Source organism: Pinus tabuliformis, chromosome 4_2, assembly GCF_031772625.1.
Source record: "Pinus tabuliformis cultivar Carrire ecotype Pingquan chromosome 4_2, CPIR1, whole genome shotgun sequence".
NCBI classification, from domain to species: Eukaryota; Viridiplantae; Streptophyta; class Pinopsida; order Pinales; family Pinaceae; genus Pinus; species Pinus tabuliformis.
The window spans coordinates 565639866-565784044 of NC_142304.1; positions in this window are offsets into that span (position 1 = coordinate 565639866).

A 144179-nucleotide genomic window follows, 5' to 3' on the forward strand; every position below is an offset into this window, starting at 1 on the left:
CGGTGCAGGAAGCTATTCTCCTCAAATGCATTCTATCTACTTTCTCCGATGCTTCTGGAGCCCTCATCAATCGAGTCAAATCCCAAATTTTTTTCTTCAATACTCATGTTCCCACCCAGAGAGCTATAGTTCGAATTCTGGGGTTCACCAGTGCTTCCCTGCCCTCCAAGTATCTTGGTGCCCCTCTAATGGCCTCAGCCCTTAAACATTCTTCCTGGAAGCAATTGCTGGAAAAGCTAGAGTCTAGATTACTCCTATGGACTAATTGGGCTCTGAATATGGCAATCAGAATAGTTCTTATCGAGGCAGTCCTTCACTCCATGCCCCTCTATCTTTTCTCCATCCCGGCTGCCCCCAAATGGGTTCTCAAGGAAATCAAGAATCTCCAGCGCAACTTTCTGTGGGGAGGCTCTGGCAAAAATCGTAAATGGGCTTTAATCAGATGGGATAAAGCTTGTCTTCCTAAGAAAGCAGGAGGTATTGGTCTAAGAGATCCTGAGAACAGCAACAAGGCAATGGGGGCAAAAATCTGGTGGAAATGGCTAGCACATCCTAGTACTCCTTGGGCATCCCTCTGGACAGCTAAGTATGCAAGAAACTGCCCTATGGAAGAAAGAATACGCATGACAGAGATAAGCACCGTCTCGACTATTTGGAATTCAACAATACAACACAGAAATCTCATTCAAGATCATAGCTTTTGGGAAATCAAAAACGGCTCTACAGCTCATTTTTGGGAGGACTCCTGGCAGCAACTTCCAAAAATAAGTGACATTATCCAGGACCTTCCAATAGCTGAGCGGGAGATAAATGAATTAACAAAAGTCAAACATTTTTGGAACACAGCTACAGCTCAAGGATATAGGCAATGGAGAAATGCAAATCAACTTCTACCAAATAGAGGCAAATCATGGTTTCAGAAGAAATGGACATTTTGAGATGGGGTTATGAAGAAAAAGGAATTTTTACTACAAAGGAAGCATACAGCATCATCATACAAGAGCAGATAAACAAAGACAACTTATGGGAAAAAATTTGGCACACTTCCAACTGGCCGAAAGTTTCTACTTTTCTATCGCTACTTTGTCACAATAGAATTCTAACGTGGGATAATCTCAGGAAGAGAAGCTTCTCGGGCCCTTCTATATGTCACATGTGCAGGCAAGAGGAGGAAACGGCCCTTCACCTCATGAAAACTTGTCAAATGGGGAGGAAACTATGGGAGAAAGTGGCCTTCCGATGTCGAAAAGAGGGAAGAATCCAAGGAGACCTCAAAGCCACCTTACGCAACTAGTGTCAAAATTCATTTCAAAGCAATCTCCTCAGTACTTTGTGGCAACTTATACCTGGCCTTCTGATGTGGAATATATGGAAAGAGCGTAACAAAAGAATATTCAAAGATCAAACTATGCCTCTAGAAAAAATCTGGAATAAATTCCATCAGAACATCATGGAGACTCTTTCAATCAGAGAATGGCACTCAGAAGATCTTCCCACAACACCTCTGGAAAAAAAAATATGGGACAATTGGGGGCTTCAGATAAACCAAAATTCTATCCATAAAAAGAATCCCAGTATGCACAGTCAAGAAGCAAGCACTTGGATTCCACCGCCCTTAGATATGCTCAAGCTTAACTTTGATGGAGCCTCTAAAGGTAATCCAGGGAAAGCAGGATATGGAGGGGCTTTCAAAGATCATAAGGGCGATCCTCAATGCATCTTCATGGGCTCGATAGGATGGGACACCAACAACTCAGCAGAATTGGAGGGATTATGGCGGGGTCTCAAATTAGCACATGAAAGGGATTTTTTTCCTCTCATTATAGAAGGAGATTCACAGATCATAATCAGAATGATCACAAAGCTTCAACACGGTTCACCCATTCACAAGGTAAGCAACAGTTGGAGAATGGCCCAGTGACATGAGATAATAAAACATTGGCTTTCTCAGCACCAAGCAATCACATTCCAACACATCAGAAGGGAAGGAAACAAGCTCGCTGATCTTCTCGCCAATTTTGGAGTGGACGCTAAGGATGGTTACTATGAAGGCACTATAGCCAGCTTAGCCTCCAGGGACCAAAATGACAAAATTCAGGAAATTGTCACTCAGGACAAATCTCAGATAAAGGATGCGCACCCAGATGCGGGTGTTAACATTAGAAATCAATGAACGTGCCCACCTCGCAGACACCTGGCCTGACGGATGGCAGGCAGGAGATGAACCGGGTACGCATCATCAAATCTTGTTCAAGGTTTAAGGCAGGCGAATTAAAACCTGCTCAGTCTCGAGGTAAGCTGAATATCAATACGCGCATGGCTCCTCTGTCCTTGATTCGGCTCCTCATCATGGAACGCCTAAATTCCTCTGCTGCAGTAAACCATGCCGCCTCAGTTCCCTTATCTGGTTTTTCATGTCGTTTTAGTGGGTTGGCTCCGGAACTGTCTGGACACCAACACCATTCTAGCCACTTTAGGTCTCCTCTGTCTTAGTCGATTGTTCAGGTTGTCTGGCTCTGTTGCAATGCCTCGCAGTCGAGGCATTCCGCGTCGGGGGGGTCGGTCTGGTATCAGAGTGAGTCCCGCTCATTATGAGCCCCAGCAAATTGCCCCAATGGCCTTGGTTCCTCCCTTATCTCCGCCACCAGATCAAGAGAGATTCATCCCAAACAATTCTTACCAATCATCTAGATTTGTTTTCCAAAGCCGACTCAATAGGCCAACAGTGACTGTGAATTTTACAGTTTTTGTTTCTGAAGAGGAGAGATACCAGCTCAGCTCGACCCCTCCGGCTTCCTCAAATTCTCAGGAGAACAACATCTTACTGGGGGATATGGCTGGGCTGGTATATCATGTCGACCGCAGGAATGAGGGAGCCCCTGCTCAGGATGTGCCTCAGCATCCAGCCCCAGCCAAGGAGAATGAAAATGTCGGCGAGCCTTCACGACGCCCATCTGGCCGTTTGCATTTAGTAACTGATTCGGGCGGCGAGCCGCTTCTGGATGAAGATGGTTTTGTTACTTGGTTTGCCTCTCCAAGCCCAGTGAAGGAGGACATGCAAGTTGAGCCAAGTCAAGCGGACTGATTTTCCTCTGGGTGCACAAGATATGCTTTTTGATTCTATGTCTTCGGTTTTACAGCTCAAATCTCTTGTCTGTTTTAGTCTTATGCTTCAGATAGTAATTTCAGTCAACTCAGACTGCAATTTTTGTTGTAAAGTCAGACATGATAGGTGCTACTGTGTTTTTAAGATCACTGAAGGGTATGTTAACTGCAGTCCGGGTATTTTTTGTCAGTATGTCAGGGACCGAAATCATATTTTTGAGGTCTGCATTGCAAATCCGGTTGACAGGTTAAACTGTATTGTCCCTGAGTCTATGGTTGAGGAACGGCCTAGGCCTCCTCTGAGGCTCTGACCTCATTGTACATATTTTTTCACTTTTTTAAGAGAATAGCATTTACAGAGAAAAAATATTAAAGTCTACTCGGGTAACCCAAACAAAATGAACTAAATCCAATTGATAATACTAAAATCAAGTCTATTTGTTCAAACAAAATAAAATACATCCAATTCATAATACTAAAATCTAGTCCAATGAAGTAGAACGATATTAAATAAAATGATTACTAATACAAAATGAAATACATCTAAAGTAAATAAATTAAACTTCAATAATTTGTTTAAAATTTAAAATTCTCTCACATTTAACAATATTGAATTACTTGAAACCTTTTAGAATTATGTCACAATGATATTAAAGAAAATAGTTACACATAAGACTTCCATTTCCATTTCCTAATATTAAAATATCTCCCCAACACAAAAATAATTTTGAGAATGCCAATAATAATAATAATAATAATAAAATAAAATAAAATAAAATAAAATAAAAATAAAAATAATAATAATAATAATTTTATTATTTAAAATTTAAAATATTATTATATTTAACAATATTAAAGTACTCAAAATTCAATAAAATTTAATTTTTTCATAATGATATTAAAGAAAATAATTATCTACATAAAATGTAAGACCTCCATTTCCATTTTCTGATAACAAAATGTGATGATAAAATGTCATGCCCAATGTAGGGGTACTTTTGAGAATGTCATGAGTGTGAATGGATGGCACAAAACCACCATCATTGTTGACCCAAAAAACCCATGAGGGCTATAAAACTGGTGCTTCCTCAGCAGGTTGGTAAGGATCACAATAACATTTGGCATTCTAAGGGTTATTATCATTATTTGAGGTAATATTATTTGATTTGAGGATTGCAATAACATTAGCATCTAAAGGTATTAAGGGATTATTATTATTATTTGAGGTGATATTATTTCATTCGAGGTGATATTAAATGGGGAAGTTGAGTTGATCCACATAATGAATCAATACTTCCTAAAAGACTAGAGCCTGTGCATAAAGGTAGACCTAAGCAGAGAAGTTGGAGTTCTTCTAGTGTGTTGCCAAGTGTTGTCCCTGTGACAAACACCCTCCAAAAAAATTCATACACTTCACTTTTGGAGCCTCCTTGTGATCTTATGATCTTCCATTTCAAGTCTCCCACTATTGCTTCATGGTCGGTTGATGAATTTCTATGTGATCAAGTCTTCTTTCGGGAATATAAGTGTTAAACGACTTTCTTACACATTCTTATCCTTTTGGTGCATTGTCAAGCACACCCTCTTCTGGAAATATCAATAGTAAAAGTTTACCCTTCAAGACAAGCATTGCACAGTCCTTGAGAATAGTTCTTGCTCAGTATTTGGAAGTAGTGCCTGCATAGTCCTTAGATATAGTGACTGCAAAACCCTTGATGAAAATGACTATGTTGTTCACAATGAAAGTGACCACGCAATCCATAAGGATAGTTCGTGCACAATTTCAGTTGATAGTCTCTCTCACACTTAGTTTCAAGTGTACTATGATCCCAGTGAGTTTTATCAACTATTGCTTTTGTGATACTTTTCTTTCATATTTTCTGCTTCCACTTTTGCGAATGTCATTTTTTCGTGCTTTCACTTTCTCAAGTGTTTCGTTTGCTTCTTTTATCTTTTACATGCATCAGTTTCACTTTCTTTCGCTTTCTTAAGTGTCATTTTCACTTATTCTTACTATCACAAGTGTCATTTTTTTGTTGTTTCCACTCTTGCATATTTCACACACTGGTGCACCAATAGAGGCACACCTAATACACTCTGCTGCATAAGTTGATCTTATATATCATAAGAATATTTGCTAGACACTCTCACACAACTTAGTGCACTTTCTACTTGCATCCAAAACTTGTGTTCAAAGTGTCATAAATCTATGTTTCAAGTGTCACACCTGGAAGTAAGTATCATTTTGTTATCGTTTTAATGGATCGATGATTATTTTGGGTGTTGAGTGTTTCGTTGTCATGTGGTTGATAGTTTATGAGTGTGTGATCATGTTTAATCCGTGTTCATGCCCTAGTCTCATCCTTCTGCTTTATTGATCTCACACTTAGTCAAATATTGAATTTTCTTGCCTTTTTAACTTGCTCGACCAACTACCCATACTCTTGCATTCTTTAATTACGCAACAGTCATAAGACCTAATTAGCCATCCTTTCCTCCTGGAACTACACATTGCGTAGTCAGTGCCTTTAAGAACTGTGCGTTGAGTAATCTCATTGTCTAGTCCCTACCTCTTGCACTTTCTCACTATGAAATATCTTCCTAGTTAGGCATCCAATGCACACTACGCATTCTCAGTTAGCAGTGAAGCCCTGTCTCAGTCCTTGAATTTCTGAATTATGCAATAAAATACCTCAATCCTTCCAAAACTACACATTATGTAATCACGGTGAGCAATCCTACCTCACTGCATCCCTCACTCCCTCAATTGTGCAATATTCCCTTCCTATCCATCAATAACTACAAACTATGCAGCCATAGTGATTATACCTCTTGTTTCTACACACTATGCAATCCCTGAGCCTTCTCCTCAATCCTGCACTCTGTCCTGAGTTGATAAGTGAGTTGCGTAAGAAGCAAGTTAGATTAAGATATCTTTTTACTGACTTTGCCTTTTCATGAGTGAAATTCATTTGTAGATGTACCATCTAATCATGGCAAGGTGATACTAAAGGAAGATTCCAGGTAAAGGTTATGAGAGATCGCTTGTGAAGAAGGAGCAAAAGGAAGAACCATCATGAAGGGCACAAAGGAGTCTTGCATCCAAACAAAAGAGGTGGAAACTCATGCTGACATGGAAGGTTTCGACGCTCATACATACCCTTTGGAGGGTGAAGGTAAATAACAAGAAAATATCCATCATGAATAATTTTAAGTCATATTAGCAAGGAGAAGAGCTTGACATTGATGAAATAAAGTCTTATGTCATTGTTGCCAAGTCATGGCTTCTCATAGTGTCGTTACAAATTCATATGACTTAATGTGTTTTGTCACATCACATGTGGAATGTAATGTTGTAATTTGCAAAAATGAGAAAAGTTAAAATGTGTGGAAGCCCAATGGTCCCACATGGAAAGTCAAAATTCACTAGAAAGTTCTAAAGTCAAGTGGATACTCAAAGGTAACATAGGAAATTCAAAGAGTCATAGTAGAAGATGAAGAGTCATGAGGGAGATCAAGGGTCACACAGTAGGTGGAGAATCATCTAATTTGTTATAAATATACCCTCATAGCTCAAGAGAGGGAACTTTGGACTTTTCACCTTGGCTTCTATGGCTTGGCATAGGAGAGAATATCTTTATTTAAAGGAGCAAGTGGTGAATAAATGTTCCACAATTGGGGCTAGTGTGGTAGCATTGTAATCGTATATCTCGGGATTTTCACTAATAATATATGAATCTCTCAGAGCCGACACACTTTCATGCATATGTCGTGAATGATTATGAGAATATTGTTTCAATGTTTTCAGTGCATGTTTATTCTTACACAAAGAAATGAAAATGAACCATTTCATTGGCTTTGGTATATATCATGTTGAATGTACATTGTTACTTTCTTTTATGTTCGTTGTTATATTTTGAACTAATTTGCAGGTTAATAAATTATTATTTCATGCTCTTTTGTGTCTCTTTTAGGATATCACTACTACTTTTCTTCTATAGGCTCACTCTCTTTTTCCCCTTCTGTAAAAGTACATTATATACATTGCAATTGTATGTCTCACAATGTCAACTTACCTACTTGTTTCAAGGATTATTTTTGTAATATCTTATGTTGATAATTGCAAGCAAGGAAAATTCCCATGAATAATGGAAACCAACATTATTTTTGGGTCAGGGCTCCTATACCAAACACTGTGAGGTCTATTTGGGGCTTCATATTGGGGATATCCCCTTGGAAGAGAGATTTCCAGCATCATCAATGGTATTGTTCATCTTGGGTTAAATCATTTGTTTGATAACCAAATTTAAATGCGAGATAAAGCAAAGGGTTGAAATTTTCGGATGATTATGAATTTGAAATTAAGCACATAACGGGGAAGGAAAATAGAGTGGTTTATGCACTCAATATGAGGTTACATGAAAAAATTAGTAGTAGAGGCTAGGAATAAAGATAAGAAATAAAAATAAATGAAAATAAGTCTACAAAAAGGTTAAGTGCAACCCAAATATAGGGGTTATGAAGTGGCATGAGATGGAGTTATTTTTTATAAAGGCAAGATTTATGTTCCAAATCCAAATTCTTAGAGCATGAAAAATTTGTTGCTGAGTGAGATGCATAAATTTCCTTATGTTGAGCACCCAGGGTATGAGAAAATACAACCTCAGTGATTCAAAAGCAATTCTTTTGGATAGATATGAAGAAAGCAATGGTTGATTATGTATTTAGTTGTTTCGAATGCCAAAAGGTTAAAATTTAACATAGGAACCTAACATAGTTGCTACGAAAAATACCCATTCCTGAGCGGAAATTGGAAATTGTTTCAAATGACCAAATGAGTATGTAAAGTGTAACTGCAAGGAATTCCAAGAATGTTGAGCTATTAATTTGATGTCGTTAATACTACACCCTTATCAAAATTAATGCATGGATTTTGCTTATTTCCTAGGTTCCAAATACACATGACTGACCTTATAAACCTTTATTTAACATGCCATAGCCAACTTATATAATTTATCATTAATCAATGCCCTTAACTAATCCATACTAATTTTCAATGCCATTGAAAGGTATGATCTTGCCATATATTATAATGTCTACATTTAACAATATACCAAATCATGTGAATTATATCATAGGAGTGGCATACAATGCCTTTAATATCATAACCTTTACATAATGTATCATATAATACCATGATATGAATTTAATAATATAACTCATAACATTGTAATGTTTTTTTTTCAAATGCTAATTAGAGGTTTCGAACATGTTCCATAAAGTTTTTATCATGAAACCTAGTATACATGCCTTCTTATCTTGATGTAAGTGTCATCACAATCAGTCTATATGGTTATACCATAGAGCGATGTCATAACAATATTTCTAAATAAAAAACACATGATTTGGTTACATTACATTAACTAATATAATTCACATTAAATATAAGAGTTATCATGAGCTTCAAACCATATTCCAATCCATGCACTATATCGCTTATGATCAAGTTTTTTCACTAATCCCATTTATCATTTCATGTGACAACATAAAGATAAGTGTGTTGACTAACTTTGTAATATGAGCCATCGACTATAAAATGAATTTTACAATTTCTCAAACTTGAAACAATACGCATGATAAATAAAGTGTCCATAATGCACACATGAAACATAGAATCATGCATCATATAATGTTATACTAAACTAAATCATATGAAATAATTTTAGTAGGGGATCCCATCTACTTTAGTTTGGGCATAGAACATGGATACTAAGCTTTGCAACACTTTCACACTTTTAAAACAAGTGGGGTATATATGCGCCAACATGGTGGTCATAGTTTCAAGTTCAAAGTTGGATTGAGCCTAAGAACCAATAACTTTGTTGAGTTGATGGCTGTAAAACAACTTTTTCCTCTATTTACTAAAATAAAAGTAGCCATAAAGTTGCAAGTACTTGAAGATTCAATCAATATGATAAAATGGATGAAAGAGAAAAATTGTATAAAATATTCCCCCCATTATTGAAGGAAGTTTGAGAGATTTGCAATGGTTTGGCCTACTTTTCTTTTACTTATATTTAGAAACAAAGAATGTTGTGTGAATTATTTTTCAAAATCTGAAACTCATATGATACATATTCAATGGTACATCTTGGAAGACAAGGAGGGCTATACTTCTAGCTATTTTCATTCCCCTTTCCATCAAGAAGTCCAAGTTTTCACACTTTTTCTACGTTCTAGATGAAGAATATTGGTTGGGAAATTTGATCTATTTTATGTTTAGGAATGTTAATATATGTGTATGTGTGTGTGTTTTATTTTTAGCAAAAATATACTATGTAAGTAGGTTTTGTTCCTGTCAAACCAGGAGTAACTCCAGACTTGGCAGAAAAATTGATTCATTTATTTCATTAGGTAGCTATTATTATATACATGAATGTGACTGATCAGTTCATCTTCTTGATGATTGTTCACATTCCAAATTCACCCAATCACAGAGGATTAGGTGTCAACATTCCCCCCCTTAATCTGAAGGGATGTTGGTGAGTCCAAGCATCGTTCTGAATCTTTCAAGCTTTTCTCTTCCACGCGCTTTGGTGAAGATGTCTGCAATTTGCTCATTTGTGGAACAATGACGGAGATGGATTGTTTTGGCCTCAACATGATGTCGAATCAGATGATATTTAGTATTGATGTGCTTTGTACGATCATGGAACTTTGGGTTCTTGGCCAACTTTATTGCAGAGGTGTTGTCAATCATGAGTGGAGTTGATTGTACTTGTTTTACCTGCAAATCTTCAAGAATTTTCTTGAGCCACACAATTTCTTTCATTGCTTCAGCTACTGCCACACATTCTGCTTCTTTTGTGGAATCTGCTGGAACTGATTGTTTGCATGATCTCCAAGAGATAGCTCCTGATCCAAGACTCATAGTATATCCTGAAGTAGATACTCCAGTTTCTTTGTCTCCATCGAAGTTTGAATCAGAGTATCCAATCAAGCTGAAGTCGTCCACCTGTGTATACTTGATTCGAAGGTCTTGAGTTCCCTTCAAGTACCTTAGAACTCTTTTTGCAGCAGACCAATGTCCCTCACAAGGCTTTTGCATGAACCTGGAGAGAATTCCAACAGTAAATGAAATGTCTGGTCTGGTAGTAGTGAGGTAGATGAGACTTTCTACAAGCTGTCTATACCTTGTTGCATCCTCAAATTCCTTTCCTTCAATAGATGTGAGCTTTAAGTTTTGTTCCATTGGAGTAGAAAGAGGATTGCACTCTCCAATCTATTTCTTTTGAGAAAGAAATATGGATTTTGGATGTTGGATGTTGGGTTACTTCAATGCCAAGATAGCAATGAACATAGCCCAAATCAGTCATTTCAAAACTTTTTCCTAATTCTTTCTTTATGGATGAAATATAGCTTTCATTGTTCCCTGTCATTAAAAGATCATCTACATATACCACAAGATATACAACTGTTTTGCCAACTTTCTTGACAAATAAAGTTGCATCATCAAGATCAAAATGATTGAAGTTGAGTTTCAGAAGATGCTCAGTTAGTTTTTCATACCATGCTCGTGGTGCTTGTTTGAGGCCATATAAGGACTTCACAAGTTTGTGTACTTTATGTTCATGTCCTTTCACAACAAATCCTTCAGGCTAGGACATAAAAAAATTCTCTTTTAGATCTCCATTCAAGAATGCAGTTTTTACATCCATTTGATGGACTTTCCAACCGTTCTAAGCAGCTAGTGCAAAGAGTTTCCGAATGGTGGCCCATTTTGCTGTGGGAGCAAAAATTTCCTCATAATCGACCCCTTCCTTCTGTGAAAAGCCTTTTTCCACAAGCCTAGCTTTATGCTTGTCAAGTGAGCCATCAGCTTTGTATTTGTTCTTATAGACCCACTTGCAGCCAATTGGTTTGGTTCCAAATGGAGGATCAACCAGCTTCCAAGTGCCATTCTTTATGAGGGCATCATACTCCTTTTTCATCGCTTCTTTCCATTCATCATGAGAAGAAGCTTCTTTGAAGGAAGTTGGTTCAAAATCTGTAGACAAGTTCAATTCACAATCATAAGTAACATCCATATCAACAGGTGAATTAGAGTCATCTACATCACCTCCATTTTGTCGGTTTGAATTTCTGGTTCTTGTTTTTCCAATTTCATCAGGATGAACACTTTCAAGTGCCTTTGTCAGCCACTTTGGGGGACCTTTCTGAGATGGTCCAGGCTGCTCTGTTGATTGAGTTGGGACTGAATCAAGATTGAGTCTCCCAATTCTATCAATTACATCACTTAAAGCATCATCCGTTGTTGGAGTTTCATGCAGGGGAGATTGTTCTTCAGAAGAAGATTCCACATGTTGATCTAGTATAGGAATCCCCCCTTCAAGATGTGGAATCTGATTATCAAATTCTTGAAATGATTTTGTTTTTGCGAATCTATCCAAGCGATCAAGTTGTCGCTCAACAACATTGTCAGAATTGGATGATTCTAGAAAAATGACATCTCTAGATACAACAAACTTTTTATTTACTTCATCATAGAGGTGGTATGCTTTAGAGGTGTTTGAATACCCCAGGAAGATACACTTACGACTTCTAGCACCAAGTTTGTTTCTATGTACCTTTGGTATCAAAGCATAACAGGTGGAACCAAAGATCCTGAGATGTTTTACCGAAGGAACATGTCCATACCACAATTCATAAGGAGTCTTGTTTCTTATAGCATTAGATGGAAATCTATTCTTTATATATGCAACACATAGAACAGCATCAACCCAAAACATTATCTTTACATTTTTGAAAAAGAGCATGGATCGTACCATATTCAAGATTGTTCTATTCATTCTTTTAGCTACACCATTTTGTTGGGGATTATAAGGCACAGTTGTTTGATGTTTAATCCCATGTTGGCGAAGATAATGTTCAAATTCATTTGATGTATATTCTTTTCCATTATCAGTGCGAATAGACCAAATATGAGATTGTGCATCATTTTCAATCCATTTATGAAAATCCTTGAATGTTTGAAAAACATCAAATTTGTTCTTCAATAAATAAACCTAACACATTCTGGTGTAATCATCAATAAATGTCATGATATATTTATTTCCATTTGCAGAAGGAACAGGCATTGGACCACATAAATCTGAATGAATGAGTTCAAGCTTCTTATGTGCTCTTGAATGTGAATCATGAAAAGACTGTTTGCTATGCTTTCTTAGAATGCAAGCATCACATTGCTTATGTTTCCTAGGAATTGTAGGCAAACCAGCAACACCATTTTTCTTCAATAAGCGGAGACTGTCATAGTTTAAATGTCCAAATCTAGCATGCCATAATAAACTTGATGGAAGTGTACCTTCTTCATGATGAGAAATATATGAGAAATGTTGTGCATGAGCAGAGGTTCCTTGCAGTTTGAGAAGCCTTTCTTCTTCTATTCCCCTCATGACAAGTAAGTGGTCAGATGCTTTTCTTACCTCAAGCTTGCCATCAAACATATGAATGGAGTGACCTTGCTGGCGGATGTGGACCAAGGACAACAAGTTTCTCTTGAGCTGTGGGAGATATAGAACATGATCCAGAAGAAAGTCTGGAAGACCAGGCAGTTTAAGCCTGATTGTGCCAAGCCCTGATGGCTTGATTTTTTACTGATATGCAAAGTATACTGCTCCATCAACATTGTCAGTGAAATCTTCAAAAAAATCTTTTCTATGAGTCATATGACAGGTTGCTCCTGAATCAAGCAACCAATCATTTTTCGAAGAAGCAAGTGAAGCATTAAATAAATCTTCATTTACTCCAATGTGACATTGTGCCTCAATATAGTGAGCGGATTCAGGTGCTTTACCTTTGTCTGTATCATCAGTTTTACCTTTCTGTTGGTTTCTTTTCTGCTCAATTTTGTCCCATGGTAGCTTGCATGTAGAAGCATCATGTGATCCATTTCGTTTGCAGCAAATGCAATGTAAGTCTGCCTTTTCTCCTTGAGAATGTCTGCCCCCCCTGCCTCTGAAGTATCTTCCTCTTCCTCTTCGTCCATCTCTTCCTCTTGTAGAATCTTGAGCATGATGCTTTTCTTTATGAGCAAGGCAAACAGTCTCTTCAGAAGATTCAGGGACTGTCTTCTTTCCAAAGGCTTTCTCTCTTTCAGCAAAATTTTTCACAAGAGAATCAAGATTTCCATTTGCTTGTAGAGATTCAAGATAATTGGAGTAAGTAGGATAGAGTGCCTTGAGAAAAGCAATAAGAGGGATATCCAGCTCAACCTTAGTGGATTTAATATCATGCATTATAGACTTTACTTCAGATGCAAGAGCAAGAGGATCATTATTTTTCAGTTCAAGAGTGAAGAGTTTAATCATGAGCTGAACAACTTCAAGTGCAGAATGTGAGTCATAGAGTTTTTTCAGCTTTTGTAAAGCTTCAAAGGCAGTTGAATATGATGAAATATGGCGACTTACTTCTTCATTTACAGATGTTGCGATTAATGCATAGGCTTTGCTGTTCTTGTTTTCCCAAATGACGATCTCTTTGTCTGATGTAGGCTGCACTAGGTCATTTTCTCCTTCTCCGACACACACTCCCTTCCACAACTCATTGAAGATGAGGGTGTGTTTTATCATCCGGGACCATTCAGGATAGTTCTCCTTGCCAGTGAGAACTATTCCTACCATAGAGATGATTGAATGCATTATGTAAAAAAATACTTCTGCTGATATACAGTGAAATTTTACTCAAAAGGGAAAAAAAAAAATTCAAACACTTTTATGTACTGTTTCTTCAAATCCCTCCAAGGATCCTCATATAATATATCCACCATATTCCATATCTACAAACTATTCAAACAGCGTCCAAAAATTTTCTCAAGAAATATGGTGAATATATATATATATATATATATATATATATATATATATATATATATATATATATATATATATGTATATATATATATATATATGTATATATGTATATATGTATATATATGTATATATATATATATATATGTATATATGTATATATATATATATGTATATATGTATATATGTATATATATATATATATATATATATATATATATATATATGATGGTCAATCATCAGGCGTCCAAAACTCAAACGTTGGTCAACATCATTCAAGCCACAGTTCAATGGGACAACGCATTCAAAACATATATAAACCACGCATTAATTCAGCACCACTATAATATAAGCCACAGCAAATTAATTCAGCACCGCTATCTGAAATAAAAAGAACACCGCATACAGCTATTCAGGTCTTTGTGAGAACCATTATCTCAAAAAAAAGGAGCAGTGCACGATAGCCTCGTTCTGAAACACCGCTATCTCAAAAAAAAAAAAAAAAAACTTATACAACATTCAGGTCTTTGTCAACACCATTATCATTGAGAAAATTCATGTTAAAAATTATCTCCCGCCAGCTTTAAGCGTATTTCTTAACCAATCCAATCCTTCACAATAGGCCTTCACCCTTTATTGCTGAAGTAATATTCATGTTAAAAGTTATCTCCCGCCAGAAACTATATAACAATGATTACATAAAGGACTATGAAGGAAAGTTGTAAGAAGAAATATACACTTTAACCCTCCAATCCTAGGGTTAGCAAGTCCACATATCGAGGCATCCTTCTAACCGTAAGGACCTCAAACCCGAAGGACCTCAAATAGAGAAGCAGGGGTGGCATTGTTCAGAGAATAATCAGGTCGAAAATTCCCATAACATGGATGGTCACCAAGAACCTGAGTTGCTATTCAGGAGAAGCTCAATCCTCATAACCCTGCGAATGAAATTAGGTAGGGAGAGCTTCAGAAAAACTCATTGTTCGTTAATTTGGAATTCTGATGTAATTCCTTACCAGGAGCAGGGACTGTGTGTTCACCTTCTTTGTCATCTCTCGGCTAAGCAAAAACGTACAGATGCATGGAAAACCTATTGGGTTCCATGTTGAAGAGCATTGGTCGCAGAGCTACAACCTCTAGAACGTTATGGTTTCGAATGATTCTAGTCAGCGTGAGGGAAGAGGGAAGGTCGTTACCATCGTAAATTCCACCCTAATTGACCACCCAGATTCACCTTAACACAATGTCTCAACAAATGTCTCAACACAGAATACGACCCCTTCAACACAGCATGCAGTGACACGCTTCAACGGATGTATTCAGGAATGAATGAGATTTGTAGAGTTTCGACAGAGATTTTAGCATAGAAGCGAAATGAGCTCGGACAGGACATCATCAGGACAGAAGGGAATATGGCAATGGCAAATCATTTCAGGACAGAGGCAGAGGAGCACTCAGTGGACAGAATGATAGAGGCATTTGAGGACAGAGCTCAGGCCAGCGTACAGCCCATAGTAGCAAAACTGCAGGGAGTTACAACTATTTTTAAACCTTGCTTTGATACCATGTCAGACTAGGAGTAACTCCAGACTTGGCAGAAAAACTGATTCATTTATTTCATTAGGTAGCTATTGTTATATACATGAATGTGACTGATCAGTTCATCTTCTTGATGACTGTTCACATTCCAAATTCACCCAATCGTAGAGGATTAGGTGTCAACAATTCCTTATAGATGACTAAGGAATATCCTCGAGTATGTAAATTTAGGCCATGATTATTTTATGTGGTACATTGAAAAGTTTTTTTTAATACATTTCACCAATAACCACATAGGGATGACACAATCCACAGACCTTCACTCTGAAACTCATTATTTTGAGTTTATTTAAATTCTATCAAATAATATGACAAGAGAACGTTTGTTTTGTTTGTTAAAATAATCATAAATGTTTGTTTGTTTTTTTTTTTAGAAAGTCATTAGATTTATATTTCTTAGAGTCATGTTTATGGTTTTGTTTAACTTTAAATCTCTTCTTATAATAATTTTTCATATGATTATATTTTCCGTAGTAGTAGTAGTAATAATAGTCTAATTTTATGGTTACAACAAGATAAGCACCAAATTGGTGTATGGCATCACCTTGTTTGTGGGACAAATGATCCTCCTTCATGTAACAATTCGACTGCAAAAGTTTACCCAAGTGTGCATATACTACACACCCTTCTAGATTTGAAACTCCATGTTTTCATCGATGTACTTATATTTTTATTTTATTTTCTTTAAATCCTTGTGGAAAAAGCACTATATAATATTCTACTAATACTTTTTATTTATTTTTTCAATTTATTTTATATTGATTAGCCAAAAAATTCTTAATACAAAAATTCAGTTTAGTTTCCCTAACAAAACGAAATACGTCCAGGTCATAATACTAAAATCCATCGCAGTTGCCCAAACAAAATGAAATACATCGAATTCATAATACTAAAATCGAGTCTAGTTGCTCAACTAAAATGAAATACATCCAATTCATAATATTAAAATCTATTCAAGTAGCCCAAACAAAATGAAATACATCAATCCATCCCAGTTGCCCAAACAAAATGAAATACATCCAATTTATAATTCTAAAATCGAGTCTAGTTGCCGAATTAAAATGAAATACATCCAATTCATAATATTAAATACATCAATCCATCACAATTGCCCAAACAAAATGAAATACATCCAATTTATAATTCTAAAATCGAGTCTAGTTGCCCAATTAAAATGAAATACATCCAATTCATAATATTAAAATCTAGTCAAGTAGCCCAAACAAAATGAAATACATCAATCCATCACAGTTGCCCAAACAAAATGAAATACATTCAATTTATAATTCTAAAATCGAGTCTAGTTGCCCAATTAAAATGAAATACATCCAATTCATAATATTAAAGTCTAGTCGAGTAACTAAAACAAAATGAACTAAATCCAATTCATAATATTAAAAACGAATCTAATCGTTCAAACAAAATGAAATACATCCAATTCATAATACTAAAATCTGGTCCAATGAGATAAAATGATATTAAAGAAAATGATTACTATTACAAAATAAAATACATCTATTTCATAATACTAAATTATATTCCAATTAAATAAAAATAATATTAAAAAAATAATTAACGTACCAAATGAAAAATATCTATTTGATAATAGAATTAAAACAAATTTCAATAATTAATTTTACTGTATAAAATTTAAAATTCTAGCTTATTTAACAATATTGAAATACTTGAAATGATATTAAAGAAAATAATTACATGTAAGACTTCCATTTCCATTTCCTAATACTAAAATATCTTCTCAATATAAAAGATACTTTTGAGAATGCCGTGAGTGTGAATGGATGACACGAAACCACCATCATCGTTGACCCAAACAACCCACGAGGGCTATAAAACTGGTGCGTCCCAGCAGTTTGGTAAGGATCGCAATTATTATTTCATTTGAAGCCGGCATGACGATGAAGGCCTTTGTTTTACCTCTAATGTTATTACTAGCAGCAGTGGGGGCTCAGAATACCTACACAAACTATAACATTAGAGATAAACCAAAGGCACTAATCGTCATTAGAGGTAACCATGAATGTAACTCGCAATGTTACTATTCGCAGTGGTGGGCGCGCAGAATACGTACGATTGTAACTCGCAGACAGTCGCAGCGGGAAGTCAATTGTTTACACCCTGTTCTCACAACTGGAACATGGTGTTCAGTGTAGTTTATAACGTAAGATTGAGTTGTGGTTGAATACTACTTATTGTGCCGAAATGGTTGTGTGTATTTTTCATAAATATTTGTGTATTTTTTTCTTTATATTTGTTGACTTGCAGAATCTGTAAAGGTGGTGGTATTGTATTAGCTTTACTGCTAAGCCAAGAACGGCGTTAGGTTGAGACAAGACTCGAACTTGTAACTTGTAACTTGTAACTGGCCACGAGACCAAAAATTTGCCAGTGAATTTTGTGTATTTCAAATACAAAAAAAGTGACATATATATATTGTATATTTTATTTTTACGGTGCAAGGCCTTTACCTTTTCAAATGAATTGTCCCAGTCGTCGTGGTGTTAGAAGATTGAACCATTTCCCTTTTGAAATGAATTGCCCCAACCATCATGGTGTTAGACAATTGAACCAGATTTGATCGTTGATCCAAAACTATATGAAACTGAAACAGTTCATGAATCAGTCCACGAACACCCTTAAAACCTCTGTATAACATCCCTTCGTCTATTTCCAACATTGGCCTGACTTCATTCAGGTTAGCAATGTCAATTGCGAATCGCTGGCTCTTTTCTGCTTTCTTATACTACAGCTTGTTCCTGAACTTTCTTTAACCCTACTGTAAAGATTTCTTTCAATTTTACCGTTTTTCTCTTAGATCGGACAGAGCCATAACTTTCTTTAACCCTATTGTAAATATTTCTTTCAATATTACCGTTTTTCTCCCAGATCGGACAGAGCCATAACTTTCTTTAACCCTACTGTAAATATTTCTTTCAATTTTACCATTTTTCTCCAAGATCGGACAAAGCCATATCGGCCATGGACATGGATGGAAATGCCAAGGGTTTGAAACTGGGATGCAAATTAGTTAAGCTTTGGAAAAAAATTCTGCATTCAAAACGCTTGGGATCGCATTATACTCCACATGATCAACCTCAGCCGGCCAATCTTTCCAACGACCATTCTTTAAGCCGGGCGACTTCCCTTCCATCAATCACACAGTTTAAAAGGATTCAATGTCTGGGTAGATGTCGAATTAAAGCCTCTGGCAATCGCTTGAATCTTCTGACTCGAACTAAACGGCATATCGGCCGCCATTTATCCTGGCGGAAATCTAGCTTTGTGAAGGGGGCTCAAGAAAAGAAATCTCAATATCTTCCCAAGGACGTTCCCAAGGGCTCGGTGGCTGTTTATGTTGGGGACGAGCAAGAAGAGCAGACGCGGTTTGTGATCCCCATCTTGTATTTCAACCATCCACTCTTTCTCCATTTGTTGGAAGAAGCCGAGCCTGTCTATGGCTTCTGCAACAAGGGCATCCTAGGTGTGACACACAGTGCCTTTAATATGATAACCTTTACATAATGTATCATATAATACCATGATATGAGTTTAACAATATAACTCATAACATTATAATGTTGTTTTTTCAAATGCTAATTAGATGTTTTGAACATGAGTTTTTATCATGAGAACTAGTATACATAACTTTTACCTTCATATAAGTGTGATCACAATCAGTCTATATGGTTATACCATAGAGCGATGTCATAACAATATTTCTAAATAAAAAGCACATGATTTGGTTACATTAACTAACATAATGCACATTAAATATAAGACTTATCACGAGCTTGAAACCATATTCCAATCCATGCACTATACCGCATATGATCAAGGTTTTTCACTAATCCCATATATCATTTCACGTGACAACATAAACATACGTGTGTTGACTAACATTGTAATATCAACCATTGAATATAAAATGAATTTTACAATTTCTCAAATATGCATGATAAATAAAGTGTCCATAATGCACACATGAAACATAGAATCATGCACCATATAATGTTATACTAAAATAAATCATATGCAATAATTTTACTAGGGGATCCCATCTACTTTAGTCTGCGCATAAAACATGGATACTAAGATTTGCAACACTTTTCACACTTTTATAACAAGTGGGGTATATATGCAACAAGATGGTGGTCATTGTTTCAATTTCAAAGTTGGATTGGGCGTAACAACCAATAACTTTGTTGAGTTGATGGCTCTAAAATAACTTTTTTTTTTATTTATTAAAATAAAATAGCCATAAATTTGAAAGTATTAGAAGATTCAATCAATTTGATATAATGGATAAATGAGCTAAATTGTATAGACTATTCCCCCATTATTGAAGGAAGTTTGAGAGATTTGCAATGGTTGCGCCTACTTTTATTTCAATGATATTTATAACTGAAGAATGTTGTGTGAATGATTTTCAAAATATGAAACTCATATTATACATATTCAATGGTACATCTTGAAAGACAAGGAGGGCTATACTTCTAGCTATTTTCATCCCCCTTTGCATGAAAAAGTCCAAGTTTTCATACTTTTTCTACATTCTAGATGAAGAATCCTGGTTGGAAAAATTGATGTATTTTATGTTTAGGAATGTTAATATGTGTGTATGTGATTATGTGATACATTGAAGGGTGTTATTTTAATACATTGGGAAATAACCACATAGGGATGACACAATCCATAGACCTTCACTTTGAAACTCATTATTTTGAGTTTATTTAAATGATATCAATGAATATGACAGTTATTTTGAGTTTATTTAAATGATATCAATGAATATGACAGGAGAACGTTTGTTTTGTTTATCAAAATAATCACAACTTTTTTTTTTAAAGGAAAGTCATTAGCTTTATATTTTTTAGAGTCGTGTTTATGGTTGCGTTTATCCTAAAATCTCTTCTTATAATAATTTTTCATATGATTATATTTTCTATAGTAGTAGTAATAATAATAGTCTAATTTTAAGGTTACAATAAGATAAACACCAAATTGGTGTATGACATCGCCTTGTTTGTGGGACAAATGATCCTCCTTCATGCAACAATTTGACTACAAAATTCTAACCAAGTGTGTATATACTATACACCCTTCTAGATTTGAAACTCCATGTTTTCATTGATGTACTTCCATTTTCCTTTTCTTTTCTTTAAATCCTTGTGGAAAAAGCACTATATAATATTCTACTAATACTTTTTATTTTTATTTTTTCAATTTATTTTATATTGATTAGTGAGAAAATTCATAATACAAAAATCCAATCTAGTTTCCCAAACAAAATGAAATACATCCATTTCATAATACTAAAATCCATCGAAGTTGCCAAATAAAATGAAATACATCCAATTTATAATAGTAAAATCGAGTCTAGTTTCCCAATTAAAATGAAATACATCCAATTCATAATACTAAAGTCTACTCGAGTAACCCAAACAAAATGAACTAAATCCAATTCATAATACTAAAATCGAGTCTATTTGTTCAAACAAAATAAAATACATCCAATTCATAATACTAAAATCTAGTCCAATGAAGTAGAACGATATTAAAGAAAATGATTACTAATACAAAATGAAATACATCTAAAGTAAATAAATTAAACTTCAATAATTTTTTTAAAACTTAAAATTCTCCCACATTTAACAATATTGAAATACTTGAAATCTTTTAGAATTATGTCACAATGGTATTAAAGAAAATAGTTACACATAAGACTTCCATTTCCATTTCCTAATATTAAAATATCTCCCCAATACAAAAATACTTTTGAGAATGCCAAAAAAATAAAACTAATAATAATAATAAAATAAAGTAAAAATAAAAATAAAAATAAAAATAAAAATAAAAATAAAATAATAATAATTTTATTATTTAAAATTTAAAATATTATTATATTTAACAATATTAAAGTACTCAAAATTCAATAAATTTAATTTTTTCATAATGATATTAAAGAAAATAGTTATCTACATAAAATGTAAGACCTCCATTTCCATTTTCTGATAACAAAATGTGATGATAAAATGTCATGCCCAATGTAGGGGTACTTTTGAGAATGTTGTGAGTGTGAATGGATGGCACGAAACCACCATCATCGTTGACCCAAAAAACCCATGAGGGCTATAAAACTGGTGTGTCCTCAGCAGGTTGGTAAGGATCACAATAACATTTGGCATTCTAAGGGTTATTATCATTATTTGAGGTAATATCACCTCGAATGAGGATAGTTCGTGCACAATTTCAGTTGATAGTCTCTCTCACACTTAGTTTCAAGTGTACTATGATCCCAGTGAGTTTTATCAACTATTGCTTTTGTGATACTTTTCTTTCATATTTTCCGCTTCCACTTTTACGAATGTCATTTTTTCGTGATTTCACTTTCTCAAGTGTTTCGTTTGCTTCTTTTATCTTTTAGATGCATCAGTTTCACTTTCTTTCGCTTTCTTAAGTGTCATTTTCACTTATTCTTACTATCACAAGTTTCATTTTTTTTATTGTTTCCACTCTTGCATATTTCATACACTGGTGCACCACTAGAGGCACACCTAATAGACTCTACTGCATAAGTTGATCTTATATATCATTAGAATATTTGCTAGACACTCTCACACAACTTAGTGCACTTTCTGCTTGCATTCAAAACTTGTGTTCAAAGTGTCATACATCTATGTTTCAAGTGTCGCACTTGGAGGTAAGTATCATTTTGTTATCATTTTAATGGATCCATGATTATTTTGGGTGTTGACTGTTTCGTTGTCATGTGGTTGATTGTTTATGAGTGTGTGATCATGTTTAAGCCGTGTTCATGCCCTAGTCTCATCCTTCTGCTTTACTGATCTCACACTTAGTCAATTATTGAATTCTCTTGCCTATTTAACTTTCTCGACCAACTACCCATACTCTTGCATTCTTGAATTACGCACTATGCAGTCATAAGACCCAATTAGCCATCCTTTCCTCCTGGAACTACACATTTCGTAGTCAGTGCCTTTAAGAACTGTGCATTGAGTAATCTCATTGTCTAGTCCCCACCTCTTGCACTTTCTCACTATGAAATATCTTCCTAGTTAGGCATCCATTGCACACTACGCATTCTCAGTCAGCAGTGAAGCCTTGTCTCAGTCCTTGAATTTCTATATTATGCAATAAAATACCTCAATCCTTCCAAAACTACACATTATGTAGTCACAGTGAGCAATCCTACCTCACTTCATCTCTCACTCCCTCAATTGTGCAATATTCCCTTCCTATCCATCAATAACTACAAACTATGCAGCCATAGTGATTATACCTCTTGTTTCTGCACACTATGCAATCCCTGAGCCTTCTCCTCAATCCTGCACTCTGTCCTGAGTCGATAAGTGAGTTGCATAAGAAGCAAGTTAGATTAAGATATCTTTTTACTGACTTTGCCTTTTCATGAGTGAAATTCATTTGTAGATGTACCATCTAATCATGGCAAGGTGGTACTAAAGGAAGATTCCACATAAAGGTTATGAGAGATTGCTTGTGAAGAAGGAGAAAAAGGAAGAACCATCATGAAGGGCCCAAAGGAGTCTTGGATCCAAACAAAAGAGGTGGAAACTCATGCCGACATGGAAGGTTTCGACACTCATACATACCCTTTGGAGGGTGAAGGTAAATAACAAGAAAATATCCATCATGAATAATTTTAAGTCATATTAGCAAGGAGAAGAGCTTGACATTGATGAAATAAAGTCTTATGTCATTGTTGCCAAGTCATGGCTTCTCATAGTGTCGTTACAAATTCATATGACTTAATGTGTTTTGTCACATCACATGTGGAATGTAATGTTGTAATTTGCAAAAATGAGAAAAGTTAAAATGTGTGGAAGCCCAATGGTCCCACATGGAAAGTCAAAATTCACTAGAAAGTTCTAAAATCAAGTGGATACTCAAAGGTAACATAGGAATTTCAAAGAGTCATAGTAGAAGATGAAGAGTCATGAGGGAGATCAAGAGTCACATGGGAGGTGGAGAATCATCTAATTTGTTATAAATATGCCCTTGTAGCTCAAGAGAGGGAACTTTGGACTTTTCACCTTGGCTTCTATGGCTTGGCATAGGAGAGAATATCTTTATTTAAAGGAGCAAGTGGTGAATTAATGTTCCACAATTGGGGCTAGTGTGGTAGCATTGTAATAGTATATCTTGGGATTTTCACTTAATATATGAAGCTCTCAGAGCCGACACACTTTCATGCATATGTCGTGAATGATTATGAGACTATTGTTTCAACGTTTTCAGTGCATGTTTATGTTTACACAAAGAAACTAAAATGACCTATTTCATTGGCTTTGGTATATATCATGTTGAATGTACATTGTTACTTTCTTTTATGTTCGTTGTTATATTTTGAACTAATTTGCAGGTTAATAAATTATTATTTCATGCTCTTTTGTGTCTCTTTTAGGATATTACTACTACTTTTATTCTATAGGCTCACTCTCTTTTTCCCCTTCTGTAAAAGTACATTATATACATTGCAATTGTATGTCTCACAATGTCAACTTACCTACTTGTTTCAAGGATTATTTTTGTAATATCTTATGTTGATAATTGCAAGCAAGGAAAATTCCCAAGAATAATGGGAACCAACCTTATTTTTGGATCAGGGCTCCTACACCAAACACTGTGAGGTCTATTTGGGGCTTCATATTGGGGATATCCCCTTGGAAGAGAGATTTCCAGCATCATCAATGGTATTGTTCACATTGGGTTAAATCATTTGTTTGATAACCAAATTTAAATGCGAGATAAAGCAAAGGGTTGAAATTTTCAGATGATTATGAATTCGAAATTAATCACATAACAGGGAAGGAAAATAGAGTGGTTTATGCACTCAATATGAGGTTACATGAAAACATTAGTATTAGAGGTTAGGAATAAAGATAAGAAATAAAAATAAATGAAAATAAGTCTACAAAAAGGTTAAGTGCAACCCAAATATAGGGGTTATGAAGTGGCATAAGATGGAGTTATTTTTTCTAAAGGCAAGATTTATGTTCCAAATCCAAATTCTTAGAGAATGAAAAATTTGTTGCTGAGTGAGATGCATAAATTGCCTTATGGTGAGCACCTAGGGTATGAGGAAATACAACCTCAGTGATTCAAAAGCAATTCTTTTGGATAGATATGAAGAAAGAAATGGTTGATTATGTATTTAGTTGTTTTGAATGCCAAAAGGTTAAATTTTAACATAGGAACCTAACATAGTTGCTATGAAAAATACCCATTCCTAAGAAGAAATTGGAAATTGTTTCAAATGACCAAATGAGTATGTAAAGTGTAACTGCAAGGAATTCCAAGAATGTTGAGCTATTAATTTGATGCCATTAATATTGCACCCTTATCAAAATTAATGCATGGATTTTGCTTATTTCCTAGGTTCCAAATACACATGACTGACCTTATAAACCTTTATTTATCATGCCATAGCCAACTTATGTAATTTATCATTAATCAATGCCCTTAACTAATCCATACTAATTTTCAATGTCATCGAAAGGTATGATCTTGCCATATATTATAATGTCTATATTTAACAATATACCAAATCATGTGAATTATATCATAGGAGTGGCACACAATGCCTTTAATATCATAACCTCTACATAATGTATCATATAATACCATGATATGAATTTAATAATATAACTCATAACATTATAATGTTTTTTTTGCAAATGCTAATTAGAGGTTTCGAACATGTTCCATAAAGTTTTTATCATGAAACCTAGTATACATGCCTTCTTATCTTCATGTAAGTGTCATCACAATCAGTCTATGTGGTTATACCATAGAGCGATGTCATAACAATATTTATAAATAAAAAACACATGATTTGGTTACATTACATTAACTAATATAATGCACATTAAATATAAGAGTTATCATGAGCTTCAAACCATATTCCAGTCCATGCACTATATCGCTTATGATCAAGTTTTTTCGCTAATCGCATTTATCATTTCATGTGACAACATAAAGATAAGTGTGTTGACTAACTTTGTAATATGAGCCATCACCTATAAAATGAATTTTACAATTTCTCAAACTTGAAACGATACGCATGATAAATAAAGTGTCCATAATGCACACATGAAACATAGAATCATGCATCATATAATGTTATACTAAACTAAATCATATGAATTGATTTTACTAGGGGATCCCATCTACTTTAGTTTGGGCATAGAAGATGGATACTAAGCTTTGCAACACTTTTCACACTTTTAAAACAAGTGGGGTATGTATGCGCTAACATGGTGGTCATAGTTTCAAGTTCAAAGTTGGATTGAGCCTAAGAACCAATAACATTGTTGAGTTGATGGCTGTAAAACAACTTTTTCCTCTATTTATTAAAATAAAAATAGCCATAAATTTGCAAGTACTTGAAGATTCAATCAATATGATAAAATGGATAAAAGAGAAAAATTGTATAAAATATTCCCCCATTATTGAAGGAAGTTTGAGATATTTGCAATGGTTTCGCCTACTTTTCTTTTACTTATATTTAGAAACAAAGAATGTTGTGTGAATTATTTTTCGAAATCTGAAACTCATATGATACATATTCAATGGTACATCTTGGAAGACAAGGAGGGCTATACTTCTAGCTACTTTAATTCCCCTTTCCATCAAGAAGTCCAAGTTTTCACACTTTTTCTACGTTCTAGATGAAGAATCTTGGTTGGGAAATTTTATCTATTTTATGTTTAGGAATGTTAATATGTGTATGTGTGTGTGTGTGTTTTATCTTTAGCAAAAATATACTATGTAAGTAGGTTTTGTTCCTTATAGATGACTAAGAAATATCCTCGAGGATGTAAATTTACGCCATGATTATTTTATGTGGTACATTGAAAGGTTTTTTAATACATTTCACCAATAACCACATAGGGATGACACAATCCATAGACCTTAACTCTGAAACTGATTATTTTGAGTTTATTTAAATTCTATCAAATAATATGACAAGATAACATTTGTTTTGTTTGTTAAAATAATCACAAATGTTTGTTTGTTTTTTTTTTAAGAAAGTCGTTAGATTTATATTTTTTAGATTCATGTTTATGGTTTTGTTTATCTTAAAATCTCTTCTTATAATAATTTTTCATATGATTATATTTTCCATAGTAGTAGTAGTAATAATAGTCTAATTTTATGGTTACAACAAGATAAACACCAAATTGGTGTATGACATCACCTTGTTTGTGGGACAAATGATCCTCCTTCATGCAACAATTCGACTGCAAAAGTTTACCTAAGTGTGCATATACTACACACCCTTCTAGATTTGAAACACCATGTTTTCATTGATGTACTTAAATTTTTATTTTATTTTCTTTAAATCCTTGTGGAAAAAGCACTATATAATATTCTACTAATACCTTTTATTTAGATAATCTTCGGCAAAATCACATAATCAATCTTTTGTCGACGCGTTTCGAACCAACTAGTGTGGTTCATCGTCAGGACAAGTTGAAGAACCAATCCGGTTTAGCTGATTAAATAGAGTGTGCAGAGACTCCAACGGCTATATTGCCAACGGCCGTTGGAGTCTCTGCACACTCTATTTAATCAACTAAACCGGATTGGTTCTTCAACTTGTCCTGACGATGAACCACACTGGTTGGTTCGAAACGCGTCGACAAAAGATTGATTATGTGATTTTGCCGAAGATTATCTAAACAATGTTATGGATCACAAAAGTCTAAATTCCTTAACCTTTTATTTATTTTTTCAATTTGTTTTATATTGGTTAGCCAAAAAATTCTTAATACAAAAATCCAATTTAGTTTCCCTAACAAAATGAAATACGTCCAGGTCATAATACTAAAATCCATCGCAGTTGCCCAAACAAAATGAAATACATCGAATTCATAATACTAAAATTGAGTCTAGTTTCCCAACTAAAATGAAATATATCCAATTCATAATATTAAAATCTAGTTCAGTAGGCCAAACAAAATGAAATACATCAATCCATCGCACTTGCCCAAACAAAATGAAATACATCCAATTCATAATACTAAAATCAGTGAGATAAAATAAAGAAAATGATTACTATTACAAAATGAAATACATCTATTTCATAATGCTAAATTATATTCCAATTAAATAAAAATAATATTAAAAAAATAATTATCATACAAAATGAAAAACATCTATTTGATAATACAATTAAAATAAATTTCAATAATTAATTTTATGGTTTAAAATTTAAAATTCTAGCTTATTTAGCAATATTGAAATACTTGAAATCTATTATATCACAATGATATTAAAGAAAATAGTTACATGTATGACTTCCATTTCCATTTCCTAATACTAAAATATCTTCTCAATATAAAAGATACTTTTGAGAACGCCGTGAGTGTGAATGGATGACACGAAACCACCATCATCGTTGACCCAAACAACCCACGAGGGCTATAAAACTGGTGGTAAGGATAGCAATTATTATTTCATTTGAAGCCGGCATGACGATCAAGGCCTTTGTTTTACCTCTAATGTTATTGCTAGCAGCAGTGGGCGCTCAGAATACCTACACAAACTGTTAACGTTAGAGATAAAGCAAAGGCACTAATCGTCATTCGAGGTAACCATGAATGTAACTCGCAATGCTACTACTCGCAGTGGTGGGCGCGCAGAATACGTACGATTGTATCTCGCAGACAGTCGCAGCGGGAAGTCCATTCTTTACACCCTCTTCTAACAACTGGAACATGGTGTTCAGTGTAGTTTATAATGTAAGATTGAGTTGTGGTTGAATACTACTTATTGTGCCGAAATTGTTGTGGGTAATTTTCATAATTTTTTTTTTTTTTTTTTATATAATGTTTTTTGACTCGTGGAATCAGTAACCGTGGTAGTATTGTATTCGCGTTATCGCCAAGCCCGTTCGGTTGAGACAAGATTCGAATTCTCGCAAGAACAGGGCTCGGTTGAGAAAAGATTCGAACTCATGATCTGCACAACCACATAGACGATTTAGCAGATTATGCTGGCCAGAAGACCAAACCTTTGCGGGTGAATTTTGTGTATTTCAAATACAAAAGAAATAATATATATATATATATATATAAGGAGTTTCCTTTTAAATGAATCACCCCAGCCATCCACGTGTTCTATTAGTCAACGTGGATTTGTGATGTTAGACAATTTAACCAGATTTGATCATTGATCCAAAACTAAAACGGTTCATGAAACTAAAACAGTTCATGAATCAGTCCACAAACAGGCTTAAAAACCTATGTATAACGTCCCTCTGTCTATTTCCAACTTCGGCCTGACTTCGTTCAGGCTAGCAATGTATTTCCAACTTCGACCTGACTTCTTTCAGGCTAGCAATGTCAGTTGCGAATCGCTGGCTCTTTTCTGCTTTCTTCTACTACAGCATGTTCCTGAACTTTCTTTAACCCTACTGTAAAAATTTCTTTCAATTTTACCGTTTTTCTCCCAGATCGGACAGAACCATAACTTTCTTTAACCCTACTGTAAATATTTCTTTCAATTTTACCGTTTTTCTCCCAAATCGGACAAAGCCATATCGGCCATGGACATGGATGGAAATGCCACGGGTTTGAAACTGGGATGCAAATTAGTTAAGCTTTGGAAAAAAATTCTGCATTCAAAGCGCTTGGGATCGCATTACACTCCACATGATCAACCTCAGCTGGCCAATCTTTCCAACGGCCATTCTTTAAGCCAGGCGACTTCCCTTTCATCAATCACGCGCTTTAAAAGGATTCAGTGTCTGGGTAAATGTCGAATTAAAGCCTCTGGCAATCGCTTGAATCTTCTGACTCGAACTAAACGGCATATCGGCCGCCATTTATCTTGGCGGAAATCTAGCTTTGTGAAGGGGGCTCAAGAAAAGAAAACTCAATATCTTCCCAAGGACGTTCCCAAGTGCTCGGTGGCTGTTTATGTTAGGGACGAGCAAGAAGAGCAGACGCGGTTTGTGATCCCCATCTTGTATTTCAACCATCCACTCTTTCTCCATTTGTTGGAAGAAGCCGAGCCCGTCTATGGCTTCTACAACAAGGGCATCCTAGGTGTGACACACAGTGCCTTTAATATGATAACCTTTACATAATGTATCATATAATACCATGATATGAGTTTAATAATATAACTCATAACATTATAATGTTGTTTTTTCAAATGCTAATTAGATGTTTTGAACATTTTCCATAAAGTTTTTATCATGAGAACTAGTATACATACCTTTTTACCTTCATGTAAGTGTGATCACAATCCGTCTATATGGTTATACCATAGAGCGATGTCATAACAATATTTCTAAATAAAAAGCACATGATTTGGTTACATTACATTAACTAACATAATGCACATTAAATATAAGACTTATCACGAGCTTGAAACCATATTCCAATCCATGCACTATACCGCATATGATCAAGGTTTTTCACTAATCCCATTCATCATTGAAACCATATTCCAATCCATGCACTATACCGCATATGATCAAGGTTTTTCACTAATCCCATTTATCATTTCATGTCACAACATAAAGATACGTGTGTTGACTAACATTGTAATATCAACCATTGAATATAAAATGAATTTTACAATTTCTCAAACTTGAAACAATATGCATGATAAATAAAGTGTCCATAATGCACACATGAAACATAGAATCATGCATCATATAATGTTATACTAAAAGAAATCATATGCAATAATTTTACTAGGGGATCCCATCTACTTTAGTCTCGGCATAAAACATGGATACTAATATTTGCAACACTTTTATAACAATCAAGTGGGGTATATATGTGACAACATGGTGGTCATTGTTTCAATTTCAAAGTTTGGATTGGGCCCAAGAACCAATAATTTTGTTGAGTTGATGGCTCTAAAATAACTTTTTCTTTTATTTATTAAAATAAAATAGCCATAAATTTGAAAGTATTTGAAGATTCAATCAATTTGATATAATGGATCAATGAGCCAAATTGTATAGACTATTCCTCCCATTATTGAAGGAAGTTTGAGAGATTTGCAATGGTTTCGCTTACTTTTATTTTAATGATATTTATAACTGAAGAATGTCATGTGAATGATTTTTCAAAATATGAAACTCATATGATACATATTCAATGGTACATCTTGAAAGACAATGAGGGCTATACTTCTAGCTATTTTCATCCCCCTTTGCATGAAGAAGTCCAAGTTTTCACACTTTTTCTACGTTCTAGATGAAGAATCCTGGTTGGAAAAATTGATGTATTTTATGTTTAGGAATGTTAATATGTGTGTATGTGTGTGTGTGTGTGTGTGTGTTTTATTTTTAGCAAAAATATACCATGTAAGTAGGTTTTGTTCCTTATAGATGGATAAGGAATATCCCCGAGTATGTAAATTTAGGCCATGATTATATTATGTGATACATTGAAGGGTGTTATTTTAATACATTGGGAAATAACCACATAGGGATGACACAATCCATAGACCTTCACCCTGAAATTCATTATTTTGAGTTTATTTAAACGATATCAATGAATATGACAGGAGAACGTTTGTTTTCTTTATTAAAATAATCACAGTTTTTTTTTTTTAAAGGAAAGTCATTAGCTTTATATTTTTTAGAGTCTGTTTATAGTTGTGTTTATCGTAAAATCTCTTCTTATAATAATTTTTCATATGATTATATTTTCTATAGTAGTAGTAATAATAATAGTCTAATTTTAAGGTTACAATAAGATAAACACCAAATTGGTGTATGACATCCCCTTGTTTGTGGGACAAATGATCCTCCTTCATGCAACAATTTGACTACAAAAGTCTAACCAAGTGTGTATATACTATACACCCTTCTAGATTTGAAACTCCATGTTTTCATTGATGTACTTCCATTTTTCTTTTCTTTTCTTTAAATCCTTGTGGCAAAAGCACTATATAATATTCTACTAATACTTTTTATTTTTATTTTTTCAATTTATTTTATATTGATTTCTAGATTTGAAACTCATGTTTTCATTGATGTACATCCATTTTTCTTTTCTTTTCTTTAAATCCTTGTGGCAAAAGCACTATATAATATTCTACTCGTACTTTTTATTTTTATTTTTTCAATTTATTTTATATTGATTAGTGAGAAAATTCATAATACAAAAATCCAATCTAGTTTCCCAAACAAAATGAAATACATCCATTTCATAATACTAAAATCCATCGCCCAAATAAAATGAAATACATCCAATTTAAAATACTAAAATCGAGTCTATTTGTTCAAACAAAATAAAATACATCCAATTCATAATACTAAAATCTAGTCCAATGAAGTAGAACGATATTAAAGAAAATGATTACTAATACAAAATGAAATACATCTAAAGTAAATAAAGTAAACTTCAATAATTTGTTTAAAATTTAAAATTCTCTCACATTTAACAATATTGAAATACTTGAAACCTTTTAGAATTATGTCACAATGGTATTAAAGAAAATAGTTACACATAAGACTTCCATTTCCATTTCCTAATATTAAAATATCTCCCCAACACAAAAATACTTTTGAGAATGCCAAAAATAATAATAATAATAATAATAATAGTAATAATAATAATAATAATAAAATAAAATAAATAAAATAATAATAATAATAATTTTATTATTTAAAATTTAAAATATTATTATATTTAACAATATTAAAGTACTCAAAATTCAATAAAATTTAATTTTTTCATAATGATATTAAAGAAAATAATTATCTACATAAAATGTAAGACCTCCATTTCCATTTTCTGATAACAAAATGTGATGATAAAATGTCATGCCCAATGTGGGGGTACTTTTGAGAATGTCGTGAGTGTGAATGGATGGCACAAAACCACCATCATTGTTGACCCAAAAAACCCATGAGGGCTATAAAACTGGTGCGTCCTCAGCAGGTTGGTAAGGATCACAATAACATTTGGCATTTTAAGGGTTATTATCATTATTTGAGGTAATATTATTTGATTTGAGGATTGCAATAACATTAGCATCTAAAGGTATTAAGGGATTATTATTATTATTTGAGGTGATATTATTTCATTCGAGGCGATATTAAATGGGGAAGTTGAGGTGATCAACATAATGAATCAATACTTCCTAAAAGACTAGAGCCTGTGCATAAAGGTAGACCTAAGTAGAGAAGTTGGAGTTCTTCTAGTGTGTTGCCAAGTGTTGTCCCTGTGACAAACACCCTCCAAAAAAATTCATACACTTCATTTTTGGAGCCTCCTTGTGATCTTATGATCTTCCATTTCAAGTCTCCCACTATCGCTTCATGGTCGGTTGATGGATTTCTAAGTGATCAAGTCTTCTTCCGAGAATATAAGTGTTAAACCACTTTCTTACACATTCTTAGCCTTTTGGTGCATTGTCAAGCACACCCTCTTCTGGAAATATCAATAGTAAAAGTTTACCCTTCAAGACAAGCATTGCTCAGTCCTTGAGAATAGTTCTTGCTCAGTCTTTGGAAGTAGTGCCTGCATAGTCCCTAGATATAGTGACTGCACAACCCTTGATGAAAATGACTATGTTGTTCACAAAGAAAGTGACCACGCAATCCATAAGGATATTCCGTGCACAATTTCAGTTGATAGTCTCTCTCACACTTAGTTTCAAGTGTACTATGATCCTAGTGAGTTTTATCAACTATTGCTTTTGTGATACTTTTCTTTCATATTTTCTGCTTCCACTTTTGCGAATGTCATTTTTTCGTGCTTTCACTTTCTCAAGTGTTTCGTTTGCTTCTTTTATCTTTTACATGCATCAGTTTCACTTTCTTTCGCTTTCTTAAGTGTCATTTTCACTTATTCTTACTATCACAAGTGTCATTTTTTTGTTGTTTCCACTCTTGCATATTTCACACACTGGTGCACCAATAGAGGCACGCCTAATACACTCTGCTGCATAAGTTGATCTTATATATCATAAGAATATTTGCTAGACACTCTCACACAACTTAGTGCACTTTCCACTTGCATTCAAAACTTGTGTTCAAAGTGTCATAAATCTATGTTTCAAGTGTCACACTTGGAAGTAAGTATCATTTTGTTATCGTTTTAATGGATCGATGATTATTTTGGGCGTTGAGTGTTTCGTTGTCATGTGGTTGATTGTTTATGAGTGTGTGATCATGTTTAAGCCGTGTTCATGCCCTAGTCTCATCCTTCTGCTTTATTGATCTCACACTTAGTACACTATTGAATTTTCTTGCCTTTTTAACTTGCTCGAGCAACTACCCATACTCTTGCATTCTTGAATTACGCACTATGCAGTCATAAGACCTAATTAGCCATCCTTTCCTCCTGGAACTACACATTGCGTAGTCAGTGCCTTTAAGAATTGTGCATTGAGTAATCTCATTGTCTAATCCCTACCTCTTGCACTTTCTCACTATGAAATATCTTCCTAGTTAGGCATCCAATGCGCACTACGCATTCTCAGTTAGCAGTGAAGCCTTGTCTCAGTCCTTGAATTTCTCAATTATGCAATAAAATACCTCGATCCTTCCAAAACTACACATTATGTAATCACAGTGAGCAATCCTACCTCATTGAATCCCTCACTCCCTCAATTGTGCAATATTCCATTCCTATCCATCAATAACTACAAACTATGCAGCCATAGTGATTATACCTCTTGCTTCTACACACTATGCAATCCTTGAGCCTTCTCCTCAATCCTGCACTCTGTCCTGAGTTGATAAGTGAGTTGCATAAGAAGCAAGTTAGATTAAGATATCTTTTTACTGACTTTGCCTTTTCATGAGTGAAATTCATTTGTAGATGTACCATCTAATCATGGCAAGGTGATACTAAAGGAAGATTCCGGGTAAAGGTTATGAGAGATCACTTGTGAAGAAGGAGCAAAAGGAAGAACCATCATGAAGGGCACAAAGGAGTCTTGGATCCAAACAAAAGAGGTGGAAACTCATGCTGACATGGCAGGTTTCGACACTCATACATACCCTTTGGAGGGTGAAGGTAAATAACAAGAAAATATCCATCATGAATAATTTTAAGTCATATTAGCAAGGAGAAGAGCTTGACATTGATGAAATAAAGTCTTATGTCATTGTTGCCAAGTCATGGCTTCTCATAGTGTCGTTAAAAATTCGTATGACTTAATGTGTTTTGTCACATCACATGTGGAATGTAATGTTGTAATTTGCAAAAATGAGAAAAGTTAAAATGTGTGGAAACCCAATGGTCCCACATGGAAAGTCAAAATTCACTAGAAAGTTCTAAAGTCAAGTGGATACTCGAAGGTAACATAGGAATTTCAAAGAGTCATAGTAGAAGATGAAGAGTCATGAGGGAGATCAAGGGTCACACAGGAGGTGGAGAATCATCTAATTTGTTATAAATATACCCTCATAGCTCAAGAGAGGGAGATTTGGACTTTTCACCTTAGCTTCTATGGCTTGGCATAGGAGAGAATATCTTTATTTAAAGGAGCAAGTGGTGAATTAATGTTCCACTATTGGGGTTAGTGTGGTAGCATTGTAATCGTATATCTTTGGATTTTCACTTAATATATGAAGCTCTCAGAGCCGACACACTTCCATGCATATGTCGTGAATGATTATGAGACTATTGTTTCAATGTTTTCAGTGCATGTTTATGTTTACACAAAGAAATGAAAATGAACTATTTCATTGGCTTTGGTATATATCATGTTGAATGTACATTGTTACTTTCTTTTATGTTCGTTGTTATATTTTGAACTAATTTGCAGGTTAATAAATTATTATTTCATGCTCTTTTGTGTCTCTTTTAGGATATCACTACTACTTTTCTTCTATAGGCTCACTCTCTTTTTCCCCTTCTGTAAAAGTACATTATATACATTGCAATTGTATGTCTCACAATGTCAACTTACTTACTTGTTTCAAGGACTATTTTTGTAATATCTTATGTTGATAATTGCAGGCAAGGAAAATTCCCAAGAATAATGGAAACCAACCTTATTTTTGGGTCAGGGCTCCTATACCAAACACTGTGAGGTCTATTTGGGGCTTCATATTGGGGATATCCCCTTGGAAGAGAGATTTCCAGCATCATCAATGGTATAGTTCACATTGGGTTAAATCATTTGTTTGATAACCAAATTTAAATGCAAGATAAAGCAAAGGGTTGAAATTTTTGGATGATTATGAATTTGAAATGAAGCACATAATGGGGAAGGAAAATATAGTGGTTTATGCACTCAATATGAGGTTACATGAAAAAATTAGTATTAGAGGCTAGGAATAAAGATAAGAAATAAAAATAAATGAAAATAAGTCTACAAAAAGGTTAAGTGCAACCCAAATATAGGGGTTATGAAGTGGTATAAGATGGAGTTATTTTTTCTAAAGGCAAGATTTATGTTCCAAATCCAAATTCTTAGAGCATGAAAAATTTGTTGCTGAGTGAGATGCATAAATTGCCTTATGCTGAGCACCTAGGGTATGAGAAAATACAACCTCAGTGATTCAAAAGCAATTCTTTTGGATAGATATGAAGAAAGCAATGGTTGATTATGTATTTAGTTGTTTTGAATGCCAAAAGGTTAAATTTTAACATGGGAAACTAACATAGTTTCTACGAAAAATACCCATTCCTGAGCGGAAATTGGAAATTGTTTCAAATGACCAAATGAGTATGTAAAGTTCAACTGCAAGGAATTCCAAGAATGTTGAGCTATTAATTTGATGCCATTAGTACTGCACCCTTATCAAAATTAATGCATGGATTTTGCTTATTTCCTAGGTTCCAAATACACATGACTGACCTTATAAACCTTTATTTAACATGCCATAGCCAACTTATATAATTTATCATTAATCAATGCCCTTAACTAATCCATACTAATTTTCATTGCCATCAAAAGGTATGCTCTTGCCATATATTATAATGTATATATTTAACAATATACCAAATCATGTGAATTATATCATAGAAGTGGCACACAATGCCTTTAATATCATAACCTTTACATAATGTATGATATAATACCATGATATGAATTTAATAATATAACTCATAACATTATAATGTTTTTTTTTTTCAAATGCTAATTAGAGGTTTCGAACATGTTCCATAAAGTTTTTATCATGAAACCTAGTATGCATGCCTTCTTATCTTCATGTAAGTGTCATCACAATCAGTCTATATGGTTATACCATAGAGCGATGTCATAACAATATTTCTAAATAAAAAACACATGATTTGGTTACATTACATTAACTAATATAATGCACATTAAATATAAGAGTTATCATGAGCTTCAAACCATATTCCAATCCATGCACTATATCGCTTATGATCAAGTTTTTTTCGCTAATCCCATTTATCATTTCATGTGACAACATAAAGATAAGTTTGTTGACTAACTTTGTAATATGAGCCATCGACTATAAAATGAATTTTACAATTTCTCAAACTTGAAACAATACGCATGATAAATAAAGTGTCCATAATGCACACATGAAACATAGAATCATGCATCATATAATGTTATACTAAACTAAATCATATGAAATAATTTTAGTAGGGGATCCCATCTACTTTAGTTTGGGCATAGAACATGGATACTAAGCTTTGTAACACTTTTCACACTTTTAAAACAAGTGGGGTATATATGCGCCAACATGGTGGTCATAGTTTCAAGTTCAAAGTTGGATTGAGCCTAAGAACCAATAACTTTGTTGAGTTGATGGCTGTAAAACAACTTTTTCCTCTATTTACTAAAATAAAAATAGCCATAAAGTTGCAAGTACTTGAAGATTCAATCAATATGATAAAATGGATAAAAGAGAAAAATTGTATAAAATATTCCCCCCATTATTGAAGGAAGTTTGAGAGATTTGCAATGGTTTGGCCTACTTTTCTTTTAATTATATTTAGAAACAAAGAATGTTGTGTGAATTATTTTTCAAAATCTGAAACTCATATGATACATATTCAATGGTACATCTTGGAAGACAGGGAGGGCTATACTTCTAGCTATTTTCATTCCCCTTTCCATCAAGAAGTCCAAGTTTTCACACTTTTTCTACGTTCTAGATGAAGAATCTTGGTTGGTAAATTTGATCTATTTTATGTTTAGGAATGTTAATATGTGTGTGTGTGTGTGTGTGTGTGTGTGTGTGTTTTATTTTTAGCAAAAATATACTATGTAAGTAGGTTTTTTTCCTTATAGATGACTAAGGAATATCCTCGAGTATGTAAATTTAGGCCATGATTATTTTATGTGGTACATTGAAATGTTTTTTTTTAATACATTTCACCAATAACCACATAGGGATGACACAATCCATAGACCTTCACTCTGAAACTCATTATTTTGAGTTTATTTAAATTCTATCAAATAATATGACAAGAGAACGTTTGTTTTGTTTGTTAAAATAATCACAAATGTTTGTTTGTTTTTTTTTTTTTAAGCAAGTCGTTAGATTTATATTTTTTAGATTCATGTTTATGGTTTTGTTTATCTTAAAATCTCTTCTTATAATAATTTTTCATATGATTATATTTTCCATAGTAGCAGTAGTAATAATAGTCTAATTTTATGGTTACAACAAGATAAACACCAAATTGGTGTATGACATCACCTTGTTTGTGGGACAAATGATGCTCCTTCATGCAACAATTCGACTGCAAAAGATTACCCAAGTGTGCATATACTACACACCCTTCTAGATTTGAAACTCCATGTTTTCATTGATGTACTTAAATTTTTATTTTATTTTCTTTAAATCATTGTGGAAAAAGCACTATATAATATTCTACTAATACTTTTTATTTATTTTTTCAATTTATTTTATATTGATTAGCCAAAAAATTCTTAATACAAAAATCCAATTTAGTTTCCCTAACAAAATGAAATACATCCAGGTCATAATACTAAAATCCATTGCAGTTGCCCAAACAAAATGAAATACATCGAATTCATAATACTAAAATTGAGTCTAGTTGCCCAACTAAAATGAAATACGTCAAATTCATAATATTAAAAGCTAGTCAAGTAGCCCAAAAAAAATGAAATACATCAATCCATCGCAGTTGCCCAAACAAAATGAAATACATCCAATTTATAATTCTAAAATTGAGTCTAGTTGCCCAATTAAAATGAAATACATACAGTTCATAATATTAAATATATCAATCCATCGCAATTGCCCAAACAAAATGAAATACATCCAATTTATAATTCTAAAATCGAGTCTAGTTGCCCAATTAAAATGAAATACATCCAATTCATAATATTAAAATCTAGTCAAGTAGCCCAAACAAAATGAAATACATCAATCCATCATAGTTGCCCAAACAAAATGAAATACATCCAATTTATAATTCTAAAATCGAGTCTAGTTGCCCAATTAAAATGAAATGCATCCAATTCATAATATTAAAGTCTAGTCGAGTAACCGAAACAAAATGAACTAAATCCAATTCATAGTATTAAAAACCAATCTAGTCGTTCAAACAAAATGAAATACATCCAATTCATAATACTAAAATCTGGTCCAGTGAGATAAAATGATATTAAAGAAAATGATTACTATTACAAAATAAAACACATATATTTCATAATACTAAATTATATTCCAATTAAATAAAAATAATATTAAAAAAATAATAGCCCCAAGAGTTAGCTCAATCGGTCAAATCAAGTGCCTCGCCAATGGGAGGTCACAGGGTCGAATCCCGAAAGCTCTTGGGGTTAGGTCAGTAAATAGGCCGAGGGGTTTTGATGCCCTTCGGGTGGCGTCCACTCAGTGTTTAAAACCCTGGACGTAACGGCTACCCACTGACCCGGGTATCTGTGAACCAGTAAGTGAAAAAATATTAAAAAAATAATTAACTTACAAAATGAAAAATATCTATTTAATAATAGAATTAAAATAAATTTCAATAATTAATTTTATGGTTTAAAATTTAAAATTCTAGCTTATTGAGCAATATTGAAATACTTGAAATCTATTATATCACAATGATATTAAAGAAAATAGTTACATGTAGGACTTCCATTTCCATTTCCTCATACTAAAATATCTTCTCAATATAAAAAATACTTTTGAGAACGCCGTGAGTGTGAATGGATGACACGAAACCACCATCATGGTTGACCCAAACAACCCACGAGGGCTATAAAACTGGTGGTAAGGATCGCAATTATTATTTCATTTGAATCCGGCATGACGATCAAGGCCTTTGTTTTACCTCTAATGTTATTACTAGCAGCAGTGGGCGCTCAGAATACCTACACAAACTGCTAACATTAGAGATAAAGCAAAGGCACTAATCGTCATTCGAGGTAACCATGAATGTAACTCGCAATGCTACTACTCCCAGTGGTGGGCGCGCAGAATACGTACAATTGTATCTCCCAGACAGTCGCAGAGGGAAGTCCATTGTTTCCACCCTCTTCTAACAACTGGAACATGGTGTTCAGTGTAGTTTATAATGTAAGATTGAGTTGTGGTTGAATACTACTTATTGTGCCGAAATTGTTGTGGGTATTTTTCATAAATTTTTGTGTATTTTTTTCTTTATGTTTGTTGACTCGTGGAATCAGTAACCGTGGTAGTATTGTATTCGCGTTATCGCCAAGCCCGCAAGAACGGCGTACGGTTGAGACAAGATTCGAATTCCCGCAAGAACGGCGTTCGGTTGAGACAAGACTCGAACTCGTGACCTGCACAATGGCATGGACGACTTAGCAGATCATGCTGGCCACAAGACCAAACTTCTGCGGGTGAATTTTGTGTATTTCAAATACAAAAGAAGTGATATATATATATATATATATATATATATATAGATATATATATAGATATATATATATATATATATATATATATATATATATATATATATATATATAAGGAGTTTCCCTTTTAAATGAATCGCCCCAGCCATCCACTTGTTCTATTAGTCACCGTGGAATTGTGATGTTAGACAATTTAACCAGATTTGATTGTTGATCCAAAACTAAAATGGTTCATGAAACTAAAACAGTTCATGAATCAGTCCACGAACAGGCTTGAAAACCAATGTATAACATCCCTCTGTCTATTTCCAACTTCGGCCTGACTTCGTTCAGGCTAGCAATGTATTTCCAAGTTCGGCCTGACTCCGTTCAGGCTAGCAATGTCAGTTGCGAATCGCTGGCTCTTTCCTGCTTTCTTCTACTATAGCATGTTCCTGAACTTTCTTTAACCCTACTGTAAAGATTTCTTTCAATTTTACTATTTTTCTCCCAGATCGGACATAACCATAACTTTCTTTAACCCTACTGTAAATATTTCTTTCAATTTTACCGTTTTTCTCCGAGATCGGACAAAGCCATATCGGCCATGGACATGGATGGAAATGCCAAGGGTTTGAAAATGGGATGCAAATTAGTTAAGCTTTGGAAAAAAATTCTGCATTCAAAGCGCTTGGGATCGCATTACACTCCACATGATCAACCTCAGCTGGCCAATCTTTCCAACGGCCATTCTTTAAGTCGGGCGACTTCCCTTCCATCAATCACGCAGTTTAAAAGGATTTAGTGTCTGGGTAAATGTCGAATTAAAGCCTCTGGCAATCGCTTGAATCTTCTGACTTGAACTAAACGGCACATCGGCCGCCATTTATCTAGGCGGAAATCTAGCTTTGTGAAGGGGGCTCAAGAAAAGAAAACTCAATCTCTTCCAAATATTTTCATCCCGCTTTCATCATTGTTTCAAACTTGTCTTCTTGAGCAGAGGTAGAAGGTTTCTCTTCTTCCTTTAGCTTAGTCTTTGCCATCTGTGATTTTTTAGCAGCAAGCATATTTACCTCCACCTTAATTGCATCATTTTGCATGTCAGCAAGAGAAGCAGACTCCCTTTCTCTGAGTAAAAGAGAGAAATCTGAATCAAATGATTCAGCATATCTTAACTGTGCCAAAGCTCCAGGAGGTTTCAAATGAGCTGGAATAGAATTGTATATTTTATTAAACCTCTTAGAGAAGTTTTGGGCAGTTTCTTCTGGAGCTCTCCTAAGATTGTTGTATGCAGTAAGGGCTTGGACAGGATTGGTTCTGTTTCCCCATTTCCTTAGAAAACTATATTCAAATTCTACCCAGCTATGAATACTTCCGGCTCTAAGGGATTTAAACCATTTTCTGACTTCCCCAATGAAGGTTTGAGCAAACAATCTTAGTTTTACATCTTCATCATCCACTTCTTCCCTATCAACAAAATCATTGAACCTATCCACGTGTTCCTCTGCTGTAATATCTTCATCTCTTCCCCATGTTGGAATTCTGGCAGCATATTTGCTAGGAATATCATGTAAAACAACAGGGAGAGCTAGAGGAGCATACCTAGCAGGTATAGCCATAATGAATGGAGGAGCAGTGATAACAGGTATTGTATGACCGGTGAGAGCAGAACTAGTGTGAGATAGTGTCTGAGGATTGTTTGGACTAGCAGAGGCAGAAGATAAAGTATGGGTACGAAAAGGACTATTTGGACTTTGCAAACCACTGACAAAGGAACTCCAATTTGGGAGAGGTAAACGAGTTTTGGACTTGAGAAAAACTTCAAAAGGATCAAGTTCTTTGAGTTGATTCAAATCTTCTTCCTCTAATAATAATTCTGAAGTAACAACCTCCCAAAACACTTCCTTATCCTTTTCTGACACTAAAGATGAAGTATCAATGCCTCTTTTTTGTAAATCTAAAATAATTCCAATAAGCTCTTCTTCGTTCTCAGACCTCAACAATACCTCATGAATTTTTTCATCTACAATTTTATCTTCAGGACTTCTAGAAAATTCAGGGAACAAAGATTTTGATATAGATGAAGTACCTCGTATGTCAGGAAATCTTTGCCTGCTCCTTGAGATGGTGTTTGGATTATCCACAGGAGTAGGTGGATTTGGGTCAGGATTACTCCTTGTATATCTTCCTCTCGAAGCCACCTTTTTAACTTTAAGATTGTATGGAGTCACCAAGGTAGAATGCAGCCTCAAAAACCTTCTGAGCTCCTGCTACCTTCAGAAGTTCAGCTTCATGATTTCGGGAATGAATAATCTTCAGGCTCCCGGCAGACGCACCAAAATGTTATCTCAAAATCAGATCCTGATAGGCTGCTGGTCAGGCTGACTCTAAGCAACTATTTCAAACCTACTTTAGGTTAAGGCTTAGCCTCCTCAACCTGAGAGGGCTCTCTCTGGGTATAATAATGATTTTGATTTAAAATAAGATGGTTAACTCTTGTAGAACAATTGTGAGAAATATGAATGCTGGAAATACATTAAACAAGTATCCATTGGGCCTATGGAGTCAACTACACCTCAAAATAACAAAGATCTTGACCTTACATGGAAGTCAGGGTATCCAGCATTTGAATATTCAGAACACACACTCATATAACCACACAATTTACAGATGCATACAGGAAATCAGAGCACATTCAGTGAATTCTGAGTGATTATACATCCATACTACTGTAGACAAAACTAAGAAAAGGAAAATATCACACATTCTGAATATAAGAAATCCTTCGTGAATCCTGAGAAGTAAAATAAAAATTATATTACTGGAAAGTGAGTCTTTACATAAGCCAAATACTATACTCTGTTATAAAGTTTCCAACCCTCATTACATTGCTGTTTCAGCTATATATAGAACTCTTATTCTAACTAATCGAGATTCCTCCTCCAGCATGAGCGGAATTTGAAAACTATCTCTAATGACACCTATCAACCATTTAACTAACTAATAAATACAACAAAGTGCTGACTGGAGCTTTTTTAGAGATTTAAATCAACTATGACTCTAACTCCATATTGTATGTATGATGGCTTCTCCTCGTTCTTTGACATCTGGCCCTCTTTCAGTTTAGCTGAGATGGGTGTTTAATGCTCCATGTTGATCTTGGATGCTGAATCTTTTTAACTGCTCAGAAATATTAGGAGATTACTCTTGCTTCTCGGCTTCAGTTTTGCCCAAAATATTCGAATGCACAGAAGCATGACCTTCAGCCTTTAATTACCCCAAAATGTAGAAGACTGCCACGTCCTTGATGCGTTGCAATTTTTTCCCATGAACATGTGTGCAGGCAAAAGTTTCTTGTAGGAAAACCATTTGATATATCCTGAACTATGGTAAAGGTGTTCACTTTACGACAAAAATTGGATTTGAATATTAAACCTTTTTAAGCGTCCACCTGTCTTGACCTAATTGATTGTTGACAGCTTCAGATGATGTCTTGCATGCCCTTTAGATGTTTTCCTCCCAAAATTCCCGCTTATAATTCAAACTGCTTGAATTGCGTAAAAATCATCACCTTCAGCAGTTTCATAGCGCGCTACGAAACTGCTGAGTTTTTTAAAATAGCTTGCTTTTGACCCGAGACCTTTATTAGCCGAGTATTTGATTGCCAAAAACTCCCTTAAACTTTCCACATATCGAACAAGGATTTATATTTCCTCAGAAAGATAAGATTAAGCAAATTTGCCAAAATTTTGGAAACAAAACCTTACTTGAGATGAAATCTCATTTAGCAGGTAGCTGGCTTAGCTGTGCCTTCAGATCTTCAATTTGCTTCTTCATAGCCTTATTCCCAGCTCTCAGTTGCATATTAATCCTTCTGATGTATCTGGCTTCTTTGATTGCTGGTACTGTCCATGTGTGAAACTGTGAATGGCCATCAACCACTGAATTCAACTGGGCTTCTAGGGTTTCATTCCCTTTCCATAGAGCTTTATAATACTTTGCGTGTATAACTGCATGTTTTCTAGCGGCTTTCTTCAATTTGGCAACCTCGTATTTAGCTGATTCTAATTGGTTCTTTATGGCTGCTATATTATCTCCTTGAGATGTGATGACTATTCTGCTTGCGTTTTTCTGTGTCTCTTCCCCTGTTTTCTCTGTTCTTGGCAGTGCTTCCTGTACTTGCTGGAATCTCCTTGTCATAGGTCTTCTAGGTTTAAAAACGAATTCTTCAGCTGGCACATCAAATTTAAGCCTTTTTGAGGCCTTGGATTTCTTGGTGCTTTCTTGTTCTGACTGCATCAATTCGATTTGAACTGGTAGAGACTGCTCGAATTCAATAGCCTGTAATAAATCATTTAAACTTGCCTTGGACACTGGACTGTCTTCGACTGCTATAGCTTTACCTTTCTCCTTATTTATCTGGCTTCTTGTTCTTACCGTCGAGACTACTCCAGATGTGCTTATTTCAGGTACAGTCTTTTTACCATGAACTTTTCCTTACTTGATTGCTGAGGTTGATCTTGGATGATGAGTGGCTTCACCTGTTTTCTTACCTGTGACTTTGGAACTCTTTTAGCTCTTACTTCTGTTTGGAGCTCAGCTATTGTAGCCTCTCTAACAGGTTGAGGAGTGAGGCCAGTCTGGCTTTTAAAGCCAGCCATAAAAATGAATGAATTCCAATCCCTGTCTATCTTTCGGAGCCCATCTAAAACCAGTAGTTTAATCAAACCATGATGAAACAAAGAGGTTTCACAGTCCTCTTTCCTCAGCTGTACCTTATCACACATCTTACTCAAACTACGGAACAGATAAAAAGGTAAGTCTATGGAGACTTTCCCGGTGAAATGCAAAAGTAGTTTGAAATGGTAAGAATAAACCTTGTTATACCTTCCTTCACAAGTCAAATATTTCTGTATGCAGGTGAGTAAGAGAGCATAATGTTCTTTGACATAATTCCTGGGCACTGCCTTACTTAAATCTTCATTTACATAATCATCCTTCAAAAACTCCTTGCAAGGATTCATGTCAAATTTGAAATTTTTGAACCATTCCACTTGTCCTCTTGGGATCTCTGTCACAGCAAATATCACTTCTGGAGAAACCTGCACTTCTAACATGGCTACCTTTGAATTCAAACCAGTGAAGTTAAGTGCAAATTCCTTAGTTACCTGTGCATGTCATCCTTGTAACTTTTTGCAAAAGTTCGAGCACCCGGCCTTTTTAAACGCTTTCTTCACCTCTTCATTTCTCAGCGTTATATCCAGGCCTTCGGGTTCAGTCCTTAGACATTTGCCGGATCTGTGCTCTTTTTTCTCCATGGATCCTTCCAAATCTTCGCACACAAAGACTACCAGCTCCGGTTGGAATTGTGATTCAGCTTCTTTTTTAATTCGGCCTTGCTTGATTATCAGCCTCGCTTTATTATCAGCCTCGCTCGAATTTTTAAACTCTTCCTTTTAAAACCTTTCAAGATATAATCTTGCAGATTTGTCATTCATGCAGGACTTACGGCCATCATTATGGTTTATGCACGGTAAAATTTCTTGGGAATAATAATTGGTGCATATCAACAGATCTAGTGGTGGTGATAGTGGCAATGAGCGTTAAAATGTGATAAGGAAGGTATATGCGCTGACATGAGAAGACATGGCTGACGACTCACTTGACGGACTTGACATTTCGGGAAAGATTTACTGCAGAATGTACGAATCCATGATTTCACAGCGCTGTTAGTTTTGAATTTTAATGATGCGCTGCGAAACTGCCTAATCATGAAGCGCTGCGAAACTGCCTAGTTATGATTGCGCTGCGAAATTGGCGAATTGGAATAGCGCTGCGAAATCACGGAAAGGCACGTTGACTCACATAAGACAAAAGGTGGCTATAGAACAATGATGGGTAGAGGGGAACCAATGGGAGTTGAGAACAACTTGAGTTAAAAACTCTTTTAAAAACTCCAAATCCTATGGGAAGAAAATTAAAATGAAATTAAACTAGCACAGACCTCTGCCATCGGGGTAGGATAGAAAATTATATATATCAGTTTTTAGTTCTAAGCGATAACAGTGGCTCCACTTGGGATAGTGTGATCCTGTAGTACACTAAGAACTCGTAGGTCCAGTGCTTTGTCCAATTTATGAAAACATAGAAAGAGTTGACAAGCATTCCTTTCTAGCTTTGTGAGCCTTCACCTAGGGCTTGAGCTTCCTGTTCAGCTTGTCATTTATTTGCAACAAAGAAAAACTAGAAAGATTAATAAACGGTTATATACAATGCTTGTGAGAAACTTGGCAGAGATTCAATCAATTGTAATGCTTTAGGAACCTGCCATTAACAGGTCCTCCAGCATATGGTGTTCCATCAATCTCCTATAGAATGTAGGTATTATTCCCATGGAAAGCAGAAATTTGATATGGTCCTTTCCACAAATTTTCAAATTTACCATGTTTACCTTTCTCTTCAATTCTGGCTTCCCATTTCAAGACTTTATCATGAATCTGGAATGTAACTTCTTTGATCTTTTTGTCAAATGCTCTCTTGATCCTATTCTGGTTTTGTTGATGACTGTCAAACACCTCATTTATTTTCTCTTGTAAAGCTATTAGCTGGTTGATCCTTCGTTGTATAGCATTTGGTTCCTCTTCTAGTCCTTGAATCAACTTCATTACTGGTACTCCGAGGGATGTGGGAAATATAGCCTCTGCCCCATATACTAGCTCATATGGTGATGTTCCAATGGACCTCTTTGTGTAAATCCAGTCAGCCCACAAAGCATATTTCAGTTTCAAATGCCAAGCTTTTTTATTTTCTTGCAGCAGCTTCTTAATGATTCTCACAAGACTCTTGTTTGATGACTCAGCCAAACCATTTCCCTGTGGATAATAAGCAGTAGAATGTCCAAGGGAGATGTGATACTGATGACAAAAATTAATTAACCTTTTGGACTTGAAAGCTTGAGCATTGTCTGTAATGATTTTGATTGGGCAACCAAATCTTGATAATAAATTGTTTTCTAAGAAAGAAATAATCACTGAATCATTTGCTTGCCTTGTAGGTATTGCTTCTATCCATTTTGTAAAGTAATCGGTGGTTGTGAGAATCCAGCGATGCTGTCCTGATGAAGGAGGATGGATTTCCCCTATGAAGTCTAATCCCCACTGCTGGAAAGGTGCTTCAACATAAATAGGAACCAAGGGCATTGGCATAAGCTTTCTCTTTCCTTCAAAAACTTGACACTCATGGCATGTGGCTATCTTTTTATAGATGTCTCTAAACATAGTTGGCCAAAAATAGCCAGCTCTCAAGACCTTGTTTGCAGTGGCTTTCCAATAGTGATGTCCTCCGCAATGCCCTTTATGAAACTCATCAATTACTTTATCAGCTTCTTCTTCAATGAGGCAGTTTAATAATATTCCTCCTGCATCTTTCCAAAATAAATTTTGGTCATACACAAAATATCTGAGAGATTTCAATTTCGTAAACCGAGCTTTGGATTTTGAAAGATTATCAGGAGCTCTATTATGCTGCAAAACAAATGCTATATCCTTGTACCATTCTGAGATCAAGAATTTTTCATTTATTTGGACCAATTCTTCTTCATTTTCAGAAATTTCTGAAATTTCTGTGCTTAAATTAATATCAATACAGTCCAAATTTGACTGAGTCAACAATTTGGCTAGGCCTTGACCCTTTACCAACTTTGTGGGTTTGATCTCAATATCATACTCCAGAAGTTTTGCTATCCACTTTCCCCTTTTTCCATCTGGATCATCTTGTGTAAGAATATCTTTTATAACAGCATTTGGGACGTATGCAACAATGTGAGAGTGCAAAACATAGACTCTGAAATCCTTAATTGCTTTCACCAATGCATAGGCTTGTTTCTCTAAAATATTATATTTCAATTCAGCATTGGCCAATGTCTTGCTAAAGAAAGAAATGGGTTGTTCAGTACCTTGACTTCCTTTTTGCAATAAAACTCCAGCAATTGTGTCTTCAAAAGCGAATGTAAAGATAAGGAACTCCTTGGTAAAATCCGGGATGATGAGTACTGGTGCTTGGGTAAGTGCCTTCTTGATCTCTTCAAATGATTTCTTTGCTTCAACTGTCCATTTAAAATCTGCTCCTTTCTTTAACATCTTTGTTATGTTCTTGACAACTTCAGCAAAATTAGGAATAAATCTTCTAACAAAGTTAACTTTCCTAAGAAAGGATTGAATCTCCTTCTTACTCCTTGGTAGATCTAATTTTTGAATTGCATTAACTCTATTAGGATCAATCCTAATTCCTTCTTCAGAAACAATATGACCAAGCAGTTTGCTAGAAGTTAGAGCAAAAATTCTTTTGGTTGGGTTTAGAGAAATACCAAACCTCCTACACTTTAGTAAGACCCTTTCAAGGTGCTTTAAGTGGTCTTCTTCCCTTTTTGAAAAAACTGTGATATCATCAAGATAAACTACCACTGATTTGTCCTTTTCTTTAGCAAAAGCAATATCCATTGCTCTCTGGAAAGTGGCTCCTGCGTTCATGAGGCCAAAGGGAATCTTTGCATACATGAATGTTCCCCATGGTGTAGTGAAAGCTGTCTTCTCCTGATCATCTGGGTGAACAAGAATTTGATTGTTCCCTGAGAAACCATCAAGCATAGACATCCTTTGTGAACCAACAATGTTTTGCAGAATGAAATCCATTTTGGGGAGGGGGTAATTATCTTTCAATGAAGCCTTGTTTAAGTTCCTGAAGTCTATACAAATTCTGATCTCTCCATTCTTTTTTCTGACTGGTACCAAGTTAGCAAGCCAATTTGAAAATCTGATTGGGACAATAATTTTAGCATCAAAGAGCTTTTTCACTTCTTTTTCAATCAGTGGCATTAGAAGAGGATTAATTCTTCTTAGCTTCTGCTTAAAAGGCTTTTCATTCTGTTTAATAGGAATGGTATGCTGTATGATTGAAGAGTCATATTGTTTCAAGTCAGCATAGCTCCATGCAAAAACATCAATGAATCTTTTCATCATCTCAACATATTTAGTCTTCATATCAGCTGAAAGGAATTTGGAAATCTTGACTATTTTAGGCACAACAGAGTCACCTAAATTGCAGTTTTCTACTTCTTCTTCATTAGCTTGTAATCTTGGTGCTTTGAACACATCATTTTGATCAAATAATTTTTCAAGGGGAATGAGGCCTTTAGGGATTAAGTTGTTTTGTAACTGTAAGACTTCAGAACTTTCCTTTGACTCTATTAACATATTCTGCTGATCTATCTGATTGTGCTCAAACTCTTCTTTTAATTCAATGAAGTTCCTTACATGCTGATCATCTTCAAAAACTTGCCAATTTGTGATATTATCCAGTATGACTGGTCTATGGCGAACCTCCACTTCATAGCTTTCAGAAAAATGCTTAGGAATAATAAAGAGACTGGCTGAAACAGTAAGAGAATCTGCAATAGAGTTTTGATCTCTAGTTTTGATGCTGAAGGAATAGGATTGAAATTTTTCCAACATCTCCAACACTAAATTTTTGTATGCTCTCATCCTTGCATCCTTAGTTTGATATGTACCTTCTACTTGTTTAATTACCAATTCAGAATCTCCACAAACAGCAATGTTTTTAGCTTTCAACTTTATCAAGGTTTCCAAACCTAAAACCAGACATTCGTACTCAGCCATATTGTTGGTACAATCAAAGTTTAACTTGTATGCGAGAAACTTACTTTCTTCAGTTGGACTAGTGATCCAAATCCCAGCTCCTGCCCCTTCTTTTCCTGCTGATCCATCAAAGTATAACGACCAGCAGCCCATGATGTCTCTTTCATCTCCTTGCTGTCCTTCTTGACACTGATTTTCCGCAGGTTTATCTTGTGATTCTATTCCAACTGATTCATTGAAAAGGATAGCTGATCCCAGACCAGTATCACATGAGTAAATAGGAAAATTCTGAGGCTTATCCTTGCTGCTTACCATGTAGGCCATCCTTGTCTCGCGATACAACCTCCTTTGTTCACCAAACACTGGGATGGTAGCATATGTAAGATCCATCTGCATTGTGCCCTTGATTTTTGCTGCCCATGACCTTGAAAGAAGCATCCCAAACTTTGGTGGAATGTCTGCAACAAAAATTTCCATAACAATTGTTTTTGCTGGAATTTGTGTGAGCCCCACAACAACATCTTTTATCAAACCAATGCAATGGACTCTTTTTGAATCAAAGGAAAATAAATCCTTATATGGCCTAGTTACCTCTAACCCCAGTCTCTCCATGATTACCTTAGGCATGAGATTATGTGATGCCCCCGAGTCTAACATAGCATTGCGTAGAGTCATATCATGAATGCTAATGCTTATGTAGAAAGGGGGAAACTCATCATTTTGTTCATCCTCTAGTCTTGGACCCAAACAGATAATAGGATTATCTTCTTATACATTTAGGATATCAGCCACTCCTGGTTGTGAATTAAGCATCTCCACAATTTTGCTTCTGTATTTATCTACCTTGAGAATTTCATTAAAAGGGACTGATATCTTAAATTTTGCAATCTCATTCTCAAGATTAACAACAGAAGTAGTCTTGTCAATTTCTTTAGGAGGAGGAAGAATTTGAATATCCTTTTTGACAAGAGGAGAGTCATCCTTACCTTCAACGACCTTTGATTTTTCTTTTTTATCTTCAACTGCCTTTGAGGTATTCTTCTTGGGCTGTGCTTTGTTTGCTGTAATAGGAACATCTCTATTCCTTAGATTATACTTCTTTTGCATCTCAAAAATAGCGTGCTGATAGCCCTTTAAAAAATCCGAAGGCTCTTCTCCTGATTTTATCATACTGGACTCATCATGTTCCTCCTTAGTCAAGAAAATCCCTGACACTTCTTCATCAAAACAATGGATTGATTCCTCAGAGACTTCAGGTTCATCTTCTTCCTCTTCATCTACCAAATTTTGTTGGAAGGGAGGTCTCACTGGAGGATCTGCCTGCTGATTTCTGTTGTCTCTTGGCCTTTGCTGATTCTCAGGTCTTCTGAACTGAGGGTTCCTGAATTGAGGTCCCTATTGTACTGGAGGGGCAGAAGCATTCCCAAGAGCTAGTCGGTCCATCAACTTCTCCATGGTTTTCATCATTGTTTCAAACTTGTCTTCTTGAGCAGAGGTAGAAGGTTTCTCTTCTTCCTTTAGCTTAGTCTTTGCCATCTTTGATTTTTTAGCAGCAAGCATATTTACCTCCACCTTAATTGCATCATTTTGCATGTCAGCAAGAGAAGCAGACTCCCTTTCTCTGAGTAAAAGAGAGAAATCTGAATCAAATGATTCAGCATATCTTAACTGTGCCAAAGCTCCAGGAGGTTTCAAATGAGCTGGAATAGAATTGTATATTTTATTAAACCTCTTAGAGAAGTTTTGGACAGTTTCTTCTGGAGCTCTCCTAAGATTGTTGTATTCAGTAAGGGCTTGGACAGGATTGGTTCTGTTTCCCCATTTCCTTAGAAAACTGTCTTCAAATTCTACCCAGCTATGAATACTTCCGTCTCTAAGGGTTTTAAACCATTTTCTGACTTCCCCAATGAAGGTTTGAGCAAACAATCTTAGTTTTACATCTTCATCATCCACTTCTTCCCTATCAACAAAATCATTGAACCTATCCACGTGTTCCTCTGCTGTAATATCTTCATCTCCTCCCCATGTTGGAATTCTGGCAGCATATTTGCTAGGAAGATCATGTAAAACAACAGGGAGAGCTAGAGGAGCATACCTAGCAGGTATAGCCATAATGAATGGAGGAGCAGTGATAACAGGTATTGTATGACCGGTGAGAGCAGAACTAGTGTGAGATAGTGTCTGAGGACTGTTTGGACTAGCAGAGGCAGAAGATAAAGTATGGGTACGAAAAGGACTATTTGGACTTTGTAAACCACTGACAAAGGAACTCCAATTTGGGAGAGGTAAACCAGTTTTGGACTTGAGAAAAACTTCAAAAGGATCAAGTTCTTTGATTTGATTCAAATCTTCTTCCTCTAATAATAATTCTGAAGTAACAACCTCCCAAAACTCTTCCTTATCCTTTTGTGACACTAAAGATGAAGTATCAATGCCTCTTTTTTGTAAATCTAAAATAATTCCAATAAGCTCTTCTTCGTTCTTAGACCTCAACAATACCTCATGAATTTTTTCATCTACAATTTTATCTTCAGGACTTCTAGAAAATTCAGGGAACAAAGATTTTGATACAGATGAAGTACCTGATATGTCAGGAAATCTTTGCCTGCTCCTTGAGATGGTGTTTGGATTATCCATAGGAGTAGGTGGATTTGGGTCAGGATTACTCCTTGTATATCTTCCTCTCGAAGCCACCTTTTTAACTTTAAGATTGTATGGAGTCACCAAGGTAGAATGCAGTCTTGAAAACCTTCTGAGCTCCTGCTACCTTCAGAAGTTCAGCTTCATGATTTCGGGAATGAATAACCTTCAGGCTCCCGGCAGACGCACCAAAATGTTATCTCAAAATCAGATCCTGATAGGCTGCTGGTCAGGTTCACTCTAAGTAACTATTTCAAACCTACTTTAGGTTAAGGCTTAGCCTCCTCAACCTGAGAGGGCTCTCTCTGGGTATAATAATGATTTTGATTTAAAATAAGATGGCTAACTCTTGTAGAACAATTGTGACAAATATGAATGCTGGAAATACATTAAACAAGTATCCATTGGGCCTATGGAGTCAACTACACCTCAAAATAACAAAGATCTTGACCTTACATGTGTTAGGATATTCCGACACATAGGATATAGTTAAGATCAACTTGGTCTAGTTTAGAGTTAGGTATAGAGTTAGGTAAAGTGTCTTTCTTTACCGTTGTACATATTGTAACTTACAATCCGACGGTCACGATATGTAGTGATCCGACGGTTCACTCTCACCTCGGTATTATCGACACTTGATCCGTGGCTTGACACCCGATTGGTCCATGAGTTCTATTTAAAGCGCATGGAGGGTCATTGTTCGTGTAATCCGTGCATGAGAGAAGCTTATGTAAATTTTCATTCTTTGATTAATAAATTGTCTGTACCCACGTTGGGACAGGCCGTGGACTGTTTCCCTCCTTGCACTCTGAGGGTTTTAACCACGTCAAAAATACTGGTGTATTGATTTGAGATCTGGTTGTGAGCGGTGTCCTTTTGGTATTCTTTCTGAGGAACTTACCCTGTAAATTCCTACATGGTATCAGAGCTATTTGAGGGCCGCGTCCATTGGTGATCCAAATCTGAAGCCGGTAGAACTGCATGCGGCTGTCGTTTCCTAGATCTGCTGTTTCTGACTGCTTTCGGGCCGAGAGGACTGCTCTGTTGCGTTCGGAGCATCTGTTTCAGTGAGGAACCCCTTTCGTTTCACGCGAAAAGGTTTCCGGTAGCCCTAGCTGCGTCATTTTTCAGATCGGGAGGTATACAGTGTTTTTTTGCAGTTTACTGTCATTTTCTCTCTGCTTATTTCGGTTTCGGTTTCTTTAGCCTTTTTTTTCCCGGATCTATACCTTTCATTTCTGCGTATGCTCTTTGCCCTGCGACTCTGTGCGATCTGGGCAAATCAGAAACAGAAAGAAAGGATTTTTCTCATGCGTATGCTCTTTTCCCTGCACCTTAGTGTGATCTTGGAAAATCAGAAACATTGAGAAAAATATTTAGTTTTTCGGTTAAAAGCTAACTTTGAGATTTTTTTTAAAATTCTAGTTTTTTGGCTAAAGCTAACTTTGAGCCGTAAGGTTCGTTTTTCTTTGCATATTCGTGTTGGGTTTTGTGTTTTGTGTTTTGTAGGGGAAAAGAGCCTTCCCAAGGCAAGCACGCAAATCGAGGCCCCCCCCCCCCCTCTCTCTCTCTCTCTCTCTCTCTCTCTCTCTCTCTCTCTCAAATATTTTGTATAGATCAATTGGTTCAAAGACTTTTTAAGAGAGTAGAGGTCTTGGGTTCAAGTCTCCATTTTGTGGGGGCGGATTTTTTCATTCCCGCACATTCGCGCACTTTGCCGGCAACGTCAACAATTTTTTTTCAAAAAGCCATAACTTCTTCATCCGGAAGCCTTTTTCAGAGCCGTTTTTTTTAAAACCGCCTATTTTTTCGAGATCTATCCATTGGACCACTTACTTTCAGCATCTTCAGCTTCAGTTTTTTTTTTCAAAAAATGGAATGTCCATGCCAAGTCATTCTTGACAGCACTAACTACTTCCAATGGGTAGCCTACATGGGAGATTTACTTAGAAGTAAAGGTCTCTTCAGAATAGCCACAGACCAAGAGAAGAAACCCAAAGATGAAGACAAGGCCGAAAAATGAGAAAATAGACAAGATCAAGCACGTGGTTTGATAGGAATGTTTGTTTCTCCTGATCTTAGATTCCACATTGCAGAAATTGAAACTCCTCATGAAGCATTAGAAAAAATTGCTAAAGTTTTTGGGATTAAAAATGAAATTAGAGCCCATCAACTTGAGAATGAGTTGCTTACTTTGGATCCTAATAATTTTTCTTGCATTGAAGATTTCTTGTCCAAATTCAAGACCCTTAGATATCTCTTGGAAGGTGTTAAAGTTAAGAAAGAAGATGGTAACCTTATTTATTCCATCCTTACTAAGTTGGGACCAGCCTACTCTGTATTTGTTTCCACTTTCCATTCTACAAGGGAAGCTTTCATTTGTCAAGGCAAAGACTACAAACCCCCTTCCTTTGACTCCTTTTGTGATTCCTTAATAAGAGAACAAGAAAAACTCTTACACCTTGGTCTTCTTAATCTTGGAAACTCTTCCTCGAAAGCGTTAGCCGCCCAGCAGCAACCAAATTCAAAGAATCCTAAGAAGTCTTATCCTCAAAGGAATGGTCATAAACCAACTCAGCCTCAAGATGAAAGATCATTTCAGCAAAATGACAAGACCAATAAAAACAAATGGAAGAGGACTGACAGACATTGTAACTTTTGTAATCGAGATGGCCACTTAGAATCTAAATGCTTTAAGAAGATGGAAGCCTTGGAAGCCGCAATGAAGAAACATAACATCCATGTGGAGCCTACTTCAACTTCAACTTCCGGAATGGCACTTTTTGCATGTCATTGTCAATCATCTCAGTCTGGTTATGCTTTAAATGTATCTTCTTCTTCTTCTCATTCTCATGAGTGGCTCATTGATTCTGGAGCCTCTTATCACATGGCCAAAAACCAAGCCATGTTTTCTTCTTTAAAAGATTGTAACACCAAAAATATATATGTTGGTGATGATAGATCTCTTAGTGTTGTAGGGACTGGAACTGTTCATCTAGACAATGGTCAGTTTAATGATGTATTATGTGTTCCAACCTTATCCTCCAACCTTCTATCTGTCTATCAGATAACTCATTCAGGTGAAGGCAAAATTGTTGAATTTTCACCTCATGATGTTGTAATCAAGGATCTAAAAGATCCTAAACAGATTCTAGCTACTGGTCTTGCTGATGATTCCACAAGGTTGTATAAGTTTCACAACTTTGGGTCATCAAATCTTCCCTCAACATTTGTTGCTCATAATGATGAAGGGAGCAAACTTTGGCATGAGCGATTTGGTCACTTAAACTATCGCTCCCTTCAGCATCTATGTAAAGAAAATATGGTGACAGGTCTTCCTATGATATCTTGCAGAGATGGTGTTTGTTCCGGATGTGTACTCGGAAAACATCATCGGGACAGTTTTGACAAACGTGCCTCTTGGCACGCCTAAGCCCCTTTACAGCTTGTGCACAGTGATTTATGTGGTCCTCTTCCTGTTGCTTCATTCTCTGGTTGCAAGTACTTCTTAACCTTCATTGATGATTTCTCCAGACGCACTTGGGTATACTTCTTAAAACTCAAGAGCGAAGTATTTAACACTTTTTTGGCCTTCAAAGCCTTTGTTGAAAAACAATCTGGACATCAAATTCTTAAGCTACGAACTGATAATGGTGGAGAATATGTTAAAAACACATTCATCAACTTTTGCACTGAAAATGGAATTCAAATGCAACATACTGTTCCATACACTCCACAACAAAATGGTGTAGCTGAAAGGAAAAATCGCACCTTAAAGGAAATGGCTAATTGTATGCTGCAATCTAAAGGACTCAGTCTTAGTTTTTGGGCCGAAGCAATTAATTGTGCAAATTATATAATCAATCGCACTCCTACTAAGGTTCTAGAGAATATCACTCCAGAAGAAGCTTGGAGTTCCATTAAACCAGATGTAAGTCACTTTCGTGTGTTTGGAAGTGAAGCATGGGCCCATATTCCAGATGAAAAGCATAAAGCTTTAGAACCTAAGAGTGAGAAATGCACTTTTGTTGGATATTCTGAAGATGTAAAAGGTTACAGACTTATTCCATTTAAGTCCAAAAATGTTATCATTAGAAGAGATGTAAAATTTGATGAAAATAACTTGGCCTGCGAGCCTAGTCCGGCGGATGTGCCACCTCTTCCTATCTCTTCTACTTTTGAAAACATTTCTTCTTCAGATGATGAAAGTGAGGATGACAATCCTCCCCCACCTTCTCAGGATCCTCAACTTCCAAGATGGGTCCGTGCTACTCGAGATGCAGCAGGTGATCTTGCCGGTGATCCTACAGATCAGCGACGTACACGTTCTCAGTTTGAAAGAGCCTCTTCTTTACTGGCTCAAGCTCCAGTAAATCATGATCCTGACACTTTTGCAGAAGCTTCAGGCCATCCACATTGGGAAGCAGCTATGAATGAAGAATATCAGTCATTGATGACAAATGATACATGGGATCTTGTTCCTCTACCAACGGGACGAAAACTTGTAAGATGTAAATGGGTTTACAGAACCAAGTATGGACCAGATGGCAAAATTGATAAACATAAAGCTCGTCTTGTTGCTAAGGGCTTTTGACAGGTTGAAGGAATTGACTACACTGAAACCTTCGCCCCTGTTGCCAAAATGAACTCTATCCGCCTTGTTCTTTCCCTTGCTGCCTCTTTAAAATGGGAAGTCCATCAAATGGATGTTAAATCTGCCTTCTTGCATGGGGACTTGCAGGAAGAAATCTATATGGAACAACCCATTGGCTTCATACAAACAGACTCAAGCCTTGTGTGTCGACTTAAGAAATCCCTTTATGGTCTCAAGCAGGCTCCTCGGGCTTGGTATGCCAAAATGGATAGCTTTCTTTCAGAATCTGGCTTTTCTAGGTGTCATTCTGACAATACTGTCTACACCAAGAAAGTGGGTGACTCTCTTATCATCCTTGTTCTTTATGTTGATGATCTTATCCTTACTGGTAGTGATCCCAACCTTATAAACCATGTGAAGTCTATCCTTAAAAAGAAATTTGAAATGACAGACTTAGGACACTTACACTATTTTCTCGGTCTTCAAGTCTTGCAATCCAAGGAGGGTATTTCCCTTTCCCAGTCCAAGTATGCTTGTGATATTCTTCGTCATTTTCACATGGAAGATTGTAAGCCAACCCCTTCTCCCTTTCAGTCTGGAGTCAAACTTTCAGTCTCTTGTTCTTCTCCTGAAGTTGATGCTACCTTATACCGTCAACTTGTAGGAAAACTCTTGTACTTAACCCATACTCGTCCTGATCTTTCCTTTGCTGTTGGCCTTGTTGCTCGTTTTATGCAAAACCCCCGTGAAAGTCACTGGAAAGCAGCCAAAAGAATACTTCGTTATGTTCGAGGTACAGTACAGTTTGGGATTCATTACAGTGCCAAAGCAGCTCCTCTGTTAGTTGGTTTCACTGATTCTGATTGGGCTGGTGACCCTGATGATCGGAAGTCTACTGCCGGTTATGTCTTCACTCTTGGTTCAGGACCTATTACATGGGCTTGTAAGAAACAGGCTGCCATTTCTCTTTCGTCAGCAGAAGCAGAGTATCGTGGTGCCGTGGAAGCTAGTAAGGAAGCCTTGTGGCTTTGTCAGATCCTATCAGAGTTTGGCTTTGAGCAGCAGCATCCAACCTCCCTTTGGTGTGATAATCAAAGTGCCATTCAGCTATGCAAAGATCTAGTCCAGCATCAGCGCAGCAAACACATCGAACTACACATGCACTTCATCAGAAAACTCATTCATGACCATGCTCTTGAAGTACAATATTGTCCAACAGATGATCAGATTGCAGACATCTTCACAAAGGCTCTCACAGAGGCGAAGTTCACTAAACTTCGATATATGCTTAGAGTTTAGGAAGTTGTCACTAAGGGGGGATAGGCTCTAGTGCCTCCTTCCTTCTCCTATTGTGTCATATTTGTAAATCCTTCAATCCTATCCCAAGTTGTTCTTAAGGGGGGATGTTAGGATATTCCGACACATAGGATATAGTTAAGATCAACTTGGTCTAGTTTAGAGTTAGGTATAGAGTTAGGTAAAGTGTCTTTCTTTACCGTTGTACATATTGTAACTTACAATCCGACGGTCACGATATGTAGTGATCCGACGGTTCACTCTCACCTCGGTATTATCGACACTTGATCCGTGGCTTGACACCCGATTGGTCCATGAGTTCTATTTAAAGCGCATGGAGGGTCATTGTTCGTGTAATCCGTGCATGAGAGAAGCTTATGTAAATTTTCATTCTTTGATTAATAAATTGTCTGTACCCACGTTGGGACAGGCCGTGGACTGTTTCCCTCCTTGCACTCTGAGGGTTTTAACCACGTCAAAAATACTGGTGTATTGATTTGAGATCTGGTTGTGAGCGGTGTCCTTTTGGTATTCTTTCTGAGGAACTTACCCTGTAAATTCCTACAACATGGAAGTCAGGGCATCCAGCATTTGAATATTCAGAACACACACTCATATAACCACACAGTTTACAGATGCATACAGGAAATCAGAGCACATTCAGTGAATTCTGAGTGATTATACATCCATACTACTGTAGACAAAACTAAGAAAAGGAAAATATCACACATTCTGAATATAAGAAATCCTTCATGAATCCTGAGAAGTAAAATAAAAATTATATTACTGGAAAGTGAGTCTTTACATAAGCCAAATACTATGCTCTGTTATAAAGTTTCCAACCCTCATTACATTGTTGTTTCAGCTATATATAGAACTCTTATTCTAACTAATCGAGATTCCTCCTCCAGCATGAGGGGAATTTGAAAACTATCTCTAATGACACCTATCAACCATTTAACTAACTAATAAATACAACAAAGTGTTGACTGGAGCTTTTTTAGAGATTTAAATCAACTATGACTCTAACTCCATATTGCATGTATGATGGCTTCTCCTCGTTCTTTGGCATCTGGCCCTCTTTCAGTTTAGCTGAGATGGGTGTTTAATGCTCCATGTTGATCTTGGATGTTGAATCTTTTTAACTGCTCAGAAATATTAGGAGATTACTCTTGCTTCTCGGCTTCAGTTTTGCCCAAAATATTCGAATGCACAGAAGCATGAATTTCAGCCTTTAATAACCCCAAAATGTAGAAGACTGCCACGTCCTTGATGCGTTGCAAGTTTTTCCCATGAACATGTGTGCAGGCAAAAGTTTCTTGCAGGCAAACCGTTTGATATATCCTGAACTGTGGTAAAGGTGTTCACTTTACGACAAAAATTGGATTTGAATATTAAACCTTTTTAAGCGTCCACCTGTCTTGACCTAATTGATTGTTGACAGCTTCAGATGATGTCTTGCATGCCCTTTAGACGTTTTCCTCCCAAAATTCCCGCTTATAATTAAAACTGCTTGAATTGCGTAAAAATCATCACCTTCAGCAGTTTCGTAGCGTGCTACGAAACTGCTGAGTTTTTTAAAATAGCTTGCTTTTGACCTGAGACCTTTATTAGCCGAGTATTTGATTGCCAAAAACTCCCTTAAACTTTCCACATATCGAACAGGGATTTATATTTCCTCAGAAAGATAAGATTAAGCAAATTTGCCAAAATTTTGGAAACAAAACCTTACTTGAGATGAAAGCTCATTTAGCAGGTAGCTGGCTTAGTTGTGCCTTCAGATCTTCAATTTGCTTCTTCATAGCCTTATTCCCAGCTCTCAGTTGCATATTAATCCTTCTGATGTATCTGGCTTCTTTGATTGCTGGTACTGTCCATGTGTGAAACTGTGAATGGCCATCAACCACTGAATTCAACTGGGCTTCTAGGGTTTCATTCCCTTTCCATAGAGCTTTATAATACTTTGCGTGTATAACTGCATGTTTTCTAGCGGCTTTCTTCAATTTGGCAACCTCGTATTTAGCTGATTCTAATTGGCTCTTTATGGCTGCTATATTATCTCCTTGAGATGTGATGACTGTTCTGCTTGCGTTTTTCTGTGTCTCTTCCCCTATTTCCTCTGTTCTTGGCAGTGCTTTCTGTACTTGCTGGAATCTCCTTGTCATAGGTCTTCTAGGTTTAAAAACAAATGCTTCAGCTGGCACATCAAATTTAAGCCTTTTTGAGGCCTTGGATTTCTTGGTGCTTTCTTATTCTGACTGCATCAATTCGATTTGAACTGGTAGAGACTGCTCGAATTCAATAGCCTGTAATAAATCATTTAAACTTGCCTTGGACACTGGACTGTCTTCGACTGCTATAGCTTTACCTTTCTCCTTATTTATCTAGCTTCTTGTTCTTACCCTCGAGACTACTCCAGATGTGCTTGTTTCAGGTACAGTCTTTTTACCATGAACTTTTTCCTTAGTTGATTGCTGAGGTTGATCTTGGATGATGAGTGGCTTCACCTGTTCTCTTACCTGTGACTTTGGAACTCTTTTAGCTCTTACTTCTGTTTGGAGCTCAACTATTGTAGCCTCTCTAACAGGTTGAGGAGTGAGGCCAGTCTGGCTTTTAAAGCCAGCCATAAAAATGAATGAATTCCAATCCCTGTCTATCTTTCGGAGCCCATCTAAAACCAGTAGTTTAATCAAACCATGATGAAACAAAGAGGTTTCACAGTCCTCTTTCCTCAGCTGTACCTTATCACACATCTTACTCAAACTACGGAACAGATAAAAAGGTAAGTCTATGGAGACTTTCCCGGTGAAATGCAAAAGTAGTTTGAAATGGTAAGAATAAACCTTGTTATACCTTCCTTCACAAGTCAAATATTTCTGTATGCAGGTGAGTAAGAGAGCATAATGTTCTTTGACATAATTCCTGGGCACTGCCTTACTTAAATCTTCATTTACATAATCATCCTTCAAAAACTCCTTGCAAGGATTCATGTCAAATTTGAAATTTTTGAACCATTCCTCTTGTCCTCTTGGGATCTCTGTCACAACAGATATCACTTCTGGAGAAACCTGCACTTCTAACATGGCGACCTTTGAATTCAAACCAGTGAAGTTAAGTGCAAATTCCTTAGTTACCTGTGCATGTCCTCCTTGTAACTTTTTGCAAAAGTTCGAGCACCCGGCCTTTTTAAACGCTTTCTTCACCTCTTCATTTCTCAGCGTTATATCCAAGCCTTCGGGTTCAGTCCTTAGACATTTGCCAGATCTGTGCTCTTTTTTCTCCATGGATCCTTCCAAATCTTCGCACATAAAGACTACCAGCTCCGGTTGGAATTGTGATTCAGCTTCTTTTTTAATTCGGCCTCGCTTGATTATTAGCCTCGCTTGAATTTTTAAACTCTTCCGTTTAAAACCTTTCAAGATATAATCTTGCAGATTTGTCATTCATGCAGGACTTACGGCCATCATTATGGTTTATGCACGGTAAAATTTCTTGGGAATAATAATTGGTGCATATCAATAGATCTAGTGGTGGTGATAGTGGCAATGAGCGCTAAAATGTGATAAGGAATGTATATGAGCTGACATGAGAAGACATGGCTGACGACTCACTTAACGGACTTGACATTTCGGGAAAGATTCGCTACGTAATGTGAGAATCCAGGCAGCGCTGTTAGTTTTGAATTTTAATGATGTGCTGCGAAACTGCCTAATCATGAAGCGCTACGAAACTGCCTAGTTATGATTGCGCTGCAAAATTGGCGAATTGGAATAGCGCTGCGAAATCACGGAAAGGCACGTTGACTCACATAAGACAAAAGGTGGCTATAGAACAATGATGGGTAGAGGGGAACCAATGGGAGTTGAGAACAAATTGCGTTAAAAACTCTTTTAAAAACTCCAAATCCTACGGGAAGAAAATTAAAATGAAATTAAACTAGCACAGACCTCTGCCATCGGGCTAGGATAGAAAATTATATATATCAGTTTTTAGTTCTAAGCGATAACAGTGGCTCCACTTGGGATAGTGTGCTCCTGTAGTACACTAAGAACTCGTAGGTCCAGTGCTTTTTCCAATTTATGAAAACATAGAAAGAGTTGACAAGCATTCCTTTCTAGCTTTGTGAGCCTTCACCTCGGGCTTGAGCTTCTTGTTCAGCTTGTCATTTATTTGCAACAAAGAAAAACTAGAAAGATTAATAAATGGTTATATACAATGCTTGTGAGAAACTTGGCAGAGATTCAATCAATTGTAATGCTTTAGGAACCTGCCATTAACAGGTCCTCTAGCATATGGTGTTCCATCAATCTCCTGTAGAATGTAGGTATTATTCCCATGGAAAGCAGAAATTTGATATGGCCCTTTCCACAAATTTTCAAATTTACCATGTTTACCTTTCTCTTCATTTCTGGCTTCCCATTTCAAGACTTTATCATGAATCTGGAATGTAACTTCTTTGATCTTTTTGTCAAATGCTCTCTTGATCCTGTTCTGGTTTTGTTGATGACGGTCAAACACCTCATTTCTTTTCTCTTGTAAAGCTATTAGCTGGTTGATCCTCCGTTGTATAGCATTTGGTTTCTCTTCTAGTCCTTGAATCAACTTCATTACTGGTACTCCGAGGGATGTGGGAAATATAGCCTCTGCCCCATATACTAGTTCATATGGTGATGTTCCAATGGACCTCTTTGTGCAAATCCGGTCAGCCCACAAAGCATATTTCAGTTTCAAATGCCAAGCTTTTTTATTTTCTTGCAGCAGCTTCTTAATGATTCTCACAAGACTCTTGTTTGATGACTCAGCCAAACCATTTCCAAGGGAGATGTGATACTGATGACAAAAATTAATTAACCTTTTGGACTTGAAAGCTTGAGCATTGGCTGTAATGATTTTGATTGGGCAACCAAATCTTGATAATATATTGTTTTCTAAGAAAGAAATAATCACTGAATCATTTGCTTGCCTTGTAGGTATTGCTTCTATCCATTTTGTAAAGTAATCGGTGGCTGTGAGAATCCAACGATGCTGTCCTGATGAAGGAGGATGGATTTCCCCTATGAAGTCTAATCCCCACTGCTGGAAAGGTGCTTCAACATAAATAGGAACCAAGGGCATTGGCATAAGCTTTCTCTTTCCTTCAAAAACTTGACACTCATGGCATGTGGCTATCTTTTTATAGATGTTTCTAAACATAGTTGGCCAAAAATAGCCAGCTCTCAATACCTTGTTTGCAGTGGCTTTCCAATAGTGATGTCCTCCGCAATCCCCTTTATGAAACTCATCAATTACTTTATCAGCTTCTTCTTCAATGAGGCAGTTTAATAATATTCCTCCTGCATCTTTCCAAAATAAATTTTGGTCATACACAAAATATCTGAGAGATTTCAATTTGGTAAACCGAGCTTTGGATTTTGAAAGATTATCAGGAGCTCTATTATGCTGCAAAACAAATGCTATATCCTTGTACCATTCTGAGATCAAGAATTTTTCATTTATTTGGACCAATTCTTCTTCATTTTCAGAAATTTCTGAAATTTCTGTGCTTAAATTAATATCAATACAGTCCAAATTTGACTGAGTCAACAATTTGGCTAGGCCTTGACCCTTTACCAACTTTGTGGGTTTGATCTCAATATCATACTCCAGAAGTTTTGCTATCCACTTTCCCCTTTCTCCATCTGGATCAGCTTGTGTAAGAATATCTTTTATAACAGCATTTGGGACGTATGCAACAATGTGAGAGTGCAAAACATAGACTCTGAAATCCTTAATTGCTTTCACCAATGCATAGGCTTGTTTCTCTAAAATATTATATTTCAATTCAGCATTGGCCAATGTCTTGCTAAAGAAAGAAATGGGCTGTTCAGTACCTTGACTTCCTTTTTGCAATAAAACTCCAGCAATTGTGTCTTCAGAAGCGAATGTAAAGATAAGGAACTCCTTGGTAAAATCAGGGCTGATGAGTACTGGTGCTTGGGTAAGTGCCTTCTTGATCTCTTCAAATGATTTCTTTGCTTCAACTGTCCATTTAAAATCTGCTCCTTTCTTTAACATCTTTGTTATGTTCTTGACAACTTCAGCAAAATTAGGAATAAATCTTCTAACAAAGTTAACTTTCCCAAGAAAGGATTGAATCTCCTTCTTACTCCTTGGTAGATCTAATTTTTGAATTGCATTAACTCTATTAGGATCAATCCTAATTCCTTCTTCAGAAATAATATGACCAAGCAGTTTGCCAGAAGTTAGAGAAAAAATACTTTTGGTTGGGTTTAGAGAAATACCAAACCTCCTACACTTCAGTAAGACCCTTTCAAGGTGCTTTAAGTAGTCTTCTTCCCTTTTTGAAAAAACTGTGATATCATCAAGATAAACTACCACTGATTTGTCCTTTTCTTCAGCAAAAGTAATATCCATTTCTCTCTGGAAAGTGGCTCCTGCGTTCATCAGGCCAAAGGGCATCTTTGCATACATGAATGTTCCCCATGGTGTAGTGAAAGCTGTCTTCTCCTGATCATCTGGGTGAACAAGAATCTGATTGTACCCTGAGAAACCATCAAGCATAGACATCCTTTATGAACCAACAATGTTTTGTAGAATGAAATCCATTTTGGGGAGGGGGTAATTATCTTTCAATGAAGCCTTGTTTAAGTTCCTGAAGTCTATACAAATTCTGATCTCTCCATTCTTTTTTCTGACTGGTACCAAGTTAGCAAGCCAATTTGAAAATCTGATTGGGACAATAATTTTAGCATCAAAGAGCTTTTTCACTTCTTTTTCAATCAGTGGCATTAGAAGAGGATTAATTCTTCTTAGCTTCTGCTTAAAAGGCTTTTCATTTTGTTTAATAGGAATGGTATGCTGTATGATTGAAGAGTCATATTGTTTCAAGTCAGCATAGCTCCATGCAAAAACATCAATGAATCTTTTCATCATCTCAACATATTTAGTCTTCATATCAGCTGAAAGGAATTTGGAAATCTTGACTATTTTAGGCACAACAGAGTCACCTAAATTGCAGTTTTCTACTTCCTCTTCATTAGATTGTAATCTTGGTGCTTTGAACACATCATTTTGATCAAATAATTTTTCAAGGGGAATGAGGCCTTTAGGGATTAAGTTGTTTTGTAACTGTAAGACTTGAGAACTTTCCTTTGACTTTATTAACATATTCTGCTGATCTATCTGATTGTGCTCAAACTCTTCTTTTAATTCAATGAAGTTCCTTACATGCTGATCATCTTCAAAAACTTGCCAATTTGTGATATTATCCGGTATGACTGGTCTATGGCGAACCTCCACTTCATAGCTTTCAGAAAAATGCTTAGGAATAATAAAGAGACTGGCTGAAATAGCAAGAGAATCTGCAATAGAGTTTTGATCTTGTTAGCGCTTGGAATTCACCTAGGCTGAGATAGACAAACTCTCAAGGCTACATCAAACCATTTCACCTCGTAGCTAGCCCTACGAGGTATGAGAAGGCTCTCTCGGGTCAGATTCGGTAGATCTTTCAATAGGATAAGCTGACCAATTAGGAATAAATATTTTAGGCTAGTAAATTGATAAGGGAGGTTGATTTAAAGATTTTTGGGGTTTTTGGTGGCAATTTGGAGGGAGTGCAATTCAGGGTGCGGGGATTGGGCTCAGTTTTTGCAGGGGGATCTTTGGGGCAAGGTAGGAGTGAGTGCTGATGCCTTAATTTGAGATGGATGATCAGGAATGATAGAGGAGGAGCTAAAGAGGGCAAACAACAACTTTGAATCCTCTTTAGACAGTGGAAAACATAGATATTGAACAAAATTAAAAGCTGAGCATGGCATGCATGAATTCAAACTTTATCACTTCATCTGTTCAATTAGCAGCAAAGAAAGAGATGGAACACATAAACACACTTACAATAACATGTAGAGAACACACCATCAACACAACAATCCACAAGAATCCACAATGATGTCTGCAAAACCCTGGCCTTCCTTTTCCTTAAATTGCAGTAATAGATGTACAATATGCAATAATACTTCTCCCACAAGAGTCCAACCATGAAAATGAGCAAGAGAAGGCATAATATAGACCATCTAACTCCTTTCCCCACCTCTAGGGGTCGAGCTCAGCTTCCTAGGAGTAGTTTGAACTAATTCTAAACTAAGCACTAGATAATAGGAAGTCAAAACAACTTGCCTCTAAAACTTAGCTAACTCATCCATGCATTAAATATTCACTATTTACATCAAGGAAGCTTCTAGAAGGGTTAAGAGAGATTAAATCTATCAATGTGCCATGAAAATTATCCATACATCCATCATTTACAGGTACAAATGATCAACCAAGGTAAAAACAGAGTTTGCAGGCCTGAAAAGTCAAAACTGGCAATTTTAGCTCGAGTGGTCGCGCCCCTTTGCAGCAACTTTTGAGTGGGTTCCACTGGTCCACATCAGGTACAAGATGGCTCATTGGAAAGCTTGGTCTGTCTACTTTCCATCCCAAGTGGAATTTCTGGATTTGGAGTTGATTTGACCCCTCAAAAGTCAATTCCCCAAGGTCACTTTCTGCAACTCAAAAAGTGGGCAGAAAGTCATTTTTTTGATGTATTTTGAGCTTTTGGAGGCTCAAATCTCAAAATCAGGCTTCTCCCAAGTATAGGTAATTTTAGTCTTTGCATACCCTTTCCAAAAATATCAACTTTTTGCAATTCCGAGCAATCCTTACGAGAGGTCGCACGGGGGGTGAGACCACTCCACAGGCAAAAACCTGTAAATTTCCAAAAAATTTCCAAAATGCTCCAAAACTCTCAAATTTTTTTGATTTTGCTGCTGGATGAAGGCTAATGAGTACCATGGTGAGTGAGGGATGCCTCAGCCAAGATATGGAGTGGGTTTGTCCTTTTCTTCTTCTTCTGGGCCTCTGATAGCTTCCTTCGGAGAATTTTCATTTTAGCCTTGCAAACACGCATCCTTCCTCTCTTTTATGATGACCACCTTTGCCTCCCTTACGAGGCCTCTGCTGTGTCTCAACCTCCGTAGAAGAAGACCGATCATCACCTTGCTCATTAGTCTCTGTGGTTGACATGATGTTATTGAGCAAGGTGGAATAAATAAGTCAAGATGACTGCTGCCCTGCCTGCAAAATGCTGTGAAGTATGCTGTTTTCAAGGGGGGAAAATCATGAGGGAAATGTTAGGGGAGGGAATTTACATAAGGAAAGGGAAAATATATATAAACAACAGGGAATTTTGAAGGAAATAATCACATAATGTCAAATATGTCATTCCATCTCTCATCATTTGCAAATAAATACTTTATTAGGGAAAATAGGTGTTATGATCACCAAGGGAAAGGACAATATAAATTTTCATCATGGAGAGAATGAGGTCATGAGCATAGGGGAATAGGGTAGCATCAATTATGAACAATTAACAGGCTGCTCCTTTTTATTTTGTATTTGAATGTCTTTCATGAGCATACTTTGTTTTTCAACATTCGATGCTAATGGAAAACAGGGGTTTTGGGTATTTGATTACAAGGGGAAGAGAAGGGTTGCTGTGATTATTTTGGAATGGAAGGGAGAGGGATTGTATCAAGGGAATTAGGGGAATGAGGGGATATAGGGAATTAGGGTTAGGGAGTAATGAAACCTATTAACAAAGTCTGCCAACCAATTTTCACAACCACAGTCTTTCAATAGTGCTGGCAGCTTCATAATTGCATTTGTCATGAGTGAATTAGGGTTTCATCGCATGTTTTGGCAATAGGGAAGGAGATTCAATTGCATAAGGAGTTTGAAGAAGGGATAGGCAATTGAATTAGGTTTTTCATGAGGGGAATAGGTAGGAAAACAGAGTCTAGGGAAAGGGAGATGATACCATGTTAATGCACAAACCCTAGCACAACAAAACTGCTCATTTTGACCACTAGTACATTGATAAACTTTGTCATGATTTTCACACAACTTCTAACCTCTGATATTTACAGCAAGATGACATTTTTCTTTTGTTTTTTATAAGGCTATGCAAGTTATATTTTTCACTCTGTTTTTGTGTGATTATAAGCATGCCTTGTCATCATTTTCTTTTCTTTTTACTATATTTGTTTTCATTCTTTTGCTGTGCAATTTACATATATAATTTGCTGTGTGTAATAGTGTAGGGTTTGAGCATGATGCATGGTAGAAAACTAGGGTTTGAAATAGGGTTTAGGAGGGGTTAGGGTTTCATGGAATTTGGGGTAGGGTTTTAGCGCTTCTTTGCAAATGAGATTAATGAAAATGACACTCTAACACATGTGAATTTATAATGGGAAAATAATGGAAGGGAATAAAGGAAAAAATTACCTTGAAAAACAAACAATACAACCTAACATAAGCTTGCAAAGACATCAAGTCACTTAACCTATTTTTCATTAATTTCTTGCATGATGTTTATGACCATAACCCTCCTTTGGATCCATGACACAATTCAAAACTTGATAAAGGAGGCATACCTTGTAGAATCCACGAGCGAATTTGAGAGAAAATTGAAGTTTGGGTGAGTTTTTGTGAAGGTGGAACGAGTGGTCGCGCCCCTCCTTGGAGTGGTCGCGCACCCTTGGAGTGGTTGCGCGCGACCAAAAATACACTGCGAAAATTGGATGGAGTGGTCGCGCACCACCCAGGTGGTCGCGCACCCCTGTGGAGTGGTCGCGCACCCTCCAGAGCCTGGAATTTGCTGGAAATCGCCCAAATTCGCCCTCTTTGCCTCTTGCTTGTAATTTTTCGCTCTCAAATGCACAATGAAACTTTGCAAGGAGGGAATCTACCTTTATAGGGTCATTTTAAAAAAAAATTGACTTTAGAAACCCACTTTATAATGTTTTCATTTTGCATTCTCTTTTAACACTGTTTTGGAGTTCATTTTGTCTTGAAATTAGCTCTTTGAGGCGTTTGACTTTGTTCTTTTTGCAGGTTGACCATCTGATGGGCTGTGGCAAAGGAACCAGGGTTGTTGCCGGCACTTTTGAAAACTTTTGAAAATTTCTTAAAAACAGGGTTTTTAAATCCAAGGCATTAAATGACCTGTAGCTGATGAAAATAACATTGAAACAGATGTACATACCTCTTTCTGGCTTGCTAGGCACTCACTGGGTTTGGACTCATGACCTTGCAGTGATTTTTGACTTTAAACCCTAGACCTAGACCATGGGACCTCAAGACAAAAACAAAAACAAGTATGACTCAATTTCATTGTGGTATGACTTGATCCAGCTAAGCCAATAAGGGAACAAAGACCAGCCCTCCATTCATTTTTATGGCATGCCTAGCGGGATGCAAAACTGACACTAATGAGACACCTACCTATGCATATGCAAAGAGCTTTTGATCACTGATGGAGGGCTCAAGACTGACACTAACATTGGCTCCAATGGGGATGGCAGCTGCAGCTTCCTGGAGGTGCCAAGAACCTCAGACCTCTTGGGAGAGCAGACCAGTGCTTGCAACCATTGGGCGATGGAGTCATTATTTACACCAACAATACAAGACCTTGACTCATTTATTAAATGATAACTTGACTGAAAACTGACTGAAACTTAACTAAAGCTTGACTCAAACCGACTCGATGGCAAACTGAAAAAACTTGAAAAAACTCACTCAATAGACAAAACACAAATGACTCATGACTGACTTAACTTAAAACAAGAGAAGGGCAGCAGTCCATCGAGATGTGAAATCATGATGACAACAACCTGTGTTTCTTACAAGAAAATATACCATCAAACTATGTCATAATGCCAATGCAACCAATCAAGAAGATGGCTTCTTGACTGATTCTTTCTATCAGATCTTCTGGTCAACAATACAAAGCTATCCCCGGGCATCCAAAAACATAGTTGACCAAGATCTCCTTCATCACTGAACACCGCAATAAACACTATCACTGCTGGCTGCAACAAACCTGCTAGAGGATCGTGAAAAACATGAAGATTTTCCACTGCCACCTCCTGCTGAAAGAACAAGGTGTCTTTTGTTTCAAATTCTGATCTGCCTCCATCATGTGCTTCGGAAAAAGTATGTTCCTGGACTTCAAAAAATTCTGAACAAATAGATGAGCAGATCTCTTCTTGTAAAAACACTTCAGCACATGAAACATATGAAGAATCTGAAAGGTAATCCTGTATGCTATGATCTTTGGTAGTCAGACAATATGGTAGGTGATCTTCATATGGTATCATAACCGAATTATCAAGTTCCTTATTACATTCTTCAATCATAAGGAAAGAAACTTCAGCTGATTCTTGAAGTGCAAAAATGACATTTCTATCACCTACCATAAATTCATCCAAAGGAACCGTTTCACTTACTTGAATGAAGATGTCATCTTGCTTTTCATGAACTGACTGAATTACTTCCTCATGCAGACTCTGTTCTGATGGCATGAGAATATTTGGATCAAAAACTTTATCTATGATCTCAACAACAAAACCCTCCTTTTCAGAAGAAGAAGAAGGTCCACCATCATCTTTTTGACCATGTGCACACTGCATTTCTGCGTTAACTTGAGCTGGAACAAGACCTCTCAAAAGTAGATCTATCTCATCTTCAGATAGAGGAGATAATACCCTTTGTTTTCTTTTGTTTAAACAGTGATTATCTTCATATGACAAGGCATTCAAACTATCCAAATTATGATTGAAAGAAGAGTTTTCACTTACTTGAACGAAGATCTCATCTTGCTTTTCATGAGCTGGCTGAATTACCTCCTCATGCAGGCTTTGTTCCGATGGCATAAGGACATTTGGATCAAGAACTTTGTCCATGATCTCAACAACAAAACCCTCCTTTTCAGGATTCGGCACAAGGTATTCTTGGTCACCATGATCTGAATCTAGAACTGAAGTAGCTGAGTTGACTGCATTACATTCTAAAATTGAATCTTGGCTATCTTGCACGCTGTCTTCTTCTGTAGGCAGATCTGAAACAAGCTCTTCTCTTTCATCAATTACAGCCATATGACCATCTTCAACCTGCTGATCTTGACAAGTATCCTCTAAGATTTTTGTGTGCTGCTGAAACGACTTTTCATACAGGGCTTCCATGATCTCTTCATCCATGAAATTATCATCTTCATAAAACTTCTCAAGGCTTTCAATAAAACTATAGGCATGCTTGCAACAGTCTTGAACTAAATTCAATGATGGATAAGAGTCCTTATATCTTTCAATGAACATAGCATGAAAATCCTTTAAACAATAAATACAAGCAGGCGGCAAACTTTCATACCATGATTGAGCTATACCTTCCAGAGTGGCCAAGAATATCTTCATCAAACAATCTTCAGGAAAATCGACCTTGAACTTGCGAATATGCATGTGAAATCTAACTAGATGAAGAGTAGCATCCTTCTTACCATCATCTTTAAATATAGGCAGATTCCTTGACCAATCTACCTTTGGAATTTTATTCGGAAAACCTGGAATGTGATCTCGGCTCAAGGGAGCATATCTTCTTGCAATTGGGTCCATCATGAAAATCTCACAGCTACTGATCTTCCTGCAGTGAAGTCACCATGAAGCATAGGTTGCTGGATTCTTCAGTGAAAGGAGTCGCCAAGTGAATGATTCAGCCTTTCAAGTGTCTGATCGTTGTCCACTATCAACAATCAGATCTAAACTTGATACATGTACTGGGGTAAAGTGTCAATGAAGCGCTACGTTCACAAGCTCACGGAGATTGACTGAAGCAGCGTTTATCTACTAACGCTGATGTAAAACAAGAGCGTTTTCGAAGGCTTCTGGCGTAACTTCAGGCTCTGTCTAAGACTTATGAAATAACACGTCAATGAACAAAAGATCAGTTTGTTCTCCCCAGTATGGTCGCCAATATGTTAGCACTTGGAATTCACCTAGGCTGAGATAGACAAACTCTCAAGGCTACATCAAACCATTTCACCTCGTAGCTAGCCCTACGAGGTATGAGAAGGCTCTCTCGGGTCAGATTCGGTAGATCTTTCAATAGGATAAGCTGACCAATTAGGAATAAAGATTTTAGGCTAGTAAATTGATAAGGGAGGTTGATTTAAAGATTTTTGGGGTTTTTGGTGGCAATTTGGAGGGAGTGCAATTCAGGGTGCGGGGATTGGGCTCAGTTTTTGCAGGGGGATCTTTGGGGCAAGGTAGGAGTGAGTGTTGATGCCTTAATCTAAGATGGATGATCAGGAATGATAGAGGAGGAGCTAAAGAGGGCAAACAACAACTTTGAATCCTCTTTAGATAGTGGAAAACATAGATATTGAACAAAATTAAAAGCTGAGCATGGCATGCATGAATTCAAACTTTATCACTTCATCTGTTCAATTAGCAGCAAAGAAAGAGATGGAACACATAAACACACTTACAATAACATGTAGAGAACACACCATCAACACAACAATCCACAAGAATCCACAATGATGTCTGCAAAACCCTGGCCTTCCTTTTCCTTAAATTGCAGTAATAGATGTACAATATGCAATAATACTTCTCCCACAAGAGTCCAACCATGAAAATGAGCAAGAGAAGGCATAATATAGACCATCTAACTCCTTTCCCCACCTCTAGGGGTCGAGCTCAGCTTCCTAGGAGCAGTTTGAACTAATTCTAAACTAAGCACTAGATAATAGGAAGTCAAAACAACTTGCCTCCAAAACTTAGCTAACTCATCCATGCATTAAATATTCACTATTTACATCAAGGAAGCTTCTAGAAGGGTTAAGAGAGATTAAATCTATCAATGTGCCATGAAAATTATCCATACATCCATCATTTACAGGTACAAATGATCAACCAAGGTAAAAACAGAGTTTGCAGGCCTGAAAAGTCAAAATTGGCAATTTTAGCTCGAGTGGTCGCGCCCCCTGCTCGAGTGGTCGCGCCCCTTTGCAGCAACTTTTGAGTGGGTTCCACTTGTCCAAATCAGGTGCAAGATGGCTCATTGGAAATCTTGGTCTGTCTACTTTCCATCCCAAGTGGAATTTCTGGATTTGGAGTTGATTTGACCCCTCAAAAGTCAATTCTCCCATGGTCACTTTCTGCAACTCAAAAAGTGGGCAGAAAGTCATTTTTTTGATGTATTTTGAGCTTTTGGAGGCTCAAAGCTCAAAATCAGGCTTCTCCCAAGTATAGGTAATTTTAGTCTTTGCATACCCTTTCCAAAAATATCAAATTTTTGCAATTCCGAGCAATCCTTACGAGTGGTCACGCGGGGGGTGAGACCACTCCACAGGCAAAAACCTGTAAATTTCCAAAAAATTTCCAAAATGCTCCAAAACTCTCAATTTTTTTTGATTTTGCTGTTGGATGAAGGCTAATCAGTACCATGGTGAGTGAGGGATGCCTCAGCCAATATACGGAGTGGGTTTGTCCTTTTCTTCTTCTTCTGGGCCTCTGACAGCTTCCTTCGGAGAATTTTCATTTTAGCCTTGCAAACACGCATCCTTCCTCTCTTTTATGATGACCACCTTTGCCTCCCTTACGAGGCCTCTGCTGTGTCTCAACCTCCGTAGAAGAAGACCGGTCATCACCTTGCTCATTAGTCTCAGTGGTTGACATGGTGTTATTGAGCAAGGTGGAATAAATAAGTCAAGATGACTGCTGCCCTGCCTGCAAAATGCTGTGAAGTATGCTGTTTTCAAGGGGGAAAAATCATGAGGGAAATGTTAGGGGAGGGAATTTACATAAGGAAAGGGAAAATATATATAAACAACAGGGAATTTTGAAGGAAATAATCACATAATGTCAAATATGTCATTCCATCTCTCATCATTTGCAAATAAATACTTTATTAGGGAAAATAGGTGTTATGATCACCAAGGGAAAGGACAATATAAATTTTCATCATGGAGAGAATGAGGTCATGAGCATAGGGGAATAGGGTAGCATCAATTATGAACAATTAACAGGTTGCTCCTTTTTATTTTGTATTTGAATGTCTTTCATGAGCATACTCTGTTTTTCAACATTCGATGCTAATGGAAAACAGGGGTTTTGGGTATTTGATTACAAGGGGAAGAGAAGGGTTGTTGTGATTATTTTGCAATGGAAGGGAGAGGGATTGTATCAAGGGAATTAGGGGAATGAGGGGATATAGGGAATTAGGGTTAGGGAGTAATGAAACCTATTAACAAAGTCTGCCAACCAATTTTCACAACAGCAGTCTTTCAATAGTGCTGGCAGCTTCATAATTGCATTTGTCATGAGTGAATTAGGGTTTCATTGCATGTTTTGACAATAGGGAAGGAGATTCAATTGCATAAGGAGTTTGAAGAAGGGATAGGCAATTGAATTAGGTTTTTTATGAGGGGAATAGGTAGGAAAACAGAGTCTAGGGAAAGGGAGATGATACCATGTTAATGCACAAACCCTAGCACAGCAAAACTGCTCATTTTGACCACTAGTACATTGATAAACTTTGTCATGATTTTCACACAACTTCTAACCTCTGATATTTACAGCAAGATGACATTTTTCTTTTGTTTTTTATAAGGCTATGCAAGTTATATTTTTCACTCTGTTTTTGTGTGATTATAAGCATGCCTTGTCATCATTTTCTTTTCTTTTTACTATATTTGTTTTCATTCTTTTGCTGTGCAATTTACATATATAATTTGCTGTGTGTAATAGTGTAGGGTTTGAGCATGATGCATGGTAGAAAACTAGGGTTTGAAATAGGGTTTAGGAGGGGTTAGGGTTTCATGGAATTTGGGGTAGGGTTTTAGCGCTTCTTTGCAAATGAGATTAATGAAAATGACACTCTAACACATGTGAATTTATAATGGGAAAATAATGGAAGGGAATAAAGGAAAAAATTACCTTGAAAAACAAACAATACAACCTAACATAAGCTTGCAAAGACATCAAGTCACTTAACCTATTTTTCATTAATTTCTTGCATGATGTTTACGACCATAACCCTCCTTTGGATCCATGACACAATTCAAAACTTGATAAAGGAGGCATACCTTGTAGAATCCACGAGCGAATTTGAGAGAAAATTGAAGTTTGGGTGAGTTTTTGTGAAGGCGGAACGAGTGGTCGCGCCCCTCCTTGGAGTGGTCGCGCACCATTGGAGTGGTCGCGCGCGACCAGAAATACACTGCGAAAATTGGATGGAGTGGTCGCGCACCACCCAAGTGGTCGCGCACCCCTGTGGAGTGGTCGCGCACCCTCCAAAGCCTGGAATTTGCTGGAAATCGCCCAAATTCGCCCTCTTTGCCTCTTGCTTGTAATTTTTCGCTCTCAAATGCACAATGAAACTTTGCAAGGAGGGAATTTACTTTTATAGGGTCATTTTAAAAAAAAATTGACTTTAGAAACCCACTTTATAATGTTTTCATTTTGCATTCTCTTTTAACACTGTTTTGGAGTTCATTTTGTCTTGAAATTAGCTCTTTGAGGCGTTTGACTTCGTTCTTTTTGCAGGTTGACCATCTAATGGGCTATGGCGAAGGAACCAGGGTTGTTGCCGGCACTTTTGAAAACTTTTGAAAATTTCTTAAAAACAGGGTTTTTAAATCCAAGGCATTAAATGACCTGTAGCTGATGAAAATAATATTGAAACAGATGTACATACCTCCTTCTGGCTTGCTGGGCACTCACTGGGTTTGGACTCATGACCTTGCAGTGATTTTTGACTTAAAACCCTAGACCTAGACCATGGGACCTCAAGACAAAAACAAAAACAAGTATGAGTCAATTTCATTGTGGTATGACTTGATCCAGCTAAGCCAAGAAGGGAACAAAGACCAGCCCTCCATTCAGTTTTACGGCATGCCTAGCGGGATGCAAAACTGACACTAATGAGACACCTACCTATGCATATGCAAAGAGCTTTCGATCACTGATGGAGGGCTCAAGACCAACACTAACAGATCTCTAGTTTTGATGCTGAAGGAATAGGATTGAAATTTTTCCAACATCTCCAACACTAAATTTCTTTATGCTCTCATCCTTGCATCCTTAGTTTGATATGTACCTTCTACTTGTTTAATTACCAATTCAGAATCTCCACAAACAGCAATGTTTTTAGCTTTCAACTTTATCAAGGTTTCCAAACCTAAAACCAGACATTCGTACTCAGCCATATTGTTGGTACAATCAAAGTTTAACTTGTATGAGAGAAACTTACTTTCTTCAGTTGGACTAGTGATCCAAATCCCAGCTCCTGCCCCTTCTTTTCTCGCTGATCCATCAAAGTATAACGACCAGCAGCCCATGATGTCTCTTTCATCTCCTTGCTGTCCTTCTTGACACTGATTTTCCGCAGGTTTATCTTGTGATTCTATTCCAATTGATTCATTGAAAAGGATAGTTGATCCCAGACTAGTATCACATGAGTAAATAGGAAAATTCTGAGGCTTATCCTTGCTGCTTACCATGTAGGCCATCCTTGTCTCGCGATACAACCTCCTTTGTTCACCAAACACTGGGATGGTAGCATATGTAAGATCCATCTGCATTGTGCCCTTGATTTTTGTTGCCCATGACCTTGAAAGAAGCATCCCAAACTTTGGTGGAATGTCTGCAACAACAATGTCCATAACAATTGTTTTTGCTGGAATTTGTGTGAGCCCCACAACAACATATTTTATCAAACCAATGCAATGGACTCTTTTTGAATCAAAGGAAAATAAATCCTTATATGGCCTAGTTACCTCTAACCCCAGTCTCTCCATGATTACCTTAGGCATGAGATTATGTGATGCCCCCGAGTCTAACATAGCATTGTGTAGAGTCATATCATGAATGCTAATGCTTATGTAGAAAGGGGGAAACTCATCATTTTGTTCATCCTCTAGTCTTGGACCCAAACAGATAATAGGATTATCTTCTTATACATTTAGGATATCAGCCACTCCTGGTTGTGAATTAAGCATCTCCACAATTTTGCTTCTATATTTATCTACCTTGAGAATTTCATTAAAAGGGACTGATATCTTAATTTTTGCAATCTCATTCTCAAGATTAAAAACAGAAGTAGTCTTGTCAATTTCTTTAGGAGGAGGAAGAATTTGAATATCCTTTTTGACAAGAGGAGAGTCATCCTTACCTTCAACCACCTTTGATTTTTCTTTTTTATCTTCAACTGCCTTTGAGGTATTCTTCTTGGGCTGTGCTTTGTTTGCTGTAATAGGAACATCTCTATACCTTAGATTATACTGCTTTTGCATCTCAAAAATAGCGTGCTGGTAGCCCTTTAAAAAATCCAAAGGATCTTCTCCTGACTTTATCATACTGTACTCATCATGTTCCTCCTTAGTCAAGAAAATCCCTGACACTTCTTCATCAAAACAATGGATTGATTCCTCAGGGACTTCAGGTTCATCGTCTTCCTCTTCATCTACCAAATTTTGTTGGAAGGGAGGTCTCACTGGAGGATCTGCCTGCTGATTTCTGTTGTCTCTTGGCCTTTGCTGATTCTCAGGTCTTCTGAACTGAGGGTTCCTGAATTGAGGTCCCTGCTGTAGTGGAGGGGCAGAAGCATTTCCAAGAGCTAGTCGGTCCATCAACTTCTCCATGGTTTTCATCATTGTTTCAAACTTGTCTTCTTGAGCAGAGGTAGAAGGTTTCTCTTCTTCCTTTAGCTTAGTCTTTCCCATCTTTGATTTTTTAGCAGCAAGCATATTTACCTCCACCTTAATTGCATCATTTTGCATGTCAGAAAGAGAAGCAGACTCCCTTTCTCTGAGTAAAAGAGAGAAATCTGAATCAAATGATTCAGCATATCTTAACTGTGCCAAAGCTCCAAGAGGTTTCAAATGAGCTGGAATAGAATTTTATATTTTATTAAACCTCTTAGAGAAGTTTTGGACAGTTTCTTCTGGCGCTCTCCTAAGATTGTTGTATTCAGTAAGGGCTTGGAAAGGATTGGTTCTGTTTCCCCATTTCCTTAGAAAACTGTCTTCAAATTCTACCCAGCTATGAATACTTCCGGCTCTAAGGGCTTTAAACCGTTTTCTGACTTCCCCAATGAAGGTTTGAGCAAACAATCTTAGATTTACATCTTCATCATCCACTTCTTCCCTATCAACAAAATCATTGAACCTATCCACGTGTTCCTCTGTTGTAATATCTTCATCTCCTCCCCATGTTGGAATTCTGGCAGCATATTTGCTAGGAAGATCATGTAAAACAACAGGGAGATCTAGAGGAGCATACCTAGCAGGTATAGCCATAATGAATGGAGGAGCAGTGATAACAGGTATTGTATGACCGGTGAGAGCAGAACTAGTGTGAGATAGTGTCTGAGGACTGTTTGGACTAGCAGAGGCAGAAGATAAAGTATGGGTACAAAAAGGACTATTTGGACTTTGCAAACCACTGACAAAGGAACTCCAATTTGGGAGAGGTAAACCAGTTTTGGACTTGAGCAAAACTTCAAAAGGATCAAGTTCTTTGAGTTGATTCAAATCTTCTTCCTCTAATAATAATTCTGAAGTAACAACCTCCCAAAACTCTTCCTTATCCTTTTCTGACACTAAAGATGAAGTATCAATGCCTCTTTTTTGTAAATCTAAAATAATTCCAATAAGCTCTTCTTCGTTCTAAGACCTCAACAATACCTCATGAATTTTTTCATCTACAATTTTATCTTCAGGACTTCTAGAAAATTCAGGGAACAAAGATTTTGATACAGATGAAGTACCTGGTATGTCAGGAAATCTTTGCCTGCTCCTTGAGATGGTGTTTGGATTATCCACAGGAGTAGGTGGATTTGGGTCAGGATTACTCCTTGTATATCTTCCTCTCGAAGCCACCTTTTTAACTTTAAGATTGTATGGAGTCACCAAGGTAGAATGCAGCCTCGAAAACCTTCTGAGCTCCTGCTACCTTCAGAATTTTAGCTTCATGATTTCGGGAATGAATAATCTTCAGGCTCCCGGCAGACGCACCAAAATGTTATCTCAAAATCAGATCCTGATAGGCTGCTGGTCAGGTTGACTCTAAGTAACTATTTCAAACCTACTTTAGGTTAAGGCTTAGCCTCCTCAACCTGAGAGGGCTCTCTCTAGGTATAATAATGATTTTGATTTAAAATAAGATGGCTAACTCTTGTAGAACAATTGTGACAAATATGAATGCTGGAAATACATTAAACAAGTATCCATTGGGCCTATGGAGTCAACTACACCTCAAAATAACAAAGATCTTGACCTTACATGGAAGTCAGGGCATCCAGCATTTGAATATTCAGAACACACACTCATATAACCACACAGTTTACAGATGCATACAGGAAATCAGAGCACATTCAGTGAATTCTGAGTGATTATACATCCATACTACTGTAGACAAAACTAAGAAAAGGAAAATATCACACATTCTGAATATAAGAAATGCTTCGTGAATCCTGAGAAGTAAAATCAAAATTATATTACTGGAAAGTGAGTCTTTACATAAGCCAAATACTATGCTCTATTATAAAGTTTCCAACCCTCATTACATTGCTATTTCAGCTATATATAGAACTCTTATTCTAACTAATCGAGATTCCTCCTCCAGCATGAGGGGAATTCGAAAACTATCTCTAATGACACCTATCAACCATTTAACTAACAAATAAATACAACAAAGTGCTGACTGGAGCTTTTTTAGAGATTTAAATCAACTATGACTCTAACTCCATATTGTATGTATGATGGCTTCTCCTCGTTCTTTGACATCTGGCCCTCTTTCAGTTTAGCTGAGGTGGGTGTTTAATGCTCCATGTTGATCTTGGATGCTGAATCTTTTTAACTGCTCAGAAATATTAGGAGATTACTCTTGCTTCTCGGCTTCAGTTTTGCCCAAAATATTCGAACGCACAGAAGCATGACCTTCAGCCTTTAATTACCCCAAAATGTAGAAGACTGCCACGTCCTTGATGCGTTGCAAGTTTTTCCCATGAACATGTGTGCAGGCAAAAGTTTCTTGCAAGCAAACCGTTTGATATATCCTAAACTGTGGTAAAGGTGTTCACTTTACGACAAAAATTGGATTTGAATATTAAACCTTTTTAAGCGTCCACCTGTCTTGACCTAATTGATTGTTGACAGCTTCAGATGATGTCTTGCATGCCCTTTAGATGTTTTCCTCCCAAAATTCCCGCTTATAATTCAAACTGCTTGAATTGCGTAAAAATCATCACCTTCAGCAGTTTCGTAGCGCGCTACGAAACTGTTGAGTTTTTTAAAATAGCTTGCTTTTGACCCGAGACCTTTATTAGCCGAGTATTTGATTGCCAAAAACTCCCTTAAACTTTCCACATATCGAACAGGGATTTATATTTCCTCAGAAAGATAAGATTAAGCAAATTTGCCAAAATTTTGGAAACAAAACCTTACTTGAGATGAAATCTCATTTAGCAGGTAGCTGGCTTAGCTGTGCCTTCAGATCTTCAATTTGCTTCTTCATAGCCTTATTCCCAGCTCTCAGTTGCATATTAATCCTTCTGATGTATCTCGCTTCTTTGATTGCTGGTACTGTCCATGTGTGAAACTGTGAATGGCCATCAACCACTGAATTCAACTGGGCTTCTAGGGTTTCATTCCCTTTCCATAGAGCTTTATAATACTTTGTGTGTATAACTGCATGTTTTCTAGCGGCTTTCTTCAATTTGGCAACCTCGTATTTAGCTGATTCTAATTGGCTCTTTATGTCTGCTATATTATCTCCTTGAGATGTGATGACTGTTCTGCTTGCGTTTTTCTGTGTCTCTTCCCCTGTTTCCTCTGTTCTTGACAGTGCTTTCTGTACTCGCTGGAATCTCCTTGTCATAGGTCTTCTAGGTTTAAAAACGAATTCTTCAGCTGGCACATCAAATTTAAGCCTTTTTGAGGCCTTGGATTTCTTGGTGCTTTCTTGTTCTGACTGCATCAATTCGATTTTAACTGCTAGAGACTGCTCGAATTCAATAGCCTGTAATAAATCATTTAAACATGCCTTGGACACTGCACTGTCTTCGACTGCTATAGCTTTACCTTTCTCCTTATTTATCTGGCTTCTTGTTCTTACCCTCGAGACTACTCCAGATGTGCTTGTTTCAGGTACAGTCTTTTTACCATGAACTTTTTCCTTAGTTGATTGCTGAGGTTGATCTTGGATGATGAGTGGCTTCACCTGTTTTCTTACCTGTGACTTTGGAACTCTTTTAGCTCTTACTTCTGTTTGGAGCTCAGCTATTGTAGCCTCTCTAACAGGTTGAGGAGTGAGGCCAGTCTGGCTTTTAAAGCCAGCCATAAAAATGAATGAATTCCAATCCCTGTCTATCTTTTGGAGCCCATCTAAAACCAGTAGTTTAATCAAACCATGATGAAACAAAGAGGTTTCACAGTCCTCTTTCCTCAGCTGTACCTTATCACACATCTTACTCAAACTACGGAACAGATAAAAAGGTAAGTCTATGGAGACTTTCCCGGTGAAATGCAAAGGTAGTTTGAAATGGTAAGAATAAACCTTGTTATACCTTCCTTCACAAGTCAAATATTTCTGTATGCATGTGAGTAAGAGAGCATAATGTTCTTTGACATAATTCCTGGGCACTGCCTTACTTAAATCTTCATTTACATAATCATCCTTCAAAAACTCCTTGCAAGGATTCATGTCAAATTTGAAATTTTTGAACCATTCCTCTTGTCCTCTTGGGATCTCTGTCACAGCAGATATCACTTCTGGAGAAACCTGCACTTCTAACATGGCGACCTTTGAATTCAAACCAGTGAAGTTAAGTGCAAATTCCTTAGTTACCTGTGCATGTCCTCCTTGTAACTTTTTGCAAAAGTTCCAGCACCCGGCCTTTTTAAATGCTTTCTTCACCTCTTCATTTCTCAGCGTTATATCCAGGCCTTCGGGTTCAGTCCTTAGACATTTGCCGGATCTGTGCTCTTTTTTCTCCATGGATCCTTTCAAATCTTCGCACACAAAGACTACCAGCTCCGGTTGGAATTGTGATTCAGCTTCTTTTTTAATTCGGCCTCGCTTGATTATCAGCCTCGCTTGAATTTTTAAACTCTTCCGTTTAAAACCTTTCAAGATATAATCTTGCAGATTTTTCATTCATGCAGGACTTACGGCCATCATTATGGTTTATGCATGGTAAAATTTCTTGGGAATAATAATTGGTGCATATCAACAGATCTAGTGGTGGTGATAGTGGCAATGAGCGTTAAAATGTGATAAGGAAGGTATATGAGCTGACATGAGAAGACATGGCTGACGACTCACTTAACGGACTTGACATTTCGGGAAGGATTCACTGCGGAATGTACGAATCCATGATTTCGCAGCGCTGTTAGTTTTGAATTTTAATGATGCGCTGCGAAACTACCTAGTTATGATTGCGCTGCCAAATTGGCGAATTGGAATAGCACTGCGAAATCACGGAAAGGCACGTTGACTCACATAAGACAAAAGGTGGCTATAGAACAATGATGGGTAGAGGGGAACCAATGGGAGTTGAGAACAACTTGAGTTAAAAACTCTTTTAAAAACTCCAAATCCTACGGGAAGAAAATTAAAACGAAATTAAACTAGCACAGACCTCTGCCATCGGGCTAGGATAGAAAATTATATATATCAGTTTTTAGTTCTAAGTGATAACAACATGAATGATAAACAGTGCGAAAATGACAATGGTGATAACAATGACAGCAGTGATGTAATGGCAAAGAGAGGGCGTGAGGCTAAGGTTAATAATGAGCTTGGAGACCACTGAAAATAGATGAAATAGGCATATATCAACCCACACAGTCCCAAAGAAGTTTTTGGCTTCATTTGCTTCAAACCCTAAGAAGTGAATTTGGAAATCAACATAGGGTTTTACATTTCACACTTTTTCTCCACATTCAACACACCATGACCATGTCTAAAATTCACTGAACAGTCATAAAGGACCTACTTGCAAGCAGTTGGGGGAGATTTGGCATGAATCTGGATGAAGGAGAAAAAAATTTTTGCCTCTGAATTTATATGCGTAGCGCGCTTACCCAATGTGCAGTGCGCTCCCAATGCGTAGCGCGCATGTATTTTTACATAGGCTGCTGAAGCTCTATGCCTAGCACGCTCCCAATGCATAGCGCGCACTCTCGGTGCGTAGCGTCTTTTTGCTGGAGGCTTTTGGAGGCCTTCCTAGTGTCCAAATCAGGCGCAGGATAACGCGTTGGAAAGGTATTTGAGTCTACTTTCAAACAAATTGGAATTTTTCACTTTGGAGTTCATTTTCCTTGTCAAAAATCAAATCTCCCAAGACTGGTCAAAATGTGCCAAATGAGGCTACCTCAAGGCAGAGTGCTGTTGTAGTCAACCTTTGGATGCCTTAGTCAACTCTAAATTGAGCTCATGATAGCTCATTGGAAAGATATTTTTGTCTAGTTATCCTTTGACTCATCAAAAAAGTTACTTGGATAAACAAGCTAGGATAAAAATTGATTTTCCCAAGGTCACTTTAGAGGTGCATCAATTCTCCCAAGGTGATTGTATTTTTGACATTTATCTAAAACCATGACACCTGTGTAGAAAGTGAAGGAGGTTTCTCTTCCTTGGCCGGTTGTGGACACAAACCTCTCTCAGTTTCCTAAAATTCATCTTTGATTGCTTAGAAACATCATTTTAGTGAAACCTATCTCGATGTGTGAAACAAGGGATTTTGTCGAAATGAAGGGGATAAGCGGCTTCTAAATTCTTGGGGAAATTTTTGGAACTAGGGAGGGATGTTAGGAAGTAGGGGAAAGTGGAATCCCAGAGATCGAGTGAGGGGAAGGGGTCCAAAAGGGCAAAACACATGCCTAGACTAGAAAATTGCCAAGTTGTGGCAAGAAACTAGGGTTTGCGGAAAAATGAGGAATTTGGGGAATATCAGTGATGGGAAGTGTTTAATAAGGTACATTAATGATAGGGGAAGGTGTATGAACATCAGGATACAAATTTTGCCGATGATTTGACCATCCAAGAGAAATTACCTCCAAAACCCTAGGAGAGGGAAATGGACCTTACCAAGGCACAACTGAAGCATGAACAAGGTGTAAAATGACCCAATGGAACTTGACATGATGATAAAACCCCTCTGAATGATGATAGAATCAGCTGAATAGTGACATAGACTGACATTTGGGCACTTTGAAAGGAGTGAAAGCAAACCCTAGACCTAATGCCTAGTGACCAAAATTTGTTTGAAGACTCACTTAAATGACAAAATTTGACCTTGACACTATGAGACAACTTTGTAAGAGCATATTTGATCACTGGAGGAAGGTTGGAAAGACTGACACTAACAACAGTCATTCAATGATATATCATAAGTTTCGCACTTGTCACTCACACCATCGATCAACCAGACTGAGTATATGTTGTCTTGTTGGTTTGAGATGTCTTTTCATCGAGTCAGGTTGAGAGTTTGTTCACAAGATCCCATATGCACAAGTTCATTCACTCACACACTTAGTAACTTTTTTGGTGTTCTGATGATAAGAACACCCTCCAACAGGCAGACCCTCACTGGGATGCATTACGTAGTGTTAGAACACAGTGAACATGTACTATTTCCAAGAATTGTGTAGAGCTTGAGGATGTATCCCAGGCAGCCTACACTACACAATCCTAGAATCGACCGAACTGGCTATCACCCAAAACAATGCAGAAGTTTCTCAGCAATCCATCTTAGACTATGCTGCCCACAACTGAATCAACCAACCCTCTAGCTAGTCAACCGAAGAGTTTGACTGGGAAGTGACCCAAGGACTCACTCTCCCAAAAATTTGCGCAAAAGCTGCAGACCTTGCCTGCTTTACTCATTGAAGAAATTGTGTTGACATGCATGACAAACACCTTGTGTCCATTCATGACTCCCTCAAAATATTACATAGTTTTTCTAGCCAGTCACTGAGACAGCAGAACTGTTGCTCACTCAGAAAATGATGTAGCTTTCATGAGTAGTCATCTAGTAGCCCAGCATCCTACTCAACTCAAAAACTACGATGGGATGTCCTGTAGACTAGCATCCTGCTCAACTCAAAAACTACGATGGGATGTCTAGTAGCTCAGCATGTCGCTCAGCTCAAAAACTGCGATGGGATGTCTAGTAGGTCAGCCTCCTAGCATTTGCGTAGTTTTCACTAGCAGCATTCATGCAGCCCGCTGTCAACCCCCAAGAAAAAATGTGCATTTTTTTTGGGAAAGCCTCCTGCAGCCCGCTGCCATTTCCCCAAAGGAATTGCGTAGTTTTTTCTACCAAGCCCTTCTACTTCTTCCAAAATATTACACAGATTTTCCTGCCAGCCGAGCCAGATCCCACAGACAATCACTACTAATCTAGATTGTCCATCTCAGTCTCCTAGTGACTTATACACAATTTCCACCTGTAGTGCACGGAGCCTGCATCCCAACTTCAAATTTTCCTTGCATATTTTCGTAGCCTTATCCTCTCTCCCAGTCACCTGCATCCAAAAGCGAATGACAATGCATCATGGTAGACGAGGAGGTTTATGGATTTGATGTCATCTCCTCATGAGTGATTGAAAATACAAGTACATGGATAAGACATGTCACGACGATGCATGGGATGAACAAGGAGAGCACATGCAAGGAGATTTATTCACAAACAGATGAATGAATGATGCATGTGAGGTTATTTTCTCGCAAACTGATGATGCATGTGAGGCGATTTTCTCGTGAATGGATGATACATGCGATGAGAGTTTCTCACGAATGAATGATGCATGTGAGGATATTTTTTTGTGAATAGGCGAGGCATGTGAAGCATGGCAAAGCACAAGAAAAGGAGTGATGTGCACATGCAACATCAAGCGAATACCAAGAGCATCGAAGAGTCTGCACACCTTGCCATGTGAAGGTGAAGGTATGATATAGCAAGAGGACATCCATCACTCAGTAGCACTGCAACTCAACATCGACACCACCAGCAACATGAACATACTAGCACTTTCATATTGACTCGTGTCATGAGTCATGTCGGCCACATCACTACTATGGGCCTTACTATTTTGAATCAATCTAATGTAACATGGAAGTCCAAGAGACCCAGATGTAATCTAAAGAGTCATGTAATCTGAAAAGTCATGTAATATGAAAAGTCATGAAATTCAAATAGTCATGAGGGAATTCAAACTGTCACAAGGGCGAGTTTTACCCTTGGCTACAAATACCCCTCCTTTATACATTCAAAAGACTTTTCACCTTGGCTCCTTGAACATAGCCTTAAGAGTCTATAATATTTTCTTTGAGGAGCGAGCAGTGGATTCAAAACCCTACTTATGGGGTTAGTCATGTATGGTGTATTGATGTGTCTTGGAACTTTCACTTAATTCATAATTATGTTAAGAGGCCATCATGCTTTCACGCATGTATTGTAATTATTTGTAAGATTATTACTTCAACACTTGTAATGAATGTTGCTTTAACCTGTGTTAAAATAGTTGAACTATTTTGGTTGTTCTAATACATATGCTTATGAAAATGTGTTGTATAAGTTGTTTACGATGTTGTGTCCATGTGGTCTTCCTCGTTGTACACTAGACAAAACCATTCTCATAAACTTGTTATAAAGACTATCAGACTCGCATGGACTACTCCGTTGGGTGTTGTACATGCTATTCGTTCATTGTGTGTTTGTGACTGTCGTATTCATGTGGACTACTCCACTGAAAGTTGTGCATGTACTGATGTGGTGTGTGTCTCTGACAGAGTTGTGAATCTTCGATTTTGACTAGAGACTCACTTCCACCCTCTCCCTCTGCGGTGAAAGAACCTTGACACAACTAACACTAACACTCACCAGGCACGTGAACCTCATTGTTCAAACACAAAGAAGGCCACTCTCATGTGCTTACAAGAAAGAGATAAGGCATATATTTAAGATAATGGCAACTGAGCCATCGTATTGGATGGGACTCCTACACAAAACGGTGTGAGATCTAGTTGGGACTTCATACCAGGGAGATTCCTTGAATGTTGGTGGGTCCAACACCATCAACATAAGGTTGGGCTAAAAACCATTGTCCTAACATTAAAAAACCATGTCAATGATAGTAAGAGAACCATACACCAACATGAAAATCCATCCATGTCCAAAGCAGCCAGGAAATCACGCATGCAAAAGGTTACCTACAAGTATTCCTATTGAAGGTTCTCGATCCATCTCTTCTTCCTTGATCCTTGATTTCCTTCCTTTCCCTTTTCTTTCTTTTACCTCCTAAATCCAAAACTAGAGTTCTCCAAGAAAAATCTAGGTGACCAAGGTTGAGAGAGAGAGAGAGAGAAAGAATAATGAGAGAGCTCCAAGCTTTGAACTGACAAAAAGGTTGAACTCAAAAAATCCATGAATTGGTCCTCTGAATAATTTTTATGAATGAGGCCTCTAATTTCTTCATTTTCCATTATTTTCCTTCATTTTCGTCCTCACATACAACATGTTACCTGGCATCTTACTTTTCTCCTATTTTCATTTATTTTCACATATAAATGTGGGAAAAATGCCTCTTTGCATTTTAATGCCTTTGCCTTGGCCTTTTCCAATTTTCCTTAGCCAAAACACAGATCGAATGATGCCCACTAGCATATATTTTCCCAACATTCAACTTGGAATAAGTGTCCCTTAATTGTGGTCTTATTTTACCTTTATTAACTTTCATTACGTGAAATTTTCACAAGGGTAGTTACAAAAGTCCATTCAAATTCTTCGTCTTATTATATTATCATTGAATGATTCAGAAAAAGAGAGTATAATGACCCATATCTTCAATCATAAACCTATCCAGAAAAATCAACCAATCAATATCCAAAAGATGAATCCAACAAATATAATAATCAAAATCCTTCTTGAGATGCTTGTGGTTAACTGTAATTATCTGCGGTCAACTGCAAAACATTGTTGTCAATTGACAAAAAGTTTGGTCAACTGAAAAATAAAACCCTATATCCCAACTTCACAAAGATAGTGTTGTGTGTGTAATTGCAACCCTTCAACCACATGCATAGTCATGCATTCCTATGATGAGAAAGAAAAACCCTAGCACACTTGTAAGGTTTGTACCTTGCAATCTCGGACTTGTGCGAGAAAACTTTCCACAAACCATCAAACACCTATGCGAGCGAAACCAAAGAAAGATAAATAATGATCATACTGACGATATCCAAATGAGGTTAATGTAACTTGTATTTATAGCCTTCCAAGGGTTTCCAATTTTATTTAGGGTTGACCTAATCAAATATGCACATGTGGGATTTAATTCAAAAATACACTTTCCCTTGTCCAAATTGAGTGCTTCAATAGTTGAAATTACTCCTCTCACAAATAGTAATCTCATCCCATTGTTGGAATATGTTTCTGTCTTGTCTACATGATGGTGTCGATATTGTATTTCTTAACATGTTGGTTTGATCCTGCGATTAAGAAGTAGGTTATATGTATGAAATATTATATTCTCTTATTTATTGATGTTTTGATTATCAAGGTTTATATTTTGTAGATATTACATTTTGTCTTGTTTATGTGTTGGTTCATATCTAGGAGATCGTGGAGAGGTATTCCACTTTTCTACACTGAGTTCTCCAGTAGGAATATACCAAAGGTTGAGGTAATATTTCTCCTTTTCTTTGTCAATCATGGATTGATATGAATATATGTTTGTTTCTTTGTGACAATTGCAGCTAATATTAAGCAGTTTTCCTTGGGTCCTGGGAAGACCCAAGAGGGTATTTCATCTACAACCACTTGTCATTAATCCCTATTACAGAAATAGAGACTCCACTCAACACTAATACTTGGTTCTCAGTTTTGATATTTTAGTTGCCGGATCTGTCTTTCTCTCCAGGACTTCCTAATATTTTTGGTTCCCATTCTGAACACTCAAGATGATTCCCAACCTCCTTTGCTATGCATAGTCTTTGATAAGACCCTGACTGACCCTTTTTACACTCCCCAAGCTCTTGGACAGAGAGTTAGTCCTCATATTAATGCTTCTCTCCCTCTTCTAAGAAGTGTTAGTCATCCATTATCTTGAGATCTACCCTGCTATGTGGATTCCTGGGTTGAGAGGTTTCTTGTGGTTTGTTTTGTAGATATGCAACTATGCACTATGTTTGTTCTCCTTCTTCTATGATCATTTTTCTTTTTACAAAAAAAGCTTAAGTGCATTTTTTTTTCAGGAAAAAAATTTGAAAAAATTGTTTAAACTTTATGTTTTAGTTGGTTTCATTATGTATATATATTGGGCTAGTTGTTAGAGATAATTGAATGTTTATACATTGTGCTTGTGTTTACTACATTTGGATGCATGGCATTGAAATCATGTATAGATAACCTTTCCTTGTAACAAATCTTCTTCATCAAACAAAAATATGAAATAATTTTTCTTGCATGGTTTGTGTCAAAGTCACATTGAACTCCATACATCAACACCCCTATGAAAACTTTAATACAATTTCACACAAAATCAATGCTTAATAAAAGTAATCATAAAGTCTCTTTTGAGCATACACACATATTAGTCTAGGCTAGGATCAAGGGCTAGGAAGTGGTGAGTAAACTACCCAAGATCACAAAACTAAGACTAGTGTCATTGAAGAGAGTAAAATCATGTTGCATTCATATCATTCATGACCACTCCCCTTACAAAGGAGTTAAATGTGAGACAACATTAGAATCTAAGAGGAGGTAGCTCACCTTCGATTGCATTTCCATTGGGTATTATGTGTACTTGAGATCCCCTCAGCGAGATCCCCTCGAGCGATATCAGTCCTACTCCATTCATTTGGGCACCCCATCCTCAATCTCAATTGAGTCAAGAGGGAAAGTTTTACCTTGGGGAAACCATCCTTCCCCCCCATCCTAATATCCCTTATGGACTGCCACCCTCTATGACTTCTCCACCACAGCAAGGAGGTTATTATTTGATGAATCCTTTGTATCATGTTGGGAACAACCTGATGGGAGGACCCACGAGTCCTTTAAGTCGTTATTCATCACCTTGGTGAGCCTCGTGGGCTCCTAACACTTTGTCTTTTTTGGAAACACTTGATATACCCTGATCTATATTAATTAACTAATGATCACATTGATCATAACTTGAATTGGCCCCCAATCCTTCATAATATAACTGTCGACATTCTGAAATTTGATGGGAAACAAGGGGATGATCTGGCTACACATGTCACAACCTATCATTTATAGCATCTATCAAACTTGATGGTTGATGATAGTATCTAGATCAAAAATTTTCCCCGCACCCTTATTGGCAATGCTTCCAAGTGGTACATTGAGATACCACACACATCAGTCAATACCTTTGGTGCCATGAAAATGGAATTTTTAAAGCAATTTCAGCTTCCTATTCGCTATGAAACCGGAATGGAACTCCTTACTACCTCGCGCCAAGACACCTCTACCCAAATATTTGATCATATACATGAATTGAAACATAGGGGTAGGCTTGTCAAGGCACCCATTCTGGATTACTTATTAGCAAATTGGTTCTCCAAATCAATTCTTCCTCAAATATCTAAGGATGTTCCCATAGGTGGTGCAGCCACAAAATACCAATCCATTCATTGTGCCCAAAATTTCTATTTGATTTAACATCATTTTGGCAGGATATACAATGTAATCCCCCGTGCCCCTCAAACTTCCAATACTCTCACTACTCCACAACCTAGTGTGCATGCTAATGGTGTCGTCGGTGCTACCTTTGGAGTTGTTGTAAAACAACTCAGCGGGCATTTTTCCCAGTTATCTGTCAATACCACTCCTTCTATCCAATCAACTACTCTTCCAACTGTTGCAATAAACTTTGTGCAGTATACACGAAAACCTAACAGCAAGAACAAGAAGAATAAGAAAAATACTTCTCCTTCTAAAGAGCATCTTGCTACACAGAAAAAACCAAACAGAAAGTTGTTGCCAAATATGATATTGGGAATTTCCCTTGAAAAATCTGTGGTGAGGACCACATGACTCATAAATGTCCTCGTATTCACAAATGCACAAATCTTATTGCTGAAAATGACACTTGCCAAACCCCAATAGTCCTAAATAATCCTCTCCTTGCTCAGCAACACCAACATCTTATTTCCAATCTACCACAACCCCTGCAAGTGTTAGAAAAATATTATATATGACAGAGAAATGAAAGACATATAATATGCAGAAAAACACAAACGCATAAAACCAGAGAGACACAAATATTCTTGGATCACCTAGTTTGGGCTACGTCCACCTCGAACAGCTAGTCCTTCCTTTCTATTATCCAACAAAATCAAGAGACACAACCTACAACAGATCCATTATAATTTCCTCCATTTTCTCTCACAGTCTCACCTCTCTATTTCTCGCTCTGAGAATACACATCTCTACACAGCCTTAATACAATACCCTCATACAAAGAGAGGGGTTGCCTTCTAGGGAAAAAAACCCTAAACTAAACATAAGTTCTACCTTCAGATCATTCGCCTAATGAACACCCCGCGGGGGGGACAAGCCCCCCCGAAACCCCCCGCGTGGAGGGGTGTACAATCTTCCTGGGGCATACATCCGGCTAAAACAAAGACCTATAAATAATCATGCTCCACACCCAACAACAAGGTGGCAAATGCAGTTCCCATCCTCCATCTAGTGAAGGATCTTCAACTATTTAGAGCTTTGAAATAGTTGATCCTCTAATGTGAGACAAAACTTATGGAAATCTAGTCGGTAATGCTTTGGACATTGCCTCGAGTTAAAATCGACTGTTGCCTAACAATCTTCATATCAAAAGGTTTGTCACTAGCCTTGTGATCTACCCCCCCCCCCCCCCCCAAAGGGGAAATTCATCGCATGACACATAATACCCCTGCACATGTTGCTCAGAACTATAATATTGTAGAATATTTGGTGCAAGTCTCATCAGCTATGTCTACATTCCAGGTATTGCAAACCTGTCGAGCACAAAAAAATTGTTTGATTTCAGCCATTAGTGGAGTTGATCTCTAGGATTCCATGCTGACAATTTTTGACGTGGAGAAAGTAAGCCTCACATTTCCCACCAAATTGCATTTCAGTTGTAGGTTATATAGAAAGGTAGAGCTATCCATCGAATGGTCATTGATGATGGTGCTTCAACCTGTGTCATGTCCAATTCATGTTGGATCTCCCTAGGTTCCCCAACCCTCACTCTGATGTCGAACTCCATTAAAGCATGCAATGGTCACATTTTCATCCCGAAAGGATACCTTACCAGCTACCTCATCACTCTATTTGGGAAAATTGTAATGACGGATATTGAAGTCATAGATCATTATCTCGATCATAATATGTTTTTGGGCCACAGTTGGAATTATGCCATGAATTCCACTATTTCTTCAGTATTTCAACTCAACCTATTTCCGTTGGATGGGAAAATAGTCAAAGTGGACCAGCTGTCCTTTTGTACACCAGATTACTCCTCGTTTCCTAGTGGCACCGTGACCATAGTGGATGGCATACTTGACTCTTATGTTAGCATTGGTACTAGTATTTTGAAGTGTTCCTCCCTGTTGGGTTGCTTTCCTCACCCATCACTTGAGGTTCCAAAGATGGTTTCTATGGTCCCCACCATTCCTCATGAACCAACTTATCCATGGATCCTCCCGACCCCTTCAAACATTGAGTCTTATGGAGGAAAGATGTCACTTTACCAACCAAATTAGCTTATCAAGCCATTTAATCTACAACATATTCTTCTGTTGCTTTGGTTATGACCAATGGAATCGCTTCCTCTCCCATTAGAACTCCTCCTAACGATCTCCTCAATAATGTCCTACCTATAGAATAATCTATTCAAGGGATCATGTCTTTCGAAGAGCCACCTTGGGAAACATCTCATCTTCGCACTTTGATATCTTATTCAAATGTGACACCTGTACAAATCCTACCTTTTGAACCACCTAAGATTATTCCCTTGATTTATACTATTTTCCAAACTGTGGATTTGGAAGGGAACTTGGGCAATCTTTCAAATAATATGCTCATAGATATCTCGGTCAAAGCAGGCATCATGGAAAACATTCAAATTGGAGCTGACTGCAATCTTGAGGAAATTGCAAGCTTCACTTTCCTTCTGAAATAATTTTGTGATGTTTTCACTTGGCCTTATGAGGAAATGTGTGACATATATACTTTTATCTTTTAGCATGAGATCAAGGTCTATGACAATGTAAGGCTTGTCCGATAAAGACTTCAGCAAGTCCATCCCTACAAAACTACAACTATCAAGAATGAAGTGGAAAAAATGTTATGTCTTGGTTTTATCTATCTTGTTCTCTTAATAGAATGGGTTTCTAATCTAGTTCTAGTAGAAAAAAAAGGTACCATATGCACTTATGTTGACTACCACAATTTGAATGTTGCAATACCAAAAGACAATTATCCAACTCTTTTCATTGACCAAATAATCAGCAATTGCGCCAGCTATGGGTCCTTATCCTTGATCGATGGCTTCTCTAGCTATAATCATATTGCTACAAAACCTATGTACCAACACAAAACCAACTTCATCTGTCCTTGGGGAATATTTTCATATATGAAGCTCCCATTTGGTCTAAAGAATGCAGGTGAAAACTTTAAGAGGGCCATGGACTATGCATTCCATGATATATGACACATTGCTGAAGCTTACTTAGTTGATCTTCCAGCTCATTCCAATAAACGAGCCCAAAACCTAGCTCTTCTTTGAGAAACATTTCTTAGGTGTAGGTTATATAAAATTTATCTGAATCCGCATAAGCACATATTCATTGTCGATTCTAGATGCTTTCTTGGTTTAATTGTCTCGAACCATTGGATAAGGGTCGATACCGATAACGTAAAGACAATTACTAAACTCCCCACACCACAATCCATATTACAACTCCAAAGTTTTCAAGGGAAGGAAAACTTCTTACGTCACATCATCATGAATTACGCCGAAATAACAAAAGGCTTTATGCTTCTTCTCAAGAAAGTAGTCTCATACTTGTGGGAAAATCAATCTCAATGATAATTTGATGCCTTCAAATAGAAACTCATATCTGCCCCACTACTTAGTCCTCTTGACTATATACACAACTTTCTCTTATACCTAATAGCCTTGCCATCCTACATTGGCATGGGGTTGGTCCAAAATCATGATGATCATAGTGAGAATGTGGTTTATTATCTCTCAAAAGGCCTTGTTAGGCCCAAAATCCAATATTCACATGTGGAGAAATTATCCTTGGCAATTGTCTTTGCTGTGAATCACTTCAGACATTATATCATGCTGCAACAGACTATTTTCCCTGGAGAATCCCATGAGACAAATTTTGTCTCACCAAATCATTGGAGGAAAATATTCCAAATGGATTATGATCCTCCAACAATTTGACATTCTTAAACTTGAAATTCACCTTCTTTTTCTATTTATCTTATTCAAGCAATTATCTCTAATATTAGAAGCATGGCTATGACTAAACATATTATGTATAAAAAAAAAATTAATCGAGGAATATTAAAAATATTTGTTTACTAAACTTTAAAAAATATATAATATTTAAATTATCATCATATATTTAATAGTATAATATATTAGAAATACAACACGATGCATTTTAATCTTTTTATTTATTTGAAAGTAAAAATGGTATTCATTTTAATTTGTTTAATAGTGATTTAATAGATTTTTTTTTGTCAATAAAAATTACTAAATTCATATTACTATAATAAAATAAGTGTGCTCTAATTGCTGTAAGCTCATATTGACTCACTCCAAGTAGATTTGTTAGCAAAGAGAGCTGGAATATGAAGCATAAGACCTAACATTTTGGCCATATCTTCGGAGGGCTACCCAGCCATACAAGCCAAAAAAAAAGAGAAAATTTGAACAGAAGTTGTGGCATTCATTTCAAGGTGGTAGATGAGGTGGGTGCACTTTTACATGAGCTCATTGCTCCCTTTGGTGACGCTGATGAAATTTGATATTCTCAAGTCATACTTCAATCTATTGTAGTCCTTCATTTATTCTTTGCTAGATACTACAAGTGTTTGCTAATTCTTCCAAGATATCCTCCTGATCGGTATTTAAACAGGAACACAATAAATTACAAAGATTACCATAAACACAAAGATGTAGTGGAAATAATACTTCATTTCATTGATGTAAAATATTGAAATATGATTACAAACATAAATGGAAATAAACCATTTAGGGCGATGGTAGCTTATCTCTGACAAGAGATGTGGTGGCTACCTGCCTCTAAACTGTGTTACAATGAGGATCGAAGGCCTATTTATTGTTTACAAACAATGGAAACCCTAAACATCCAAAAACCTAAACCTAGAAGATGAAACACCAAAATGTGGGCTTCGTTTGGGTAAATTGGTACATCAACTTCCCTGGGTCGTAACTTTGGCATACGATCTACATTTGACGCACACAATATCTCGTTTGAAAGATCTATATGAGAACTACAACTTTGGGAAGAGCAACGTTAGTCTAGGACCCATGTTGCTCCCAATTTTCCCAAAAAACATCGTTTAGGGCCTCAAAACGGCTCCAGAAGTTCAGAGCCCGAAAAACTGTTAAAAATAGTAAATTGTGCTACAATTAAGGAAACCGAAAAGCTGAAAGAAACAATGGTGGGGGTCCAAGTGGACTTTGTGGGTTGCCACAAATATCCACCTAGATCATTCCTCCCCCCTTGGGAATCAATGGTCCCCATTGCGTTGAGTTCCTCCATGAGATGAGGAAACTTTTGTTGAACTTGGTCCTTGGTGAGCCACTTGCCCTCATGAAGGAGTTGGCCTGCTTTGAGAACTCGATATAGTTCGATATTTTGTTGGCGAGTGTGCCTGATCTGTGTGTCCATGATCCAATCAGTTGCAGCTTGTTCCATGCAATTTGGATTTAACTCTGTGGGTGTGAGTTGTTCTGCAATGTCAGATGTGTCTAGTAATGGTGTAAAGTATGGCCGAAGGCAGTCCACATTGAACACTGGGTAGAGCCCAAGGAATGGGGTAATGATGAGTGCCTAGTCAATTTAACGTCTTAAATTGCTCTACATAAATTATCAATCCAGGTATCATAAACTGATGAAGTGTAGTGCACCATATGTGCTTAGTTAACATTTTTCTTACTTTGTTGTTTTATAGATTTTATTTTGTTTTGGGGTTTTGTTTTTGTTGGTTTCCTAAAGTGTCTAATGTAAATGGAAATCCTATTCTAAGGTCTTAATTATACTTTTAAAGGACAAGCATGAATAGAGATTTCAAGACAAGGCCTAAGGCCTAAGTCCCTAATGGTAACTTCCAAAACTTTAGCACTTCAAAAGATCTCAAAACATGTTATTGGTGGAATTAGTACTTGAACAAAAGTGTAAATATGCAGCTACTTCAATCAAAATAGAATGCAATAACCAATCAATGAGCTAGTGACTATGAAACCCAATATCCTTGCTGCTGTATAAAAAGAAAACTGAAGAAAGTAAAAACTGAAATTAAAGCAACTCAAAGACTGAAAGCAAAACAACTAATTCACACTACTTCAACTCTTCTGATCCTTTACCCTTCAGCTCAATCTACCTTATGGGAAGCAATCATGAACAAGTTAAGCAATATGATATCCAAATTGTAAGAAATTAAATTGCATAAAGGAAACTAATCACACTACTTCAACTCTTCTGATCCTTTACCCTTCAGTTCAATCTACCTTATGGGAAGCAATCATGAACAAGTTAAGCAATATGATATTTAAATTGCAAGAAATTAAATTGCATAAAGGAAACTAATCACACTACTTCAACTCTTTTGATCCTTTACCCTTAAGCTCAATCTACCTTATGGGAAGCAATCATGAACAAGTTGAGTAATATGATATCTAAATTGCAGGAAAGTAAATGAGAAAAACAAAACTGAAAGAAATAACAATGCTGGAATTAGAACTCAAAAAAAATAAATCAGCAGAAGGACAAGATGATTCCGTCATGTCATTAGTCATTAAAAAGCTATGTGCATTACTAACCTACAATCAATCGGTTGAACACGCTTGCATGAATTAAAATTACATGAATGAAAAATCTAATTTATCAAACTTGAAATCAATTAAATGACATAATGAAATCAAAGAAAAATTACAAAATGAAATCTGCTCTACCTTACATTCTAATATGCTCCATGAAATCTACTTCACATCTCCTTCCATGTTGAGAACATCAAAGCTTTATTCAAATTCTTCAATATTACAAAGTACAACAAAGCTCTCCAAAGCTTTCAAAAGCCATCAAGGAATAACTACAAACTCCAAGCTAAAGAACTCACAAGCTAAAAGACTAATAAGCTAAGCTCTCCAAATGAAGGAGAGAGATCTCCTATTTATACAAAAAGATGAGAAGCCATCTCATTAATGAGAATCCATGAATCTCTCCCTCTACCTCTAGAGTCCTAATCAAAATAGGAACTGATAAGACACATGTCTTCTTAGAGTTACAATACAATTAGGAGATGTGACACATATCCTCATGATCCCATGATTCTTTCCACTCAAATTCGAATTTGGCCTTAGAGTGCCACATAAGGGTCTTCTAGAAGTCTCCTTTCAACCTACACATGTCAACAACCTCAACCCATTTGTTAGGTATAACCATATGCACATTATTTTCTAATTTTTAACCACGAATTCACTTAAAAGGCTTAGAATTAATAAAGATTGGAAAAACATAAATGTGGCCCAATGATAATGAAAGTGGGATGAATGTGGTGACATAGTAGTGAAATAGAGGTGAAATGGAGGTAATATAATGGACATAATAGTGAAAGTGTAATGGAAATGAATGACATTTTCAAGACTCAACATACCCCCCAACTGAAGCTATTGCATGTCCTCATGCAATATATATTACATTAACCCTTTTGATCCTTGAGCTTTGGCTTAACTTTGCATGATATCATTTGACACCTTCATATTTCTGTAAAGTGTTTCACTTGAATTGCAACATGGTTGGTTCTTGTGTTACAACCATTTTTTTTTTGTTGCCTTCTATTTTGATCTTTGAACTTTGCATAATGATATTTTGATTATTGTTGCAAAGTATATCTTTATTGGATTGCATGATGGTTGGTTATTGTGTGACAACCATGATTTTGTTTGTATCCAATTTATCCTTTAAGCACTTTTTTTCAAAAGTCATTGTATGCTCATAATAACAATGTAATAATTAATATATGTTGGAAGTATGTGAGCTCTTGAATATGATATGGACATGGCAAGATATGAATATGAATGTATTCCCCCCCCCCCACCACAACTGATGGTATTGGCAATTTTATGAATGAGGAAGAGAAATGTTTTTCCAACAATTATCATTCTAGTTTTTTATGGAATTTTATGGTCAAAAGTTAGAAAATGCCGTACCTTCACTTACCCTTTGGAATGGATGAGTCGTATGTGTAGTGGCTGAAAATTTTTTATCATATTTTTCTTCAAGTGGCTGAACAAGAGGAGTCATGGATAGAGAGATAAGATGACTGTTTACTGCTTCTACTAAAACTTGCTGAATCTCCTCCAAAATGCTGAAAATAATAGTCTTCATGTCTTCAAAACTCATTGGCACAATTCCTACTATGTGAAATGATGTTTTGATGCTGAACATAGTAGGAAATTGTTGGCTTAGTGGCCATTAATGGATGCCACTAGTCAACACGAGAACTCTCACCATTGATGACAATGAGAGTCAAGATGCCCAAACACATCTTACTAGGTACGAATGAATTTGTCGAAGTCGAGTCACCTAGAAGATCTAACGAACAAGGGACAATAATGTATTCCCATTGTTTGTCAGCATGAGGACTTGCCATTAAGGCATGCAAGCCTCAAGGTGTTTTTTACAAAGAACTTAGACTCAAAGGACTATGGACTCAATAATTTGCATTGAAGCAGGGCTTATTTGCGGAATGAAAATGACAAGGAATGGAAGATGAAAATGGAAAATGGTAATGGAGAGTAGAAATGGTAATGTGCAATAAGCATATGAATGAGCCTCTTGCTTTTATTTGTGGGATATGAATGGACAAAAAGAGATGGAAAGTGTATGTGAATGTAAATGGAAAATATGGAGTGAAATGAGGTGAATGGTTTATTATGAAGTATGGATGTGATGGATGAATGTGATGGAGACAATAGTATCTGAAAGTTTTTCAAGTGTTTGGATCTGATTTTGCATCAACATATTTCCTCTTTGTTGCTAATCATCCTTTTATGAAAAAAATTGGTCTCTTAGGGAGACACCATTCTCTTGTAGTCATTTGTCCTTCCTCCTGGAACCTACAAAAAAACTAATACTTCTTCTGCAATGAAATGTAAGATTATCAAAGGAGAGAGGTATCAATCTCTCTAGTTATGATATTTACACACAAAACTAGGAATTCGTATTAATGAAAAAAGTTCTCAAAGGAAAAATCAAAAGAATTTATACCTGCTTTGGAATTGGTGCCCAAGTTGAATGTTGCTTCTTTTTAGCAATTTATTTCATTATTTTCCATTTCAAGCTCTAATGATATATTTCTCATTGTGTAGATCTTGTTGAGATCTTTCCAACGATACTTAAATCATCAAAATCTGATTTTGTATGAGAAAGATAGGCTGATTTGAACAATGAGGTTTTTCTGGCTGCGGAATTAGACTTTAGCTGCGGATTGTGCATGGTTTTGTAGCTAAAAATCTTGGATACAAAGTTAGCCATTCATTTTTCATCATCAATCCAAAATTAATCAATACCTTCAGAAAAGTGAGCAAATAACTTATTCATTTCATTGATTCAAAATTATTATTTTTTTCTTGACATGCAGCGACTCACTGTGGCGACTCAGTGTGGCGAGTTAGTGATAACACACAACTTGACTTCTCTTTGACCGTAGTCTTTTTCATCAAATTTGACCGAATGAATAGGACACCATTCATGTACTACCATTCCCCCAACTACCCATGTGGCTTGTTTTGCTTGATGACACCTGCAACCTAGAGTTTAACAAAACAGCTGTGGAAAGTTAAGCCAACTGCAGAAAGTTGAGCCAGCTGCGGAAAGTTGAGCCAGCTGCGGAAAGTTGAGCCAGCTGTGGAAAGTTAAGCCAGCTGCGAAAAGTGGCTGGAACAGTCAACCATCAGTTTTGATTTTTTTTTTTTATTGTCTGCATTTAGGAATTCTGTGAATGGAGCAAAACAGTTTTATTGATGGACTTATAATTTGACAAACAGCCTATAACCATGATCATAACTATTTGGCCCTTTCATAGACTTAGGCCCTTCCGGTTCTGCACTTAATAACTGACCCATTCTTTCCTCTGTTTAAAATTCAATCTAGAATTCAACTGGGTGTGATGGTTTAACAAAGGTAAGATGACTATGTTGCAAGGTTTATGGAAGAATAATGGCTGAAAATGGAAGATGGATATGGGTACGGGAGTGTTTAGGAGTTGTAAGCAGAAACAAAGGATGAGCAGCCGAGATGAATTCACAAAATGAAATGGAGACGTATGCGAATGAGGTGCAGCTTTAACACAATGGTAGGGTAGTGAAGTGGAGTTGGAATTTTTGAACTGAACGGTTGTGTGAGAGACATTACACGTTGATGAAATGGTTGCGCAAAGTACGGTGGAGAGGAGCCGTATGAGTTTTAAACACGTCTTTGTTGCTGGTCGTGAAACTGAAACACAGTCACACATTGCATGGGACTGTTAGTTTTAAAGACATGTAATTAAGCTTGAATAACAAAACATAGTTGATTCCTATTTGGATTTCTCTTCTCCAGGCATGCGGAATTGAATCACACATCAAACTATCAATTAATTAACTCAAATTTTGTTCTTCTTCACGCGGTGGCAAAAAAGAGGCTCCAAAGAACCAAGGATTTCTCCCAAACCGCCACAAATCACTTCAAACGGTTTCTGGGTTATCTAATTAGCTTAGCTGGGGAAAAAACCCATGTTTTATTTTCTTAAAATTCACCTCCGTTTGGGAAAATTGAGCATGTGAAGTTTGACATTTTTTTGTTGTTTACGTTTTTCCTGAGTTAATTTTTTTTTTCACTGTTCTGCATTTGTTGCACTCGGTTGTAAGATTGAGTCAGAGGAAAGACAATACAACTTTCTTTTGACAGTGGTAGTGTGCACATTGTTGATCCTTATTGGAAATCTATGTGGGAGACAAGAAATTCCAATCCAACCACAGGAAAGACACACCAATAAAGAACGCACTATTTGAAGAGTCATGAAGCCATTTCATATAGAAGAGTGAGGAATCGCAGAACAAAACCATGACTGAGAGACTTCGCATGGGGTTTGTGATGTTGAATTAAAGTCCTTGGACTGGGAACAATTGACATGTTGAAGCCATGGAAATCATATTGCAAGGTTAGCGATGCATTGGATTGACTTATTGGGAGCATGAGGGATCCATACAAAGTGGACATGAAACTATTGTGGAGTGTATTACGGGGCAAAGATATCATCAATAAAGACCACATGAGTCATGCATTCAAGAATGGATTTTCCAGGAATTGGGTGGTCTCCCTTGTTATGATCATTAGATTTCTGCTGATTTTTGTCTACACAACAAACAAACAAAAAAAAATGCATGCACAGGGATAAACAATATGCAATGTTGTTGCATACTGCTGCTCTCTCTCTAATTTCAGAGCCTACACAGAGATGAAAGAATTGATTTGATGTTGCTGTTTACAAGAGACATAAAAACAACTAAAGGAGGCGTAATGCTTTTGCAGGTTCGTTTTAAGGCGAAAGCTTGATCAAGGAGGCATTTTTTTTTTTTTTTTGTTGAAGCCACAGTGGAAGCTAGGATTGAAGATAGCCATAGATTGTTTTTCTCTTTTTTTTTTTTTTTTTTCTTTTTTTTTTTTTATTTTATTTTTTTCTGAAATTGGAAAATTTTATAAAAAGGATTAATGATTTTCAATTTCAGGCAGCAAATACTTCAAGAAAAACATGTTAAAAACATGACTTTGACTGAGGTCTCAGGCTGGTTTTTTCATTGATCTGAGCTAGGTGACTAGGATAGGATCCATGTCCGGACGATTCTGGAGATGCCCATGTGGTCGATTTCTCCATTGGACGCTTGTAACCTGCTAAACCTTGAAACAGCTGTGGAATTCTCAACTATTTGTCGACGTGTTTCGAACCAACCAATGTGGTTCATCGTCAGGACAAGTTGAAGAAACAGATCCAGCTTAGCATGTTAAATAGTTTGAGCAGAGACTCCAACGACTAATTTTGACCTATGGTCCATAGGTCAAATACTATTCATTAATTTTTTAATATTAATACATAAATTATTTTTACTCGATAGTTATAAAAAATTAATTAATTAATTTATTAATATATATATTAAAGTTATAATATTAGGTTAATAATACAAGTTAGGATCCAAAATAAATAAAATATTATAAGTGGTTAGTTTAAGAGGATAATTCGATTATTTATTTAAATTATCCATTGATTATAGTTGATATATATATATATATATATATATATATATATATATATATATATATATATAGTTAAGGTTAAAATTAGTTAGAAAAGGTAAATTATTTAAATTAATAATATAAGTAATTTTTGTTTAATTAAGTTATTTATTTTAATTCTCATAAAAATAATAATTTTATGATAATAGTTAGTTTAAAATATTAATAAATAATTAAAATATTATGTAAAAATTAAATCATGATAATAGTTAGTTAAGAATAAATAATTAAAAATTATATTTAAGGGCAAAAAAAAAAAAGTATTACCCTAGGGGACCAATCCCTTAAAATAAAATAAAATAAATAAAAATAATATAATGATAATATTTAGTTAAAAATTATTAATAAATAATTAAAATATTATTATTATTATTATTATTTTAAAATAAATAATTAAAAATAATAAGTTAAATTAGATTAGAGGAAATAAAAACAGGACTATTTTTATATAAATGAATATAAAAGAAAGAGAAGGTATGAATGAAAAATTAATATAAGTCAAATTAAAAATATATATATATATATATATATAAAATAAATAAATAAAAAATAAAAATAAATAAAAAATAAATAAATAAATAGGAATAAATAAATAAAAACCAAAATCAAAATCAAATAAACTAAACTAAAATAATAATAATAATAATAATAAATAAATAAATAAAAATAATAATAATAATAATAATAATAATAATAATAATAATAATAATAATAATAATAATAAAATAAATTAAAAATAATCATAAATAAATAAATAAATAAAAGTATCCAAAAAAAAAAGGACGACTAGGATGAGAGTGCTGGGACCCAACACCGACTGATATTCAGTCGGTGTTGGGTCCCAGCACTCTCATCCTAGTCGTCCCTTTTTTTTTTATACTTTTATTTATTTATTTATTATTATTATTATTTTATTTATTATTATTATTATTATTATTATTATTATTATTATTATTTTTATTTTTATTTTAGTTTATTTGATTTTGATTTTGTTTTTTATTTATTTATTCCTATTTATTTATTATTTATTTATTTATTTATTTATTATTTATTTATTTATTTATTTATTAATATATATATATATATATATATATATATATATATATATATATATATATATATATATATATATATTTTAATTTGAGTTATATTAATTTTTCATTCATACCTTCTCTTTCTTTTATATTCATTTATATAAAAATAGTCCTGTTTTTATTTCCTCTAATCTAATTTAACTTATTATTTTTAATTATTTATTTTAAAATAATAATAATAATAATAATAACAATAATAATAATAAAATAAATAAATAAAAATATATATCTATATTTTAATTATTTATTAATAATTTTTAACTAAATATTATCATTATATTATTTTTATTTATTTTATTTTATTTTAAGAGATTGGTCCCCTAGGGTAATACTTTTTTTTTTTTTTTTGCCCTTAAATATAATTTTTAATTATTTATTTTTAACTAACTACTATCATGAATTATTTACTAATTTAACATAACATTTCATTTATTTATTAATATTTTTAACTAACTATTATCATAAAATTATTTATTAATAATTTTTTTTTTTAACTTTTATCATAATATTATTTTTATTTAATTTATTTTAAGGGATTGGTCTCCCTAGGGAAAATTGTTTTCCCTTAAATATAATAATTTTTAATTATTTATTTTTAACTAACTATTATCATGATTTTTTTTTTTTAAGCTGTGGTTCACGGTCACTGAGTGGTCGCTACATCCACGGGAAAATATCGGGGCAGATCCACCCGAAGGGATCTGCCCGTCGGCCAATCTTAACAGGCCTAACCCCGAGGGCGTCGAGGAGATTTGACCCCGTGACCTCCCAAACTGGGAAAGTGCTTTAGCAATGGGAACTCGACCATTTGAGCTATCCCTTGGGGCTCTATTATCATGATTTATTTTTTACATAATATTTTAATTATTTATTAATATTTTTAACTAACTATTATCATAAAATTATTATTTTTATGATAATTAAAATAAATAACTTAATTAAACAAAATTTACTTATATTATTAAATTAAATAATTTACCTTTTCTAACTAATTTTAACCTTAACTGTATATATATATATATATATATATATATATATATATATATATATATATATATATATATATATATATATATATAGATATATCAACAATAATCAATAGATAATTTAAATAAATAAGCGAATTATCCTCTTAAACTAACCACTGATAATATTTTATTTATTTTGGATCCTAACTTGTATTATTAACCTAATATTAAAACTTTAATATATATATATATATATATATATATATATATATATATATATTAATAAATTAATTAATTAATTTTTTATAACTAACCAATAAAAATAATTTATGTATTAATATTAAAAAAGTAATGAATAGTATTTGACCTATGGACCATAGGTCAAAATTAGCCGTTGGTCGATTTACCCGTTGGAGTCTCTGCTCAGACTATTTAACATGCTAAGCTGGATCTGTTTCTTCAACTTGTCCTGACGATGAACCACACTGATTGGTTCGAAACGCATCGACAAATGGTTTCTCATGTGATTTTCGCCGAAAAATCTCTCGCAAACTTGTTATGGATCACAGAAGCCTCAGCTCTACAATTCTCTACTAGTTGCGGAATCAGGGCACTTTCCGCAGCTAAGTTGCAAAACCTTATTGAAATAGGATACCGTGTTTTGAAGACCACTACAAACCATAACCAGACAATTTTGGATAATTTGAACCTATCAAAGCAGTTGAGTTTCATTTTTTCATTTCATTTTATTTTATTTTTTTATTATTATTATTTTTTTAATCAATTGAAATGATGAAGTTTATTTTGTCTCCTCTCTTCTTTTCTTTTCTTTTTTTTACATAACAATTCTTTTTCTGATCCTCTAGATCACACAAAGTGCAAGAGGAGAGCATACTCAAGAATTATTATTATTTTTTTTTTATTTTTATTTTTTTACATAACAATCCCTTTTCTGATCCTCCAGATCACACAAAGTACAGGAGGAGAGCATACTCAAGAATTGTTAATTTTTTTTTTTAGATGTAAGAAATAAGGTCTCCTAATTTCACTTCCCCGGCAATGACGCCAAAATGTCTAGTCAATTTAATGTCTTAAATTGCTCTACATAAATTATCAATCTGGGTATCGTAAAATGATGAAGTGTGGTGCACCATATGTGCTTAGTTAACATTTTTCTTGCTTCGTTGTTTTATAGATTTTATTTTGTTTTGGGGTTTTGTTTTTGTTGGTTTCCTAAAGTGTCTAATGCAAATGGAAATCCTATTCTAATGTCTTAAGTATACTTTTAAAGGACAAGTATGGATAGAGATTTCAAGACAAGGCCTAAGGCCTAAGTCCCTAATGGTAACTTCCAAAACTTTAGCACTTCAAAAGATCTCAAAACATGTTATTGGTGGAATTAGTACGTGAACAAAAGTGTAAATATGCAGCTACTTCAATCAAAATAGAATGCAATAATCAATCAATGAGCTAGTGACTATGAAACCTAGTATCCTTGTTGCTGTATAAAAAGAAAACTGAAGAAAGTAAAAACTGAACTTAAAGCAACTCAAAGGCTGAAAGCAAAGCAACTAATTCACACTACTTCAACTCTTCTGATCCTTTACCCTTCAGCTCAATCTACCTTATGGGAAGAAATCATGAACAAGTTAAGCAATATGATATCTAAATTGCAAGAAATTAAATTGCATAAAGGAAACTAATCACACTACTTCAACTCTTCTAATCCTTTACCCTTCAGCTCAATCTACCTTATGGGAAGCAATCATGAACAAGTTAAGCAATATGATATCTAAATTGCAAGAAATTAAATTGCATAAAAGAAACTAATCACACTACCTCAACTCTTCTGATCCTTTACCCTTCAGCTCAATCTACCTTAAGGGGAGAAACCATGAACAAGTTGAGTAATATGATATCTAAATTGCAGGAAAGTAAATGAGCAAAACAAAACTGAAAGAAATAACAATGCTGGAATTAGAGCTCAAAAAAATAAATCAACAGAAGGACAAGATGATTCCATGTCATTAGTCATTAAATAGCTATGTGCATTACTAACCTACAATCAACCGGTTGAACACACTTGCATGAATTAAAATTGCATGAATGAAAAATCTAATCTATCAAACTTGAAAGCAATTAAATGACATAATGAAATCAAAGAAAAATTACAAAATGAAATCTACTCTACCTTACATTCTAATATTCTCCATGAAATCTACTTCACATCTCCTTCCATGTTGAGAACATCAAAGCTTTATTCAAATTCTTCAATATTACAAAGTACAACAAAGCTCTCCAAAGCTTTCAAAAGCCATCAAGGAAGAACTACAAACTCCAAGCTAAAGAACTCACAAGCTAAAAGACTAATAAGCTAAGCTCTCCAAATGAAGGAGAGAGATCTCCTATTTATACAAAAAGATGAGAAGCCATCTCATTAATGAGAATCCATGAATCTCTCCCTCTACCTCTAGAGTCCTAATCAAAATAGGAACTGATAAGACACATGTCTTCTTAGAGTTACAATACAATTAGGAGATGTGACACATATCCTCATGATCCAATGATTCTTTCCACTCAAATTCGAACTTGGCCTTAGAGTGCCACATAAGGGTCTTCTAGAAGTCTTCTTTCAACCTACACATGTCAACAACCTCAACCCATTTGTTAGGTATAAGCATATGCACATTATTTTCTAATTTTTAACCACAAATTCACTTAAAAGGCTTAGAATTAATAAAGATTGGAAAAACATAAATGTGGCCCAATGATAATGAAAGTGGGATGAATGTGGTGACATAGTAGTGAAATGGAGGTGATATAATGGACATAATAGTGAAAGTGTAATGGAAATGAATGAAATTTTCAAGACTCAACAATGAGCTCAAATGCATTGTCTCCCACAACCTTGGTAATGGTGTAATGACCATATCAAAGTGGTCTGAGTTTTTGATAGGCTCTGGTAAGTTGTTCCTTTTGCAAATACAACCAGACTTTGTCACCCACCTGAAACTTGTGTGACACCCGATGTTGATCATGGTTCTTCTTGTACTTGGCATTTGATTTCTCCATAATGTGATGGACCTACTGGTGAATATGTTGGATGTGCTCAATGAAGCTATTTTCCTTATCTGTTTCGGACTGGACATGAGCTGAATCTGCATGAGTAGCTACAAATGGCATGGCCACTTCAATGGGACATAGTGGCTGGAATCCCAACCCCACCTAAAAAGGGTTTTGGCTAGTCGAGTTGTGGAGAGCCCGGTTGTAGCTATGTTGAACATAGGGGAGGCTCTCGTCCCATGTGTGTGGATGCAATGAGTTTTACATGCATAGAATATGTACGATCATCCTATTGACAACCTTTGTCTGGCCGTCAGTTTGAGAATGGAAGGTTGTGGACTTAGTGATTTTGGTGTCCAGCATCGACGAGAGACTGGACCAAAATGTACTAAGGAACTTGCTATCCTGATCTGAGGAGAGATTATGGGATCCCAAAGTGTACCCACACTAATTCAAAAAGAGTTTAGCAATGGTTTCTACTGTGATATTCTTCTTGCGGGGTGCCATAATGGCCATCTTCGACAACCTATCAACGACCACAAAAACACAGTCATTTCCATCCTTAGTGGAAGGAAGGCCTGACATGTAATCCATGGAGATGGATTCCCAAGGTCGATTAGGGGTAGGCAATAGGGTATATAGGCCTTGCTTCTTGATGTTCAGTTTTGCAATGGCACAGGTAGTGCATGATTTGATGTACTTCCTCACATCCTGTCGAAGATTCGACTAATAGAAATACTTTTTCAGTACCGGCACCATTTTCTTGACCCCGAAATGCCAACAGCCTGACTGTAGTGTGCTTCCAAAATCATCTTGGCGCGCTTGCTAGAAGGAACATATAGGTGACCTAGGTGGCATAACAGGGCATCCTGAAGGTGAAAATATAAATCATACTGACCCTCCAGTAGTGTATGGTATAAGTCGCTGAATTCTGGGTCACTTTTATAGAGAAGTGGCCAATCAGAAGTCTCGTGCCCACAAGAGTTGAGAACGGTGGTTAACGCCATGAACGATGGTTAACGCCATGATCGGTGGTCGACTGAGGCAATCTGTAACATTATTGGTGCTGCCCTTCTTATACTTGATATTCAAATGGAACTGTTGCATGTATGTGGACCACTTTTGATGGCGTTCATTCTCCAATTTCCCATGGGTCTGTCTGGATGACTGTTTCCTTCCCCAAAATGTAATGCTTCCATTATCAGTAGGCCTGCACAATGGAATACATCTCTTTATCATAAGTGGGATACTTATAAACTATGTATGAAAGTGTCTCACTGTGATATGCCACTGGATGCCTGTGTTGAGTAAGGACTACCCCAATAGCATAGTCAGAGGCATCTGTCTCGACCTCAAATAGTTGTTGCAAGTCTGGTAATGTGAGCATTGGTGCTGAGGAGAGGCGATCTTTCAACTCTATGAATGCCCTCTGTTGAGATTCAGACCAAAAGAATTTTTCTTTTTCTCCTTCCTTGGTGGCTTGAGTCAAGGGCCAAGTGATATGATAAAATCCCAACTTGAACCTGCGGTAGAATTTGGTAAGGCTTAGAAAGCTTTGGAGCTCTATTAGAGTCATTGGATATGGCCAATCCCGAATGACTTGGATCTTTCCTAGATCCACATGCACCCTTTGTTCATCAATAATGTCCCAGATATTGAACCTAGGTCATGCCAAAAGTGAATTTCTCCAAATTGTCACATAACTTGTGTTGCGACAATGTTAGGAGAACCTGTCGGATGTGTTGGAGGTGCTCTTCCAAACTCTCGCTGAAGATGAGGATGTCATCCAAGTATACCACGACAAATGAGTCGGTGAATGGCCGCAAGATGTCATCCATTAGCCTCATGAATGTTGCAGGAGCATTCATCAATCCGAAAGGCATAACCAACCAGTCGAAAAGGACCTCCTTGGCTTTGAAGGCAGTCTTCCACACATCGGAGGGTTCGATTGGTACCTGGTGATATCCTGACTTCAAATCGATCTTTCTGAAATATTTTCCCCCCTTTAGTTGGTCCAGGAGGTCATCAATCCGTGGGATCGGGTACCTATTATGGATAGTGACCTTGTTCAGCACCCGATAGTCAATACACAGTCTCCAAGTCCCATCCTTATTCTGTACGAACATGATCGGGCTCCCACAGGTTGATGAACTCAGACAGATGTGACCATTCTGCAGCAGCTCTTGGATCTACCTCTTGATTTCATCATTCTCCAAAACGAAGAGCCGATAGATTGGTCCATTGGGAAGCGATGCACTTGGGGCCAGATGAATGGAGTGCTTCACCTGATAGTGCAGAGGAACCCCTGCGGGGGAGGTGAAGATGGTCTCATACTCCTCCACGACCTTGTCCATCTGTAATTGTCATGTGAAGGGGGCCATTTTGGAGGTTGTGTCCAACGTCTTCTTCTATCCTTGAGGTCGTATCATCAGGAAATCAAATTTCCCACTTTCGGAAATGAGCTTACTGCATTGTTTTGCAGTAACCAAAGATATGGTGGTAGGCAGTGCTACCTCCGGTAACATGTACAACTTATTTCCCAAAGTAACAATAACAACACGGGGCCTTGATTCATACACAACATGTCGCTTCCACAAGTATGGTCGTCCTGATAATACATGAAAAACTTCAAGGGGAGAAATGTCACACAATACCTCATCTGTGAAGGGCTTGATGTTGTATGGAAGGCGACACTGCTGGCTCACATGAATGTCCCATCCTTGGTGAAGCCACCCGATGGTGTATAGTTGTGGATATGTTGTGGTCGGTAAGCCCAGCTGCTAAATGACCTCTATTGCAATGAGGTTCTTTTGGATCCCGCTGTGCACAATGAACTGTAGTGGGGAGCGCTTTACCCACATTTGGGACTGGAAGATACGCTCCTCTTCCTCTGGATCTTTGGGTTCCTCCTTCTAGATCTTTGTGGTGGAAACGGTGGCATTGGGCTCCACATCGATAATCTATTTCCCTTTGTCATTCCCCTTGTCGGGTTCTAACTCTAAGTCATAACATGCATCTGATTCTGAAACATTTAGCTCAGCCACCAGTGAATGCTTGGCCTGACACTCACTTGTGTTGTGAGTGGAGCTCTTATGGAACTCACACCACTTTCCTGTGTTGTTTTTCAGCTTCACGATGATGTTCTTTGCTTATAGCTTTGGCAGGTTGTCCTGGGCCACCTATTTTGGCTTTGTCTTTTATTCTGTGGTTTGGGGGAAAATTTCCCTTGCTTTAGATTCACAAATCTAAAGTCTTGCTTCTTGTATTTAAACTTTTCCTCGACCTTTACGACATATCAGTATGTTGTGCGAAGCGAGGAGATGTTCAGGAATTCTATTTCTTCTCAGATGTACTTGTGCAGGCAGCCGCAGTATTTGAGTATCAAATTCTGCTCTGAATCCTTGACACCCAACTTTGTGCGAAGCGTATGGAAGATATTGGTAAATGCCGGCACATATTGGTCCCTTCACTACCACAGTGTGGTCCACTTTATGTATTGATCCTCATAACTTCCGACAGGGTCGTACTGCTCCTTGATGGCATCTCGGAATGAATTCCAAGTATGTGCGGCTGAAAATAGTGAGCTAGTACTTTCATCCTTCTGCTCGCAGTAGGTTTCCCACCAATCCTTGACATGGGGGGCTGCTTTGAGAAGAGTGAAAATAATCTTTTCCGACTGGAAAAATCATGAATAGAAAAATAACCCTCTAGTAGATTTAACCATTTATCAATGGCAACTACATATATCTGACCCTTGAATATGTGAATTTCAAAATTAACTTGTACCTTAAATGGTCTAGCATTTTCAGAGTAGTTGTTTGAAGTCGATGCATCACCCCTGGGTAGCCGCTGAAGGATCTGAGAAAATTTGTCCATAATCACATTCCTTTGTCACTCGAGGGCTTCCTCGAGCTAGATTTTGATTGGATCTCCTCCCCCCTCATCCTTGTTTTCATCCGCCATGAGAGGCCATTGGGATTTGCGAGACTAGTCTTGCAAAAGTTCGACCAATTCAAGCCCTAACTCCTTATATCCCGACCTCGTTGGGGACATGCAAAGAAAAACAGAGAAAAATCAAATCGCTCTGATACCACTGATCTGAATTTAGACAGGAACGCCACAAATTATAGAAATAACCATAAACACAGAGATGTAGTGGAAATAATACTTCATTTCATTAATGTAAAATACTGAAATATGCTTACAAACATAAATGGAAATAAACTAGCTAAGGCTGGTAGCTTATCTCTGAGAAGAGACGTAGTGGGTACCTGCCTCTGAAATGTGTTACAATGAGGCTCGAAGGCCTATTTATTGTTGAGAAACAATGGAAAACCCTAAAGATCCAAAAACCTAACCCTAGAAGATGAAACGCCAAATTGTGGGCCCCGTTTGGTTAAATTGGTACATCAACTTCCTGGGGTCATAACTTTGGCATACGATCTCTCTTTGATGCATACAATATCTCATTTGAAAGGTCTATCAGAGAACTACAACTTTGGGAAGAGCAATGTTGGTCCATGGACCCATGTTGCTCCCAGGTTTCCATAAAAACATCGTTTAGGCCCTCAAAATGGCTCCAGAAGTTAAGGACCCGAAAAAATGGTAAAAATAGTAAACTGTGCTACAATTAAGGAAACTAAAATGCTAAAAGAAAAATGGTGCAGGTCAAAGTGGACTTGACCAGTGTCCACCAATATCCACCTGGATCACCTCTTGAGTGAATTGTATATCATTCCAATAGGACAGATTCTGATTAGAATACTCATACCGATGGTCATGGAGGATATCCATGTTGGCTTGGATCCTTTTCAATTATGAAAATATTGTTTCCATGAAGGCAATTTGAACAACTCCACTAGGAGACAGTTCATGGTTCTATGTAAATCTGTTTCCTTGTTGAAGCTAGATGAACAGGCCTCGCTAGAGGAAGAAGCTCCTTCACCTCTTCCCATTATGTGGTCATGATAGCCACACCCATAATGTGGTGTTCCTCTTTGTTGTGACGTTCCTGTAATCACTAGAATAATTCCAAGTAGAAAACACCCCAATCCAACAATGGCTTTAGCTCACCACAACATAACACATTCCTAAATACCCACCACAAGAATACAGAACACCCAGGGTTTATGGGATTGTCTCCACCATACCACGACCACACCGCCCCAAACCATTTGACAGACCAAGAATAATTAAACTCGTCATGAGGACATAACCCTCAAAACCTAATAACAAATTCCCCACAATCTAGCACTGGGGATTTCCCAAGGCACTGGGAACTTCTTAGCTTGACACCCGATTTCTCTTGAATCACAAAAGCTAGATACCTCTTCACCCCAACACCCTACTTTGCCTTTTCCCTTGAGCCAATTGGTACCTTTGATGTGAGAGACGAGTACAATTGATTCCAATTCCTATGCCAGAGATGTCAATTTCTTCCTCTAGGGGTCTGAGACACCTTATACGTATCTCCAAATACTTCCCACCCACAATAACTCAAGTGATTATCAGCACAAATACCAATATTAGTATGCCTGTGGATGGCTATGTTTGCCCAACATTGCCACCTTCTCACTTGAATGAAAACCAAAATGAAAACAACATAAAGGTAATCATATATAACCAACAAACACCATCTTAAGAGACCGAGTGCTTCCTAAACATGCTTTTCAAGAGATTACAACTAGTGTGGAAGAAGAGAAGCCAGTAGGTGAAGAAGTTGTAACATAGAGAGAAAGAAGATAAAAACCAAATCAAATTCCTTATAACTTGGCACACATGGATCCCAGACAAAGTATTGAGCATAAAGCCACACACAAGGGTCGATTGTAGCAGTTAGCTCCCTACCACCCCAGTCATTCTACTTTTGCCTCATACATGACCAGTAAGTCCAACTGTCACCCTGACCTTGCTCATCATTCTTTCTCATCGCCTGGTCACAAGAAAATCGTGACCTTCCTTCGAATTGGTATACAATATACCCTTTCCATCTCTAGAGATTTTCTTTGAAAGGCAGAGCACCTCCCCCTCCTCTCTTTAATCATTGCATGTATTACAGTTGGCTCAGGTGGCAATCCTAAGGCCCCCCTCGATTGCAGTTTTTCCACTGCCATCGAGTTATTTCCAATATTGTTAAAAGAGTGGAACATTTAAATTATTGTAAATAATTTACTTTAAAAATAATGAAAAATTGATGATAATCAAAGTTAAATAAACTAGTAAAAGCATAACATTTTTATTTATTTTTTATTATTTTTCCTACAAAAATAAACATGTAATTTCATTCATATATTGAAAATAAAGTATATTTTGTATATACACACTATAAAATATCACATTTATGAGTAATTTAACCAGATCCTAGTGTGGAAAAAACTGTCATCCCATGTGCTTAAAAGCATTTATAAAAGTGTAGCCAGAGGTCATGAAAAGTAAACAAAAACCAAAACCTAAAAGAAGCGAAAATAAAAATTACAAGAAGAAATATAAATAATGTAGGAATCACTTGTCTTCCCCTTCTTCCCTTTATTGTTTTTTAATTGCTTTCATTCCACATCTTTGAGATTCACTATCAATAGAGCCAATTCGTTCACAAATGCCTCTGAAGCATGCTCTTTTTCTGAATCTGAACTTTTTGATTTTTGGACAATATTGTGCCAACCACACCATCCTCTTTGTATGCCATATTTATTTGGTGATCTCACGAAATTGGAGGACACTTTGACATGGAATCGTTCCAAACTAAGGTAATGGTCCCTATCTGGCCTCGATGTCCCTATCATTTTTGTCATCTTATTTTTAACTTGTTGAGCCTCTTTTTTTTCTTCCTCTTCATACTCTGAAAGGGTATACTGTGAAAAATTCCATAACTTTGGATTATTTGACTGTCATTTTTTTTGTGAGGCTTCTTAGCCTATGGTTGTGTGTTCTCTAGGTCACCCATATGAAAACATCCTCGACAACATAATGTCATGTTCTCATAATCTAAAACTTGGTTCCATTGAAAAGCTTTATGTAGCAATGTTATCTGATTAGATTTATGTTTTCATCAATGTATTTTAATTTAATTATTAGTAATTTTATTTTAATTTTTATTATTGATTAAGAAAAGAATTAATATTTGATTTAAAGATATACATTAAAAAAACATGTAATAATATTTTTAATTTTGGACTTTCACTTTCACATTATCATCGAGATTCTTAATTTATAAATTAATTTTGTGGCAATACCATGAACTAATATGATTACTTACTAATAACATTTAAAAAAATCAAAACTTGTGTATATATAAAAAATGTTTATGACATTTTTTTATTAACATTTCAATTAAATTTATAAAAGGAACATAACTATTTTTGAAGTAAATGGTAACTTTTATTTCTAATTTCTATTAATAATATTATAAAATATTCTATGAAAATGTAATTCATATCACATATTATCTAAAAATTACTTATACTTAAATTAAAATTATGAAACCATATTTCAAAAGAAACATTTTATATACCTAAAATTTAGCAATATTTTTAATAAATGCTAAAAAACAAATAAAAATCATCTAAACATTTAATTGACATTAAATTATAAATAAATAAAAATAAATAAGAATCATCCAAACATTGATTCATATTGAATTATAAGTAAAAGCGTTGAATTTCTTCTCAACTAATTTATAAAAACAAAATAAATTAAATATATTAATTATATATATATTTTTAATATTCATAAATAACTTTATAAAAATAATAATTAAGAAATAGTATAATAAATAAATATATTTTATAATTAAAAGAAAATTTATTTAATATAAAATTTCTAGTTTTTATGAAGACTTATAGTAATAAAAATTCAATTAAAAATTTATCTTAATTAATTATACCTAGTTTTTTGCGTACACTATTCTAAATTCTAAAAAACATTCTCCACATGAAAAAGGCCAATAAAATTGTCCAACACAATGGTATAATGAATCATTTATATATATATAAAAACAAGAATAAAATTTTGAAAAGATACTTTAAATAACATGTATAAAGTTGTTAAAATTTTTGTCTAAAAGAATCATTGATCAGGTGAGCAAAAGCCTCTCAATAAATTTGTCCAAAAGAATGGTATAATGAATCAATTCTAATTTATTTATAATCATAAACAAGAATAAAATTTTGAAAAAATACTTCAAATGAAATGTAATAAAGGTTTTTTAAAAAATTATCTAAATTGATCATCGATTAGATGAACAAAAGCCTCTCATGTATGTTTTGATGGCTTAATTATTAAATTAAATATTAATTTTCATTTGTTTTCTTTTGGTGGCGATCTCGAGGAGGGACACATAGCTGTGACCGTTTAATTTTTTTAGTTTCGAATTAAATCTAGTGGTAGGGTTTTGATATATGACTTTAATGTGGTTTATTGCATGTCGTCTACCCTCTGTACTAGCCTCGGGCTTGAAATGATGGGTTATCACTTTTGCCAAGGGTATTTGGAATTCATTTCTTCTTTGCGATGGTTTGGCTCTGTGGGTGCTCAGTGCTTTTGCCTGGTTCTTTCGATGGTTGGTAAGTATCATGCCTTGCTTGTTTCGTATGGTGGTTTGTTGTGTTTTACTGATTCTCTACGGTTTGTTGGTGTTGTGCCTCTGCTCGCTCTCTGTGGTGATTCACTACTCTGGTTTTTGGAGGGTTTCAGGTCATTTTCCACTTGCAAGTCTATTTTCCTTTGTCATTTGGCTCAAGATTCGTTTTTGCTCTGTTTGTGGTGATTTGTATGTTTGATGTTGGGATTGGTGATGGTTTGGCTCTGTAAACACAGGTTCTTGCCTAGCTGCTGCATGGGACGACTCCACAAACTCGCTCCCATGTAATCTTCTAGTTCCAATTTCAATTTCACCCTTTGTTTTTGAGTTCCTAACACTCTGGATCCTTAGTGAGCAGGTAGATGCATTCATGGCACTTCTGTTGGTAGAAACACTCTATTGTGGGTCTCAGCTCTTATCCTTTGTTGCGGAATCAATCGTCCCCTAGGTAAAACCCTCGCTCCTCATTCGGTTTACTATTCACCGTTGTTTTGGTATCGTGGCCCTAACTAACCGCTACCCTGCTCTATGGTGGTGTGCAAGCCCTTGGAGGGGAATGCTGCACCACAGATTCATCCTTGGTACTGTTTGCGGGCTTAGGGAAAACTCAGGTAGGGTCTTTTCGTGGCTGTAACAATTTCTTGCTCGCTTTGTTTCTTGTTCTGTTTGTAATTGCTTTGTCACTTGCTCTGTCTGTAATCAGTTATACCCTGGGGTTTTAGTTCCTTCGTGTATGAATGTGGTCTTCGAGGTGTTCATGCCCTCGCTGTTTGATTAGGGTCTAGCCTGTGGACTGTAATGTTTTTGGTTTGCATGGGTTTGGAACCCTCCATGATTTCCAGGTTATAGATTTTGTACAATGAACTTTGTTGAATGAAAACGAAAATGAAATGTATAGGAAATGCTTAAAGTGCTGAATATAATAGTACCTGGTTTTTTGTTGAGGAAAAAAAAGAAAAAAAATATATGCTGGTGTACCTCTGTTTGGTTCTTGGTTTTGAAATGCTTCCTGTTACAAAATTCTTGTCAATGCTTATTTAGATCTTTTGATAAATTGTTTCACTCTCTTGCTTTCATTTTGATTCCTAAAACATCTATGCACAAGGAATATAATAAAAGTTACTCTACTTCCTTAATGACAGATTTTGAATTGTTTGCTTCTATAGAGATTCAAATAATTGTAAATTACAACTTCTGGGCTCTCTCTCCTCTCTAGATGGCAGCCCCTCCATCCTCTTGTTTTTCCTTTTCAATGCATTATTAGGAGTTTCTTTACAGTTGAGGAACTATTCCTCAGTTACTTTACAGTTGTTTAACAGTTTCTTGAAACAAGTCCCTAACTAATCCTATCTTGATCTACTTGCCTCATTTTAAAAACTAACAATGGCCGAGTCAGCCTTAATTTTAAATGAAACAAAATGAAACAGAAACTCAAAAGGTTTTCCTCTCTGTCTAGCAAAATAAAATAAAATTTAAACATTTCCCAGCTATCGCCTTTTCACTTGGATGCTCCTGCATTAGGCTCCCAGGGTAAATTAAACTCATGGATCCTATCCTTGAGCTCTTCAATAGATTACCCGATGCTTTGAAACTGGCCAACATCTAACCAAGAACTGTCCTCAATAGGATGAACCTTCCACTTGACTAGGTACTGCAAATATTCCTTCCTTCGAGTCTGTCTAGCCACCTAGGTGTCTAGGATATATTCGATCTCCAGAGGATTTGATGGGGGAATTTGTTTAATCCATGAATCATTCTCATTCTGGGTGTCCCGTGTTCACCTTTGTGAATTGTCTTCTTCATCTGCCGTAATGTAGGGGTACAGATCTGCCACATTAAAAATGGGTGAAATTCCAATACCTGGGGTTAACTGCAATTCATACGCATTTGTAGAAAATTTCATAAGAATCTTGCAAGGCCCAATTTTTTTCCATTTCAACTTGTTGTATTCGCCTTTAGGAAACCTATCCATTCATAGGTGTGCTAATACCAGGTCTCCTACATTGAATTGTACCTCTCGCCTTTTCAAATTTTCTTTCTGCTTGTATCTTTGGCTGCTGTCCTATAATTTTAATTTTACCTATTCATGAAGATCGCTGATTGCCTTTGCGAAATCTTCACCATCAGCACTCATGTGCTCCAACTGACCTAAATCCCATAACTCATGTACTCCACATGGGTGCATTCCATATAGGATTTGGAAAGGACTACTACCTGTGCTTCGGTTGGGTGAATCGTTATAAGCAAATTCCACTTGTACAAGCACACCATCCCATTGTCGAGAATTTTCTCCAACCAAACTCATCAATAGATTTCCCAGAATTCAATTCACCACTTTGGTTTGATCATTGGTCTGCGGAGGATAAGCTAAGCTGAAGTTTAGTTTGGTGTCTAATTTTTTCCATAAGGTTCACCAAAAATGTCCTGTAAACTTAATGTCTCGGTCTGAAACAATAGCCTTCAGCAAGCCATGTAATCTGACTATCTTTGTGAAGAAAAAATGTGCTACATGTGTGGCATCACTGGTTTTCCTGCATGGAATGAAATGTGCCATTTTGGTGAAATGATCCACCACCACCATGATGGAATCGAATCTCCATTGTGTCTTTGGTAGACCTAATACAAATTCTAAACTAACTGAGTCCCATGGTCTGTTTAGAATAGGTAAGGGTGTATATAACCCTGTGTACTGGCTGTGTCCCTTTGCAAGCTGACACACTTTGCATCTACTCACAAACCTCTGTACATCTCTACGCATCTTCAGCCAATAATAAAAGTGGCTCAACTAACCCAAGGTCTTGTCTATGCCAAAATTCCCAGCTAAACCTCCATTATGCTTTTCCTGGATTAAGTTCCCTCTCATAGAACATTCAGGAATACAAAATTGCCCTCCTTTGAACAACAACCCTTCTTGCATATTATAGTCCAGCCGTGCGCTGTTTTCTCTCAACAATGGATTTTGGAAAGCTTCATAAGCTTCCTTAAAACCTTCATCTACCTCATACAAGTCCTTAAGATGTTCGAATCCTAATACTTGTATCGTATTTTCCTGTAGGATCAAATTCCTCCTGCTTAACACATCTACCACTTTGCTGGCTTGACCACTGATGTGTTTCAATGCAAACGTAAAACCCTGCAGGTACTCGACCCACTTTGCATGTTTATGGTTCATCATATGCTACTGCATAATATACTGCAATGCAGAATTGTCTAAAAATAAGACAAATTTGTTGGGCAACAGATAATGTCTCCAATGCTTTAGCACTTGAACCACTGCATAAAATTCCTTGTCATGAGACGTGTACCTCTGCCTACTTCCATTTAGTTTCTCACTAAAATAGGCTACTGGCTTGTCCTCTTGGTTGAGTACTACACCAATGGCTGTCCCACTGGCATCACAACGAACTTGAAAATTTTGTTAAAGTCTAGTAATCTCAAAATTTGTTTTTCAGTAATTTTCTTTTTGAGCATCTGAAAACTCTTCTCTGCCATTTCTATCCAATGGAAAGGCTAATTTTCCTTCTTAATGCTGTCCACCATGGGTACACAAATCCCACTGAAATTTTTAATAAATTTCCGATAAAAACTCACCAATCCATGAAAGCTCTGTACCTCAAACAAAGTTTTGGGAGACGGCCTGCGAACTATGGCTGCAATCTTTTCCGGATCCATTTTTAGTTCATTCTCGGAAATCACAAACCCCTAATAAATTAACTCTTTCTTGAAAAAAGAACATTTCTTCAAATTTATCAGTGATTTATTTTGCTGCAATTTTTCCAATACATACCTCACGTGTCGAAAATGCTCTTCCTTCGTCTTGCTAAATATAAGTATATCATCTAGATATACACTCACAAATTTACCAATGAATTCCTTCAGCATATCGTGCATCAACCGCATGAAGATGTTGGGGGCATTTATCAATCCAAATGGCATAACTAGCCATTTGTACAAGCCTTCACTAGTCTTGAAAGTTGTCTTCCACTCGTCACCTTCTCAAATTCTGATTTGGTGGTAGCTGCTTTTCAGGTCTATCTTTGAAAGTAGACAACTCCACTCAAACAATCCATCATATCATCCATCCGAGGTAAAGGGAGCTTGTATCTGATAGTGATCTTGTTATTGGCCTGGGAATACATGCACATTCGCCACTCACCTCCTTTCTTTGGAGCTAAAATGGTCGAAACTGCACAAGGGCTTAAACTCTCTTGAATCAGTCCTTTATCTAACATCTCCTGCTCCTGCATCTAGATTTATTCATTATCCTTCAGACTCATCTGGTAGGTATCCTTGTTTGGCAAACTGGCTCCTCGAATAAAATCAATATGGTGACTAATGCTCCACTTCATTGGTAATTTTTCCAATAGATCTTCTACCACAATATCACTAAATTACTATAGCATGTCCTGTATCTCTTTAGGTAAGTTAGTGACTTCAGTATGGATCAATATTGGTTTTGGCCTTCACACAATTGCATACTTCACCTCATCATCCTCCATCTGTCGTAGAAACTCCTTTCCACATAACAATAATGCTTTTGTCCCACTGCTTTCTGTAGCATCCTCTTCCTTCATGGGCACTAGCGTATGCTTTATCCCATCTTTAACAAACTTGTGACAATTTTTTTCCCCATCATGGATGACCTTCCTACCACGCATCCATGGTCTACCCAACAGAATATGGCACACGTCCATCGGCATAATATCACAAGTCACCTTGTCCTTGTACTTTCCAATATGAAACTCTACTTCACACTACTCATCGACTAGCAATTGGTGACCTTTTTGCAACCAAGACACCCTATATGGAGTTGGGTGCTTCAACTTCTTCAAACCCAATTTCCCCACCAATTTAGTAGCTACTAGATTATCAGTACTTCCACTGTCTATGATTAATTTGCAGCATTTCCCATGCGACTTGCACACAGTCCAGAACGATGCTTTCCTCTGTGTCTGATAAGCTACTTCCTTAGCTGGTTTCAATAATACTTTGTTCAACACCAAGGCTTCCCCAGTTTCTGGCATATTTTCCACCTCCTGTGGTGGTGCCTCCGCTTCGTTGGGCTGAGAGACATATGCTCCCCTCTTCCCAGTTTGTTCATTTTAAGGACATTCAAAGGACCTGTGTCGTCACTTATGACACTTATGACACTGATAGGAATTTCCTCTGCCTCTGCCATTACGTCTTCCTTGTTGGTATGACCTTCCTCCTCTAGTGTTACCTTCCTTTTCACTCTGTAGTCATGTCTTCGAACTACTACTCTCTTCATTGTTGTTGGCAGTCATACCTCTGCCAAAGGTTTGTCCCCGACCTCTACCGAAACCACGTCCTCTTCTAGCATTTTGTTTCCTAGCAATCTTTTCCTCCACCTTCAAAGCACTCTAATAAGATTCCTCTATGGTCTTAAGGGAAAGAATACTAATTTCGTCTAGGATCTCCATTCGTAGACCATTTACAAACCTCGTTGCTTTCTCAGGGTTATCTTCAACATAACTAGCCCTCAGGTTAACTTTATAAAATTCTTCAGTGTATTCCTTCATGGTCATCATTCTCTGCCTCAGGTTCTATACTTGTCTATAAAGGGAAATTTGATAATCTTTAGGCAGAAACTTGCTCTTCATTCTAACAACTTTCTTGTCCTATTTTTTAATCAATGGTTTGTTCAATATCCTCCTTTATGCTTGTACACTATCCCACCATAGTGCTGCATGTCCCTTCAATTTGGTGACAACAAACTTGATCCTATTATCTTTGTTGATTTCTTCATACTCAAAACATTTATCTAGTTCACTTATCCAGTCTAACAATGCCTTTGTGGACAAACTGCCATCATAATTAGAGAGCTCCAGTCTTGGCTTGCTACTAGCCAACAAAACTGACCTTAATAGTTTAATTTCTGGTCCTTTGTCATTTGACCCATCCGTCGTGGCTATGTTTTCCTCCTAACTGTCATCCCCACCTTCTGAATCTCTACGCCTTCCTGCTTCCACTGTGGCCAAACGTGTAGTTAAATTCCTAATTTCTTCTCAAAACCCTTCATCTTCTACTCCTCTGATGGCCCTTCCTCGACCCTTCTTCCTACCTCCATCTTGGTTGAGAGAAAGAAACAATCTTCTACGATACCAAAAATTGGTGGCAATCTCGAGGAGGGACATGTAGTTGTGACTGTTTAGTTCTTTCAGTTTTGAATTAAATCTACTGGCAGAGTTTTGGTACATGACTTTAAAGTGGTTTATTGCATGTTGTCCTCCCTTTGTACTGGCCTCAGGCTTGCAACCATGGGTTATCACTTTGGCCGACGGTATTTGGAATGAATTTCTTCTTTTTATGGTTTGGCTCTGCGGGTGCTCATTGCTTTTGCCTAGATCTTGTGATGGTTGGTAAGTATCGTACCTTGCTTGTCCCATATGGTGGTTTCTTGTGCTTCGCTGGTTCTTTGTGGTTTGTTGTTGCTGTGCCTCTGCTTGCTCTCTGTGGTGATTCACTGCTCTGGTTTTTGGAGGGTTTCAGGTCATTTTCCACCTGCAAGTCTATTTTTCTTTGTCATTTGGATCAAGCTTCCTTTCTACTCTGTTTGTGGTGATTTTTATGTTTTATGTTGGGTTTGGTGATGGTTCAGCTCTGCAAACACAGGTTCTTGCCTAGCTGCTGCACAGGACGGCTCGGTGAACTCACTCTCAGGTAATCTTCTCGTTCCAATTTCAATTTCACCCTTCATTTTTGAGGTTCTAATGCTCTGGCTCCTTGGTGAGTAGGCAGAATGCATTCATGGCACTTCTATTGGTAGAAGCCCTCTGTTGTGGGTCTCGGCTCTTGTCCTCCATTGCAGAATCGATCCTCCTTTAGGTAAAAGCCTCGATCCTCTTTCAGTTTGCTATTCGCTGTTGTTCTGGTATTGTGGCCCTAACTAACCACTCCCCTGCTCTGTGGTGGTGTGATTCCCTTCCAGGGGAACACTGCTCCACAACTTCATCCTTGGGACTGTTCACGGGCTTAGGGATAAGCCAGGTAAGGTCTTTCCATGGCTGTATCAGTTTCTTGCTTGCTTTGTTGCTTGTTCTATCTGTAATTGCTTTGTTGCTTGCTCTATCTGTAATCGAATATACCCTTGGGGTTTTGGTTCCTTCGTGTATCTATGTGGTCTCCGAGGTGTTCATGCCCTCGCTGTTTGATTAGGTTCTAGCCTATGGACTGTAATATTTTTGGTTTGCATGGGTTTGGAACCCTCCATGATTTCCAAGTTATGGATTTTGTACAGTGAAATTTTTTGAATGAAAACGAAAATGAAATGCACAAGAAATGCTTAAAGTGTTGAAAAAGGGAAAACAATATATGTTCGCGTACCTTTGTTTGGTTCTTGGTTTTGAAATGCTTCCTGTTACAAAATTCTTGTCGATGCTTATTCAGATCTTTTGATAAATTGTTTCACTATCTTGCTTTCATTTTGATGCCTGAAACATCTATGCACAGGGAATATAATAAAAATTACTCTACTTCCTTAATGACATATTTTGAATTGTTTGCTTCTATAGAGATTCAAATAATTGTAAATTACAACTTCTAGGCTCTCTCTCCTCTCTGGATGGTAGCCCCTCCATCCTCTCTGGTTTTTCCTTTTCAATGCATTATTAGTAGTTTCTTTACAGTTGAGGAACTGTTCCTCAGTTACTTTTCAGTTGTTTAACAATTTATTCAAACAAGTCCGTAGCTAATCCTACCTTGATCTGCTTGCCTAATTTTAAAGACTAACAATGGCTGAGTTAGCCTTAATTTTAAATGAAACAAAATGAAATAGAAACTCAAAGTGTTTTCCTCTCTGCCCAGCAAAATAAAATCAAATTTAAACATTTCCCAACTATCGCCTTTTCACTCGGATGCTCTTGCATCATCTTTCTATATTAATTTTCATAGGTTTTTTTTCTTTCTGAATTATATATATATATATAATTTTTTTTTATCAGTAACAATATTTAAAGATAAGTATTTAAACATTTGAGAAATGTTTAGACATTTGATTGGTATTGAATTATAAATAAATTTTATTTATATCTTGAATTAATACACTTTAATTAATCAATGTGTAAATAGTGATGTGGACTAACTTCTTATATTTTATATATAATGTGTAAAGAAGAAACATTGAGTTATATATGTTTTGTTATTCTACATAAAACTTGTATGGAGCAAAGTATGGAGTTGAAATAAAGAAAAAATACATTAGACAAAATATATATTTTTTACGAAGTAATATATACTATAGAATATGAAAAGGCACCGTGTCAAATACAAGTCAATAAATAATGAATAAAATATTTCAAATAATGCAAGTACAATACACAAGCATTGCAATCAATGAGAAGAATGGCAATAGATTTATCTCTTCACAATAGATTTAGAGATAATTGATAACCATCACAAACAAATATAAGCACTGAGATATTTTGAAATGTTTCTCTATAAAAATGAAGCATATTTTTTAATGTAAACATATCATTAGAATTTAACGCTGATATGTTTCCAATAACTATAACAATTATTTAATAACATTTTGAATGGCATAAGCCTTTTTACTATCACATTTTATATGATAAAGTGTGTTATTCATACATGATAAAGTGAACTTTCTATTTTCTTACATTTTTCTTAATCGAGAGTTGTATATTTCGAAATGCTTCTTTGTAAAAATGAAACATATTTTAAACATATCAGATGATATGTTTCCAATAACTATAATAATTATTTAGTAACATTTTGAATGACATAAACCTTTTTATTATCACAATTTATATGATAAAATATCTATTATTCATACATGATAAAATGAACTTGTTATTTTATTACATGTCCCATTACTAGAAAATACTAGATTATTATACAAATAAAATTATTTATATTTACAAATTGAATTAATAAAAAATATATATCCAATATAAAAAACAATGTTATTATAAAAATTATTTTATATTTTAAATTATTAAATTACATATTCTAAAAGACAAAATAGGTTTAATTTATTTTAACTTAAAAAAATTAACAATATAATACCAATATATTATATTTATTTAGAACAAATAATATAATTTATAAATAAATTGGCATTTTCATAATGAGATCTATCTCAGCTTCCTTGATCGGGGTGCGAACGAGACTCTTGAGCCAATCAAATATTTTAATCAACCCACCACCCTCCACATATGTGACAAGACTATCAGGGTCTCGATTAGATGAAAGAGAAATATGTATGTGGGTGGCAGCAGGAGGTGTATTCAATTTTGTTGTGAGGTGTTGGGTGATTGCATGAGGTTAGAATCTTAGAGGTTGCAAGGAGTTCGTAACTGTGGAGAATGTACGGACCAAGGGTGAGATCGAACAGGCACTGTGTGGGTGAAATGGTATGTTGTCTGCTCCATTTCCTTTTTCGCAATGCTGAAAGTATACTAGATTTACATTCTGGGCTAGTCGGGCATAATTGAGTGGGGTTCTGAGAGTCCGGGTCCTACACTCTCTGGGTTTGCCTCAAGTCGAAGGGTCTATATATGGAAATGGCTGGGAGGCGCCATCATTTCTATGTAATTTGGCATATGGCTATCCCGCCCGGGGATTTTCTTAGCCTGGAATGTAGGGAGGGTTTGGAGGGAGGGTAGGCAGTGTTGGGGAATTGCATGCATGCAACCTACTCGACTTCTGGCCAAATCAACTTGGGCAATTTTTTAGGCTATAGGGGATGGCTGAATCCCTCTAACCCTAAAGAGTAGCTTCGTCATTAAATATGTGTCCTCAGCTCTGTAATTGAGCAGGGCTGACGCTACAAAGAACTGGGTAATTATAGCGAAGCCTATATAAAACACGTGTTGGAAGTTTGCAGGAAATTGGGTCGAGGTAGAGCAGAGTAATCTGGTGCATGGTGATATTATTGTGGTTGTAACCTTCTGTTAGCATGGGGAGGTTATTCCCTCGAGTCACACTCAAGCGAGGTGGAATATATGGAGTTAGGTGCCTGACAACTATAATTCTAAGACTGCACTTGCATGCATCACTTCTAGAAATTACATTAAAATATGTTTTGAACCTCAGAAAAATGGTAAGAAATTATTTCAGGTTTTATGTATGTTTTTTACTCTCTATAAAGGTTAGCAAGTTGGAAATAGTTTTGGGTACTATGAAGGCATGGGGCTCACTTCTCTAGAGAGAATATGTAACACCCCTCCCTTATGTACTATTTTGTTAAAACCTAACCTAAGTCAACGCTAGTTGTGATATCCTCCCTTGTGTCTTAAATGTTGGAAACTTAAGCTGGGGAAAGCTAGGTTTGATACCCTCCTTTGTGGGTTAAACTATTGAAAACATAAGCTAAGGAAAGCTAGGTGATATATAATATGAAAAGCAAATGTGTTTTTAAATAAATTAATAAAATAAATCACTTCAAGGGTGGAGCACCAAGAGAGAGGAGATGCTTGCCAATCCCATGAGGAATGGGATAGAGATGAATCTTTCATGATAAGCTTCTAGATGTGATTCTAGATAATCTTAGATGGATTGGATATCCATCAGATGGATGCAAGATAAAGATCTATCGAGCATAAAAGCTTTGTGGGAGATAAAGGCAAGCTTTTATGTGGAAAAGCGTCGTGGGAGATAAAGACAAGCTTTTTCCGGATAAGGCCTAGGCAAATGGAAAAATCCATAAAGAAGGACACCACTAATGGTAAATAAATCATGGAAGAGGGTACTAAATACCCAGTGCATTGATCAATTGAGGACTGTTGATCCTTGGCAAGATCTTCGACTCGAGGGCAATCAGAGGTGATTCATGGATGGGTGGTGGTGCTCCTTCCTCAAATTGAGGTTTTAGTTGGTGTGAGATGCATGGAATGTTTAGTATGATGATTCTTATACTCTCTCTCTCTGTTATAGTTGCACATTGTTATGTGAAATTTTCTTAAGTTTCTTTGCAATGGGAATGTTGCGTAGATTATTTATTCTTATGTGTTAATAGATTTAATGGTATTTTCCTCTATTCTGATGAGATTGATTAGCATGGTATGAGTTTTATATTAATCCTTACTTAGTATGAAGTTAAATCATTTAGCTGAGATACACTGATGGTTGATTTCTTATCTCTATATTTATTTCCTATAGATGGAATGGTTAAATCATTCAGCTCGAGAGTATAAAATTTGTGTTGTCGGTGTCTATGGAAATAATTTTATGCATGTAACCTTTTAGTATTGAAATAGTCATTGAATCTAAACTTGGACCTTATTAGAGGTGCTCAAGGAAAATAGAGTGTCTCTAACTTATGGGATATTATTTATAGATTAAGACTTTGGTGCATGCAAACAATTATGGAGTAATATTGTTAGCTATATAATGATGTAGTATTGGTTATGCCACACATGAGCTATAACAATAATCTTATTCATAAGAATATTAGATGCAATAGACCCAAAACAATATCTTATCACATGTTGACAAAGAATTTAATGGTTGTATGTCTTTTTCCTTCCAAATGTAAAGGGTTAATTTGAATTATAAACTCTCACAACTTTTTCAAATGTTCTCACCCTGGTACTGGTTGGGGAACAGTGTAGGTATTCTCACATGTGCATGACAGACAAGATAGAAGTAGCTTTGCATGCCCATGCTAGCAGAAGTAGATGTAAGAAAAGGTTCTTTCATTGTTGAATGAAGACATTAAAGTTATTGTAAGGGTTGCATGTCAAGAGAGCATGTGATTTTACATCTAGGGTAAATGGCTCCTACCTTGATCTTTCATTATAGTTATGATTCTTGGTTTACTAAATTTGTGACAGTTGTGAACTCTTAACTGTGACTAAGACAAAAATTTTAAATTTATAGGGTGTAAAGGCTATTTTTCTTGGGTGGATTAAAGAGGTTTGATAAAAATGGCATGAGAGCCATAGGCTCAAACATTGAGGCCTATGGACTCATCCACCTTTGTTGAGTTTTGTTGATGGATATTGATTATAAATTCTTGCAAGAAAAATAACCCAAAAATTGTTAGAGGGTGAATCAATAATAAGGTTATTGAAGGATCAATAACATGTTAACATTTCAAAGGGATTTAAAACTAATGGGGTTTTAATGCCTACAACACTTATAAAATAATGATTTAATTGATTAAGTTGTGGCATATACTTGAACATGCAGAGATAAAAAAATCGAATATGCATGTATGATATTAATTCTATGTGTTTAGATCGAGGTTGCAGCCTTAGTTTTGAGATTAGCCGAAGAGACATGTAGTACATAACATTAGTCCTCCATTGTGGCTCAACGCTTGATTATTTGGAGTTAAGCTATAAATCAATCCACTGTGGGGAAATGAGGTTTGTTTAAGAATAAATCTAAATATATAAAATATGGATCAGGTTGACAAATTGACTAGTCAAACTACTCATCGTAAGTGCTTGATAACATGCATGAGCTTCACTATTCTCAGCCTACTATATTTATAACATGGTTGTTGTTGTGCCCCCATGAGCCGAATTACTATGTCTCCTTCCCGAAGTTGAGTTTAGCATCCAGAATTCTGAGTTCGAGAGTTGGGTTGAACCTCACTACGAGGAACCCCAAATGGCAGAATTGACATATATTACTATAAGATAGAAGGGTACGTTTACTATGACGATCAAAGAAATATATATATTAGCCAACTATAACATAATTGCTAGAGATAGTAAAATTGATATTGGATGCATGCAATAATATCCATGTAAGGATTGTTCAACTATTGTGGAAATACTGATGACAGAAGTCTACCAAACGATTGGGGTTGTTGTAAAATATGGTTGATTAAATTATTACAAGGAAAATCCGGCATTGATCTTGTCCCTTATGACCTTGCGCCTTGTGTGATGGAAATTGTCCCAGGACTACTACTTTTTTCTTCATGTATTGTAGAGAAAGCAACTATTTCTTTCAATTAGAAGTTTTAGCAAATGGTATCGGCATATTATCATGTGAATCAGCATAATATCGTAGCATGCAATGCTTTATTCCTTATACGCTATTGTTTTCTTTTCGATTTCAGTAGAGGTTTTTCCAGTTCGATGGAATGGAAAGATTAAATACGACAATGCTATCCATAAAAAGCTGGTAAAGAAGAAAGTGTCACTGTAGTAATATAGTCTCAGATGGTTGTTTCCTTTCTTTAAAAATGCTGAATATCATGACAAACTGGCAAAAGAAAATAATGGGTTGCTTTCCTAGCATAAAGAATAGATATATATATATATATATATATATATATATATATATATAATTTTAACGTTGTTTCCTTAATTAGATGGGTACCTATCTGGTTGCGATAGGATGATTATCTGTGCATAAATATGACCATGTATCGTGTCTTATCTTTGAGGCATGAATGGATAAGTACGAGAAGAAGGGATAATGCTTACCCTTACAGTCAAGAGTGTGATAATAGAGCACATAAATAAGTGAGCTTGGTTTGGGATGAGCTATCTTGATTTCTAACTGTGAGTATATGTTGCTCCTTGACATGATCATGTGTTGTCTTGTAGAGAAAAAGAAATGAGGGCAGCCGGTGAGAAGATGCTCCAAATGGCAGTACACTGCTTCAGAAATAAACAAAAACGTAGTCAAGGCTACGACACCCTTCGATTTCCTTACCTCCGATACCCTGCGGAAGGTGATAGAATGTAGCAACTGATGCTCAGAATTTTCTAGCACGATCTCATAGAGTTGGAAAAGGTCACTTGTTTCCAGTTATTGTTACCGAGTTGAAGTCATAAATTCTGATCCTATAACCTAATTATGGGATAAATAAATTTACTTTTTTTATTTTGTTGACTATGATAGGCGAAGTTTTCTGTAAATATATGGTGGTTATGTCTCTATCAATCACACATTAAGAGATGACTGTCTATCAATATTTGACAAATTCTGATTGGTTAGATGTCGTATTTATGAACTGTCAAGACATAACTATGTTAAATTTGAGTCTTGGTTATTTTGATCATGGGTAAAAATGCAAATTTGCATATTTCTGAAGATTGGCGTGGAGTTTGAAATAATGTGAATTAAATCTGAATGCATGTGATGGTTATCCATGCCATCTTTTGAGCAATTTACTATAGCTAACCTCTCATGGATAGTGCATTGTGGATTGACTGCTTGTCACAAGGGCATGTGCAATAGACAACACACGTGTAATGGAGATTGACCAAAATTGAGATGCATTGGGTTCGAATATGTAGTTTAATTGCTCCCATACATGCATGCTTGTATGGAGTGAGGTCACATGAGTTCATGCTAATGCTATTGTCGATGTAATTCAAAGGTGTTGTTGTGTTGATCTTCGTGGCTATGTGATTGAGTCTGAGATTTATGGAATATTGGATTGACTTGTTTTTTTGATTTGTGGTATCAAGTAGATATGGGAAGAAGAAATCTTAAGAAGGTTTGATGGTGGCTAACATAAAACTTATATGCATCAATGCACATAATGATGCTACCAAGTGTTATCACTTGTTTATGTGCCCATTAAAACTGACTATAAAAGCTTATAACTAAATAATTTGTAACGTAACTCTTTCGGCTATAAATGTCTCACATTGTTTAGTTATAAGCTTACAATGTCTTCGAAGTATGTAACCTTTTGGCGGTTTCCATAATGTCAACAATTGTTCTTTTTCGTTCCACCAAATCTCTCCTATTGAGGATTCAAAATCCTTCGACTTCATAAAGGAAATTTAGAGGAAAATGGTATCCTCACTTTACCATGTCAACGTAATCTTTTGGGGATCAATAGATTTGGTGAGAAAAGCACAAAATCACTTGTGTAGCCTTGATGATGAATGATCTTCATTCGGTGGGGCTGTAAGGACTATAAGGTTCTCTAACTCTTAAATCTATCAACACTGCAATGCATATGTTGATATTCTGGGCTTTGTTCATTCATAACTAGAATCTATGCAAAACCAGTTTTGCTTTGGTTCTTTTCTTCACTATTCTGAGTTTGAGTCCAGATTGATGCAGGAGCTTCAAAAACCTATTGACAGCAGCCCAACAAATCCTAAAGGCTCCAGTGTTCAATTGATCCTCTCGATCATCTTGATTCTTGAAGCAAGGCTCGTGGTTTTACTATTGGTGTCGATACTACCTTGTGGTGTTGTTTCACCATAATATTTCCTTGGTACACCTAGTGGGACTGTTCCACCTTCTGCTCTTCTTCAAGCACTCAATATAGGAACCACTAGTCGGAGCTTCGTGGGACACATTGAGGACATGCTTAGTATCTCCTCCTTTGAATCAAAACCATACGCAGGGCCAAGATTTCTCTGGATTTTCCTAACTCGAACTCACAGTCATCTTTGTAGAAGTTCACAAATGTCATCAAACAGAGGACTCAATTGTGTGTGGGGGTTGAGGCAACGATCGAAGGTTTTTGGCACAGAGTGGCTAGAATGTTGAATAACCTATTATGGACTCTAGATAATAGTTAAGTGCTTGGTATTTCAAACCTTTATCGGCAATATACGAAGTGGATGTCCTGCTAGCCCTCTCGATTGGTAGTACCTAAGAAAATTCTCTTTGAACATGGGATGGGTAGGAGACAATGGAAAACACAATAAGTAGTTGTGATCTAAATACAGTGAGAGGCATAGTAGGTAGTTGTTATGGCTTGGGCCATGGAGCTATCCTACTCATGATAGCATCTGCATGGACCATATGTATAAGCAGAAATACTTATATTCATATTTATATTTATACTTTATCATCATTATGATTAATATGGAGCATAGTATGTTAGATAAATATTTATGCATAGAAAAATAATTGCTTATTTAGAAATTGCATAGAATAATTAAATCCTTATGTAACACAATTTCTACTATCGGATCAACGTCCCAAAACCATGACATGAATCGGTTGAAAAACGGTGTGAAAAACTATATTAGAATTGAATGTTCCAATAGGTAAGAGATTTAAATGATGATTGGTACAATTGCATTATAGATTGATCCAAATGGATCCAATAATGCCCTCTGAGTCTTCATAAAAGTATTAAAAATCATGCCAAAGCCAAAAATCCTTTAAAAGGATCGAAAATATCATAAGAGGGACACCCTTAGCCAGGAAGAAAAACACTATCAGTCAACCCAAAACCCGTGAAAATAGAGAAAATAGAGTTATCGGAGGCAAAACAGAGTGATGTAAAGTAGCCATTTGATGTGGCCGATCAATGGTCCCGATCGAATCGGAAACCACAATCGAGACTCGCAGAACAGGGATATCGGTGCTCAGAACACATATATGGTGACAATGAATTGGCGGAGTTAATATGGACCGTCGATCAAGCGCGTAGATCGACGACCCATATCACATCGCAGGATCGCTATCGGAGAATGCAGTAGAGTGCTTTACAATGGCCCGAGGGTTATTGCGATGAGCGATTGCGATATATCGCATCACCGCATCGCATCAGAACTATGTTGTGGAGGGAGGTCGATAACCATAAAGGCAGCGATATTGCGGACCTGATCATAAAATAGGCGGCATTGCATGTAATTTGAAATCCAGAAAACTGAGTTTTCCTTTGTAAATTGCATTATCACAAACAAACGAGAAATAAAAGGGAAAAGCGCCAATGCGATGTTATGGACCTGAAAGGGTTTATTATCTTTAGAAATCGGAGAACCCACAATAAAAACCATTATTTCTGTCAACGTTTCAAATCCCAACAGGGATCCATCATCAGGACAACTATTGAGTATTGATAGAAGAAGAGCTTGATAGCGAGATATAAATAGTTATGAGGAAAGTTGTTTTGATTTAAGGAAAAAAGGTGAAAGTCGACTGTTTAATAATTAATAATATCAAAATATTTAATTTAATTATTTAATTAATTAATTAACTTAATTATTTATTTTTATTTTTTATTTTAGGTTTATTTTAATTTTAATTATATAATATTAATTTCTGATGATAAATTAATATTAATAATAAATAGTAAAGGTTAATTAGTAAAATACATTCTTTCTTAATAATTAATAATTTTTCTTCTTAATAATAATCTTGCATATAATAATTTGAAATGATTTATAATAATAGTATCTTTTAGTTAAATTTATGAATAATCTAAAAATTATTTTGATAATAATAATAATTAATGATAAAAATAAGAAGAATAATAAAAAATAGTAAGTATTATAATGGTTGTAAATATTGTTAATAGTTTTTAATAAATAATAAATAATAGTAATAATTAATAAGTGTTACGTAATACTAAATATTGATAATAATGAGTTAATTTATCAAAATTAATGAGATTTTATTAATTTGAATATTAATTAGATTATTTTAGGGGTTACTTGGATTAATTCTTAATTTCTTTTTATTTTTATATTTTAACTAATAGTTTATAATCTATAATAATAATTAGTGATAATTAATAATAATAATTTTTAATGATATCTGAGGAGGCACGTCGCGGCTCTGCAACTAGGGTTTCAGTCAGACAACTGCGCCATAGCACACAAGGACGGCTCTGCAGCCTGAGAGGGTCTAACCTCCAGCGCCTGACAACGAGCCTCAGGAATAAAGACGATGCACATGGAACCTCCACAGGGGGGGGCCTCGAAGCCCTCCCCTCAGTCAAATGACGCGCCGCCAGAGCACACGGGATCCATAATATTTGGGTCGATCCGCGCAGACAGGAATACCAAGAAGTCACTGCAACAGAACAAGTTGAAAGATAAAGAAAAACTGACTGACAAGAAGGATGCAAATCCAGAAGGAAAAGACACGCCAGAGGAACAAATCAAGGTTACTTCAAAAACCTGCAAGCCAATAGCAGAGGAAAGACCCAGGATAGAACTGCCCAGTGAGATAATCAATGAGAGAATACAGTACATGACAGATCATGCACTCATAGGAAAGTTCATGGGAATGTGGCCAACCGAAAAAGCTTTGCATGGCTGGATCTCGGCAAAATGGAAACCCAAAGGCGACATCACTCTGCAGCTGGGACCGAAGGGTTTCTTTACTGTTATCTTTTTTTGCTTAGAAGATAAGTTCAGAATCCTAACTCAAGGCCCATACTTCTTCAACTCAGCAGGCTTGTACCTGAGAGAATGGATAGCAAGATTTAATCCGGACAAGGAAGACCTTACATGGGCCCCTATCTGGATCAGAATGTACTCACTTCCCGAAGAATACTGGAATGAAGGAATACTAAAGAAAATTGGAAGCAGACTGGGGGAATACATAAAAGCAGCAGAAGAAACAAAGCTACGAAGATACACTTCATACGCCCGCATCTGTGTCTTCATGCGACTAGACAAGGCGCTACCTGATACGGTAAGTTTATTTCATGACGACTATGAATGGATTCAACCTCTAGATTATGAACATGTTCCGTTTAGATGTCGCAAATGCCATGCTCATGGGCATCTTTTTAGGGATTGTCCGCTAAATGTCATAGCCCCTACATCCAGCCCCTCTGACCCCTCTGATAAGTCAGCCCATGAAGGCTTTACCAAGGTTTATAACCGAAAAAGAGCTCACAAAAAGCCTGCAACTGGGAAGAAACAACATCAAAACTCTGCATCCACTCCTTCCACGAGTAACAGTTTTCAAATCCTGGCTCATACTTCAGAAGAACAACCCTCAAGCTCAAAGCCAAATGCGACTCTGCTATCCACCCCTGACATCAACAATCCTTCCAGCTCAACCCCTGTTTCTAATAACCCAAAGGACAAAAAGGCCTCCCTCATGGACAACCAAAATGACAGTACAGAAAAAGAGATTGAAATGGAAGTAGATGGTACCTTGAACCATCTCATTTCCCCCGCAGAAACAACTGGAGAGAAAATTCAACCGGAAATCATGGACGAAGATCCTGAAAATTTCGACATGGAAGGGTTGGACCTACTAGAGCTAGAGCAAGCATGCAAAAAGAAAAGCTATGATCAAATCCTAGAACTGCAACTCAACAAGCTAGAAATAGTTCTATCGAAGGTATATCAGCAGAAACAACTAGGCATCCAACCAAGCAGTACCTGGGATGGAAGCCTCCCCCCAAGAGATTTCAAAAAGAGAGGAAGAAGAACAGATCTCCAGCGAACAATTGAAGTAGGAAAGATCTTGGTGGATTCAGGAAGGTATGCAAAATTGACGAAGTACTATAAACCCTTCATCAATAGTGAATCATGAAACTCACATCATGGAATTTAAGGGGGCTCAATAGCCCAAGGAAACTCAGAACTCTAAAAAACATGATAAAGATGGAGAAACCGCACATGTGTTTTCTTCAAGAAACTAAATGCAACAGCAATACGCTAGGAAGCATCCTCTCCAGAGCCTGGCCAGGATGCCAATCAGTAGCAGTAGACGCAGAAGGAGCATCAGGAGGATTAGCTATAGTATGGAACCCACAGATGATCGCTCTCCAGGATTTTCATGCCTCCCACAATATAATACAAGCTACCTTCCACATCATAGGTACTAATATTCACGGCAACCTTTCTAATGTCTACTTCCCACAGGAAGCTGCAAACAAAATAGCTTTACTCAATACAATAGAAGCACTGAGCTTAAGTAGAGCGCATCCTCTTTGGATCATCGGAGGGGATTTCAATATGATTACCAAGCTGGAGGAAAAACAGGGTGGGCGAAGCAGGCTGGATCAGGAAAATGTCTTCTTCAAAAACTTCATACAAAACAACTCACTCATCGACTTACAATTCTGCAACGGCATACATACGTGGAGCAATCGCAGAGCTGGAAAGTATCAAATCGCCTCAAAGCTAGATAGATTCCTCATTTCAGATAATTCAGTTCATCTCGGCGGGGATATAGCAACTGCCATTCTCCCCTACTCAGGCTCTGACCATTGGCCCATATCTCTCCAATGGCAAAGGCCAGGCAACACTATCAAGCGACCCTTTCGCTTCGAGGAGTGTTGGCTCACACATCCTGCATTCAAGGACTTCGTCAAAACAGCGTGGAGTAACTTCTGCCCTCCGGAAGGATCTAAAATGTTCCAATTTCAACAGAAACTCAAACATCTAAAAATCCAAATTAAGAAATGGAACCATGAGACATTTGGAAACATTTTCAAGGAACAAAACATTCTAAACAAGGAAATGGAAGATCTTCAGCAACAAATCATAGACAAGGGACATACCAATTGGACCTTAGAACAGGAGCAACGCATAAACACTCAACTGGAGGAGAGGAGAAAGCAGGAGGAAATTCTATGGAGGCAAAAATCCAGGATAAGATGGTTAAAAGAGGGGGAAAGGAACACTAAATTCTTCCATAGAACTACTGTCCAAAGACGAATGCACAACAACATATCCTTCATTCAGAATCAGGAAGGGACAAGAATGGAAAAGCATGAACAAATTGAGGAGGAATTCCTTCAACATTTCCAACAGGTGCTCAGTGAGCCTAAGGCAAACAGAAATCCAACCATTGAAAAAATCATTCAAAAGATTCCAAAAATCATCACTGAGGAACATAATGAGCTCCTCCTTCTCCCCATCCTCCCTCAGGAGGTGGACAAAGCCATGCACCAGCTTAAAGAGGGAAAAGCCCTGGGACCTGATGGTTTTTCAACCACCTTCTATCACAAGTTCTGGGAGATGTTAAAAGACGAGGTTTGGCAAGTTACGAAGGAATCCAGGGCACTGCACTGGTTCCTACCTGCCCTCAATGCAACTTTCATTGCACTCATTCCAAAGGAGGAGATATCTAACACACCGAACAAATTTCGCCCAATAGCACTATGCAACGTTATTTATAAAGTTATATCCAAAGTCATTGCAAACAGGCTAAAACCTCTTCTGCCTCTATTAATCTCACCAGAATAGTCCGGCTATGTAGAAGGGCGACATATCCTCGATGGAATCATCCTCACGCATGAAGTTATCCATACCCTCAAGCATCACAAACAGGCAGGTATGCTTCTGAAGCTCGATCTATCAAAAGCATTTGATAAACTAAGTTGGACTTATATGAAAAAAATGTTAAATGCTTATGGTTTCTCACCCATGTGGGTGCGGTGGATTATGAGTCTCATATATTCTTCCTTCTTCTCCATTCTTGTAAATGGCATCTCCTCAAAACCCTTCAGCCCCTCCAGAGGAATTTGGCAAGGAGACCCTCTTTCCCTATTCCTCTTTGTCTTAATGGCCGAAGGACTAGGAAGGCACATTAAATTTGCCCTGGCCTCCCATTAGCTCAAAGGCCTTTCCATCCATGGAACCCCAACCATAACCCATCAGCAATTTGTTGATGATAATATGCTATTTGGATACCCCTCGGTTCAGGAAGCCTCCCTCTTCAAATCTCTTCTCAATGACTTCTCTAAAGCCTCAGGCACCAATGTTAACAATGCCAAATCTCATATCTACTTCTTTCACACAGCTCCTGTGGTGCAGCGGGCAATAGCTCGCATTCTGGGTTTCCCCATTGACTCTCTCCCCTCAAAATATCTTGGAGCCCCCCTCATTGACTCAGCCATCAAACATTCCACCTGGCGCACCTTAATTGAGAAGCTGGATTCTCGTTTAAATCTATGGACACATCGAACTCTTAACATTGCTAGCCGGGTGGTGCTCATAAAGGTTGTGCTTCAGGCTATGCCGCTCTATCTGTTTTCAATTCTTGCAGCGCCCAAATGGGTCATAAAAAGAATAAAGGATCTTCAACGCAACTTCCTATGGGGGAGCACAGCTACCAATCGTAAATGGGCCCTGGTAAACTGGACAACTGTTTGTATGCCAAAAGAAAAGGGAGGCATTGGATTGCGAGATCCCAATCAAAGTAATGCAATAATGTGTGCCAAACTCTGGTGGCAATGGCTCTCCAACACTGATAAACCCTGGGCCTCAATCTGGATAGCCAAATACGCAAATCACAGGCCTCAAAAGGAGCTTATAAGACTTATTCCCAATGCAAAAGGCTCCCTCATATGGAATGCGGCCAAGCAACATTACATGTTGATACAACACCACAGTTTTTGGGAAGTCAGAAATGGCGAAACAGCACGCTTCTGGACTGACGCCTGGAACCAAATGCCAAAGCTCAGTAGCTCTCTCCACCCTCTTCCACCTTACATTAGGGAGGAGCAACAACAGCAAACAGTTAGACAACACTGGACCCAGGAGAATGAGCAAGGATACAGGCAATGGATCCAAAGTGAAAGGATAATAAGGAATACGGATCTCCCCTTCAGGGAGAGTCTGGAAAAGGAGCTCCAAAATAGACGTATATGACATTCAGCAAACAAAGACATTCTAAGATGGGGATATAGGCCAAAAGGAACCTTCACAACTTCCAAAGCTTACAAATTAATCAACACCAATCCGACTCCCCTTGATCTCCTCTGGGGAAAAATTTGGGACTCAGGCATCTGGCCGAAAGTTTCTCTTTTCCTTTGGCTGGTGGGACATCAGAAAATCCTAACATGGGATAGGCTAAGGAAAAGGAATTATCATGGCCCCTCGATGTGTGTCAATTGTAGAACCCAGGAGGAAACCCTTCAGCATTTGTTTGACTCCTGCGCAATGGCCAATCAGTTATGGGAGAAGGTAAGCTTCAGATGTCAGAAAAGATGTAGAGTGGCAGAGGACATCATAAATACTCTGCGTCTATGGCAAAAGAAACCTTTCAAGAGTGGAATTCTTAACCATATGTGGAAAATAATTCCAGGTTTGCTAGTTTGGGGAATTTGGAAAGAAAGGAACAAACGTATATTTAAAGATCAAAGCTCTTCTTTAGAGAATATATGGAACAGATTCTGCACAAACCTCAAAGAAACACTGATGATACATACATGGACAAAGGAGGACCTCCCCTCACTCGACAATGAGCGAGCCATTTGGGAAAATTGGAATATGCAACTCCCTATTGCTTCTCTTAACAATGCCCCTAGAACCTTCAATTCACACAAAGATTCTTGGACAGCTCCTCCAGAGCACACATTCAAGCTCAATTTTGATGGGGCCTCAAAGGGCAACCCTGGGAAGGCAGGCTATGGTGGAATATTCAGGAATCATGCAGGAAAGTCTCAACGGATTTACTTTGGAAATATTGGCTGGGACACCAACAACTCGGCGGAAATGGAAGGCTTATGGCAAGGTCTCCTCTTAGCAAGAACACACAACTACTATCCTCTGGAGGTAGAGGGAGATTCTCTGCTCCTTATCAATATGGTCAAACAACTCCTCAATGGCTCTCATGCAAGCAAGATAGCAACAAGCTGGAGATTGGAGGCCAGATTAGAAGCTATAGAACTTGAGCTTCTTAACAACAGAGCAATAATCTTCAGTCACGTCAAGAGGGATGGCAACAAAGTTGCCGACATCCTAGCCAATGTGGGGGTAGATAGCAATCACGCCTTTCTCACAGGATCATTAAACATAATTCCAAACAATGATAAAACACAGGAATGCAATCAGTTGGTTCAAGAAGAAGCCACACCCCCGGATGCGGGTGACCTGTAGCGCAATACCCACGATGGGATGGAGGAGGGCAGAGCATGGCTGGCACATGTCCAGCATGCGCGCCGGACAGAACTTCAGGTGGGCAGCCATAAATGCAAGGTTGATTAATAATACGGGAGCTCGGATGTTCGGCATTGGAATTACAACACTGTCCATTCGCGCCTGCTCAGGAGAATATCGGTCTGCAGCGAACTTAATTGCCATAGTAATGGCGGGTGAGGATCGAGGGAAGGGCACCTGCATTTTAAGTGACCTCAATGCCAGTAATCTGCATCTGTGTTTCATTTAGTTCGGCAAGATTCAGAGCTGTGAGAAAGAATGGGTCTGGGGAAGGTCTGACGTCGGAGGCTGGTTTCGATTTGAGCCTGAGGCTACACTCTGGCGGTGTAATTCTCTCACAGAGACAAGCAACTGCCCCTGTGGTGTCACTACAGGTCAAGGTAGCTCGGCTTTTGGAGACTTTCTTGCTACTGTTTGTGTTCGTCATTGTGTGATGTCGTGACCATGCCAGCGTATGCTAAGTCGCAGAGGCTCTGGAAGAGGAACCCCCTCATGGCCCCCTGCTGATTCAGGTTCCTTGGGGATTCCTTCTCATCATTGGGGAATAGAGCACATTCTGACCCCTAGCAACTACCTGGACCCAAATTCTCCAGACTCGGCCAATTCGTCTTCATTTGGTTCAGCCACTTTCTTGTTCAACTGTTCTCTAAAGTGCCCTCGAATAACGGCTCATGTCTCTGTTCTCTTCATCGAGGAAGCTCAGCACGAGGGAGAATCCAGCACTCCAATTCCTCATTCTGAGGAGGTCCATAATCCCAGCTCTCCAAAGCCCACCTCAGAAATGCAAAAGGAGCAGCCCCAGCCAGCCAGCGCCATCAGCTCCATGATGGAGGCCCATGTGCAGCCAGACATGCAGGAACCGGAAATGGGTTGGTGTAGGGTCGTAGAGGAGGAGCCCGATGAGTAATCCAGGCTCCAGCTCTCACCTTTTTTTCTGGTTATATATGGTTCTGTCTGTCAATCTTTCTTCATGTTTTCTGTACTGTTTTCTACTGTCTAGTGTCTGATGTGGCGATGTTACTTGTGTCTGTATACCCTTCACAGGGAATGTCTAGTGTCGGTTATGTGTATCACTCTGTCGCCCCTGCGCGGGAAGTAAGGTTCAATCTCTCTGTTTCTGAATCTGTCATGAACAAACGGCCTAATCCACAGGCTTGATGGCTCTCTGTTATCCAAGGATGTAATTACTCTCTTTTTTGTATATAATAGATTAAATTTACTTAGCAAAAAAAAAAAAAAATTTTTAATAATCATAAGTAGTAATTTTATAATGATAATTAATAATACTATTGACACTAAATAGTCATAATTAATAGCTAATACAAATTATGAATTATCTACTACTTAAATATTATTAATTTAGTAGATTAATAATTATTATATTTGAATATTAATTATTAATGCCTTGAGTTTGATTAAAAAGGAAATACCTACTGAGGGCAAACCTAGGAAGCATTGGAGGTCATAATTTCTCTGATTAAGGGAAACCAGCTACTACTGATCTCGATGCCATTGTCCCTATTGAGATTATGTGGATGTTTCATAATCTCAAGAGCCTCTCTAATTTTTCGCCTATGATGATGTTCTTCTCTTGCGACAATTGAGGCGTTTTCCACACAGAGATGGTGCCTAGTTTTAGAGGAGTGCTCTGCCAGGGCCGAGGTACGAGATCTATCATTCCTAATATCTGCTACATGTTCTTTCAGTCTAGTTTGCAAGGAATGACCTGTTTCACCAATGTAACTTTTCCCACATGAGCAATCTATTTTATAAACTCCTTTAAGTTGGTGTCTATCAATATTATCCTTGACAGACCTCATACTATGTCTAATAGTTCCGGGAGCCGAGAACTGAGTGATTATGTCCTTCTTTCTCAGGATTCTTGCAATCTTGTCTGTAACACCTTGAATATAAGGTAGAAACACTTTCCCACCCTGAGGTTGGTCTTGAGCTTTCAGCTCCTGAGATAACACCCTTCTTTCAGCCCTTTCTATAGCCATCCTAATTTCTTTTTCTTTGTAGCCTATACTTTTAAAAACTGATACTAAGTGCTTCTTTTCTTCGTCTAAATGATCAGAATCAGAGATTCTAAGAGCTCTGATAGCCAGAGTGTTCAAAACACCAAACTTTTGGGATGGGTGATGGTGGGAGTCTGCATGGAGGTAGCTCTCTGTGTGGGTTGACTTCCTAAAAACCTTATGCCCTAAGGAGCCATCCTCTTTTCTAATGATAAGAATGTCTAAAAATGGGATCATCATGTTTTCTTCCACCTCCATGGTGAATTTTATTTCAGGGGAGATAGAGTTAAGGTGAATGAAAAAATTTTCAAGCTCTGTTTTTCCATGAGTCCATTTTATGTTTGTGTCATCTACGAATCGTTTCCACCAAGATGGTTTCAAAGGGTATGAATCAAGGGCCTTCTTTTCAAAATATTCCATGTAAAGGTTGGCCACAATTGGCGAGAGGGGTGATCCCATTGCCACTCCAGAAGTTTGCTCATAGTATTCACCTTGGAAGGTGAAAACAGTTGATTGTAAACAAATCTCAGCTAGTCTCGCTGTTTGGGGATCAGTAACATATTTTATAACCTGAATGGCTTCATTAAGAGGAATCTTGGTGAATAGGGAAACTACGTCAAAGCTCACCAAGATGTCATCCTGGTTCATCCTTTCATTTCTGATAAGCTTCACAAAGTCATGAAAGTCTTTAATGAAAGAATCAGTGTTCCTGACAACAAGCCTAAGAATCTTGGAAACATATTTAGCGAGTTCATAGGTTGGGAAGCTAATGGTCTTAACTATTGGTCTAAGAGGAACTCCTTCTTTATGGATTTTAGGTAAACCATAAATTCTTGGGATAGTTTCACAAGAAGGGGTTAGCTTTTTCTTTAATTTTTCCTCGAGGTTGGATTCTGAAATGGTCTTTTTTACCTCTCTCATGATTTTGGGAATGGGATTTTTGCTAAGTTTTTTATAACCACCACAGGCTAGGTGTTCATTCATTTTAGAGACATAGTCATCTTTGTCTAAGATTACTGTTGCCCCACTCTTTTTTTTTTAACAAATTCGGTTGCTATATTAATCTCTGAAAAAAAAGAGGGAGTCAGGATTCCTGAAATATAATAGATGCAGAAGAAATTTAGGATCTGAGGAGTTACATAGCAGAAAGTTCTCCTTAATCCTGCTTGTTCTTGTTTTAAGAGATTCTCAACAGGAATAAATTCTTACAAATTGGAATAGCAGAAATTGGCATTGACAAATCATTTCTGATCTATGCTAATGTGATTGTGATGATGTGCTGTATATTCCTCCAGCTTTTCTTCACATTCCTTATGACTGGCGCTTGAGGGATTTGAGATTTCGCTGTTGGAGATATTCTTCATAAGTTTCAGGGTCGCTTTGAGCTCCTTATCTTGGCTGCCTCTTATGGACCGATGTTCGAGCTGATGAGGGAGTGGAAGGATCCCGTGCTAGATAAGATAGAGGGCATTGGTTGACTGCCTATGAGTGTTAACAAACAGGTACACCAATATAACCTCTCGGCCACCAAAACTCGGCGAAATAACAATCAAATGATTTAATAGAACTGAATAGGGCGCTTTGTGGTAACAATGAGAAGGGCCAGATGGTCGAGAGTCGACCTTGGGGGAAGAGAAGGGATCCAGATAGGGGCGAAAGATGACATGTAGACTTTTCAAAAAATTCGTATAGGCAAAGGTATGACAAAAGTAGGTGGAGATAGAATGAAATAGGAACAGAGCTTTGGGAAAATCGGGTCTGCACCAATTCCTGTTGCATTTAAGGTAATTGCTAGAAGTCTGGAAGAGATGAGGCCACTTCTTAGTGTCAGGGCAGGATGGAT